At 35.1% G+C, this 139911-nt stretch overlaps 2 protein-coding genes across 2 annotated transcripts; one reads left to right on the top strand and one right to left on the bottom strand.

Annotated features, from left to right (window-relative positions):
* Positions 1 to 10027: 10027 nt before the first annotated feature.
* On the bottom strand, positions 10028 to 10979 carry LOC101895081 (protein Fer3-like). Its single transcript, XM_005183412.3, has 2 exons — positions 10715 to 10979; positions 10028 to 10646 (listed from the first exon to the last, which is right to left on the bottom strand). Exons 1-2 carry the CDS (start codon positions 10851 to 10853, stop codon positions 10159 to 10161), a joined length of 627 nt encoding a protein of 208 aa, XP_005183469.1. The 5' UTR covers positions 10854 to 10979; the 3' UTR covers positions 10028 to 10158.
* Positions 10980 to 57480: 46501 nt separating this feature from the next.
* On the top strand, positions 57481 to 121331 carry LOC101894920 (uncharacterized). Its single transcript, XM_011294189.3, has 8 exons — positions 57481 to 58450; positions 81369 to 82900; positions 88858 to 89219; positions 100975 to 101904; positions 105332 to 105711; positions 112780 to 112979; positions 113370 to 113493; positions 120693 to 121331. Exons 2-8 carry the CDS (start codon positions 81945 to 81947, stop codon positions 120819 to 120821), a joined length of 3081 nt encoding a protein of 1026 aa, XP_011292491.2. The 5' UTR covers positions 57481 to 58450; positions 81369 to 81944; the 3' UTR covers positions 120822 to 121331.
* Positions 121332 to 139911: the final 18580 nt, after the last annotated feature.

The raw sequence follows: 139911 nt of genomic DNA, 5'->3' as shown, positions 1-139911 counted from the left end.
ACGTTACTTTCGGAATGAATTTCTAAAAAGATCGACTTATCTCATGGCTTCCACTAACAGGGCATTTCCAAAAATTCGTCCTTCGATCTGTAATTTGGCTACCAGAAGGCGCACATCACGAAATTGAACTATAGGTCCTATGAAGTCATATCATGCACTCTATAGTAATATTATTTGGTACGGAGGTACAAATTCCTCCGTCAAATTTGGTGTGAATCTATTTAGAGTTGGATATACCTTCCATATATTCAGGGTGAGATGAAAAACTGCAACCAAGTTTAGACTGCTGTCATTTCTAAGCCACTTGTCCGACACCTTTTCCAATTATTCCAGTGACAGCTCATTATATTGTTAACAAGCGTACAAAAGCATTTTGATCAGAATTTTCCAGAAAAAAAGTTATTCGTTATGGAACTGAAGCGTGATATTGTCATTTCTTTATATTTGGCTGGAAAACCACAAGTGGCTATCGTTAAAGCACTCCAGAATTTAAATGTGAATAAAACTTTTGTGTCTCGTACCATAGCCCGTTACCTGACACATAGCGTATCCCGACGTCAAGGAAGTGGATGAAAGAAAACAGCAACATCAGCAGAAATGGTTCGAAAAGTAAAGAAGGGACTTGATCGAAACCCGCGTCGCCGTGGCCGAAAAATGGCTCGTGAGCTGAACATATCGCAATATTCCATTAGGCAAATATTGAAAAATGAGCTCGAGTTAAACCATTAAAATTCCAAAAAGTGCAAGAACTTACACCGCAACAGAAAGAAAATAAACTCAAAAGAGCTAAAGAGTTGCTTCGTTTGGTCGAAAGTGGTGAACTGTCGAATTTGGTTTTCTCCGATGAGAAAACATTCGTTGTCCAGCAGTTTGTAAACAAACATAATGATCGTGTTTACTTGCCAAAGAGGTCAGCTGAAAATGTGCATCTTCGGTTGGCAACCAGAACTCAAGCGCCGGTAATGTGCCGCCATAACAGTCAATGGTCGCTCAACGCTCGTATTAATCGACCGTGGTACCAGAATAAATGCCGAATATTATCGCGAAAATATTCTAGAGGGTGTATTAAAGCCTTGGGCACGCAAAAATTTTGGCCACAGACCTGGACATTCCAACAGGACTCAGGAGCATCGCAATCAGCACGCGCCACTCAAGAATGGTTACAAAATGAGGTTCCTCCCTTCATTTCTAGCGCACAATGGCCATTAAAATCCTGGGATAACAATCCGTTCGACTATTGTGTCTGGAGTATTTTGGAAAGCAAGGTTTGCACTAAAAAATACCAAAGTGTCGATCACCTCAAGCAAGCGCTTCGCTGGGAATTTGCCAAAATACCGCAGAGCGATAATCGGGCAGCGTGTGACGGTTTCATTGGCCGTTTGAAGGCTATAATCCAATTGAACAAATGACCAATTTGAACAAATCTAAACTTATTCTAAAATTTGATGCTATTTCCGACGTTTTTTGCTTTCATTCAATAAAATTTAAAAAAAAATGAAAAATTGTGGCGTTTGACTTTGTTGCAGTTTTTTTATCTCACCCTGTAAGTTCCCTCTTGATTCCCAATTATAACTGCTCTAAAACCTTTCGAAAAAGATTCAAATTCGGTATGATCCCAATATAAACCTTTATTTGTTACGGTTAGCTCTACTAAATACCTATAGTGGTGTAAGGTATCATATTATCGGCCCCGCCCGACTTTTGCCCTCTCTTTATTAGCTTTAATATTTTTTGTGCCAGTGTCCACAATTCTGGCCTCTTATCGCGACTTCAAGTTTCTAGCTCCACCCATACTTTTCACAATTGATAACATGATCAGCCAGTCATCTTTTGCCAGATCACTAAATCTCCCCTTCCCCATCTGATTCTATTACAGGTGCAGCACCCTATCATCTGAATTAACCACTGAATCTACTCCCTGAATCTGGATTTTATTTAATGCCATTTAAAGGCGTTAAAGCGTAAAATTGTATCAGATACGGCGGTGTAGAGGAAGCAAAACACTCACTGACAGAGAAATTCAATTTGTGTCCATGTGTGTACCCATAAATTATAACAACAACAATATGTTGACTGCCTTTCGAAATTAGTTAACAAGCATTGATTCGGAACATTTGGCAAATTTTCTAAATTCATCCCCCGATCTCATGGCGATGGCAAATTCCAATTGGATAAATATGACGGTATTTGGATCATATTTGTTTGCAATTTTACGCAACAAAGCTGAACGCCGAAAAATAATTATAATTTTACGCTTTGTTAATATTGTCATCATTTGTTGGCTTGACTTGACTCTATCCAGACACATGGTAGACACATCATGGGGGTTGGTAGGATTTCTCTGCTGTGGCCAGCTGATGAAATTCCCAGATTTCCTTTACGCTCAATTACATGTTTTGTTTGTGGTTGTTTGTAGTCAACAAAAAATAATTTGTTTACTAAAAAATGCAATAACAAGTGTTCGGGGCTTAAAAATGTTTGTTTGTATACTTTGGGTGGATTATTTTCAGGTGGATAAGTTTCAAATTAAAGGGATTAAAGTTTCCAATCTCATGTTATGCGTAATGAGATCATTTAAAAACAACTAAACAAAGGCTATAGTCGTGCGGGGCCGACGATGTGATACCCTACAACACTACAATATGTTAGAAGCCCTCTTATGTCCAAATCCATTTTGGAAGATTTCGCGGTGCACAGCCCAGATATTACCCTCAGCATTCTGACCAGGGATATTTGCCCAATATTTACGCACTCAGTCGTGTTGTTAGTTGTTGCGGTCCATTTTACAGCTAAATATAATTCAATGGTCATCCAAAATGCTAGAATTCTTCCCTGTCCTTAACGCTCTTCTCAGACGTGTCGAATGGCTTCAATTGTGTGATCAGAATTTTTTTTTCTGTTTTTGGTTCATGTGAACCCCTAAATATTTTGCGATCATCTCCAAAAGCAGGAGGCCATATAGATGAGTTCAAATTTAGACTCATCTATATGATTTTCTTGTCTACGATATTTGGCTATATTCGTCAATGAAATCGGCATAAAAAAGCCAGAAGTTCGCCTCTTGTGTATTTCGGATATCGCCTGTAAGTAATGTTGGTATTTTTCAGACAGAAATAGTGGTCCATTCTACCCACTGTCCTAGACTCTAACTTCATGCGAGATTTCGTGTCCTTTGGTTTCTATTTATGACCTTTATAACGGATGCAAAAGCAGGAAAATTTTTAGTTGTTTGTCCATTTCAACCCCTAAATATATTGCGGACATCTTTGAAAACAATAGGCCTAGCCCTTCTGAGCTTAACCCTACCCATTACGTGAGGATCGGACGATAATTGCAATATGCATTTAATATCCCCAACCTGTGTTGTAAGGTGAAAAAATATTACAAAATATTATAAGTCAAATTAAACAAGTAAAAAAGCAGTAAGTTCGGCCGGGCCGAACTTTGAATACCCTCCACCATTTGAAAAAATTCCAGTAAATAATTACGCTAAAATCACGAACACGTGGACCTGCACAGACATTTTTCTGTCTTAGGCTGTAGTATCTATTGCAAACTTCAAATACCAATTTTTAAACAATTCTGGTTAATAATGTCGCTAAAATCACCAAAATACCGAATATCCGGAGGTACCGTTATATGGGGGCTATATGAAAACGTGGGTCTACATGGCCCATTTACGAACTTAACCTGCCTACTGAAAAAATAAACATGTGTGCAAAATTTTAGCCTTTTATCTCAATTCGTTCGAAAGTTAGCGTGATTACAACAGACAGACAGACGGACAGACATGCATGCTATAAAAAAGTATGAAAAAATAAAAATATGTCAGAATTGACCTGCTCGTCTAATTGTGATTTCGCCGGCATTAAAAATATTCGCGGTTTAATGGAAAATTTGACTTTTATTCAACACAAATGTTGTGGCCTATTTAACCCACTAAATATTACCCGATGACCATCAAAATTGGAAGGCTTCTGCCCAGCCCTAAGCTCTAGCCCCATGCTAACTTCTGCTTTGATTGATCTAAAATTGCGACTTGTAGAGCAACTGCAAAATCAGGAATTTTTTCAGTTTTTGGTCCATTTCTACCCCTAAATATTATGCGATCATCTCCAAAAGAAATAGGGTTCTATTCTGACCCTAGCCCCACCTCCACATTTTGTGAAGATCGGGCCATAATTGCGACATGTAGAGTGATTACAAATTAACATGGACAGACGGACAGACGGACGGACGAACATACATAGCTAGATCGACCCAGCTCGGCGAGATAGGAAGATACATATATACTTTCCTATGTGGGAAATCAATATTTCGAGGTGTTACATAATTTTTGGCCCAATCACATAGTGTTGTAGGGTATAAATATATTTTTTTTAGTTAGAGGAAATCAGCAATTGTTACGAAGCTATTAAAAGTGGATCGTAATTTTTATGCACTGGCATGATAAAATAATTTATATAAAATCACATTCTTAGTCCATTCCTGTCGAAGTCGGAGTGTAATGTTTTTAAATCGATTTCTACTATATTTGACATACTTGGCCAAAAATAAGCAGATTTTGTTGCAGTGTGAACCAATTAGACAAACGTGGCATGGTTAATGTATTACTTGCACCAATTCGGAGGGATATATACATAGGGCGATATCCAATTTAACCCCGACAAAATTAGACAATGGTATTTCTGGGCTATATCTGATCTTGTACCGGAGAACATTGTTATGGAGTGCATATTACGGCTTTTAGAGACTTAGACATGAATTCTTGAGAAAAATATAAAGGAGATATATCTGAACCGGTTTTCACCAAATTTGACTCTCTTCTAAGCCAAATAGGTGCCAAACAAGTGAACTGAGCAAAATTGCTTCCCAATCCGTCAATAAATGTCACCTGTACTTTGCTTGTAAGAATGCGTGGACAGATGGATGGACGGACATTCATAGATCGGCTTAAAACGCAATTCAGCATAGATTATTAAAAGGAACTATTCACAATTCATAAAGAAATAATATCATGTACCACATAACATTAAAATTTGTCAATGAATGGTTATGCTGTGCTGGTGGAGAATGTAATATATGGGAATTATACTAAATCTGAACCGATTTTTTTCATAATTTATATATTTATATCCGGAAAATTGCCCTTAAATTAAAAATTAATGCATTATTTATAACCCATATCCATCGAAAAGAATGCGTATTGTGGCTTTAGAGCAGTTATAATTTGGAATCAGAAGGAATTAGTATATGGGAGGCTATAGAGTTTATTATATGACTTCAAAAAGAATTATATTAAAAAACCAAGTGAAAAGCATTAAGTTCGACCAGGCCGAACTTGCAATATCCTCCACTATATAATAAAAAAATATTTTTCGGCTGGAGAATTCAGAAAAGTTTACAAATTAAAAGAAGTAAAAATGCTGTAAGTTCGGCCGGACCGAACTTTGAAAACCCTCCAGCATTTGCAACGAATTTGGCTACTTTCAGAAAAATTAAATTGGTTAGAAATTTTGTTAAGGTTTTAAAAATATCGAATGTAGTCTTTATATTAGGGTCTATATGACGACGTGGACCTGCATAGGTAACTTTTGTCATAAGGCAATCCGATATTCAATTGTAAAAATTAAAAAAAAAAAAAAACAGTAAAGAAAGTCCTAAAGTCAGGCGGGGCCGATGATATCCTACACCACTTTGCTTATTTAGTTGAGCTCCACTTAATAATTAAAAGTTTTTATGGGAGAATTCAATCATACACGCTATGATTATAATTATAATTCAAAATTCAAAGGACTAAATATGCCGAAGCATTTGTATCTTTTAAATTCGGACTTGCATTGCCCATTTGGTGCGAAATTAATTTGAAATCGGATAAAAATATATATGGGAACTATATCCAAATCTGAACCGATCTCGATAAAATTTGGCAAAGATATTTCTGAGCTGTATTTGATATATTTCCCTGAATATCGTTGTTACGGAGTGCATATTACGGCTGTGGGTAACAAATACAATAAATCGAATGAACAATATATATGGGAGCTATAACTATATCTGAACCGATCTTCACCAAATTTGGCATACTACCTTCTAGACTAAATTCGATCGTAGGTGCCATTTGGACAAATATTAGACGTTTGGTGCACAATAAATGGTAAATCGGACGAAGTTATATATGGGAGCTATAGCCAAATCTGAACCGATCTCGAGAAAATTTAGCAAAGGTATTTCTGAGCTGCATTTGATATATTTCCCCAAATATTTTTGTTACAGAGTGCATATTACGGCTGCGGAGGACAAAAATAACAAATCGGATGAACAATATATATGGGAGCTATAGCTATATCTGAACCGATTTCGATAAAATTTGGCATACTTATTTTCAGGCCTAATTTGGTTGTATGCGCAAAATTCCATACTATTCGGGCTGATATAACACGTTTGGTGCACAATAAAAGGCAAATCGGACGAAGATATATATGGGAGCTATATCTAAATAGGGTTCGTCCTTGGGCCAAACAAATGTTGTTTGCAAAATTTCATCTTAATCGGATAATAAATACGACCTGCATTTTGTTCACAAGAATACATGGACAGACGAAGCACAAAGACATAATACCCTGACCACCTTGTGGTGTAGGGTATAAAAATCGGTGAATAATGTAGCTAAAATTATCAAAATAACGAGTATAGGGAGGTTGCATTATATGGGGGCTATGCTAAAACGTGGACATGTACAGAAAATTTTCTGTCATAGGCTGTATTATCCATTACGAACTTCAAATACCAAATTTGAACAATAGAATAATATCGGTAAAATCATTAAAATACGGAATATGGGGAGGTACCGTTATATTTGGGGCTATACGAAAACGTGGGTCTGCATAAGCAATTCTTTGTCATAGGCTATAGTACCCATTACGAATTCTAGGTACGAAATTTGAAACAACTCCGATGAATAAGGTCTCTAAAATCGTCAAAATATCGAATAGCGGGGGTACTGTTGTATGTGGGTTATACGATATCGTGGACGTATATAGATATTTCTCTTCCAGGGAGTAAAGTGCTGGGAGAGAACTTCTAGTATGGATTTTTGGAACATTCCATAGAAAAATCATCAAAATACCGAATATAGGGAGGTACCGTTATATTGGGGATATAAGATATCGTGGAACTATATAGATAGGGGATGAAGTGCAGACAATTTGGCTACAATCATCAAAATACCGAATATAGGGGGGGGGGGGGTACCGTTTTAAGGGGGCTATACGATATCGTAAGCTTATATAGATAATTCTCTTTCAGGAGTAAAACACTCAAAAAGAACTCCTTGTGTTTATTTTCAGACAATTTCATTCAAAAATATAGCTAAAATCATCAAAATACCGAATATAGTGGACTTTCCGATTTCATTGGAAAATGTGGCCAAAATGATCAAAATGCCGAATAAGGGGGGGGGGGGGTGTACGGTTGTTTGGGGCCTATACGTCGTGGACCTATATAAACAGTTCCCTTCCCGAGGGTAAAGTACATAAAGGGAACTCCTTGTGTTAATTCTAAGACAATTCCATTGAAATATGTGGCTAAAGTCATCAAAATACCGATTATTGTGGAGGGGGGGTTACGGGAGTATGGGGGCTATACGATATCGTGGACCTATATAGACCATCTTCGAACCTTGACCTGCCTGTAGACAAAAACTGATCTGTGCAAAATTCAAGCTTCCTATCTTTATTCGTTTTGACTCTAGCGTGATTACAACACACGGACGGACAGGGCTAAATTGTCATAGATTTTTACGCTGATCAAGAATATAATACATTCAAAAGTAGTAAGTAATAAATCGTGCCCGATTTTGATTATATCGACTTCCTCCTCCTCTTTATATGACATATGTGATAATAGTGGACCAAATACAGATTCAAACATAGGGATGCACAAACCTTTAAGAAATTTGAACACTCATTCCCAATTTTATGCGAATAATTGTTAATCAAACTTGTAACCTTTCGTGGGAGAGGAACGAGAAGAAATGAGTGAGATTTAATGAGAATCGGAAATGCTTATTTCACATTTTTGGTTACGCAACCCTTTGTAGGTTAGGTATCAAAAGGAGTGGGCCAATATATCCCTTCTTCACACCAATATCTAATATTCAGTGTTTTGATGATTTTTGCAACATTTTTCCACTGATTTGTAACATATACGTGGAACATAGTACGTTTAGGGCCATGTTTTCGTATGGCCCCCACATAATAGTACCTCCCGGTATTCAGTATTTTGATGAATGTTCCCACATTTTTGCAGGGATTTGTCTAAAAATTCGTATTTGTAGTTTATAATGAATGGGTTCTAGTTCCGGTGGCAGAACATTGAATATTTGGATCCACGCTTTCCTATAGCGCACATATAACGATACCCACCGATATCCGGTATTGTGATAATCCTAGTCACATTTACCCACGAAATTGTTTTAAATTTGGTATTTAAGAAGATTTGGGAAATGACAATCCTTGAAGTATAAAATTGTCTATATAGGTTCCCATTTTGGTAACGCCCCGATATAACGGCATCACTCAATGGTTTTTTGAAAAGTTTGACTGCATTATCCAAACATTCTTACTGATATTTGTAGTTTAAGGTGGAACACGCTGGAATTCAGATACTTTTATATACAAATGCTTTTTTTGCCCAATGGTGGAGGCCCGGCCGCCATACATTGTATGGAGGGTATATTAAGTTCGTCATTCCGTTTGTAACTCATCGAAATAATCATTTTAGACCCAACAAAGTATATATATTCTTGATCAGAGTAAAATTCTAAAACAATTTAGCCCACAAAAGGAGTTCCTTGTAGGTACTTTATACCTTGGAAGAGAATTATCTATATAGGTCTACGATATCGTATAGCCCCAATATAACGGTACCCCCGGTATGCGGTATTTTGGCGAATTTAGCCACATTTTTCAATGGAAGTGTCTGAAATTCCACAAAAGGAGTCCTTTGTGAGTATTCTACCCCCTGAAAAAGAATTGTCTATATAGGTCCACGATATCGTATATCCCCCATATAACTGTACCCCCCGATATTCGGTATTTTGATGATTTTACCGACATTTTTCAACGGAATTGTCTGAAAATCCACACAAGGAGTTCCTTGTGAGTACTTTATACCTCGGCAGAGAATTATCTATACAGGTCTACGATATCGTATAGCCCCCATATAACGGTACCCTCGATATTCGGTATTTTGATGAGTTTAGCCACACTTTTCAACGGAAATTGTAAACAAGGGGTTTTTTGTGAGCACTTTACCCCCCGACAGAGAATTCTCTATATAGGTCAATGATATCGTATAGCACCCATATAACGGTACCCCCGATATTCGGTATTTTGATGATTTTACCCACATTTTCAAATCGTATTGTCGGAAAATCCACATAAGGAGTTCTTTGTGAGCACTTTACTCCCTGAAAGGGAATTGTCTATAAAGGTCCAGAATATCGTACCCCCCGATATTCAGTAGTTTGATGATTTTACACCCAGACATAGATTTGTCTTAATAGGTCCACAATATCATATAAAACCCCATTTATCGTCACCTTCGTATATTAGATATTGTAAAGATTTAAAAAAAAGTTTAATGGATTTTATTTTTTTTGAAAATTTTCTAATTCGTTCCAAATGGTGGAGGGTATTCAAAGTTCGGCCCAGCCGAACTTACTGCTTTTTTACTTGTTTTTTTTTTTTTACTTTTTTATTTTAATTAAAACGAATTGATATTCTAAGTGAGCGTTCGTTCATTATTTCATTTTGCTTTGATAAGCATTGTGGTGGATGGTATAAAAAGTTCGGTTCTTTTTATTTTTTACTTGTTTTCGCCCACATTTCCAATATAAATTTTTGAAATTTGGTATTACAAGTTCCTAATAGAAGAAATAAGGTATATATTTTAGAAAGTGCTACGTTTCAAATAGTATTGAGCACTCATTATCTTTTCTTTTTTTAACTAAAACAATTCAGTGTTACACAAACTATTTAAATATTTATTAATATTTCTTTGACTTAAAAATCTAACATTGCACATTAAATAATATTAACAAAAACACACCGATTGCCCCTTACATTGGGAAAAACAACACAAATTTCACTTAACCTAAGCCATTGGATGGCCATAGGCTGGAGAATAATCTCTTGAATATGCCGACGGATGAATGTGATGTGGGACATGACCTGACGCAGGATGATGCTGATGATGACCATTCATGCCACCATAATAGTCTTCATGGCGGGGTTTCTGTGAATTCTCCGAAGTACCGTTTAAAAGTTCCGTCATAAATCCAATGTAAGTGATGGCTAAGCGCAGAGTCTCGATGCGTGAGAGACGTTTCTCATAGGCAAAGGTTGGTACCTTGGGACGCAGTTTATCGAAGGCCTCGTTGAGGTTCAGCATTCGCCGACGTTCGCGAATGTTAGCAGCACGCCTCTGAGCCAAGGATGCTGTGCGTCGTCGAACTTTTTTCGTACTGCTGGAGGAAGTTCCGCCATTGGATTGGCTTTTACTCTGCTGCAGGCTTGAAGTGGATGAGGAAGTTGATGATTGGGAAGACATTAAGCTGCCAACATGGGAACGTTGCCACAGAGCTGAAATAATAGGAATTTTTGAAATAAGTATAAGTCTTTTAGAGGTTCTGGGGATCTGTAAAACTTACCAAATTCTGAACTAGGAAATGCGGCCATAAAGTTCTGATATGGAATCATGGGTGGCGGAGGAGGTGGTGGTGCCTCAGAATTCCATATTGGTTGATAGGGTATATCCGTCATGTAACTAGGAACTGTGTGATGTTGCATATTGATTCCTCTTCTCAAATCGATTTTTTTCCTTTTGTATACTTAGTTTGGTATCTTTGGTATTGGAATTTCTCTTTTTCCAGTTTGATTAAAAACACTAATCGCTGGTATGACCTTTCTGCTTGGATGATTATTTATAAATGTGAATTGGTCTAACAGCATCACCACCTTTTATATCCTGCCCCAGGGGTGTAGTAAGTTTCAACTGGAATCAATTTCAACCACCAAATTCATGGGGGGTTAATATTTTACATTTGGGCGCCATTGTGATATTCCAATTGGTAACAGCTTTCTTCCTGCTGATTGGTCAATTCAAATGCGAAATTGATAAGGGTGATTCCCATGGTGAGAAACAAGTTGATACGATGGAGTTATAAATGAACATCAACAACTGAAAACCAGATGTCACTAGGCGGTGGTTGTCTTGAATGAGTGCTGTACTGAAAAACGACCGGTAGATGGCACTTAACGTCACTGTAAAATTTATTAAGATAATGGGGAACACCCTGTAGCAAGAAGTATCGTAGTCGAGTTGTTTATACCCTCTACATATATATTATGGGGGGTTTACTATGTTTGTCATTCCGTTCGTAACTGACCGAAATAATCCTTTTTTTTTTGTATTCGGAATTTGTATTGGGATCTACCTCCTGTGGCATAATATTGTCCATATATGCCCACGTTTTCCTATAACCCCCTGGAATAAGCGATATATTGATTTTAGCCATACATACTAACGGAATTACTTAAAATGCATGGAGTCCGTAATAGTCAAAGTATTTCTATAGCCCCACATCCTCCCAATATTGGGTATTTTGATGATTGCAGCCAACAGAATTGTTTGAAATTTGGATTGGATGTCCCTAATAACAGTAAAAACGCATACCCCTCGTTCCCCCGAGGGGAACATAAAATGGCCCACTGTGCACCAATAAAAAATAGTGAACGCATATGCATGGTACTGCAGGAAGGGTCGTTCTAAGAGCTTTCCACAACGCTATTGGCCAAAATTAGAGAATATTTTACTTTTCCAATTTTTCAGAAGTTATCATCGTGTTCCATTATGCAAAAACCAAAAATAGTTCAAACACATGCAATAGCGCGCTGGAAAGCCCATGAGGTGTACTTTCAAGATATAGACACCCCTAAAAATTTAATCAAGGGCACCCATATGAATGGTACTACACGAAGGTCATTCTAAGAGCTTTCCAAACGCTTTACTACAAATGTAATGGATGGACTTTATTATACCCTACAACACTATGAGTTGGGGGTATTATAAGTTTAATTGGGCCAAAAATTATGTAACACCTCGAAATATTGGTTTCCCACATAGGAAAGTATATATGGATCTTCCTATCTCGCCGAGCTGAGACGATCTAGCTATGTATGTCCGTCCGTCCGTCTGTCCATGTTAAATTGTAATCACTCTACAGGTCGCAATTATGGCCCGATCTTCACGAAATTTAGAATGGAGGTGGGGTTAGGGCCAGAAGATAACCCTATTGCTTTCAGATATGATCGCATAATATTTAGGGGTTGAAATGGACCAAAAACTGAAAAATATCATGATTTTGCAGCTGCTCTACAGGTCGCAATTATAGACCAATCGAAGCGGAAGTTAGCATGGGGCTAGAGCTTTGGGCTGGGCAGAAGCCTTCCAATTTTGATGGTCATCGGGTAATATTTATTGGGTGAAATAGACCATAACATTTGTGTTATATAGAAGTCCAATTTTCTATTAAACCGCGAATATTTTTAATCCCAGTGAAATCACAAATAGATGAACAGGTCAACTCTGACCGTTACGTAGATGCCGATAGTAAATATATCGGATGCATATAGAGAAATATATACAATGTGTATATACAAAGGAAGGGGATGTTAGCTAGATTGCTTATATCTCAAGAATGGCCAGACCGATTTCGACAAATTTTGTCCATTCAGAATGCCCTCTTAACATAAAATATAAAATCTAAAAAAAGATCTCATAAAAAGATGCCTATAATGATGTTATTATAGATTTTGTAGTATTATGTGACATTTTTTTATTTTTTCATATTTTTTATCGCATGAGTTATATGGATTAAAACACATGTAATTTATTTGATTTATTTAAATATTTTTTATTACACATTACAAATGTAAGGCCGTTAAACTCTAAACTCCAACTGAACTTAAATTAATAGTGTTATGAATATTTAAACTAAATATAGATAAAGAGAAATAAAGAAAATAAAAAGAGAGTGGAATATTCATTGAGAGAAAGAGATATTAGAATAAAGAGAATGGTAGTGGCAAATGGGAGACAGTGATAATGATTTGGTGAAATGAATACAAATAATAAAACAAAATGGGTAAAAACAGTAAATAAAATAGAGTGAAGGGCATAATTTAATTCTTATATATTTTTAAATACGTAACTCATGCGATTTTTTCAATTTGACTTATTATAATGAAGTGTAAATTTTGTAATATTTTTTCACCTTACAACACAGGTTGGGGTTAATTTATACTGATTGCAATTATTTTCACGAAAAAGGGAAGGGTTAGGCTCAGAGTGGCTAGGCCTATTGTTTTCAAAGATGTACGCAATGTTCCTAATGTTGCAGCCGTTATAAAGTTAACAAACCGAATCCAAAGGAAATCCTGCATGAAGTTAGAGCTTAGGACAGCGGGTAGAATGGACCACTACTTTTGTGTATAAAAATACCAACATTACTTACAGGCGATATCCGAAATACACAAAAGTTGAACTTCTGGCTTTTTTATGCTGATTTCGTTGAAGAATAAAGCCAAATATCGTAGACAAGCAAATAATATAGATGAGTTTAAATTTGGTGATACAGAGGGACATCTTGCTTTTGGAGTTGATCGCAAAATGTTTAGGGGTAGAAGTAATAACATCTGCTAAAGTCACAACTGGTGAAAGAAATTGCATATTATTTTTAAGAAACATAGACACATTTAAAAAAAAAAAGATATAATTTTGTGTGTACCTCATTATTTTTATTAAACGTTGTTAAACTCACATGAATTATTAGTTTCTTTGTTTTTAGGTTTCAATGTAATTTTTTTTTTTTTTTTTGGAAATAAATTTTTACTCCAAAATTAAACTTGTTTTATTTTTTTCACGTAAGGTATACAGAAATTATTCGAGTTGTTCGACTTATTCGATAAATCGAATTATTTGAACAATTTGAGACTCTTAATCGAACAAATTTAAAGCCCGAAAATCGATTAATTTTTAATCGAACAAAACCTAAACCCGATTAATTGTATACTCTACTACATACCAAGTTGCAGCTTCTTACTACATGTAATTAGAACTTATAGGTGTAACTTTCTATCTAACTATAAAAGAGAAAACGTTCGTTTGCTGAACAGATTTTCCTGAAAATTTCCATGTATGGTGTATGGTTTCCATGTATGCATGTCCGAATCCAATGAAATTTTGACAGAGAGACGAAATTTGGTAAAAAAAAAAGTTGCCAAATTATATTAAAATCGGTTGAGGTTTGGGTATAGGTTCAGATTGAATATGGTTTTATAAAAGGGTATAAAAAAGAAGGAATGAATACATCCCCTTAGTGTGGAAGTTATAGAAGAGCGTTAAGTTTGGCCTCTTTGAAGTACTATGGAGGGTATATTAACTTTGTCATTCCGTTTGTAACTCCTCGAAATACTCATGTCCGACACAACAAAGTATATATATTCTTGATCAGCGTGAAATTCTAAATCGATTTAGCCATGACCGTCTGTCTGTCTGTTGTAATCACGCTATCTTTCGAACGAATTGAGAAAGAATGCTAAAATTTTGCACACAGGTTAAGTTCGTAAATGGGCCATGTAGATCCACGTTTTCATATAGCCTCCATATAACGGTACCTGCCGATATTCGGTATTTTGATGATTGTAGGGATATTATTCACCGGAATTGTTTAGTATTTGAAATTCGAAATGGATACTACAGCATATGACAGAAAATTGTCTGTGCAAGTTCACGTCTTCGTATAGCCCCCATATAACGTTGCCCCCAAAAGTCGGTATTTTGATGATTTTAGCGTCATTATTCACCGGAATTGTTTCAAATTACGTATTTAGAGTTCGTAATGGGAACTGCAGTCTGTGACAGAAAATTGTATATGCAGGTCCTGGTCTTCGTATAGGCCCCATATATCAGTACCTCCCGATATTCGGTATTTTGACGAGTTTAGGTACAATACCCACCGAAATTGTTTGAGATATCGTATTTAACGTTAGTAATGGATGCTATAGCCTGTGACAGAAAATTGTCTATGATGATTACCGGATGATTTTAGCTACATTATTCACCGTTTATTTCAAATTCGAATATGGTAATAGCTAATGGCAAACAATGCCTATGCAGGTCCACGTCGTATAGACCCCAATATAACGGCTATATTCGGTATTTTTAAAATTTTATCAGAATTTTTTAAAGATTTTATTTTTTGAAAATTTCTAAATTCGTTCCAAATGGTGGAGGGTATCCAAAGTTCGGAACTTACTGCTTTTTAACTTGTTTACAATAACGTATTAGAAATTCTATTGCAAAAATTAATAATACTTTTAAAATCCTACTAAATTGCCGATGAAATTTCTAGCGATGGAGTCTCTATGGGGTAATTTTAGTACCAAGCAACAATAATAATAAGACTAAAATATTAAAAAACCAAAAAAAAAAAAAAAAATAATAATAAATAAAAAATAAATAATAATAAAATAAGCATAACACTTAAACGACGGGCTAAAAATGCAGACCGGGTCAGCTTTTTTGGAATCCATTTCTGAAATGTTTGCGTCGATTTAGGGGTGCTGTCGTTTATTCTGCTGGTTGGTACGCATGATAACTCTCGAAGGGAGTATCCGATTTCGTCCAAACTTGGTAAATCGTAATATTATTGTCAAATATAAATCGAGTTTGGATGTGAGTAGCATCGGTCCATTCTTCTTGGTACCTCCCACAGAGTATGTAATAATTTTCAAAGATTACAATTTAATTCATAGAAAAATAAATGATTATCCAACTTTGTTAACACTTTGCAAATTGTTGTGTTTTTATCAATGTAGGAAAATAGACAATACCTCCTACAAAAGATTATACTTTTTATGAATAATGCTATACCCTAAAAGATCAGATCAGATTAAAGTTCTTAATTGATTTAGCGACTTCCGTCTGTCCGTCCGTTGCAACCATGCTATCTTTCGAAGGAATTGAGATAGAAGACCAACATTTTGCAAACATTCACGTCTTACTATAGCCATATTTTTTAACGGAATCGTTTAAAATTTGGTATATAGAGTTTGTAATGGGCTCTGACTTCTGTGACAGTAGACTATTGAAATAGGTCCATGATTTCAAGTATTACCCATATAAGGTATCTGCAAATATTAGGTATTTTGGGGATTTAGCCATTTTTTATATCGCAATTTACAACAACCACTGTAGTAGGAAATCGATATCATCGTATATATAAATCTTTTTTTTTCGGTAAATTTCAAAATAAAAGTAAAATAAGCCGGCAAATTTCTAGTTATAACATATTTATTTCAAATTGTACTCTTTCAAAATCTCATTGAAGCGAACATACTTAAAAAATAATTATTTCAAATTTTATTTTTTTGATCTTATTTTATTTAATAAACTTAAAAATCTAAGTAAAAACATATGTAAAGATAAATAATAGATATATGCAAAAAAAAGCGTGACTTCTTTAGAAATTCTTATGATGTACCACTTTCATCATTTTCCTGGTTCGAGTACACATCCATTTCGCAAACACTGTTTCTACTGTGTCTCAAATTGAGATTCTCAAATTCAGATGATAAATGATTAGAAGCCGATTGTTGTAGTGGATCAAGTCTTCGTTGTGGCAATAGCTGTTGTTTGCGATTGCTGTGACTGAAAATGTTGTGAAACTGGCTGTTGTTGAATTTGTACAAAGTTTTGGTTTGTGTTTTGCGACTGGTGGTGTTTTGTGTTAATGCAAGTTGTTTTAAATATTTAATATACAAAACCTATCAATTTTCAAATTAGAACAACTACGAAGGAATTTTACGAATTCTTATTATCTCGTTGTGGCTTCACTTAAACTTGTTTTGCAAAATCCGTTATTATTTGATCACAACAAAGCCACTGTTATTTAGGCCAGGCGTCAACCAAAGGAAAGTGATTACTTTATGTAACCATTTGGTGTTTGCTGACGGTGATAAAATAAGTACCCGATTGTTGGAGTGCTATAAATATAAAATGTAAATATGTTTATGACATTTAAGTCCGATATATAAATGTATAATTCACACACACATTTATACTAATTTATGTGTTAATGTAGGGCCACTTAAAAAAATTATATGTCTATATGTCCGCCATATGTGCACTTTTAATAAAATTATTGTTTTTTACTTATAATGCTGCTTTATTTGCGCTTATGTTGCGCATGTTACACATGATAAAAATATTGGAAAGTGCAAGATTTAAAGAAAATCGAATATTTATCAAAATCTCATATTCACATCTGATCTCTGGTTGAGATAGAATCGCCAACTCGTCTCGCAAGTTATGAAATACATTAGTATTTAAGATTTTGATCCTTCGTGGCGGAGGTACCAGAAGGACTACATCCATCATTTTCATACCGTATCTTGTTTTAGTAGAAAATTGCGAAGTGTGAAATGTGAAGAGAATCTGATGCTTATTTCGCATTTTATGAGATATGTAATTAAACAAAATTTCGATTTGCTTTTCGCCGGCTTTTGGTCAAGGCATGAGTTTCGCTCCACTACACAGCAACACAGGCTACGTACATAAATTCAGGTTTCTGTCTGCAATAGAGAAGATTTGAAATGCAATTAAATTTCACAAAAATTATACTTATCAAAGTTCGAAGTGTATTGTTGCAACAATTACAAACTTTACAATATTTCCCTCCAACTCCTTCAAATAAACAATGCACATTGCCACAAACTATAGTCTGTAGATATGTGCACAAATTATACTGTCCTCTCTCGAATATTTTTCATGTGTCTAAAAGTATTGCACATTACCAAACTTGATAATTCGATAAAGCTTAACCTATGGGATATCCCATAATTATTATGTGGTTTAACGTTGAATGCGCTTTTCAAATGATTTATAAAGTTAACGGCGCCGTAATTATTACACATATCGGCGTATAACTTGAAAAGCAGCTTCGAAATTAATTTTTCAGTTTGTTTCGGAAATTATTTTGTAATATATGTAAGCTTTTCTTTCTATATTATAAAAACGGGAGAGTCTATAGATATTTTTAAGAAGTTTAGTGATCATACTATGCAGAATTGTTCGAAAATCTAAATAAATGCAACTTAACTTTTCCACGAATTATTGCAATTAATATTCGGTATGTTGATAAATACATTATAGTGCTTTTCATCGAAAATGTTTAAGTTTTGGTATTTCAGATTTTGTATTTTACAAAATTGAAAAATATTCGAAGATGAACAAGTGATGGGGGTGTACACCTATTAATAAAAAATGGGGAAAAGAAATATTCCACACTTGACATATACAATTTTGTAATTAAAACGTGTCTATTTCTACAAAATTAATATTTTGCACGTTGGTGCAAAAAATGCTATAAAGTTTTATGACAAAACAAAATAACGACACGGAAAAATAATATTGACTCAAGTAAGGTAGAAGACTCTAAAATGGATTTAAACACAGAAGACAAATCAATTCGAAATTTTTGTGGAACTCATCACACGAATCCTCAAAAGTATATTAATCGAAATCATATGAGTGAAGTACTTTCCTTTAATGAATTTGTAGATAACTTTTTCAATATTAAATATAGTTATAAAAATACTTCAAACAGTATGGATAATGTAAATAGCAAGCTGGGAAATATTAAGGGTTTTGTACACAATAGTGTGGATGCTCAAATTAAAAACATTGTATCTACTTCTAATGTTCCCGAAAGTAACGAAGAGGAAAATATTACAGACTTTAACAAAACTGGTTTTTTAAGTTCCACACTGGGACAATATAATCGATGTTCAATCGAATTCAGATATTGTTCTTGATGAGTGTAAACAGCCCGTTTTACAACATTTTCAGCTACAGCAATCACAACAACAGCCATTGCCACAACGAAAGCTTTATCCACTACAACCCTCAACTTTTAATCATTTTGAGAATCTCAATTTGAGACAGAGTAGAAACAGTAATAGCGGAGCAAATGTGGATGCAAACCAGGAAAATTATAAAATTCTAAAAAAGTCATACTTTCTTTCTTTTTTGCTGTCGCTCGAATCTATTATTTATGTTTTATAAAGTTTTTACTTAGGCGTTAAGTTTGTGCTTTTCTTAGCCTTTTTTACTAAAATTATTAAACATATTTTTGCTTAAATAAGATTTAAAATTTAGTGAGATTTGATAGCATCTTTAAAGTTTACCGAAAAAATCAGAGCTATATATATAATTCGATGATACATAAATAAAATAAATAAAACATTTGGCTAAAATCCCCAAAATACTAATATTTGGAGTTACCACTATTTGGGTCATATTTGAAATTTTGAACCTATTCCAGTAGTCTTCTGTCACAGAAGTCAGAACCCATTACAAACTCTACATACGGAATGTTAGCCTATTCTGTTGTTCAATTCTTTCGTAAGATAGCGTGGATACAACGGACAGATAGACGGAAGTCGCAAAATCTCTTACCAAGAAGAGTGGACCGATATTGCCCTCCGAACTCGATCTAAGTTTAACAATAATATTACTTCAAATACCAAATTTGAAAAAAAAAATCTGGTGAATAATGCCGCTAAAATCATCAAAATACCGAATATATACCAAATTCAAATAGAATCACCAACTTGTCTCGCAAATTATGAAAGATATGAGTATTTTAAATTGTGATCGTGAGTGGAGGTGGTACCAGAAGAAAAGGCTAATATCCATCATTTTCATATCGTATCTTGTTTTAGTAAAAAATTGCGAAGTGTGAAATTTAAAGAAAATCGGATGGTTATTTTGCATTTTATTAGCGTTTCGTTACTCAAAATGTTGATTCGTTGTGGAGAAGGTTCCAAATATATCTCATCTTCACACCGATCATGTGTTATGTTGGGATGTGTAAAATGTGAAACAAATCTGATGCTTTTTTCGCATTTTAGATATATGTAATTAAGTAAATTTTTGATTTGCTTTTTTTGTCGAGGTATGAGTTTTGCTCCACTACACAGCAACACGGGCTACGCGCATCAATACATGTTTCTGTCTGTAATAGAGAATTTGATTAAAATACAAAAAAAATTTCACAAAAAATTATACCTACCCAAGTATTAGGTGTATTGTTGTTCAATACCAAGCTACAATTATCAACTTCACAATATTTCCTCCAACTCTTTCAAATGAGTAATGCAAATTGCCATAAAAACATCGATATCGATGTTTTTCTCGATAGTCTGTAGTTATGAGCACAGATTATACTTTCCACTCTCGAATCAAACTATCGTCGACATCGATAAGCCTTAACAAAAGTTATATCCCATAATAATTGGCTCCTTAGTTTTGTACGTATGTCTTAATGTCAATTAATTAGCATGCCAACCAAGTAGAAATAAGTGGCACCGTAGCTTTTATATTCTCAAGAAGTATCTTGGAAAGTAGGACTCTAATGGAAGTCAGCCAACTAAAATAACTGACAACTTTAAGTGTTCTTACCAATATACCAAGAACACACTATTCCTTTATTGCTTCATTATATATCTTAAATTTATATTTAATAGTTAAACCTAACACGATATGAATCTCCAATTTCAATGAAATTTAGAATCTGTAACTGAATTTGGCACAAAAATTATTATGACAAGTTAAATTACAATTGCTTTAGATTTGAATATATATCCCATAGCTCACACAGTATGTATGTCCGATTCTAATGAAATTCGGTATGAGTAACGAAATTTGGAACAAAAATTAATTTGCTAAATTATATTGAAATCGGTGCAGATTTGGACATAGCTCCCATATATTTTATCAGCCGATTTCATATTAGTTAATGCACCAACCATGCTATGTATGTCAATGAAAGTAGAATGTGTGACAGAATTTGGTCTAAACATACATTTTTTTTGACAATTTATATTAAAATCGATTCAAATATGTATATAAAAGGAAGGTATATTAACTTTGTCATTCCGTTTATAATATCCATAAATATTCGTCGTAGACCCCATAAAGTATATATATTCATGATCAGCATAAAATTCTAAGTCGATTTAACGATGTCCGCTCGCCTGTCTGTCTGTTGAAATCAGGATACAGCCCGCATTTTTTGACGTAGAGCTTTTAAATTTGGCAGAAGAATTTCTATTATGTCTAGGATGGTTGGTACTGAAATTCGGTATTTCGATGATTTTAGCGACACTATTCAACGGAAATGTTTCAAATTTCGCATTTGAAGTTCATAACGAACACTTCAGTCTGTGGAAGAAAATTGTCAGCGCAGGTCCACGTCTTCGTGTAGCCCTCATATAACGGTACCTCCTGATATTCGGTATTTTGATGATTTTAGCGACATTATTCACCGGAATTGTTTCAAATTTGGTATTTGAAGTTCGTCATGGATACTACAGCCTATGACAGAAAATTTCCTATGCAGGCCCACGTCGTCGTATTTTTAACGGTTTTATTTTTTGAAAATTGCCAAATTCGTTCCAAATGGTGGAGGGTATTCAAGGTTCGGCCTGGCCGATCTTACAGCTTTTTTACTTGTTTAATTAGAAAACATAGACCCCAACGCCTTTGCAATGGTATGATGTTAATAGTAAACAAACTACATAACATTAAAAAAAAACAAGTAAAAAAGCTGTAAGTTCGGCCGGGCCGAACTCGGAATACCCTCCATCATTTGGTACAAATTTGGCAATTTTCAAAAAAAAAATACATAAAATCCGTTAAAAATTCTGTTAAAATCCTAAAAATACCGAATGTAGCCGTATATTAGGGTCTATACAACGACGTGGCGACTTTTGTCACAAGCTATGACAATATTCCAATGCGAAACTTGAAAAATTTTGAAAAAATCTGTTTATAATGTAATATAATACCGAATATCGGGGGTTCCGTTATATGGGGCTATACGAAGACGTTGACCTACATGATCCATTTTCTGTCTTAAGTCGTAGTATCTATTACGAATTTTAAATACCAAATTTGAAACAATTCCGTTAAATAATGTCGCTAAATTCATTAAAATACCGCATATCGGGAGGTACCTTTATATGGAGGCTATACGAAGAATCTACATGGCCTATTTTCAATAACAAAAGTCCTGCAGACATAATACACATTTGAGTAAAATTTTATCAGCCTACTTCAGTTCCTTCGGAAGCTAGATTGATTTACACAGACGGACAGACCAACGGACATTTGCTTAATCGGCATAGAATTTTATGCTGATCAAGAATATATGTATTTTGTGGGGTCTAAAATGTATATTTCGAGGTGTTACAAACGGAATGACAAACTTAATATACCCTCCATACTATGGTGTAGGGTATAAAAACAACAATAACGAACTTTATTGTAAGCAAATCAGTTTTTTGCCTTTTTAGGACCTACATCCAAAGCAATTAAATACCCTGAAGGAATTATATATTTACGCATTTATTATTGAAATCTGTTCTACATTTAATCATGTCAATAAACTACGACTCCATCCTTGCTCTTTTAAAAATATATTCAAATGTTCAAACGTTGTTTGTCAAAAATAATCATTTGCAACTTCTAATTTTTCCACATCCAACAACACTGAAGAGTTATTTGAACACCATAAACCAAAACACGAACTAAACCTAATAAACTAATTATAACAGCAATCCACCTTTCGAACTTTCTGGCCCTTTGACTGGCATAAAGTGTTATCCTTACTCATCCTTTAGATGTTATTGACATAATCGAACAGACATTCTTTAGGATTTATTTGAATAACTCGTTACAGCTATTCTACGATAACCGCATTAATTTGCAACATTGGATTAGACAAAGAATAACTTTTCGGATAGGACGTGCCTTCATTACGTGCATTTAATTAAATGCAACACTTCTCATCTTCGTTCGTCTAAGACGAGTTGAAGATTAGATTCTTTAAATTTGAAAAACACATTGACCCAGTTCATGATGTCAAATTTAATTAACATTTCCGGTTCTTGCCATCTTTGTTTGGGCTCTTTGGTGTCGTTGTTGGTGCGAACGTACGTACGGTCTATCCCCTTCATGTATTACCTTAATGTGCAACGTGACCAGCCAACTAAAGCTTCCTGCAAAACAATAGCTATACATATGTGTGTGTGTGTCTTCCAACATATATGGGATGTTAAGCCGTATTGTGTCTATGCATTTTATACGGGATCACAAAATAGAAAACGGAGGAGCAGTGGTGAATCGATGAGGGCCTTTGTTCGTAGGGAAAAGAGGTATTGCATTAGAATTTTCAATAATTTCGGGGAAAATCCAGCAGATTATGAAAATAGAGCAAACAAGTAAAAAAGCTGTAAGTTCGGCCGGGCCGAACTTTTAATACCCTCCACCATTTTGTACAAATTTGGCAATTTCCAAAAAATAAATAATAATAATAAAATCCGTTAAGAATTCTGTTAAAACCTTAAAAATACCGAATGCTCATACGACGACGTGGACCTGTATAGGCAACTTTTTCATAAGTTATTACAATATTTACATGCGAAACTTGAAGAAAAATCTGTTTATAATGTAGCTAAAATCATCAAAATTCCGAATATGGGTGGTACCGTTATATGGGGGCTATACGTAGACGTGGACCTGCTTGGGCTGAAATATCCATTACGAACTTCACATGCGAAATTTGAAACAATCCCGGTAAAAAGTGTCGCTAAAATCATCAAAATGCCGAATATTGGGGGGTACGGTATATATGATAACTTGGACCTACATGGCCCATTTACGAACTTAACCTGCCTACTGGCAAAATATACATGTGTGAAAAATTTTAGCCTTCTATCTCAATTTGTTCGAAAGATAGCGTGATTACAACAGACAGACAGACGGACAGACAGACACACAGACGGACATGGCTAAATCGTCTTAGAATTTTACGCTGATCAAGAATATATATACTTTGTTGGGTCTGACATGAGTATTTCGAGGAGTTACAAACGGAATGACAAAATTAATATACCCTCCATTGTATGGTGGAGGGTATTGATGAGGTCGACTCCTAACCTCATCACAAAGCGATGTAACTAACGAAAGAAAAAGAAACGCCGCGAGATGATCTTTCTCGTTCCGTGGCTGGAAGGGAACTCAATTTATTTACAACATATTCTTAACACTAATGCTTACATCTAATACATTAACACATGCATTTTATTTACTAATGCACGCTGTGCATTAACGCACACAATACGTTGCGGGAGAAAACGAAACGTACCTAATTTGTGATCGACTCTTTCTCTCTTATCTTCTATTTATGGCCGTGACATTTATTACATTATTTATTACCGACCATAAACCTAGCACTTGGAAAACTTGGAAACGAAAATGTTCCCACTTCTCACTATGCGGTAACAAATTCTAAGAAAATGGTAATGACTTGTGTAGTCATCCTGTTTTCCAACTACATCCAAATACCGCACGTATTGTGACGATAATGTTTGAAATTTTCTATCGATGTTTTCTATTTTTGAGAAATAACATTTTCTAATCTCCTCCCAAAAATCAAACAAAGCATCGATAAGTTTAACCGTTATCCCAATGTTTGGCGGCTGTGAATGGAACACTAAGGCATTTTTCCCACACTGTTCCGATGAACTTAAGCTGTTCACCTCAGCTAAATAATCGATATCTAAACGTGGTATTTCTATGGGCACAAAAACACCTATGCCGTTTAGAACTCCCTTGATATCTTTAGTCGCATAGCACACTCCCAAGACGTCTATGTAATCCGAGTATGTAAATTTTTTCATACGACGGAGTTCCCTCTCGTTATCTAAATATTCCTTTCTTGCTTCTGTAAAGGAACTACCTAATTTGGTACATTTTTCCCTAGCTTCCTCAGTTACACCACACAGAGCAATTTTTTCCATTTCTAAATAAAGTGACACAATATACTCGCCCAACATCCTTTGATGTTGAATGAAGTCTACAAAATTCATATTGACGAAATATATGTGCACTCAAAAAATCAACGAATAAACTAATCACTTTTTTCTACACGTCTATTGCGTTAGTATATGGAGAGATAGATCGACAGAATCTTTCACTGCTACCTATCATGTCTCCTTTTACACAACTAAAAGATCTAACACTATCTTTGCTTCAACAGTGCACCTTTTACGTCGCTACAACAAATAAGCCTAACACACTTCACTACTACGAAAATGCGCGCCTATCACGTCATTTATTTCGCATAAACTAATATTTTCTCGGACACTGAAAATATAGCCTATCGAATAACTTCACTAACTACACGCGATACTATCACGTCGGGGTCACCAAATGATGAGGTCGACTCCTAACTTCATCACAAAGCGATGTAACTAACGAAAGAAAAAGAAACGCCGCGAGATGATCTTTCTCGTTCCGTGGCTGGAGGGGAACTCAATTTATTTACAACATATTCTTAACACTAAAGCTTACATCTGATACATTAACACATGCATTTTATTTACTAATGCACGCTGTGCATTAACGCACACAATACGTTGCGGGAGAAAACGAAACGTACCTAATTTGTGATCGACTCTTTCTCTCTTATCTTCTATTTATGGCCGTGACATTTATTACATTATTTATTACCGACCATAAACCTAGCACTTGGAAAACACATGCATCTTAAGTGTTTTCTTTATTTAACTAATTTACATTCTTCGGAAAAGACAAATAAAAATGAGATAAGAATTTAAAGAAGAACATTCAACACACAAACTATTTTTACAACATGTACAGTTTCTACAAAACTAAACAGGTATAAAAAGTCGGATTACGATTCATCGAAATTCGTGCTTTTAAAATATATAATGTCTTCGGTGATATTTCAGATAAAAACGCGAGGAATATTTTAACCCTCGAGCGAGTCGCCAAAGGGGTCTTTTTGTTTTTTTTTTTAATATGGTTAAGAATTCCCTTTAACAGGTATAGTTAAATGAAAATATTTCACAAAAGTATTTGGCAAAAAATTCTACTATAGATCTTCAAAGGGCCTAAGTCTTACCTAAACGCCAGAAATGCATGTATATATTAACCAGTAAGGAAAGATCAAAAGTCGGGCCGACTACACCATCATGCGTATTTAGTAGAGCTCCCGTAAAATGAAATTATATTGGGAATTTATGTGAAGCAGATCATACCAACTATGAAACTTATTTGAATGCGTATCATGGATTTAGAGTAGTCACAATTTGGGAACTTTTGCCAACTCTGAATTGATTTTCGATTTTACGGAGACTTTTGTACCTCTACTACCAAATAACATTTCTGTATAGTGCATGATTATATTATCAACTATTTATTGTCGCAATAGATATACCGGACCGTGTTTCACCAAACGGAAAAATTCGGTTGAATATGAAAAAAATCTATCCAGTTTGGGCTGATATTACATATATGGTTAGCAATATAAATCGGATGAAGATGTATATTGAAGGTATACAAACCGATCTCGAAGTATTTTCGAGTTGCATCTGATGATCAAATATCATTCTTATGGAGTGCATATTACACATGTAAGGGACTAACTCAAAATCGGATGGAACATCTATATGGGAGCTATAGACATATCCAAACCGATTTTACCAAAATTTGAAGTAAATGTTTCTAGACTCAATTCCGTCGGAAGTGCCAAAATTTCAGTCCATTTGATATTAACCATTTGGTGCTCAATAAACCTGAAATCGGAAAGGAAATATATGGGAGCTATATCCAAATCTGAACCGATCTTAACAAAATTTGGAACACTTATTTCATAGCTGTATCTTTTACCAAAGTTCATTGTTGTGGAGTGCATATTACGCATGTGAGGGACTTAAAACCCCAAATCGGATGAAACATATATATGGGGGCTATATCTACATCTGAACCTATTTTTACCCAATTTGAAAAACTAGTTACTAGGATGAATTTAATTGTAATTGCCTAAATTCAAGTAGTTTGGATTGATATTAGACCCTTGGTGCACTATTAACCCGAAATCAGTTGAAGATATATATACCAGCTATATCCAAATCTGAACAGATGTCGATAAAATTTTGCAGAGTTATTTCTGGGCTGTATCTGATATCTGGTACCAAATATGATTCTTGTGGAGTTCATATTACGAATGTGAAGGACTTAAAGACCAAATCGGATGAAACATAACAGATATGTTTGCATCAATGTTCGGAAAAATAGGAAAAGAGGTTTCATTTCTTTGGTGACTTATCGTGAAATTTGATGAGGAATATTTCTTTATGTTTCCATTAAAAAAGATTTTAACCATATTTTAAAACAAGAGCCAAAAAGATCCCTTATTTACTTAAGTGTTAAGAATTTCGATCAATCTGTTCCCCTTATTTTTATCTACCATATTGCCGAAGACACCATACATAAATTGCATGGATTCCGAGGATTCCTAATCTGAAAATTTCCTAAAGTGCGATGGGGGATCTTGCCCCCTTTATTTTGTTACTTTTCAAGGCCAAATTACACGTGTTTCCTTCTTATACCCACAAACAAACTTAGATTCCACTCCTTCTGGTAACTGCCCCACAAAAGGTTGAACACTTCAAAAAAAAAAAAAAAAAAAAAACTGTTTTTCTGCACAGAAAGAGAAAGGCTAATCCGATTTTGCTTCAACTTAGCATATCCTAATATTTGCATCAGTGTTAGGTCATGTGCGAAAATAAACAATGTCGGACCACTCCATCAAGTACATCCCCCATAAAGGGTCATAATTTTGAATAATTATAACTTTTATAAAACGTAATGTAAGAGTCCGATTGTCTCAAAATTACACATATCACAATATTTTTATTAACCCCAGGTCTGTTGTGAAGATGGAATATATCGGTCCACTCTTTCTGGTGCCTACATCATAAAGGATCAACATTTTGAATATCCACGAAACTGATGAAACACGAAATTAACATCTGATTACATCAAGACTTGGTACATCTTAATATTTTCATCAACAGAAGATCTGTTGTAAAGATGGTAGAGATCGTAACATTCCTTCTGGTACCTCCCCCACATAGGGCTCGAGATCTTGAAAAACCAAACGCTCAACAAAGGCGAAATAAACATCAACCTCTCTATAAATTTCACACAGACAAATATTTTTGATCTGTTGTGGATATGATATTATCTGCGATCCCTTTCTGTTACCTTACCCACAAAGCGTCACAATTTTCATTACTTTTATCTGTCATAACTTGCGAAACAAATCAGCGATAGTTTACATCTTGCTATATCTAAATATTTCTCTCAACCAGGAAAATGAAATTAATGAGGAATTTATGATTTCGCATAAAATTTGTGAAAATAGATTTTCTTGTAATTTTGCCAATACCAATATTTTTATATGTATAAGATGGAGCATGAAATTGAAATTCTTCGGTCGACTATATCTGGTACCTGTAAGCCAATCGCCCGACAGCTGTTTAAATTATTCCAGTGACAGCTCATTATATTGTTTACAAGCGTATAAAAGCATTTTGGTGAGAATTTTCCAGGAAAAAGTTATTCGTGATAGAATTCAAGCGTGATAGTGTGATTTCTTTGTATTTGGCTGGAAAAACAAAAGTGGTTATCGTTAAAGTGCCCCATCATTTAAATGTGAATAAATCTTTTGAGTCTCGAACCATCGCTCGTTACCGTGATACTGGAAGCGTAGCCCAGAGTCAAGGAAGTGGACGGAAGAAAACAGCAACATCAGCAGAAATGGTTCGAAAAGTAAAGAAGCGACTTGATCGAAACCCGCGTCGCAGTTGCCGAAAAACGGCTCGTGAGCTGAACTTATCGCAATATTCCATCCGGCAAATATTGAAAAATTAGCTCGGGATAAAGCCATTGAAAAGTGCAAGAACTTACACGGCAACAGAAAGAAAATAGACTCAAAAGAGCTAAACAGTTGCTCATCGCTTCATTTACAGCGCACAATGGCAACCAAAATCTCCGGGTACCGTTGGATTATTGTGGCTGGAGTATTTTGGTAAGCAAGGTCGGCACTAAAAAATACCAAAGTGTCGATCACCTCAAGCAAGCGCTTCGCCGGGAATGTGCCAAAATACCATAGAGCAACATTCGGGCAGCGTGTGATGGTTTTATTGACCGTTTGAAAGCCATAATTCGTGCAAAGGTGACCAATTCGAACAAATCTAAACTTTTCCTAAAATTTGATGTTTTTACAGACGGTTTTTGCTTTCATTCAATAAAATTAAAAAAAAAAATGTAAAAACATTGGCGTTTGACTTAGCATTTTTTTTATCTCATCCTGTATGTCCCAAAATGGCACATCACAATATTTATATCACATTTATTTAGGTCCGATACGAAATGACCAATATTGGCCCATTTCATCGGTTCCTACTCCATACAGGGTCAAAAATTTGAATAATCATAACAGAAGTCAAATTATATTTAAAGCATCGAACACTGGCTGATGTATTCCCGGTCAGCAAAACTTACTGATACTTTTTAACTCGTTTAGCTCTACTTTCATGATCTCCTGGACCTGGAGGTACAGTTATATGGGAACTATACCAAAACCAAGACCTATATTGGCAGTTCTATGCAAGGATGTTTCTTACAGAATGGAAACATATGCTGCCAATTTACAGAAAATTCGGGTTAAAATTGTGAGGAAAATCACGAAAAAAACCTTAAAAGTTATTTAGGGGCAATACCAAAATTTGGACCTATAATATACATGAAAATCTCCCTTTAATATTTAAAAATTAAAATAATAATTTTGCAGAAATTTGGCAAACTAATAAAGAAATACCTCTAGGAAAGGCCCGATATTTCTGCCATGTAGGATCGTCCCTGCACTAAATAGGATAACAAAGTAAAGTCAATTGTTTGCCACATAAAGGACTTCAAGATGCCATTGTTTTTGCTGGTGTTGTTGTTGTTGTTGTTCAACATCACTTCACAACACCGTAAATTTACGCTTTCACACATGTCCACATGCATTCAACACGGCTTCCTATATGGCTGCGACTTGCCTTCAGATCTTCTTTCCTTCCTTCCTTATGCACGGACGAACGTGTTGTTGCATTTTGAACCCCACCATCATCCATTCCATCGAACATCACAACACCAGGGAGAATGTGTTGTTTCTGTTTGTTCGACCATAAAACTAGTTTTTTTTTTTAACTTGTTTTTGTTTTATTCTAGCATAAATTAAAGACAACCTATGGCCGGATGCTGTTCGCTCGCTCATAAGCATTTTGAAGTAGTAGCCCACAAATTCTCCGTTGGACCGAATGAAGACCATGCACATGATTGGATGCATGCATATTTAGCAGCTAGAGGACATGGAGAACCATACACACAGCCAGATGTTCATTGATGGGCAACAGCTTCAAACGAGGTTGACATGCATTAAAGGACCTCAAGCATATTTCGGTGAGTTATTGAAACTGCTGTTATTCAAATATGTATTCAGGTCTTAAAGTTCAAATCGAAACTCAGGGGGAGAGAGAGAGGTTGGCTCTTCTATCGAAAGTCATTTGGAAAAATGACACTGGTCTTTGTTTTCTATTTGTCTGCCATGGCGAATGTGTGGTTAAGATAAACACCACTCATTAAAATGAACATTTTTTTGAGGATGGAGAACTAATTTATAATAATTAACTTTGAAACAAAATCAATGCAATAATGTTTAAGTTTGCGAAAAGTGGTGTACCTTAAATAGATTATTTGAGAAGAGAGAGGCAGCCACATAAGTTCAATCAGAGTAGAGATGTTCCCAATCAGAGTAGAGAATTGTAAAATTGGTTCACTTCTTAAAGAAACAGTAGTTGCGAAACAGGGATAATTAACTCTGAAACGATATTAATGGGTAGAGTGTGTGTTCCGACAGAAATATACCTTCAGAGGGAGAGATACTAGAGGGAATACACGTACAATACATCTTCATGTGAGATCTAATGCCTAATGCCTGAAATATGCGAATTTTAGAGAAAAAGGACACTAATTTCACATTTTATGGGATTTATTGGAATTCTAAATTTTAACCTTTCTAGGAACGGTACGAAAAGGAATGGACCAATATTTCCTGACCTGAAACTGGTATCATGGATTTTATGTGATTTGGATATGAATGATATTCTTCTTACCCTTTTTATACCCTCCACCATACTATGGGGGGTATATTCATTTTGTCATCCCGTTTGTAACTCATCGAAACAATGATCTTAGACCCAACAAAGTATATATATTCTTGATCAGCGTAAAATTCTAAGACAATTTAGCCATGTCCGTCTGTCAGTCTGTCTGTTGTAATCACGTTATCTTTCGAACGAATTGAGATAGAAGGCTAAAATTTTGCACACATGTCTATTTTGCAAGTAGGTAGGTTAAGTTCGTAAATGGGCCATGTAGGTCCACGTTTTCATATAGCCCCCATAAAACGGTACCTCCCGATATTCGGTATTTTGATGATTTTAGCGACATTACTCACCGGAATTGATTTAAATTTTGTGTTTAAAGTTCGAAATGGATACTACAGCCTACAATACTCACCGAAATTGTTTGAGATGTGGTGTTTGAGGTTCGTAATGGAAGCTACAGCCTGTGACAGAAAATTGTCTATACAGGTCCAGGTCTTCGTGTAACTCCTATATAACGGTACCTCCCTATGTACGGTATTTTAATGATTTTGGCTACATTATTCACCGTTTATTTTAAGTTTCGAATTTGAATCTGGTAATGGCTTGTGACAAACAATGCCTATGTAGGTGCACGTCGTACAGGCCCTAATATACCGGCTATATTCGGTATTTTTAAAATGTTAACAGAATTTTTGGCGAATGTTATCTTTTTCGAAAATTTTCAAATTTGTTCTAAATGGTGGGGGGTATTCAAAGTTCGGCCCGACCGAACTTACTGCTTTTTTACTTGTTTTCTTTCTTTTTGTTAACTTGGATGTTCGAAACCGAGTGGACCGATACATTTCATTTTCTCACTCTAATATGATATTTGGATGTAAAGAGAATCCAATATTATTTTCACACTTTGTGAGAGCTATTATTTTTCGAAATTTTGAACTTTTGTGGAGGATGTACAAGACTGAGTGGGTCAAAAGTTTGGTAAATGGTTGTCACATGCTGAGGATATTGTTACAATGAGTTCCCTCTGATCGTTGGGATACGTTCGCGGGTGTAGGGTTCCTCACAGGGTATCGATATTGAAGTGACTGAGAATGAGACAGGTAGTTTGTTCGTTTACAAATTCGGTATGTACCGCTTTATTATATTCAATTTCAAGGGCTACAAATTTAAGTATTGTGTTCGTCTGATACGGCTTGCTGAGCCCCCCTTAGTCGTTGTATGTATTGGAACTGGAACTTTTCAATTGTGGTGGTTAAGCCCTAAACTTCAGGCCCACGACGGGTTTTCGACAATTCTATTTGTAAAAATTTTTAAGTCAAAGGCTCCTGGAATGGAACGTAGGCCCAGACTTTCTCGCTTCAGTTCGAAGTATTTTTTACAGTCTCAAAGTCCCACGAAGGCACTTTGATTCGGCTAATGTCGAAGGCACACTACGGCACTCTGATTCAAAAGCCCAATACGGCACTGGTATAGTTTTAATTTTAATTTTTTTCTCCTTAATATCTGAAGCCCACGACGCACTTATTAAAGGTGCCTGAAAATCGAAGGAGTTAGAAGAAATGGATTTTGGTACACTATATTATTGTTGGCTTATTATGTCAAGAACGAAATACTAGGAAGATAGGTCTCGATTTTCGTACAGCATCCATGTAACGGCACCTCCAAATATTCGGTATTTTGACGATTAAGGCCACATTTTCTAATAGAATTTTTTCTAGTTACTGTGTTTTTTTATCAATTCCCATCAATAAATTTGTACTACTAGGCACTTGCTTTTGGCCATTTATGGCCACGGTCGCGACTCTGTGCGACGGCAGTTACTTAAATTCAGATTTTCTTCCTTTTTAATATCCAAGGTCCACGACGACACTTGAATTTCACCTAAATTCAGGGTTATTTTTATATACCCTCCACCATAGTATGGAGTGTATATTAAGGGTAACACCTCGAAGTAACATCTTAGAACACACAAAATGTATATATTCTTGATCAGCATAAAATTCAGTGTCGATTAAGCGATGTCCGTCCGTCTGTGGAGATCACTCTAGCTTCCGAACGAAATGAAGTAGGTCGATAAAATTTTACTCAAATGTATATTATGTCTGCAGGACTTTTGGTATTGGAAATGTTTTCACCTTTTTTTATAGCCCCCATATAAGGTACCTCCCTATGTTGGGTATTTTGGTGATTTAAGCGACATTATTCAACGAAACGGATACTACAGCCTATGACAGAAAAATGTCTGTGCAGGTCCACATTTTGGTAAAGCCCTCATATAACGATACCTCCCTATATTCTGTATTTTGATGATTTTAGTTACATTATTCACCGATTTTTTTCAATTTTCGCATTTAAATATTGTAATGGCTTAAGACAAAAGTTGCCTATGCTGGTCCACGTCGTCGTATAGACCCTAATATAACGGCTACATTCGGTATTTTTAAAATTTTAACAGAATTTTTAACGTATTTTATATTCTTTTTTGAAAATTTCCAAATTCGTTCCAAATGGTAGAGGATATTTAAAGTTCGTCCCGACCTAACTTACAGCTTGTTTACTTGTTTAATATCCAATCCATAACAAGCATAACAATCGATAAAAGTCGATTTAACGGTGTCCGACTGTCTGTTGAAATCACGATACAGCCCACATAATTTGATGTAGACCCTCAAAATTTGGCACAACAATTTGTATTGTCCAGGATGGTTGGTATTGAAATTGACATATATATCGGTCCGCGTTTTGATATAGCCACCACATAACGGTACATCCTGATGATGAGGATGATTTTGATGATTTTTGCAACATTTTGTCACGGATTTTTCAAAAAATTTGTATTTGTAGGTCATAATGGGTTCTACTTCCGGTGGCGAAACGTTTTTCTATACCCACTGTAGGCCAGTAAGATATTTTGTAACCATAGAAGGCCGGTAAGGTCTTCTATTGCCATAAAAGGCCGGTAAGGTCTTCTATAGTGTTAGGATGACCATAAAGGGTAAGGAGGCTGGTAAGTTTTCTATAGCCACTGTAGGCCGGTAAGTTCTTCTACAGTCATTGAAGGCCGTTAAGATATTTTATAGCCATAGAAGGCCGGTAAGGTCTTGTATTGCCATAAAAGGCCGGTAAGGTCTTCTGTAGTGTTGGGACGACGATAAAGGGTAAGGTTTCTATAGCTTTAGGAAGCCCATGGTGTCTTCTATGTCCATACAAGGCAGGTAAGGTCTTATATAGCCATGGTCTTATATAGCCATAGGAGATCGGTAGGGCCTTCCATAGCCACTGGAGACCGGTAAGGTCTTCTATAGAGTCAGGACGCCGATAAAAGTTTTTTTTTTAAGTTACATGTGGCCGGTAAGGTCTTCTATATCATTATGAAGCCCATAGTGTCTTCTATGGCCACAGAAGGCCGATAAGGTCTTTTATAGCCATAGAATGTCTGTAAGGTCTACTATAGCCATAGAAGGCCGGTAATGTCTTCTGTAGATATAGGATGCCTTCTACAGTTAAATAATACCTTTAAGATGACAATGAAATCTCTAGAGAGTTCGCTTTGAGATTTGACACAGGAATTGATATTATACCTAAGATGTTGGGTATTGAAAATAGAAAATCGATGCATTCAGGTATAGGTCTCTTATAAAATAACATCCAGATTTTCGGTATTTTGAATGTAACGGTCCGAACTTCCAACCAAGTCCTCTATAATTTGGTACATTGGGTTCTCCGTCTGTAGTTTAACTTCTACCAAAAAATATTTAATTCGGGTTCACTTTTTGGTTTAGCCCCCATATAATGGTACCTCCAGGTTTTCGATTATTTGAAGGTCCCGGTCCGAATTTTCAACCAAATTAGCTGTAACTTTCCATTTTGGGGTTTTCGATGTATGGTTTAATTTCTTGCAAAAATATTCAATATAGGTCCACTTTTAGGTATAGCTCCCATATAACATTTCCTCCTCATTTTTGAAGGTTTTGTTCTAAATTTCCAACCAAATTATCTATAATTTGTAATTTTACGTTCTCAATAGGTAGTCTCTCCTTGCAGGTAGGTAGTCTCTCCTTACAGGTCTACTTTTAGGTAAAGTCCTTACATAACGGTACCACAAGATTTTTGGCCTTTTTTGTATAGTCCCCATATACGTTTTTGTCCCCGATTTCATTGTCATCTTAAAGGTATCTTTCATATAACGGTACCTTATATATAACGGTACCTTATCACGGATTTGTCAACAAGTTTGGTATTTGTAGTTCGCAATGGGTTCTAGCTCTGGTGGCGGAACATAGTATATATATGACCACGTTTTGGTTGGGTCCCCTTAATACGGTACCTGCCGATAGTCGGTGTTTTGATGATTTTTGCTACAGTTTCCCACGGATTTGTCTAAAAATTGGTTTTTGTAGTTTATAATGGATTTTGCTCTGGCTGCAGAAAATTGAAAATTTAGGTCCATATTTTCCTATAGCGTACATATAGGAACGGATTCAAAGGAATCCTAATGCGAAAATATCAATAAATTTTGACCAGGGGCAACTCTACTCCTCTATTGAGGTTTGCTTACATTTTTACCTCTTCATCCACAATCTGCTGGATTTTCCCAGCTATGATTTTTTGTGTTGCATGGTGTAATTATTAAAATATGGAATTTTGTTGCACAGTGTTACTTAAAACATAACTGCTGTTTCATTTATGTCCCTGACTATAGCTATAAGTAGACGTGTGCTTAAAAGATGTCATCATGATATTTCAAACGATAAGTCGAAAAAGAGTTTAAATTTCATTATCCTCAAAAATTGCACGTAAGAATTTCTGGACACTTACAAACATACAATTTGTTCAACAACGAAGCTGAAAACATTTAAAGTTTCAAAATTTTCCACAAAAATGACAAAGTTTACAACTTATTTCCCCCTCAAAACAAAGTTCTGTTTTGCGATTGTAAAATCTTAACAGCCAACCACTCCAAACCAAACAAATGGCTATTCAATTCTTATCTATTGCCAACACTCCTATGTTTGGCACGCTTATGTGAAATCACTTCAATCTACATTTACATGTACAACAAGCTCATGCGAGCTGGCAGGCAGGCTAGCAGGCAGTCTGTCGCTTGTCAAATTCCATGGATGGACGAATAGCTGTCATCCTCCAATGTCGTCAATTTAATTGAATTGTTCGACTTGACTGCAAGTTTTATGGAAAAGAATGTCATTGTGCGTGCGTCTGAGTGTCTCTGTGTTGTGAGAACAAAGTAAATAATGTGGAATTAATTCGTTGTTCTGACATTTAAGTCAACTTAATCCAGTCATTGAATGAAGTGGAAAAAAAACGAAACGAAATAAGAACTTCAAAAAGGCCAAATATTTTAAATTGATGTCGTTAATCTGTTGTTGACACTAAGAAATCAAATATTTTTGAGTGTAAATTGATTGACTTAAGAGTCAATGCCGGTTAATCCAATATAATTTGAATGGTCAATAAGTTTAGAAATGTAAATGGGGTCAACAAATATTTAATCGAAATATTCAAATTTGACAAAATTAAAGGATATAATCAGGAAAGTATTAGAAATAGTAATTTCGTTTGTTAAGACTAAAATGTAATATTGAATTGAAAACTTTGTTAACTTTGGCCATTTGAAAATTGTACGTATGGCCGTATCGGCTATAATCAAAATTAAATTATAGGTAATTTGAAAAATTTAAACTTGCAAAATAGTGGATTTTTTGGGAAACCGAAATCATTAATTACAGCTGATTTGGTTGGTAATTGGGTCAGAAACTTAGAAAATATCTTAAATCAGGAGGAACAATAACTAAGAATATCCTGGGAATAACATTGATCTCCCTGCAAAATCTCAATAATCGTCAATAATCGAATATTTTACATAGACCAAGTCCATAATTCAAATCAAGATATTTTAGGCGGAAAATATGCCTTAAACGTCCAAAATTTAAAATCAAAGAAGTAAGCAAAGGCCATCTTTCCATCTTGGTAAATGTCGTTTTTGAGACAATGTCATACAGCCCGGTATAAATGTTACATTTGGTTTTTCACTTTATTTACGCTCTCTGTCGTGTTGGTAGGTATTCAAAACAATTTCACCCGAAAGTTGTGATCCATAGAAATATAATATAATAGTTATCCAAAATGCTAGACTTCTTCCCTGTCCTTAAATCTCTTCTCATCCAATGTCGATTGGTTTTAAATAACAAAGAGCTACTACAAAATTAGAAAAATTTTAATTTTTTAGTCCATTTGAATCCTTAAATGTACATCTTAAGAACAATAAGCATTAATCCTGATCCCGCAAGCAAAATTTCGTGAGTATCAGACGTCAAATTCAAAAAATCGCATATGATAAAAAATATGAAAAAATGAAACAAAAGATATTCACTTTTTTATCTGCGTATTTTCTCGCAATTTTCTTAGATTTTTTCCTTTTTTGGCAAGAGACCGTTCCGAATTGATGGGAATTGTGAAAATCGGCGCAGCGGTTCTTGGCCTTTTAATGTATTTGTGATTTGTCTATGATTACCTATATTCGTGGTTTAGTGGACATTTTATTTTTTCCTTACATACAAGTTAGGGTTTATTTTACCCGCTAAATATTGTCCTATGGCCGACAAAATCGCCCAGTCCTAAACTCTAACTCCATGTAAATATTCGAGTCGATTTGCCTACATAATTGTGGCCTATAGAGCAACTGCAAAATCAGAAAAATGTTCTGTTTTTTGGTCTATTTCAACTCCTAAATATTTTGCAATCATCTCCAAAAACAATAGGGGTTCTTTTCTGACCCTAACCGCACCTTTCGTCAGAATCGGGCCATAATTGCGACCTGTAGCGCCATTACAAATTAGCAGGGACGGACGGATCGACTCAGCTCAGGTCGACTAGGACGGACGGACGGGTCGACTCAGCTCAGGATATTTTTATATGTGCGCTATAGGAAAACGTGGACCTAAATATTCAATGTTCTAACCCATTATGAACTACAGATACCAATTTTTAGACAAATCCGTGGGAAAATGTGGCAAAAATCATCTAAAAACCGACTATCGGGAGCTACCGTTACATGGGGTCTATACCAAAACGTGCACCTATATATACTATGTTCCGCCACCGGAGCTAGAGCCACTTTGACCAATAAAGACCAATTTTCAGACAAATCCGTGGGAAAAAGTGGCTGAAATCTTCAAAATACCGAACATCGGTAGGTACTGTCATATGTCGTGGACCCATACATACCATGTTTCGCTACCGCAGCTGGAACCCGTTATTACCTACAATTGCCTATTCTATCCGTGAAAAAATGTGGGGAAGATCATCAACATACCGAATATAGGGAGGTACCGTTATATGGCGACTATACCAAAACGCATCTTTTTCAATACCAACCATCCAAGGCACAATACAAATTGTTCTGCCAAATTTTGAAGCTCTATTTCAAATGATGTTGGCAACAACAGGTAGACGGACATCGATCTAACTTTGCCAATAAAATTACGATGTTATAATAAAAAAATCATGAGCACCATTTAGCCAGACAGACAGATGGACGGACATCCGTCCATAGATTGACTCCAAGTGTTCAGAAACGGATTGGGTCCAAACAGATCTGGGGTCTAAAACCGTTATTTCGTTTAGGCGCATTATGGCTGAAAATATAACAAGTTAAAAAGCAGTAAATTCGGCCGGGCCGAACCTTGAATACCCTCCTCCATTTGGAACGAGTTTGGAAATTTTAAAAAAATAAAGTCCTTAAAAAATTCTGTTAAAAATATTAAAAATACCGAATATAGCCGTTATATTGGGGTCTATACGACGTTTACCTACATAGGTCTTGTTTGTCATAGTTATTACCATATTCAAATTCGAAACTTGAAATAAACGGTGAATAATGTAGAATAAAATCATCAAAATATCGTATAAAGGGAGGTACCGTTATATCGGAGCTGTGCGAAGACCTGGACCAGCATATACAATTTTCTGTCACAGGCTAGAGCATCCATTACAAACGTCAAATACGATATTTCAAAAAATGTCATTGGGTATTGTACCTACCGAATATAAGGAGGTACTGATATATGGGGCCTATACGAAGACCTGTACCTGCATATACAATTTTTGTCACAGACTGTAGTTTCCATTACGAACTCTAAATACGTAATTTGAAACATTTTCGTTACATAATGACGCTAAGATCATCAAAATACCGAATTTTGGGAGGTACCGTTATATGGGGGGCTATACGAAGACGTGGACCTGCACAGACAATTTTCTGTCATAGGCTGTAGTATCTATTTCGAACTTCAAATACCAAAGTTGAAACTATTCCGGTGAATAATGTCGCTAAAATCATCAAAATACCGAATATCGGGATGTACTTATGTATGAGGGCTATATGAAAACGTGGACCTACATGGCCCATTTACGAACTTAACCTGCCTACTGGAAAAATAAACACGTGTGCAAAATGTTAGCCTTCTATCTCAATTCGTTCGAAAGATAGCGTGATTACAACAGACAGACGGACAGACAGACGAACATGGCTAAATCGATTTAGAATTTTACGCTGATCAAGAATATATATACTTTGTTGGGTCTGACATGAGTATTTCGAGGAGTTACAAACGGAATGACAAAGTTAATATACCCTCCATAGTATGGTGGAGGGTATAAAAATGCATTTGAATTGAGTCCAATATTATCACTTTTCTTAATTTCGATGTGAAAAAGGATTCTTTGCAGGAATTACCTTTTAAATGATTATTAACCTGCTGATGTATATTTCCATACCTTTTACTTCAAATATATCATGATAAATGGCATAAATGTTGTATGACACCAAACTGTTCTTTAATAACATTCTATGTTCATCTAATTTTGTTTAAACCTTTCTGCTCTAAAGAAAATTGCAAATTTTTAGTGATCCCCTTGGGAAACCAAAACATATGCTACATTTTCATTACGGCCAATATCCTCTTGCCAGTAATTACTTTCATTCAATATTTTCTTATTCTCAGTCTTAAATCTGTGGTGATTTTTTATTAAACGGCAATATTTGTTTTAATTTCCCCCGAACGTCCACCACCCTCCGTTTCTGTGGTTTATTATCTCAACGTGTCTCAAGTAAACATTGTAGCCAACACCTGTTGCTCAGTTCTGCTCTGCTCTCGGCATATAAACATCCCTGATGGTATCCTTGGGTAAACATTTTGTGTAGCCATTTTTATGGGCCTCCAACAGTCTTGATTTTATTGCTCCGTTAGCTGTTCAGTCAGCTCTTGTTGATTCCACTCTCATAATGTTGTTGTTTTTTTTTTTCCTTTTTTTTTTTCATATTGAAAGTCATTCTGCGATGGGTCTTCTTGGATGCGAAAAACAGAAGAGAATATCTTTGTTCATATCTTTATACAAAAATACTTATGTACTCTACACTTGAATGTGTTATTAAGGCTTCGGGGGGTAAGTCGAGAGCTAAGTGGGAGGTGTGAGATGAGACAGAACAAATTGTGGTATATCTACTCCGGTAACATGGTAAACTTTGCCGCAGGGGCACAAGTCAGACCGACCGACAGACAAACAGACGTAAGCCGTTGGAAGCATTTAAGCGTTCCATGTGGAATAAAGTTCTTATTTGTCTTTAAGTGTTTGTTTTATTATTCCACTCGCCATGAAGGCAACACTTGCCAATGAATGGATGTAGCAGTGTGGAGGATTTCATTAGGGATTTATTGCCAGGATGGTGCCTGTTCTCTGTTGTTTCCTTGTTGTTGTCTTTGGCAAAAGGCTTCAGGTGGTCGGAAGTAATTTAATTGCATTTAAAGGATTGATGTCAAGCGATTTATAAGCCATATATTTTTTGCATGGGAATTTTAAATTGGTAATATGCAAATAATTAAAATGTTTTAGCAGAGAGATGGAGAGAGAGAGAGAGAGGGTTGTTTACGAGCCACTCAGAAAGTTTACAATATTGGATACAGAGTTGGAATGACTTATTATTGTTTACACTTAGACTGAGGACAAAGTTTGATATTTCCCATTAGCAAGTGTCGGCTACTTAGTCAATCCACCTTAAAATTTAAAATTCATTCATACATTTTGTGTTAGGCCTCTTTATATACTTTGCCATACATGGTATAGAGGATGTATTGAGTTTGCCATTCCATTTGTAACTTATCGAAATAATCTTTTTAGACCTAATAAAGTATACATATTCTTGATGAGCGCAAATTTTTATGTTGACTTAGCCCTGTGTAATGTGGCGACGAGAAAGTCGGCTGAGGTAAGCTCAGCGGTACCCAGGGTCTCCATAAGGGCTCACTAAACCTTATGAAATAATAAGAGTAGATTTCTCCCTTTCCTGGGGGCAAAAATTGGATTTTTTATTGATCTTTAATGCTAAAGTACAATCTACTCTAGGATGGCGAATGGACTTCGGAGATGTTCAGGAGTTCAAATTAGTGGTGCTGAATTGATGATCGGGAATTCGACGTTCGACGGTTTGACTGTTTTCAGGAATTACGATGTTTGTATTCGGGTGATGCGGGTTGTTGACGATTTGAAGGTAATTGGGAACTTGTGGTAAAGCTAGCAATTCACAGGGAGGATCCTCGGGAGCAGCACCCCAGGTCTTCGAAGGTGGAGTAATTGGGCAACCGATGCGTTAGGCTTTGTAGATAGATCGGGTCTCGTTCGGATTCGGCAGCTTGTTGAGGGGGGATTCTGCAACCGAGGCGTTGAGTTTGGTAGATGGATCGGAATCCGTTCGTGTTCGGTAGGTTCGGCAACCGATGCCTAGGTCTTCGTGGATGTATCGGGTGCCTTGGCCGGATTCGGCAGCTCGGGTTTTATTCGGATCGTCTACAGGGGCGAGGTAAGTGATCTAGCTATGGTTTATAACTGCGTCTAATCCACTACAAATGTTTGACTTAATACGGAACAGCGAGCCGAAGCTCCTGCGGAACAGCGAGCCGAAACTCCTGCGGAACAACGAACCGAAGCCCCTGTGTCAAGAGCCAGTCTTGGAAAAAGTATTCCCGGCCAACGCTTTTTGTTAGTCGGATGACGGCAGATGATTTATAAAATCATTAGCTTCCCTTTGGCAAGCCCCCTGCAGTAGCAAGCCTTCTTTATCGCACCTTAAACCGAGCACTAAATGTGACCGGCCCTACCAAGTCATTGCGAATTCTTAGCCTTATGCTGTGAGCGGCATACCACGGAAATCTAATTTATTCACCACGCGCCCAACGAATGCTGTGGTTGTTGGTTGGTGCTGTTAGCTTCGGACTTCTTGTATTCTTGTAGTGGCCGTTGTCTGTGTTCTTATTGTGCAATAGGTGCGGTTGTTTGTTCGTACTGATGAAATCCTGCCCGTCCATCCGCTTGTCCGTCTGTCGTAATCACTATAGAGTCCAAATGGCATCTGATAGGAAGCTAAAAATTGTCTAGAAGAGTTGTCTTTTGTCTGCAGATAGGTCAAGTTCGAAGATGATATATATCGGCCAACGCTTTCGTAAAGGTCTCATATAATTGTACCTCCCATATTCGGTATTTTGAAAATTTTCGCTACAGTTTCTAAGGCAATAGTTTAGAATCTGGTATTAAAAGTTCATAATGGATTATAATTCCTACGGCAGAACAGCGTCTATAAAGGTCCACAATTTAGAATAACCCCTATATAATTGTAACTCCCGACATTCGATGATTTTTGCCAAATTTTCTAAGGAAGGATATTAGTTTTGGTATATAGTTCTACCTCCTGTGGCAGATTATAATTTACATACGTCCCTGTTTTTCCATAGCAGCCATATGACGGTATTGCCTCTATTCGATATTTGGACAATTCTAGCCACATTTTACAAAGGAATTGTTTAAAATTCAGTATTTGGGTTTTGTAAAGCGTTTCACTCCTTTGGCAGATCAATAAGTTAACGTTTTTCTATTACCTCCATCCTTACTTTCCAAATGGTGGAGGATATAAGTAGTTCGGCTCGGCCAAACTTAACTAATAAGAAAATGTTTACCTTTTACATCAAAAAGTCTTTCTTTCTTTTTATATTAAGCTAGGAGGATATTAGGAAAACAATAGCACAATGAACCCCCATCCCATTTTTCAGTCCAAAACTATTTCAAAGTCTCCATATGTAAACCCTAGAAACCAAGAGTGACCTCAATATCAATTTCCAGAATTTCAGCTCTATCCCTTCACCCAAAGCCAAATTTAGTAAGATTTAGTACAAATATCCAAAACAATCTTCACGTTTCAATACTAGGCACCAACAGTATTGCAAAAATAGTGCCATTAAGTTCTATTCGGACAGTTATATCACACATTTACAAAACCACCACCAGATCTCTACACCAGATACCAACAGAGACATCAATATCAAATTTCAGGATTTTAGCTAATCCCTCATTACCAAATTTGGTACAATCCATTTCCTTCTCTCAATCATATACACTAACAGTAACATTCATATAAAATTTCAGGATTCTAGCTCGATCAATTCACCCAATACCTATTAGTAATTTTCGAACAATAATAGTACACATTTCTAAAACAACTTCCATAAGGCACTAACATTATCCTCTATATCAAATTTCAGGATTTCAACTCTATTCCAATACAAAATATAGTACTTTTCTTACAATTCTAGTACACCCTCCATATGTGAATAACGACCCTAACACAAGCATCATATGTTTTCCCAATACCAAATTGATCCAAATATATTACTATTTAGTACTTTTCATGCACATATCTTTATTAAATTTCAGGATTTCAGCTCTATTTCTCCACCCAAATAGCAAATTTAGTACTATTTAGTGCTCTTAGTACAATTATAGTACATATTTCCAAAACCACCTCCATATCTCTATCCCAGAAGCCAACAAAAACCTCAATATTAAATTACGGGATCCCAGCTCTATCTCTTAAGCCAATACCAAATTTAGTACTATATAATACTTTTCAAACAATTATGGTACACATTTCGAAAACCACGTTCATATTTGCAAAACTTTTCCATATCTCAATCCTAGACATCAACAGTTATCGCAATATACATTTTCATGGTTTCAACTCTATTCGTTCACCCAATAACAAATTTAGTACTATTTAGTGTTTTCCGCGCATACATTTCCAACACCTTCATATCTTAACCGCCGACACCAACAGTGACATATATACAAAATTTCGAAGTGAATGCACTATTTTTTCATCGTATACCAACTTGTACCAAATATAGTAATATTCAGTTCTTTTCGTACGAATATAGGACATATTTCCAAGCCACCTCCAAATCTAAAACAAAATAGCATCAATAATCTAAATATAAAATTTCAGAATTATTTCCCAATCCCTTCACCCAATAACAAGTATAGTACCATTTAGTACTTTTCGTGCACTTTTAGTACACATTTTCAAACGCACCTTCGTACTTACTTTCCAACCGTGATTCTCATACTCGATGTCAAGTTTTTAGCTCTATCCGTTGACATAATACAAAATGGTACCATTTTAAGAGTTTGGTGCCATTTTGGAAGTTTTCTATATCCTAGGGTTGGAATTTCCAATAAACTTTAGGCGTATCTATCCTGCAACCCATCAGTGACTCTCATTCCAAATTTCAGAATTCCAGCTACATCGGTACATTACAATTCCGATTGGTACCAAATTGAGTACCATTTGGCACACAAATGTTATACTTCCACAGTAATCCCAATTCCAAATTTTCCATCCCTGTTGGTTCGCTCAAATGTAAAATGTACTTTATTTAGTACATTGTAGTATATATAAGTACAAATTTATAAAACTACTTACATATCCCAATTATTCACTCCGACAGTATATTACTTTCCCTTTTCCAAATTGTACCAAATTTATTAACATTAAGTACACTTATGTATACTAAGTATACTTAACTACCTACATCATACAGCCCAACAGTAATCTTATATCCAATATAAAGATTCCAACTCTATTGGTTCTTCCTAACTTATTACGATTTAGTACACATAAATACGTATTTACAAAACTACATACATTCATCAGTCCTAGAATGCAATAGAAATGTTATTTGTAAATTTCAGAATTTCTATCGGTTCAACCAAATGGAAATTGTACCAAAGTACCATTTAGTACTTTTAATGTACATAAGTACAAATTTCGAAAAAATCCCATACTCCACTCCTAATTTTAAATTTCAGGATTCCAGATCCGTTGCGTCCAAAATTATAATTTTATTAAACTTAGTACCGAATAGTACTCTCCGTATACATGAGTACACGTTTTCAAAACTACAGGGCGAGATCAAAAACTGCAACAAATTTGAACAACATAATTTTTACATTTGCTTTTTTAAGCAAACAAAGCAAAAAATGTCGGAAATAGTATCAAATATTGGAATAAGTTTAGATTTGTTCGAATTGGCCGGGTTTGGCACGAATTATGGCCTTTAAACGGCCAATAAAACCGTCACTCGCTGCCCGAATGTTTCTCTGCGGTATTTTGGCCCATTCCCGGCGAAGCGCTTGCTTGAGGTGATCGACACTTTCCAAAATACTCCAGACACAATGGTCAATGGATTGGCATCCGGAGATTTTGGTCACCATTGTGCGCTGGAAATGAATCGAGGAACCTCATTTTTAACCATTCTTGGATGGCGCGTGCTGAGTGCGATAATGCTGAGTCCTGTTGGAATGTCCAAGGTCTACGGCCATAATGTTTGCGTGCCCAAGGCTTTAAAACACCCTCCAGAATATTTTCGCTATAATATTCGGCATTTATTCTGATGCCACGGTCGTTTAATACGAGCGCAGAGCGACCATAGGCTGTTATGACGGCCCAGACTATCACGGTGGCCGGAGCTTGAGTTATGGTGGCCAACCGAAGGTGCACATTTTCAGCTGACCTCTTTGGCAAGTAAACACGATAATTTTGTTTGTTTATAAACTGCTGAACAACGAATGTTTTCACATCGGAGAAAACCAAATTCGCAGTTCACCACTTTCGACCAAGAGAGACAACTCTTTAGATCTTTTGAGTCTATTTTCTTTCTATTGCGGTGTAAGTTCTTGCACCTTTTGGAATTTCAATGACTTTGCTCCGAGTTCATTTTTGAATATTTGCCGAATGAAATATTGCGATATGTTCAGCTCACGAGCCATTTTTCGGCTACTGCGACGCGGGTTTCGATCAAGTCGCTTCTTTACTTTTCGAACCATTTCAGCTGATATTGCTGCTAGTATCACGGTAACGAGCGATGGTACGAGACACAAAAGATTTATTCACGTTTAAATACTGGAATGCTCTAACGACAGCCACTTGTGGTTTTCCAGCCAAATAAAAAAATCACACTATCACGCGTGATTTCCATCACGAATAACTTTGTACGCTTGTAAACAATATAATGATCTACCACTGGAATAATTTTAACAGCTGCCGGACAAGTGGCTTAGAAATTACAGCAGTCTGAAGTTGGTTGCAGTTTTTTCATCTCACCTTGTACTCCCCTACATCGACTCTACTTCTCAAACTTGATTCCCATTCCAAAGTCCAGCTCTAACCGTTCACATGAAACGAAATGGTACCAAATGATGTACTACATTCGTACACTTATAGTGCGTTTTTCCAGAAACCCTTTGGTGCATCTATCATACGCTTAATCACTGACCCTCATTCCAAATTTAAAAGTTCTAGCTCTACTTCTTCCTCAAATACAAAGGGTACGATATTTAGTACATTGTAATACTTTTCGTACCGTTCTAGTACGAATTTCCAAAATTCCCAGTCTTATTTGACCCCTTCGGACAAAAAGTGACCCTCATCCAAAATTACGAAGTCAACTGAAGACTACATAGCAGATTTTTAAAATAATCTCAGACTTTCATATTAAATTAAACTAAAATTCTATAGCATAGCCTTCAGACATTTTCCCTATCAGATCTGATTTCATTCCTTCCGATTCGGTACAAAAATACCCCCACATCACTTCCATTCTCATTAAAAGCACACGCACGCATTCCACCTCAAAAGTGTGGGAAAAGACCCATTTTCAGTTAAAGACCCCATTCACAGCGAACCACACTTCTAGGTTAGCAGATTACACAGAACACTCCAGTTGTAACAATAGCACTGGCACTCTCTTTCGTACTTCGTGTGTTTTTGTTGTTGTTTTGTTACAAATATTCACCGCTGCTGTTCGGCGTCGGACAGCGCGTGCAGCTGACATTACTGTGTTAATTACATTCTTGAGGTCTTTTAATTCATGCATTTAATTATGGTTTTGTGTTGTTGACACACATGCATCCTGGAGCAGGCACAATTGTTTCCGCAGATACCAGAACCAAAAAAGGAGTAAAAACAAAACAATAGCAACAACAACACAATAGAAGAGCAGTGCAAATATTTTGTTTCCCATTTGTATGGTGTTTTTAGGTTAAAATAGAGTGCGTTCTTGTTGTTGCTGTTGTTACAACAAAATATAATGGTTAGGTGAAGTTGTAAATGGAGTAGTACTAGTTAGTGTTTCAACATCTCTATTTATAGCTGTAAAAACTAAATATAAATAGTAGGAGTAAAGTAAACTTAAAGTTTCATGAAAAATGTAGCAGATCATACATATTTTATTTAAACTAGAAAAAGTGCATTAAGTTTGTCTGGGCCTCAATCACAAGGAAATAAACAAAATTAGAAATTTTGTTCGATATTTTTCAATACCTATTTTCATTGTTTGTAATCCTAACAATTTACCAAAGTACCAATTTATAGCCCATTTTTTGGAAAGTATCGGCAAACTCTTTATATTACCTGAAATCGTGGGATAACTTTATTGTGGTATATTTCAAAAAACCATAACCGATCTCCATTTATTATACCTTTAGCCATATGACTACAGACGGAATGTATGATTTGATGCGGCCAAAACGTGCCTCATCCAAATGACCCAAGGTCTCTTTGGACAAAATCCGTTTTAGGACATTTCGAGTCGATCTAGGGGTGTCCTTCCATCTGTCTGTTTGGTACACACGATAATTCTCGAAGGGAGTATCCAATATGGTCTAAACTTGGTACATCGTAATATTATTATCAAACTTAAATCCGGTTCGGAAATGGGCAACATCCTTCTGTTACCTCTCCCACAAAAAATCAAAATATTCAAAGAAAATATTTTGCAAGGAAAGAGAAAAAATCATCAAATGTTTTCCAAATTTTCCAAATCCTAATGTTCTTATCAGTGTTACGTAGCACCAGTAAGGAAATGTCAGAAGTCGAGCGGGGCCGACTATACAATAGCCTAAACCACAATGCATATTTAGTAGAGCTCCCGTAACAAAAGGATTTTTTTCAAGTAGATCATACCACCTATCAACATTTGACTTTAGAGCAGTTTTGATATCACTTGGAGAAGGCTTACATTAATCAAGTTAAAAAGCAGTATGTTCGGCCGGGCCGAACTTTGAATACCCTCCACCATTTGGAACGAATTTGGAAATTTTCAAAAAAAAAAAAAAAAAAAAAAAATCCTTAAAAAATTCTGTTAACATTTTAAAAATACCGAATATAGCCGTTATATTGGGGTCTATACGAAGTGGACCTACATAGGCATTGTTTTTCATAAGCCATTACCATATTCAAATTCGAAACTTGAAATGAACGGTGAATAATGTAGCCAAAATCATCAAAATATCGTATATAGGGAGATACCGTTATATCGGAGCGTAAACCTGGACCAGCATAGACAGTTTTCTGTCACAGGCTACAGCATCCATTACGAACGTCAAATACGACATCTCAAACAATTTCGGTGGGTATTGTACCTAAACTCGTCAAAATACCGAATATAGGAAGGTACTCATATTTGGGGCCTATACGAACCCCTGGACCTGCACAGACAATTTTCTATCTTAAGCTGTAGTATTCATTTCGTGGACCTACATGTCTCATTTACGAACTTAACCTGGTGATGATTTGGGCCGTCATAACCGCCGATGGTCTTTCTCCGCTCTTATTAATCGACCGTAGCATCAGAATAAATACCGCATATTATCGCGAAAATATTCTGGAGGGTGTATTAAAACCTTGGGCACGCAAACATTTTGGCCGCAGGCCTTGGACATTCCAACAGGACTCAGCACCATCGCACGCAGCACAAAATGAGGTACCTCGCTTCATTCCCAGCGCACAATGGCCACCAAAATCACCGGATACTAATCCGTTGGACTATAGTGTTTGGAGTATTTTGGAAAGCAAGGTTGGCACTAAAAAATATCAAAGTGTCGATCACCTCAAGCAAGCGCTTCACCGAGAATGGACCAAAATACCACAGAGCAACATTCGGGCAGCGTATGACGGTTTCATTGGCAGCTTGAAGACCATAATTCGTACTAAAGGTGACCAATTCGAACAAATCTAAACTTATTCTAAACTTTGATGCTATTTCCGACATTTCTTGGTTTCATTGAATAAAATTAAAAAAAATATAAAGATGTAATTTCTGTAATGTACAGTCTTCAACTCCATCTAAGTTAGACAAAAAGAGGAAGTCGGACTGACGTCTGTGTGCGTAACCTCAGCTTTTGTAAAGTATGGCTGATGTAATCCAGAAATAAATGTGACCTGTTTTTATACCCTACATCATAATTGGTAATATATCTTTGTGCATTTGTTTGTTACATAGAGAAAGAAGCGAAATGAACCCATAATTACTTTTGAGGATCTTCATAGAATCACTTTCTGAGTCGATTTGTGAACAAAATAAATGATCCGATTGAGATGAAATTTTCCGAACAATACTTGTTTGGCCCAAGGACGAGCCCTATTGAAATTGAGAATTGGTTCATATTTAGATATACCTTCCATATATCTTCAACATATTTCGGCCACTATCTGAAATGCTTATACATCAGTCCAAATGGCCTGAATTTTGGTACATTCGACCGACTTCAGTCTGCAAGCAAGTACATTAAATTTGGTAAAAATCGGTTAAGATATAGCTATAGCTCCCACACGCGTAATATGCACTCCACAAGAATTATATTTGGTACTAGATAACTAATGGATCTCAAAAGTACCTCTGTCAAATTTTCTCGAGATCGGATCACATTAGGACATAACTCCCATATATATCTTTATCCGATATCAAGTTTATTGTCCACCAAATGACTAATATCAGGCATTTTTGGCACTTCCGACGGAATTTGGCGTAAAAGCAAGTACATCGAATTTGGAGAAAATCGTTTCAGATATAGCTATAGCTCCCATATATATGTTTCATCCGATGTGGTGTTAAAGTCCGTCACATGCACAATATGCACTCTTCAGCAATAATATTTGATACCAGGCATCAGATAATGCTCGAAGATACCTCTGCTAAACTATATCGAAATGGGTTCAGATTTTTATATAGCCTATACATCTTTATCCGATTTTATGGTGATTACTCACCATATATGTAATATCAACCCAAATTGATTCCATTTTTTCATACTCAACCTAATTTTACTCGGTCCAGTATATCTATTGCTCCAATACATATTTATACCCTACAACACTATGTATATTATAAGTTTGATTGGGCCAAAAATTATGTAACACCTCGAAATATTGGTTTCCCACTTAGGAAAGTATGTATGGATCTTCCTATCCGGTCGGGCTGAGTCGATCTTGCTATGCATGTCCGTCGGTCGGTCTGTCCGTGTTAATTTGTAATCACTCTACATGTCGCAATTATGGCCCGGTCTCGGGATCGCATAATATTTAGGGGTTGAAATGGACCTGATTTTGTAGTTGTTCTACAGGTCGCAATTACAGATCAATTGACGCGGAAGTTGTCATAGGGCTAGAGCTTAGGGCTGGGCCTTTCAATTTAGATGATCATCGGATAATATTTAGTGGGTGAAATAGACCATAACATATGTGTTAAATAAAATTCAATTTTTTTATTAAATCGCGAATATTTTTAATCCCGGCGAAATCACAAACAGACGAAAAGGTCAATTCTAATCGTTACGTAGATGCCGATACTAAATACATCCGATACATGTAGCGAAATATATACAATGTATATATATATATAACATCCCCTTGTTAGCTTGAATGCTTATATCTCCTGAATGGCTGGAGCGATTTTGACAAATTTTGTCAATTCGGAATGCCCTCTTGGCATAAAAGTATAACCTCTAAAAAATCGCACAAAAAGAAGTCAATAATGATGTTAATATAGACTTTGTAGTATTGTGTGACATTTTTTAAATTTTTTTTTCATATTTTTTATCGCATGAGATTTTTTCGATTTGACTTAAAATTGAAGTGTATATTTTGTAATATTTTTTTACCTTGCAACATAGGTTGGGGTTATTATATACAGATTGCAATTATCGTCCGATCCTCACCAACATTTTCACAAGGGTAGAGTTAGGTTCAGAAGGGCTAGGCCTATTGTTTTCAAAGATGTCTGCATTATATTTAGACTTGAAATGAACCAACAACTAAAAATGTTCCTGATTTTGCAGTCGTTATACACAAATAGAAACCAAAGAACACGAAATCTCGCATGAAGTTAGAGTTTAGGACAGTGCATTTTGTGTGAAAAAGTACCAAGATTTCCATTCTACCGAAAATAACTTACAGGCAATAAGCAAATTACACAAAAGGCGAATTTCTGGCTTTTTTATGCTGATTTCGTTGACGAATATAGCCAATTATCGTAGACAAGCAAATCATATAGATGCGTCTAAATTTAGAGATACAGAGGGGCCTCTTGCTTTTGCAGATTATCGCAAAATATTTAGAGGTTCAAATGACCCAAAAACAGAAAACATTTCCTGATCACACAGTTGAATCCAGTCGACACGCCTGAAAAGAGAGTTAAGGACAGGCAAGAGTTCTAGTATTTTGGATGACCATTGCATTATATATAGCTGTAAAATGGGCCACAAAAACTAACAGCTCGACGGAGTGGGCAAATGTCTCTGGTAAAAATACCAAGGGTAATATCTGGGCAGCGTTCCGTGACATAATTTCAAAAACGAAATCTTCCAAAATGGATTTGGATATAAGGGGGCTTCTAACATATTTTGGTATTGCAGGGTATCACATGGTCGGACCCGCACGACTATAGCCTTTCCTTACTTGTTTTAATATAGTCCTTATTGAAGTCATACCATGCACGATACAGCAATGCTATTAGGTCGGCCCGCCCGACTTTTGACCTTTCGTTACTGGTAGCGAGGGAGTAAAACGATATTGCGCATCTTGGATATTCTCTTGCAAAGGTTTTCTTTGTGTATTAGCGACAAGTAGGCAGATACAACTAAATGTCCTGTAACGAAATTAATCGCAATATATATATGAATGAGAAACACTTTGATAATATTACAAGATATATTTACTCCATATCCTTAATGCCGGAGAAATATTTATATTATGAGGGTCATTTAGTCATCGAAACTCGTTTTGCCGTATTCTGGGACCCATAGTAAAGGCCATACATTTGTTGAATATAATTATTTCCTTTAAACCCCATTTTATACCCTACATCACAAGGTGGTCAGGGTATTATGTCTTTGTGCATTTGTTTGTAACAGGCAAAGGAAACAAGATAGACCCATAGTTCCTTTTGATGATATGCATAGAATCACATTCTGAGTCGACTCATGCATGTCCGTCCGTCCGTCTGTCTATGTATTTTTGTAAACAAAGTACAGTTCGCATTTATTGTCCTATCCAGATGAAATTTTGCACAAATCATTTGTTTGGCCCAAGGACGAACCCTATTGAAATTTTAGACAATCGGTCAAAATTTGGATATAGCTCCCGTATATATCTTCGTCCGATTTGCCTTTTATTGTGCACCAAACGTGTAATATCAGTCCGAATTTTATGGAATTTTGCACGTACGATCAGATTGGACCTGAAAATAAGTATGCTAAATTTGGTCGAAATCGGTTCAGATATAGCTATAGCTCTCATATATATTTTTCATCCGATTTGCTATTTTTGTCCTCCGCAGCCGTAATATGCACCTTTAACAACAATATTTGGGAAATATGTAAAATACAGCTCAGAAATAAATTTGCTAAATTTTATCGAGATCGGTTCAGATTTGGATATAGCTCCTATATATAACTTCGTCCGATCTTTGATTGGGCACCAAACGTCTAATATTTGCCCAAATTGGAGGAAATTTGGCACTTACGAGTCTATTGAGTCTAGAAGCTAGTATGCCAAATTTGATGGAAATCGGTTCAGATATAGCTATAGCTCCCATATATATTGTTCATCCGATTTGTTATTTTTGTCCACCGCCGCCGTAATATGCACTCCGTAACAACGATATTCAGGAAAATATATCAAATACAGCTCAGAAATATCTTTGCCAAATTTTATCGAGATCGGTTCAGATTTGTATATAGCTCCCATATATATCTTTATCCAAATGGGCAATACAATTCCGAATTTTAAAGATACAAATGCTTCGGCATATTTAGTCCTTTGAACTTTAAGTTATAATTATAATCATAGCGTGTATGATTGAATTCTCCCATAAAAACTTTTAGTTGTTATGTGTAGCTCTACTAAATTAGCAAAGTGGTGTAGGGTATCATAAAGTCGGCCCCGCCCGACTTTAAGACTTTCTTTACTGGTTTTCAATTCTCTATTTTCGAGAATGAAGTAGGCAAAAATTCTTAAAAAGCCAATATTGTTTGCTAGATTACAGTCTTCGAGATTCTGCTATGTGAACAAATTTTCATCCATTTTTACGTATTGGCGTCTGTATCTGATATCCTCTTGAAATATAAAATTGAAATTGGACGAAGATATGTATCTAAATTTCTGTAGCGTTTGTCATTGAGCAAAACAATTGATTTGTGTAAAATTTCGTCTCAATCCGGAAATAAGTGCGACCTGTATTTTTAAACCAAACCATATAGTGGTAACGGTATTATGTCTTTGTGCATTTGTTCGCAACATAGAGAAGGAAGCGAGATAGACCCATAATTACTTTTGCGGATCTTCATAGAATCACTTTCTGAGTCGATCTATGCATTTCAGTCCTTCCGTCCATCTTCCATGTATTTTGTGAACAAAATGCAGGTCGCATTTATTATACGATTGAGATGAAATTTTCCAAACAATATTTCTTTGGCCCAAGAACGAACCCTATTGAAATTGGAGAGAATTGGTTCATATTTAGATATAGCTTTCATATAACTTTAAACGATTTCGGCCACTATCACGAAATGGCCAATATCAGTCCAAATTACCTGATTTTTTTATATTCGACCGAATTCAGTCTAGAAGCAAGTACACTAAATTTGGTTAAAATAGGTTCAAATACGGTTATAGCTCCAATTTTAACCAAATTTAGTGTACTTTATCCGATTTTGGACGGAATTCAGATTTTGGTGAAAATCAGTTCAGATATGACTCCCATATATATGTTTCATCCGATTTGGTGTTAAAGTCCCTAACATGCGCAACATGCACTCCTCAGCAGTGATATTTGATACCAGGTATCAGATACTGTTCGAAAATACCTCTGCCAAATTTTATCGAAATAAATTCAGATTTTTATATAGCCTTGATATACATCTTTATCCGATTTTATGGTGATTACTCACCATACATGTAATATCAACCCAAATTGATTTAATTTTTTCATATTCAACCTAATTTTACTCGGTCCGGTATATATATTGCTCCAATATATATTTATACCCTTAACACTATGTGTTGGAGGTATTATAAGTTTGATTGGGCCAAAATATTATGTAACACCTCGAAATATTGGTTTCCCACATAGGAATATATAAATTGGTCACCCTATTCCGCCGAGCTGAATCGATCTAGCTATGTATGTCCGTCCGTCCGTTTGTCCATGTTAATTTGTAATCACTCTACAGGTCGCAATTCGATCTTCACGATATGTAGAATGGAGGTGGGGCTAGGGACAGAATAGAAGCCTATTGCTTTTGGAGATTATAGCATAATATTTAGTAAATATATCCGATAAATATAGCGAAATATATACAATGTATATATACACAGGAAGGGGATGTTGGCTAGAATGGTTACATCTCTAGAATAGCTGGACTGATTTTGACAAATTTTTGTCAATTCGGTATACCCTCTTGGCATAAAAGTATAATATCTAAAAAAATCGCATAAAAATATGTCAATAATGATGTAAATATAGATTTAGATGAATGAGTCTAAATTTGGAGATACAGAGGGGCCTCTTGCTTTTGGAGATGATCGCAAAATATGTAAGGTTTTAAATGACCCAAAAACAGAAAACATTTCCTGATCACACAATTGAATCCAGTCGACACGCCTGAAAAGAGAGTTAAGGACAGGGAAGAGTTCTAGCATTTTGGATGACCATTGGATTATATTTAGCTGTAAAATGGACCACAACAACTAACAGAATGACGGAGTGCGTAAATATTGGACAAATGTCCCTGGTCATATCTGGGCAGTGTTCCGTGACATAACTTCAAAAGCGAAATCTTCCATTAGGACATTAGGGAGCTTCTAACATATTTTAGTGTTGTAGGTTTCATGGTCGGCCCCGCACGACTATAGCCTTTGATTACTTTTTTTAATATAATCCTTATCGAAGCAGGCAGATACAACTGAATGTCCTGTAACGAAATTCATCGCAAAGAACATGTGGATGAGAAACACTTTGATAATATCACAAGATATATTTACTCCGTAGCCTTAATGCCGGAGGAATATTTATATCATGTGGGTCATTTCGTCACCGAAACACGTATTGCCGTGTTCTAGGAGACATAGTAAACATTTCTTGAATATAATTATTTCCTTTAAACCCCATTTTATACCCTACACCACAAGGTGGTCAGGGTGTTATGTCTTTGTGCATTTGTTTGTAACAGGCAAAAGGAAACGAGATAGACCCATAGTTCCTTTTGATGATATGTATAGAATCACATTCTGAGTCGATTTATGCATGTCCGTCCGTCCGTCTGTCCATGTATTTTTGTAAACAAAGTACAGTTCGCATTTATTGTCCTATCCAGATGAAATTTTGCACGAATCATTTGTTTGGCCCAAGGACGAACCCTATTGAAATTGGAGATAATCGATCAAAATTTAGATATAGCTCCCGTATATATCTTCGTCCGATTTGTCTTTTATTGTGCACCAAACGTGTAATATCAGTCCGAATTTTATGGAATTTTGTCGAAATCGGTTCAGATATAGCTATAGCTCTCATATATATATTGGTCATCCGATTTGCTATTTTTGTCCTCCGCAGCCGTAATATGCACCTTTAACAACAATATTTGGGAAATATATAAAATACAGCTCAGAAATAAATTTGCTAAATTTTATCGAGATCGGTTCAGATTTGGATATAGCTCCCATATATAACTTCGTCCGATTTACATTTGATTGGACACCAAACGTCTAATATTTGCACAAATTGGATGAAATTTGGCACTTACGACCGAATTGAGTCTAGAAGCTAGTATGTGAAATCGGTTCAGATATAGCTATAGCTCCCATATATACAGTTCATCCGGCCGACTTTAAGACATTCTTTACTGTTTTTTTTTTTTTAATTTTTACAAGACAAACCAGACGATATATGCCATCAAAAATGTTAAGAATGAATCATATTTCAGTCCCTCCGATTTAGTTGATCATCCGACGAAAGCTTACCACTTATGCACAATGTTTATTCTAACAATTACTTTAACAATTTTGTTTATATACCCATTATAATTTTGCCAAAAAATTTCCCCAAAATTTCTATAAATTACAATCATGTAATTCATTCATTATTTTAAATTATAATATCAAAATGCTTAAAAACGCCCCCGATATTATGCTGTCGTTGTTGTGGTAGGGTCGGTAAACACGTGCTGTGTTACTTGAAATTGCCGAGTGATTTCCGGCTGTTGGGAATACACTGCTGTTGTTTCCATAATGAGATACTTTTCATGCACTTGTTGTGGCAGGGCGAAAAAAGTAAACACGGAACTGTCGAAGCACGTGTCGGTATCAACAAATGTAAACAAAGTTTCGGCGGTTATTTAAAGCCGGTAAAAATATTTACATACCGTGTTTGGCCATAGCGCATGTTCTTTATTTAGTCTGCTCTCAATTTTTATCCCCAAAGCTCACTCTCCCCCAAAAGCTCTAAGGATATAGAGGAAAGCTTTTCGGCCAAAAAGTATAAATTCGAATGAATTTGCCATGAAACGGTTAGTTTGTCGTTTGGCACGCGTCTGGGGAACTCGAAAGCGGAAAAAAGGATTACAAAAAGGAAAACTGTTTCCCTTCATGGATTAAAGGATTAACATTGTTACAATCAAGCCCAAGAACAAGGATTATAGTGTATTTTAAAGGATTATATTTTCTGTGGAAATTGAAATGCTCGTTTAAAGTGATTAACAAAAATTATATGATACTGAAAGCAAAGAGAGAGGGAGAAGAAAAAAATAATTAAAAAAATACATAAAATGATAAATGAATAAAATATAAAATTTAATTAAAATAGACATTTAACAAATAAATTTCGCTTCAGACAATAAATTAATGTTTTCTGCTGCTAAATGCTGTGGCGAGTGAAGGGAGTCTGCTCTGCTAGTGTTAAATGCTAAATAATTAATCAAATGAATGCCTCAAGTGTCGGCATAGTGTTTCGTTTGCCATAAGTGTTGCATACGGGGAGGAGCGGCAGTGTGTGTCGTCTATGAAGCAAAAGCCTTTGGGCGTATGATTAATAATTCATTAAAATCATCATCGTCATTAAAAACTCATACGCCAGTGGGTACCACATCCCTCACAAGTGAGATTAATGCCAAATCGATGTTGATGTAAACACACACATACATATTTATACATAAATACAAATTGCACATGTATGTATGTATGCTAGTACAATGGCACAGATATAGTGACAGTGTCTGCAAATATCATTAATTATAGCATCCATTTTAATCAATTTGATTTATGTAAATCAATTGCCGAAGAGCCATCATCAGTGAGACAGTCGGTCGGTCGGTGTCTTTGCCATTGTTGTTGTTCTTCTCATGTTAAATGGAAATTACTGTTAAATGTAAATTTAATGCATTTTGTCTGTGCGTGATTCTTTAAATAAATAACTGTAACGAAACAGATTGGAAATTGTGAAGCAAGTTTTTCCGCATTTTCAAGTGGAATATCAAACAAACATTTAAATGTAAATGGGGTACGTATATTACAAAAAAGTTTATTTAAGTGAATGAACAAATAACAATACATTGCAAAATAAGGAAAGCTAAAATGTTTTGAAATGTGTAAGTTAAATTGAATTGTAGTATATTGTGCGTTTAAGCCAAAAAATGATTGTAGTGAATAATTTATTCGGGCATTTTTCTCTTTCTTCCGAAGTAAACTAAAATAAATTGGGAGAATAAAAAAAAAAGAAAACTTTTCACTGCAAATTTCAGATCATTAAGCTCGTCTCGAAAGAGAAAACAAACACTTAAATCATAAAACATATGATCTTCGCCTTAATAAGGCAAAACTCGAAAAACCTTAGGGTTTTTATGACAATGCTGAGAAGTGAAGCGCATTAAAGAACAAAAAATTTTAAAACGAGTTTTTCAAATTAGAATTATTTAAAATGAAGAGTAACACGGAAAAGAGTCTGTGTCAACAAAGGCCATACAGGGTGAGATGAAAAAACTGCAACCAAATTCAGACTGCTGTCATTTTTAAGCCACTCGTCCGACAGCTGTTAAAGTTATTTCAGTGACAGATCATTATATTGTTTACAAGCGTACAAAAGCATTTTGGTGAGAATTTTCCAGAAAAAAAGTTATTCGTGATGTAATTCAAGCGTGATAGTGTGATTTCTATATATTTTTGATTGGAAGACCACATCTATCTTTAAAGCAGCATTGAAATGTGAATAAATCTTTTGTGTCCCGTACCATCGCTCGTTACCGTGATACTGGTAGTTTAAACCGATATCAGGGAAGTGGACGGAAGAAAACAGCAACATCAGCAGAAATGGTTCAAAAAGTATAGAAGCGACTTGATCGAAACCCTCGTCGCAGTGGCCGAAAAATTGCTCGTGAGCTGAACATTCCATTCGGCAAATATTGAAAAATGAGCTCGTTGTAAATTCCAAAAATTGCAAGATCTTACATCGCAACATAAAGAAAATAGACTCAAAAGACCTAAAGAGTTGCTTCGCTTGGCCAAATGTGGTGAACTGACGAATTTGGTTTTCGATGAGGAATTATTCGTTTTCCCGCAGTTTGTAAAAAACAAAATGATCATGTTTACTTGGCGAAGAGTTTAGCTGAAAATGTGCACCTTCGTTGGCCACCAGAACTCAAGCGCCGGCCATGGTGATGGTGTAAGCCGCCATAACAGCCGATGGTCGCTCTCGCTCGTATTAATCGAATAAATGCCGAATATTATCGGCATATTGGGCATACAAACATTTTGGCCGTAGACCATGGACATTCAAATAGGACTCAGCACCATCGCACTCAGCACGCGCCATCCAAGAATGGTTACAAAATGAGGTTCCACTCTTCATTTCCAGCGCCCATTTGAGCATTTGTTCTGATGCCACGATCGATTAATATGAGCGGAGAGCGACCATTGGCTATAATGGCGGCCCACACCATTACCATGGTCGGCGCTTGAATTCTGGTGGCCAACCGAAGGTGCACATTTTCATCTGATCTCTTTGGCAAGTAAACACGATCATCATAGTTTCCCGGTATCAGGGTAAAAATAACTACCTCTGGAAAAAATTCGAAAAAATCGAAGAGTTTTTATTAAACTAGAGTTGTTCCAAATTATTTAAATTATCTAAATACAGAATACCGGAAGGCACGTATGTATATATGACCTATATGGATTTCCCTCCACTGGAAACACAAGCAATTTTGGTTTTCAGCACATTTGTTTGAAAAATATGACAAACATCCCAACATACTTTAAATCGGTTGGAGCAATTACATGGTGACTATAAGAAATTATGGACCTGTATCTTACATTTTCTATCAACATTCTTCCGTTCGAAAGCTAGAGTGATTTCCATTTAATATAGTTCTTCTGCTGAAAAAGAAAAGCATATACTTGTTGATTAAAAATGTTTATTTCGTGGAATACCAAACGGAAGGATAAACTTAATATATCCTTTATAGTACGATGAAAGGTGTGCAAATCGTACGGAAATCTGAAGTCAGTAGAACCTTTTGACTTCCGATTATAGCTTTCTGCCTTATGGCTTCACAAAGTAAATATTATTTGATACTTCAAAATGTGCCTCATTGAAATAACGTTTTTATGTCCATTGGACAAAATCCAGGATTTTGTTGGAGTTGACTTAGCTTTGTACCGGTCAGATAGTGAGAACCATGACCTTCAGACTTGGTACATCGTAATGGTTCGAGTTTCTTAAGAATTAGCACATCAAAATGTGTTTTCCATTCTTTCTGGTCTCCGCAAAAAATGTTAAAAAATTGTACAAAAATGAATTTATGACTTATTGTTCTACCTCCCTCAAAGGTCTTAATTTTGAAAAATAATTCCCTTAAAATGAAAAATCTATGTCTCGTTTTCTTAAAGTTTTTTACATACCAATATTTTGGTCTTTATAAGTATAATCTGAAAACAAAACATATAAATCCTCTCTTTCTTCTTTATCCACAACAAACGTTCAAACATTTCGAAAATAGCATACATACATCTAAACCGAAAAAAGGAATCTGATATCTTATAGTCCAAATATGATCCATATTAATTATGATCAATTAAAAAAGTATCGAACATGGAAACTATCGCACACTTACTGTCTGTCGTAAACCTGGCCAAACAAAAAGTTCAAACACAGTTTTTTTAATTTATTTTGTGGTGGAAGCCATTTTTGGAAAATTGTAGTGAAATCAGAATTCTGCGACTTCGTCCATTATATTGTGAATAATATCTTGATTACTAATTCCTGAAGATAGTCCTTGGCACTTTAAATTTGTATCATAGTAACTCAAAAATTATACATGCTTTGGCATTCTATTATCTCTTCAGATAAAATTTGGTGAACACAATTTTTAACCAGTAAAAAAAGCAGCTAAGTTCGGCCGGGCCGAACTTTTAATACCCTCCACCATTTGAAAGGAACTTGAAAAACTTCAAAAAACTTCCGGAAATTACTACTAAAATGAAAACTGTTTTATGGAGACTATACAAAGACGTGGACCTGCTTACGAAATTTTTTGTCATAGGATGTAGTACGAACTCAAAAAACCAAATTTGAAATAATTCCGGTGAATAAAGTCGCTAAAATCATCAAAATACCGAATATCGGAATGTACCGTTATATGGGAGATATACGAAAACGTGAACCTATATACGATTTTTTTTTGTCATAGGTTGTAGTACCCATTACGAAATTTAAATACGAAGTTTGTTATAATTCCGGTGAACAATGTCGCACAAATCATAAAAATCCCGAGTATTGGGAGGTATACGAAGACGTGGACCTGCATACGAAACTTTTTTCCATAGGTTGCGGTAATCATTAAGAACTCCCTAAACGAAATTTGATTTCGGTGAATAATGTTGCTGAAATTATCAAAATACCGAATATTGGCTGCTCAGCCGTTCACGAGTTAAAAGCGGGTTTACTACCATCGGCTTCTTTGACATATAGTAATCCGCTATATTGGGTATCAGCATCAATGTTACGGTCAGAAGTGACCCTTCCGTGTATTTGTGATTTCGTCGGGATCATAAATATTCACGGACTAATTGATTTTTTTTTACACAAAAGTTATGGCCATTTCAGCCGCTAAATATTGCCCTATAACTATCCAAATTGGTAGCCTTTAGCCCCACCCTAAATCCTTTCCTCATGCAAAATTCTGCGTGGATTGGCTTATTCTTGTGACCTGAAGAGGAACTGTTATTGGTCCATTTCAACCCCAAAAAAATATTTTGATAATCTCCCCCATGTTCATGCGAAATTTCGTGAGGATCGACCCTGAACATACAGAGCTAGAACGACTCAGCTCAGTGAGACGGGAAAATCCATACATATCTTCTTATGTCTTGAACCAATATATCGAGAAGTTACATAATTTTTGGCCCAATCCAACTTATAACACCTGTGAAAATGGTTGGAAACTGGAATCAAAACCTTGGAAATTTGGCCGAAACCTTAAAAAACAAACAGGAGTATTTGTTGGGAATATCAATCCTCTATGTACTAACAAACAAACATGTAGGCAGGCGGGGAAACCGACATGACATCGGTATAGAATTGAAAGTTAATCATAAGTATTTATACTTAATGGGGTGTTCGAGAAAATTACGGAAGAAAAAATTTAATATTTGATGGTGGAGGGTATACGAATTTTACATTTGGGTATAAGTGGCCATAGTTTCCCAAAAATACTCGTCCAATAATTCTGATTTAACCAAACTGCTGTTGAATTGTTCTTCTTCTATACATTTAGTTGTCTATGTGTCGACTATCTGAAAGAAAGCCGAAACATATTTCATATAAATGGATTTCGAATTTCACATTCAGGCACTTGTCTTGAAGTTATCGTATAGTACAAAAACCGAAAATTGTTACAAAATGCTAAAAAAATGAGCACAATCGCAATCTGTATTCAATATTGAAATTTTGTAAATTTTTTATAAGTTTAGTACTTATTTCATAAAAAATAACAAAAAAAATTAACATAGGATTCGAAATCCATTTCCTCTGAGTGGTAAAATATGAAAAATCCCTTTACAAAATCTACATAAAAATAAAAAGTTTTTTTTTATTGGCATATCACTTATAGAATTTATGTCCAAATTCATTTCATATCTGAAAACCACTGTTCCTCCCATGTTTTCAGAGTTTAATTTAAACAATCTTAAATATTCATTTTATGAATCGATTTAGTTCAATCCTGTATGTATTTTGATGCCATGAACTTAAGATGCCCAAAATAGTAACAAGCAAACCAAAATTCATTTTTTGAACATCATTCTTTAAGCCATCAATCTTAAATTGTAAACAGCAAAGCTTTTTACAGATTCTGTTTGTTTTCCTAGAGATACAGTTTTATTGACTTTTATTGTAGTTTTTAAGACTGAGTGACCAACAAATTTGTTCAGTCGTGTGTAATGCAATATCTTGACAAAAATCAAGCAATTTTTTTTGCTTCTCTCAGTGTGTAGATGTTGGAAAACATTGCACAGAAACTAAATAGAAGGATAAAAACTGAAACAAGGACCATGCGTAACACAAAATGCTTTAAGTCGTTTTCTAGAACTCTGAATAAAATTAAAGCGAATTAGAAGTATATATAAATCAACATTTATGGGGCTTTAAATCAGTTCATATGTGTGCCAGAGCATTTTTGGAGCATAAAAGATAAAGTTTTATTAACACAAGATTTATTAAAATTAATATATAAACAAATAAAATAGTTCCGAAGCAGTTGGACAATATTGATCAATTCGTATCGGACATAAGACTGATAAAAATATTACAACGTACCAGATTTGGACTATATTGACTACTTTCTATACTTCATATGAGATGTGTGCAAAATTTTGGAAAATGTGGAAATATGCGTGACGTAACAGATTTAATACAGAGAAAAATATTGGTATGGGCAAAATTACAAGAAAATCGTCATAAATTCCACATTAATCTCAAGTTTCAGATTGTGAGAAATGTTAAGATATAGCAAGTTTTAAAGAACCGCCGACTTGTTTCGCAAATATGACATGAAAAGGTGTTTAAATTTGTGGGTGAAGTACCAGGAGGAGTTCGAAGATATATATCATCTTCACAACAGATCTTCTGTTAGCAAACAAATTTTATATATGTGAAATTTAAAGTGAATTGGGTGCTTATTATTTAAAAATCTTAAACCCTATGTAGCGGAGGCACCAGGAAAAATGGTTCTATGTTTACCATCTTTATAGCAGATCTTGTGTTGAAGGAAATGTTGAGATCTATCAAGACTTAATGGAATCGGATGTTAATTGATATTCCAAATAAGCTTCATGGATATTCCAAATTTGACTCCTTGTGGGAAGGTACCATAAGGAGTGGGCCGATATATCCCATCTTCACAGCAGATCTTGTGTTAGTAGAAATAATGAGATGCATGTAATATGAAGAGAACCGTATGTTTATTTTTTATTTCTTGTTTATGATAATTTTTGTTATTAAAAATGTTGATCCTTCGTGGGGGAGGTACCAGTAGGAATTGTCAGATTTCTACCATCTTTATAACAGATCTTGTGCTGATGTAAATATTGAAATGTACCAATGGAATCGACTGTGAATTTCGCATTATTTCATGAATATTCAAATTTTTGACCCTTTGAGGGGGGGGGGGGGGGTGTACCAGAAGAAGTGGACCGATATATGTCATCTTCACAGTAGATCTTGTGGTAGTAGAAATAATGGGATGTGTGAAATATAAAGAGAACCAGATGCATATTTAGGATTTTATGATCGTTTTGGTTGTTTAAAACGTTGGTCCTTCATGAGGAGATACCAGAAGCAAGGGTCCGAAGAAACCCATCTTCACGGCAGATCTTGTTTTAGTAGTAATATTGGGATGTGTGTTATAATCGGACTCTTACATCACATTTTATATGTGTTTTACCATCTTTATAAAAGATCTTGTGGAATTGGCTGTGAATTTCGCGTTATTTCATGAATATTCTAAATGTTGACCCTTTGTGAGGGATGTACTTAATAGACTGCATATGAACTAGCACTGACGCAAATATTAGGATTTGCAAGGTTGGAGCAAAATTGGATTATGCTTATCTTTCTGTGTAGTAATTTTTTTTTTTTTTGGAAAATTGAAATTTTTTGTGGGAGAGGTACCGCAAAGAGTGGACCAATATTGCTCATCTCTGAACTAGATCTAAGTTTGATAATAATATTACGATGTTTGGACAAAATCAGATACCCCCTTCAAGAATTATCATGCGCACCAGCCAGCCAGAGAGACAGACGGACATCGCTAGATCGACTTCAAATGACCTGAAACGGATTTGGTCCAAAGAGACCTAGGGTTTATTATCCAATTCCCTTCAAATTTCACAGATCCCAATATTTTTCATAACACATAATAAGGTTGGAAGATGAAATATATCAGACTTTTTTTTTTATTTTGAAAAATCATATCTCTCATAAAATGCGAATTCTCTCAAATTTTCACACATCTTTATGTGATAGATATCGCCCCACCCCTTCTGGTGTCTCCCCCACAGCAGGTCACAATTTTTAATATTTATGTCTTTCATAATATTCAAACAAGTCAGCGATACTTTTAAAACTTTCTAACCTGATATCTGATGTGAATTTAGAATTCATTGGCTCACACTTGCTTTTATCACTCCCACAAGATGTATAAATTTTGATAAATTATTCGCATAAACTTGAAAATAAATGTTAGATGCTCATCCCAATATTTTTTCAGTATAAGGTGAAGTGGAATATTTTGGCCCACTACATCTGATACCTCAAGCACGTTTCTTAGTTTTCCAAAACATTTTACAGTTTCATGTAAAAAATAAAAGAAGTAGTCGATATAGCCCAAATCTGGTACAATAATATCAGACTAAGGTCAAATACGAAATTGACAACATTGGCCCACTACAAACGGAATTACAATTTTAATATACCATCCTTTCCATGGTACTCTCCACCAAGAAAACGAGGGTATATTAAATATGTAATTCCGTTTGTAGTGGGCCAATGTTGTCAATTTCGTATCTGACCTAAGTCTGATATGAATGTGCCAGATTTGGGCTATATCGATTACATTATTCACTTTTACTTGAGAAATGTAATAATTTTTGGAAAATTAGGAAAAGTGCGTGAAGTACCAAAAATAGAGTTCTATATTGATTTGACAATATTGTATTGAAGATAATAACAATCATTTATCATAAATCTCATCAATTTAACATATGGTCTTTAATATAGAAAACCTCTTAATCTGCATTTCTACAGGATAATAACTTATTTATTGTTTATTATATTATCCTCTTCACACAAATACTCACATATGCAATTGGAACCGTGTCAATTTCAGCATTTCATTTCAATAGATTCCCCCAGACAATGGAAATCTATTTTCACAAAAAGACAAGCTAAGAATATCAACAAACACACACATTCACACAAAGACATAGACACACATTAACCTTTCATGACGTGGCAGAACGAAATTGAATGGTGGAAAGAAATTCCTAATAACCCACGCTAAGAATTCCATTAAATCAATCATGAAGTGGCTTCATTCCCAGCTGCTTAATGAAATTTCTTTTGCCAACAAAACAGAGCAACAACAACAACAAGAGCAGCAGCAACAGCAGCAGAAAAAAACTCATTAATTCTCTTCATGAATCTTGTGTTTTTGCCTTCCCTGAAGGACTTACAGCTCGTCGACGTCGTTGTCGATTGGCAAAATGACTAAAAAACCCCAACCGGGCTTAGAGAAAGTGAACATAATTAAGGCGTTGTTGTATAAAATGCAGTATTTGAGCATCTCCCATGAATGGAATATTTTCATCAGCATCATCGTCGTCATCATCATCGGCATCATCGTCATCGCCGTCATCATCAATGGCATTTTTGCCAATGTTGTCGAATGCTGAATAGTTAATGCGAAACAAAGTCGGTGGCAGAAATGGAAAAAAGAGAGGAGAAATGTGAAAAAGGCATTCAATTATCTTTCATGGAACCAGAATTGAGGTTGCAACAACATCAACAATAGATATTCAGTGGGAAAAAAATCAGCACTCATTTTCATCAATTTCTGGTTGCTTTCGAAATTTCATGGAATAGAGAATCGTAGAAAATCTGTAAAGTTGACTTACGCAGAAATGAAGAGTTTTCCCGGCAGCGAAAAATTGTTCATTTTGGATTCCCTAATACATTAATGGTATAATAGAAGGTTTATTCGGCTGTAGAAGAAAATCGTATGAGACATATTAGCAGTTCTTTATTGAAATCCCAACCAATGTAATGGTTGGGCTCTTACTGACGCTTCTGTTGTAAATAGGTACAATGTTATTATACCCTCATGGGGTAGAGAGGTATATATCATTTGATACGGCCAAAAAGTGCCTAATCGAAATAACGATTTTAGACTCTAGGTCTCTTTGGACCATATCCGTTTCAGGAAATTTGGATTCGATATAGCGATGTCCGTCCGTCCGTTTGTCTGTCTGGCTGGCTGGTGCGCACGATAACTCTCGAAGGGAGTATCCGATTTGGTCCAAACTGCGAACATCGTAATATTATTATCAAATTAGAACGAGCTCTAAGTTAGGCAATATCGGTCCACTCCTACTGGTATATCCCTTCCAAAGGGTTACAATTTCATATTTCACACACCCTATTATTTCTACTAACACAAGATCTGATGAGAAGCATCAACATTTTGAATTCCCGGAACATCGGAACATTCCTTCTGGTACCTCCCCCACAAATGATCAGAATTTTGAATATCAGTGGGGCTCATAAACCGCGAAGTTAAAATACGATTCCATTCAGACTTGGTACATCTCAATATTTCCATCTACACAAGATTTGTTGTAAAGATGGGAGGGATCGAACCATTTCTTCTGATACCTCAAGGTTCACGATTATTAAAAACCAAAACGCCTTAAGAAAGCGAAATAAGCATCCAAATCTCTTCGAATTTCAACCACACAAACATTAGTGCCAACACGAGATCTGTTGTGAAAATGATATGTATCTGCGAACCAGAAGCGACCAACAAAGGATCACAATTTTTAATACTTTTATCTGTTATAACTTGCGAAACAAGTCAGCGATTCAGTCCGATACGAAATGGACAATATTGGCCCATTCCTTCGGAACCTTCGTGTTATGAATAATCATAACAGGAGTAGAAATATATTTAAAAACTCGAACATTGGCAGAGGGTATACATCTGTCGGCAAACCGACTGATACTTTTTAACTTGTTTCAGCTAATTTTTACCAAAAAGGTATAAAGCTGTGCCCTAAGGTAGGAGCAGTCAAAATGACCACACGAATCTATTTAAAACCAGTAAAGAAAGTCTTAAAGTCGGGCGGGGCCGTTTGGTGCACAATAAAAGGTAAATCGGCCGAAGTTATATATGGGAGCTATATCCAAATCTGAACCGATCTCGATAAAATTTTGCAAATGTATTTCTGAGCTGTATTTGATATATTTCCCTATATGTAGTTGTTGCAGAGTGCATATTACGGCGGCGGTGGACAAAAATAACAAATCGGATGAACAATATATATGGGAGCTATAGCTATATCTGAACCGATTTCGATCAAATTTAGCATACATATTTTCAGACCTAATTTGGTTGTATGTGCAAAATTCCATACAATTCGGGCTGATAGTACACGTTTGGTGCACAATAAAAAGCAAATCGGACGAAGATATATATGGGAGCTATATCTAAATTTTGACCGATTATCTCCAATTTCAATAGGGTTCGTCCTTGGGCCAAACAAATGATCTGTGCAAAATTTCATCTGGATCGGGCAATAAATGCGACCTGTACTTTGTTTACAAAAATACATGGACAGACGGACGGACGGACATGCATAAATCGACTCAGAATGTGATTCTATGCAGATCATCAAAAGGAACAATGGGTCTATCTCGTTTCCTTTTGCCTGTTACAAACAAATGCACAAAGACATAATACCCTGACCACCTTGTGGTGTAGGGTATAAAAATGAATTATTTGTGTGATAGTTTAACGAAATAAACAATCCTGAGTAGAGAAGCGTTTGAAGTCGGTTGGAAGTATCATAAATACAAATTTCTAACACCACCTATATTTCCCAATCCTACAACCCAGTACAGTAATCGTATTTTCAATTTTCAGGATACAAACTCTATTGGTTCTCCTAAAATTTAAATTGTACCAAATTAAGTGCCATTTAGTACACAGAAGTACGCATTTCCAAAACTACTTACATTCAGAATTCTAGCTGTATCGGTCACCCAAATCGTAGTTGTACCAAATTTATTACCTTTTAGTACTTTTCGTGCACATAAGTAAAAAATTCGCGAACTTCCTCCATATCCCAATCCTGCATTCTGCCATTAATTTTAATTTCATATTTCATAATTCGAGCTCCATTCGTTCCTCCAAATTCAAATTGTACTAAATTTAATACCGTTTAGCATATTTCGTATACATGAGTACACACTTCCCTCCACTCTACTCCTTAGTCTTAATTCCGAATCCAAATTTGAAGTTTTTAGCTCTAGCCGTTCATATGATACCAAAATGGACGGAAGAAAACAGGAACACCAGCAGAAATGGTTCGAAAAGTAAAGAAGCGATTTGATCGAAACCCGCGTCGTAGTGGCCCAAAAAATGGCTCCTGAGCTGAACATATCGCAATATTCCATTCGGCAAATATTGAAAAATGAGCTCGGGGTAAAGCCATTGAAAATCCAAAAAGTGCAAGAACTTATACCGCAACAGAAAGAAAATAGACTCAAAAGAGCTAAAGAGTTGCTTCCCTTGGCGACAGCCGATGGTAGCTCTCCACTCCTATTAATCGACCGTGGCATCAGAATAAATGCCCAATATTATCGCGAAAATATTCTGGAGGATGTATTAAAGCCTTGGACACGCAAACATTTTGGCCGCAGACCTTGGACATTTCAACAGGACTCCAGGACACCATCGTACTCAGCTCGCGCCACCCAAGAATGGTTACAAAATGAGGTTCTTCGCTTCATTTCCAGCGCACAATGGCCACCAAAATCTTCGAATACCAATCCGTTGGACTATTGTGTCTGGAGTATTTTGGAAAGCAAGATTGGCAGTAAAAATTACCAAAGTGTCGATCACCTCAAGTAAGCGCTTCGCCGGGAATGGGCCAAAGTACCGCAGAGCAACATTCGCGCAGCGTGTGACGATTTTATTGGCCGTTTGAAGCCCATAATTCGTGATAAAGGTGACCAATTCGAACAAATCTAAACATATTCTAAAAATTGATGCTATTTCCGACATTTTTTGCTTTGCTATATGGAATATATGACGTTTGACTTTGTTGCAGTTTTTTATCTCACCCTGTATATATATTCTTAATTAGCATAAAATTCTATGTCGATTTAGCGATGTCCGTCCGTCTGTGGAAATCAGTCTAGCTTCCGAATGAAATGAAGTAGGTTGATAAAGTTTTACTCAAATTTATATAATGTCTACAGGACTCTTGGTATTGAAAATGGGCCATGTATGTCCACGCTTTGACATAGCCCTCATATAACGGCACCTCCCGATATTCGGTATTTTATTTTTTCTGGTGAGATAATTCACCGGAATTGTTTCAAATATGGTACTTGAAGTTCGTAATTACAGAAAATTGTCTTTGCAGGTCCACGTCTTCGTATAGTCCTCATATAACGGTAACTCCCGATATTCGGTATTTTTATGATTTTAGCGACATTATTTACCGGTATTGTTTCAAATTTGGTACTTGAAGTTCGTAATGTATACAACAGCCTATTACAGAAAATTGTCTCTGCAGGTCTACATCTTCGTATAGCCCCCATACAAAGGTACATCCCGATATTGGGTATTTTGGTGTTTTTTGAGACATTATTTACCGGAACTATTTCAAAATTGGTATTTTAAGTTCGTAATGGATACTACAGCCTAAGATAGAAGATTGTCTATTCTGGTACAGGTCTTCGTATAGCCCCTAAATGCCAGTACCTCCTTTTTCGGCATTTTGGAATTGTTTCAAATATAGTATTTGCACTTCGATATTGGTACTACAGCCTGTGATAGAAAATTGCTATCCGAGTATGGACCCCAAAATAACGTATATATTCGGTATTTTTTTTGGACAGTATCCAAATTCTTTCCAAATAGTGTAGGGTATTCAAAGTTCGGTCCGTCAGAATTTACTACTTTTTAACTAGTTTCACTTCTACTCGCTGATGTTGGCCATCATGCGTAATTCCAAAGTTCTAGCTCTTACCGATTGCCTAACCACAATTTTGGATCACTTGGCACCTTTAAAGTTTTAAATTAAAAAAATCACGTTTTATCCCACTCTTTTACATTATAAGTGACAATTATGGGAAACTTCAAGATCCTGCTTTAGCTATTTCGCCTATGGGTTGATAGAGTTATTGTTCATTACTCTTATATTGACGGAATTCTGGGTAAAGGATACAGGCTGAATTTTATATAGTGTTTTTGTATTAATATCTTTGTACATTACTCAGAATTGTGCAACGTATCCCAACGTCGGATACGTTACTTATTCCTTCCCAATAAATTCATATTTTTCGATACTTCTTCAGTAGTTTCCGAAAATCTCTCAAGCTCAAAGCAACATTTCGTTGAAACCTATTTTTAAATTTTTTGCTCCAAGTGAATTCATGCATTAATAGCTCTCTCTCTCTCTCTTTATCAAATTCATGAAAGTTGATACAAACAATGGTGGATTTTCTCGAGAAGAACTTAATTCAAATAATTGGAATTTTGCCTCAACTATCTTCATAGTTATCGTCAATATTTGCCTTCTCATTGATATTCATCTCTCGCCTCTTGTGGTGCAGAACACACATTTCACATGAACACCGACTAAAGTTTTGCATCGATGGAAGGAAAACTTTTACTGCGATGCAGGGGTAGAGGAGCAGCCCGACAAACAGGCAGACAAAATAAAAAATTGTCGAATATTTTTTGGTGGTAAAACATCCTGAACCAATTAAAAGAACATTAAATTGTTTGCTCGCACAGCCACAATTAATTAAACGACAGCAGACGACAAAGAACAAATATCATGGCCCGGGCGGAAGATATTTTATGTTTCCTGGCAACCTTTTGCCCTTTTAGGCAAAAGTTGGTCCATTTTATGTGCATTCATTTGAGTGTGTGTGTGTGCGCTTAGTCTGTGTGAACTTGTTGATAAGGTTTGTATGGGTAATTCGTGAATGTAATGAAACCCGGAAAATGTTGGAAAACAAAAATTACTTCTTTAAAAAACTTTACTTTAAATAAATGTTGTGTTCATTAAAGTTGATATGCAAAAATAACAAAATAAAAACACAACTTTAAATAACAAATGCTTTAGAAATAGAAAACATTTTGCAACTATTTCAAACAAGTTATGGGCTTCTTGGTGTTGTGAAATTGCTCATATCATGGTTTCGCTTTAATTGAAGAAAACTTTTCGGTCTTTTGAGGTAAAAGGCATGACACTTTTAAAATTGACTTGCCATAGTTATGAGCACTCAAAGAGCAAAAGGATAACATTTGTCAGGATGCATAAGTTACGGATGGCTTCATTGATTCATTACAAATGATGGTAGAGCAATTAGGCAGAGGTAAAGGTGAAATGTGGCGAATCTGGTATTGTTATATTCATTTAAAAGAAGTCTGTGCTCCTGTAACCAAATGTATCTTAGGACACTTTTTATGGGTAGTAAAATATGTAGCAATATTGAGGCGAGATAGATTTAATTTCGGAACGATATTTGTATAAAACAAAATATAGATCGAAAATATGTCCAGATTAGTTAAATTCGCTGGGCCGAGTTTGTAATACCCTGCTTGGGATAAATAGTTTGCTTGATAATGCATAAAGTTTAGGACTACTGTTATCTGCCTGATATATTTAAACCTAATAGTACTATATGCAATTTCAGCCACTTTCGAAAGGGAATTTGGATAATGAATTTAAAACATCCGGGCGGACCTGCCATATGGTGCTTATGGAGAAACATAGATCGATGTTAAGAATTTTTCGTTATTAGAGTTTTCATTCCACCAGAACCCAAGTTGCTTGATTATAAAAAAATTCATTTGCAAATATCTACTACACTTTTCCTTTGAGAACATAAAACATCAAATAACTGCTATCTTTTTCCACGTGTTGGTAATCTTTATTATAGATACCTCTTAATTTTAGTTATTGTAAGCATTGTGGCCATATGAGTCGAAAGAGCTACACCAAAACGTGAGTCTAGATTAATATTCTTTTGCCGAAAGAGTTTCCACAATATAAGAACTCAAATTATCAAAATTTTGTGACATTAAATGAAATATATGTATAAAATAAAAAAATAACAATAGAAATCGGGACGTGCCCTTATATACGGACTATACCATAAAGTGAACCGACATAGTTCATTTTTTAAACAAATGAATCTAGAAGTAATCCAAAGCTCTCTATAAAGCTCTCAATAAAATGTTGTGAAATATATTTCACAATATTGGACAATAGGACCGTCTATAGCCCGAAATTCTTTTGGGGTTATGAACTACAAGCCGAGTGCTATTAAATCCAAAAGGGATAGTGTCATCTACACCATACTCATACCAGACCTAGAGTCAGTAGAATTATTGAGATGTTCCAAATTTGAAAGAAATCAGGCTATTATTTTACGTTTTATAAGAGTTGTGTTTTTAAACCCTTTTACGAATGTATCATCACATCAGATTTTGCGTTGGTAGAAATATTCTGATCTGCCAGGTTTGAATAAAATTATTCAAAATTGTGGAAGTGGTACAATATGCAGTGGTCCGATCTAAACTATCTTCTCACCAGATTTGTGATGCTAGAAGTATCGGGATCTGCCAAGTTTGAAAATAATCGGTCATTCATTTTTGAGGATTATAGGTATTCCAAATTTTAGGATTTGCAAAGTTTGAACAAATTCTGATGATCCATTCTCTGTTTATGAGGCAAATTAATTTGTTTAAAAATGTTGAACTTTTTGTAAGGGAGGCACCATAATTAGAGTGTACTGATGTTGCCATCTCCGAACGCTATCTAAGTTTGACAATAATATTACGATGTACCAAGTTTGTGCCAAATCGGATACTCCCTTCAAGAATTATTCGAGACGTACACCCCTAAATCTACTCCAAATGTCCTGAATCGGATTTGGTCCAAAGAGACCTAGGGTCTAAAACCGTTACCGTTACCATATGGCTGAGGGTAGAATAATACGATTTTAGAAGTTTCAACTAGGATATATTTAGAATTCTTAATTTTTTTAGAAGATTTTGAATTGTTGTGTTGGGTTATTATGGCATCAATGATTCACTTCTAAAAACTTTAATAAAAATTTCAATCCTTTGTGATATTGAGATGGCCCGTATTTCAACCTAGACCTGTTTCAATATACGATGTGTGTTTGAATGAAATGCTTTAAATGCTGTTATACGGGGACACAATTTTTGTAAAACCAGTGAGCAATAGTAGAGCTCCACGTAACAAAAAAAAAAAAAAAATATTGGGAATTTATGTGAAGTAGATCATACCTACTATGATCCTTATTTGTATGCACATCATGGCCTTAGAGCACTTATGATTTGGTTTCAGAGGGAACTAATACATGGTATATATAACCAATTCTCAATCGATTTTAATCAAATTTGACAGAGGCATTCTCAGCTCTCACAACAAATATCATTACTATAGAGTGCATGATATCACTTCAAGAAGGATTATATTTAATAAATAAAAAAGCAGCTAAGTTCGGCGAGGGATATATGGGGGCTATACGAAGACGTAACCCTGCATAAGTAAATGTCATAGTCCTTAGTTCCGATTCCGAACTTCAAGTAAGAAATTTTACACAATTCGGGTGAGTACTGTCGCTAATATCATAAAATTTGAAACAATTCCAAAGAATAATGTCGCTAATATTATCAAAATAACGAATACAGGGCAAAGACGTAGACCTACATAGACTATTTACTTGCGTAGGTTGAAATAAAAATTACGAACTTCAAATACGAAATTTGAAACAATTCCGGTGGTGGTGTTCGCTAAAATTATGAAAATACATAAATACACCGGACCATACCATCACCATAGCCGTCGCTTGAGTTCTGGTGGCCAATCGAAGGTGCACGATCATTTTGTTTGTTTACAAACTGCTCGAAAACGAATGTTTTCTCATCGCAGAAAACCAAATTCGACAGTTCACCACTTTCGAGTCTATTTGAGCCTATTTTCTTTCTGTTGTGGTGTAAGTTCTTGCACTTTTTTATTGTTTTTTTTTTTTTTTTTCAATATTTGCCGAATGGAACATTGCGATATGTTCAGCCCAAGGGCCATTTTTTTGCCACTGCGACGCGGGTTTCGATCAAGTCGCTTCATGCTTTTGGAACCATTTCTGCTGGCGTTGCTGTTTTCTTCCGTCCACTTGACATCGGGCTACACTACCAGTATCTCGGTAACGAGCGATGATACGAGACACAAAATATTTATTCACATTTAAATGCTGGAGTGCGATAACCACTTGTGATTTTCCAGCCAAATTTAAAGAAATCACACTATCACACTTGAATTCCATCACGAATAATTTTTTTTCTGGAAAATTCTCAACAAAATGCTTTTGTACGCTTGTAACCAATATAATGAGCTGTCACTGGAATAATTTTTAACAGATGTCAAATGACAGGTGTCTGAATTTGGTTGCGGTTTTTTCATCTCACCCTGTACTTCGTGGGGCCTAAAATATATATTTCGAGGTGTTACAAACGGAATGACAAACTTATTATAATGACCTCCATACTATGATAGGGAGTATAAAAATATGTATTGGAGCCGAATTCCGGCAAATAGAAAAATTCGGTTGAATGTAAAAAAAATTGATCCAGGGCTGATATTACATATATGGCGAAATCTGAAATCGGATGATGATATAAATGGAGGTTATATTAGAATTTGAACCGATATAGATAAAAATTTGGCAGAGGTATTTCTGAGTTGTATTACATATCTGGTACCAAATATCATTGATGTGGAGCGCATATTACGGATGTGAGGGACTTAAACACCAAAAAGGATACGACATGTATATGGACTGTTGCTTTATCTGAACCGATTGTTTCGGTCAGACTTGTCGACATACAACCTATTTGAACAAATGTTACACCTTTGGCGCACAATTAAATTAAAATCGGACGAAGATATATATGGGAGCTTTATCTAAATTTAGACCGATTATTACCAGCTTCAATGGGGTTCGTCCTGGGGGAAACAAATGATCTTAATCGGACAACTAATGAGACCTGCATTTTGTTCACAAAAATACATGAACAGATAAACGGACAGACGGACATCCATAATTCAGAAAGTGATTTTACAAGGATTCTCAAATGTAACTATGATTATATCGCGTTTCCTTCTTCATGTTACAAATAAATGCACAAAGACATAATATCCTGACCAAAGTGTGGTATAGGGTATAATTATGACTAAAAGTTCGTTTACACTTACTAAATCGAGTGGATTTCAATAGTTGAAGTCCTTCTAAACTTCATTGCAGATTTTCTTCACCAAAATCAATACTTAAAAGCTTAACCGGAATCATTATCCTAGGTCCTGTGACATTAAAGCTCCATCTGTCGTGGATTTATATAGCAACCATCTCGTGGTGAGTCAAATACGGTTCAGGAGCTCTTCAAATAATGCTGATACCATACCGATTTGCAGTTGCACATTTACCAAAATATCACGCCCATTAACATTACTTTATATGACTATTAGCTGTCTTATATAAAAATGTTTCAAAGAATACCCTTTAAAATGTTAAAATTCCCACAAACACCATTCAAGCGTTTTTCAGCTTTCACACTTTAAAATGTCCTTACATAAACTATGTCCCCCACTTGTTTGTTCATATATACGATTATGTAGTGTCTCTAACTTACTAATGGGAATAACAAAGGGATGGCAGAGATTTTGAGGTATTCGTTAGTGCAAATGATACCATTATTTCACTTTGCTCGAGAATAAATACCGCATTGGGATATTACCCAATTTGTTAGGGGATTAACTGAAAAGAAAAGTGTGCCGCTCCATTTCCTCTGTTGAGGCCCTTCCCTCTCCCCCCTCCTTTCGTTATATGCTACCACCAGACAATATGAACTTCCTGGGTTTTCTTTCGACATTTTTGAAATAATAAACCTTTCTCTTTTGATGAATGAAATAATCTCTGCCATAAGGATATCCGTATACGGATGTTAATAGTACCGCATTACAACAACAACAACAGTAACAACAACTACGACTACTACTACTTCGACAGACTACATATTCTCAAGTGGATTTTTCCCATTTGAAGGTAAAATGAAAGTAAAAAACCTAAGAAGCTTATGACAAGGGGAATTATTTACAATCCATTGCTTTTAAAGAACTATTTCCATTCATAGTTTCATTGCATTGTGAATGTGTGGATGTAAGTGTATATGTGGGAACGTGCCTGGGTGTGGTAGTAAGTTCGTGTCCGTAATACTTAATTGTTATTATTCTTGGCAATTTTTGCGTATTTCTTTCGTCGTTTCTTTAATTTGCTATTTGTTACGTTTTTATATTTCTACTGAAAAATGTTTCTATTTTTACTTGAAATCGAAGAAAAGAACTTCACAAGACAAAGATTTGTTTCGTACCTACATAAATAGAATTGGTTATACAGTAAAAAGTCTGGAAAAAACTGTATGAATTAAAAACTTAATAAATTAATTAATAAACTAAATTATTTAACTAACTATGAATAGATTTGGTCCGAACATGACAGACTTTGTTCTAGCCGCATCATAATTTTATAATCCAACATTCTGCCTAGTTGGACAATCGTAACATAGTAGGACCCCAAAAAATATAAATATATATTCTTGATCAGCATAAAATTCTATTTCGATTTAGCGATGTCTGTCCGTCTGTGGAAATTTCCTTCCTTCCCATTTTCGGTATTTCCGTGATTTAAGCGACATTATTTACCGGAAATATTTCAAATTTGGTATTTGAAGTTTGTAATGGTCTTCGTATAGCTCCCGATATTCGGAATTTTGATGAGCTTAGGGACTTTATTTGTGGGAATTGTTTCAAATTCGGTTTTTGTAGTTGGATACTACAGAAAATTGTCTATTCAGGTCCACGTCTCCGTATAGCCCCCATATAATGGTACCTCCTTATATTCCGTATTTTGACGATTTTAGCTACATTATTCACGGACTTTTTTTCAAGTTTCGCATTTGAATATTGTATTGGCTTATGACAAAAGTTGCCTATGCAGGTCTACGTCATATACATTTGGTATTTTTAAAATTTTAAAAGTATTTTTGACAGATTTTTTTGAAAATTGCCGAACTTACAGCTTTTTTACCTGTTACCAAATTTAGATCGAGTTCGGAAATTTTTTCTGTTACTTGCCCCACAAAAGTTGCCTATTTTCACAGAATATAAATTAACTCTAAAAACAGAAACGATTATCAAATTTTGTAAAAACTTTGAAATTCCCAATATTCTTAGCAGTCCTAGATCGGGTGTGAAAATGGACAGTATCAGCCCACTGCTTTCAGTACCATCCCTACACGGGGTCTACATTTTGAATAATCATAACTCTTATAAAATGTGAAATTGTCTTTCAACTCGGCAAATCTCAATATATCTATCAACACAAGATCTGGTGTGAATATGGTAGAAATCTGCGCACTATTTCTCGTACTTCCCCCACAAAGGGTCAAAACGCTCATAAAATGTGATATAAATAACTGATTCCTCCTAAATTTCCAATATTCCAATATTTCTACTAAAAGAATGTGTTGTAACATTGGAATATATCGGATCACTCCTTCTGGTACCTCCCTCACAAAGGCTTACAATTTTCATTACTTATAAGTCATAATTTTTGGAACAACTCAAAGATTCTTTTCAGAATTGGTATATCTGAATATTTCTCTCAACCAGATATGTGGCGTGATCATCGGCCTAGCTCCGGTGCAGGAACATTGTATGTGTAGGTCCATATAACAGTATCACTCGCTTTATGGTTTTTTGATAAGTTTAACTGCATTATCCAAACGGCCCTACTGATATGTGAAGTTTAAATGAAACACGCTTGAATTCAAATACTTTTATATAAAAAGTATAATTTACCCTAAGGTGGAGTGTAGTTAAAGTTCGGAGCGGCCGAATATTTTTTAATATTTTTTTGAGTTTTGCCTTGTTAAGGCGAAGATCATATGTTTTATGATTTATGTGTTTGTTTTCTCTTTCGAGACGAGCTTAATGATCTGAAATTTGCAGTGAAAAGGAAAGCCAGATAGACACTATCACACACTCACCACTATGCGACGCGTTTCGCCGTTGGTTAAGCGGCTCATCAGGCATATTTGGTGTGGATGATGGCTTACAAGGGCCGTTCTCTGGAAAGTAGTATATATTTCGAACTTATTGCAAATTAGCATATGCGAATTATACACTAGAAACTCTCCAGTTTCGACTCAAGTTCTATTGGCAGATCTTTTTCACAGCAAAGTTTTTTTGTTTTTGTAGTGATGGATTTTTTCTGCCATATAGAACTTGAGTCGAAACTGGAGAGTTTCTAGTGTATAATTCGCATATGCTAATTTGCAATAAGTTCGAAATATATACTACTTTCCAGAGAACGGCCCTTGTAAGCCATCATCCACACCAAATATGCCTGATGAGCCGCTTAACCAACGGCGAAACGCGTCGCATAGTGGTGAGTGTGTGATAGCGTCTATCTGGCTTTCCTTTTCACTGCAAATTTCAGATCATTAAGCTCGTCTCGAAAGAGAAAACAAACACATTAATATTTTTTTATTTGGTAATATAATCCTTCTCGAAGTGATATCATCAATGAACTCGATTGCAATGTTATTTGGTATGAGAGGTATAAATGCCTCCGTCATATGTGGTGAGAATCGTTTTTCTGTTGGATATACTTCCCATATATGATCTAAATGATCTAAAGTAATGATATACATTCTAATAAGGTTCACAGATGGAATGATCTACTTCACATAAATTTTCAATATATGAATAGTGGTATCTCAATGGTCGGCCCGATGTACCGTTATACCTACTTTAACTTTATTAAAAATCAATACTAGCATATAACAAAGGCCATGGATTCGGGAAATTAAAATTCAAAGTACGTGGAGTATATGTTTGGTTGCTGGGAAATCATAACGTCATAAATTAAACCATTGTTATCCAAATAGTAGACCTGAATAAAAATCCAACTGTGTGAAGGAAATTATAAGGTATATTGTAAGGCCAGGCGAAAAATTAATATTGATGTATACTCCCACATTTGTCATATGTGACCATGATCTACCACCGGAGAACCAATTATGAACTAGAAATACCAATTTTTAGACAAATCCGTGGAAAAATGTGGAAAAATCTTCTAAAAACTGAATATCCATAGGTACCATTATGTGGCGGCTATACAAAAACGTCCTATATATAGTTTGTTTTACAAATACCAATTTTTAGACAGATCTGTGGAAAAAATGTGACAAAAATAGTAAAAATACCGAATATCGGGAGGTACCGTTATATGGGGGCTAAACAAAAACGTGGACATATACACACAATGTTTCGAATAACCGGAGGTACCGTTATATGGGGGCTATAAAAAACGTGGACCTAAACATACAATGTTTCGCCATCGGAGCTAGAACCCATTATGAACTACAAATACAAATTGTTATACAAATCGGTGAAAATTGCGCCTACCAAGACGTGAATCGATTTTCAATCATATATGTATATGTAAGGAGACGGGCGGACGTCGCTAAATCGACCTAGAATTTTATTCTGATCATGAATATTTATACTTTATGGAGTCTGCAACGAATATTTAGTGATGTTACAAACGGAATTACAAATTCATGAAATCAAGAAAGTGATTTTCCCTCATTTTTTCATCTAATCATGCCAGCACTTTTTGCATGAAAATATTTTTTTTTGTCGGAAGAAATATTATCTTTATGTTACACTAACACCACAGCTCACCATGCTACCGCAGCATTTGGCGTAAGTTCATAAAACATTACAAAATGACAGTTATTAAAAATCTCCTGCATATCTAGCATGTTAAAGATGATAAATAGGCAAGAAAATTAGATTTGAGTAATTTTTCATATTTATCTGTGTATGACATTAAGAAATATTGTTCGCTCTGTCTTTTTTGGTTGCCATTTCGTGATATTAATGTGCGACCTTCATAATTAAAGCTCATTAGTAATCGTCTTTATACAGCTTAATTATTCTAATTAATTATTTCTTTTTATTTCTCGAAATTTCAGACATCCAGTCATGTAGCTGCACGAGAACAAAAAAACACGTACATCCATCATAGTTGCCAACACGAACCGAGGCTAGAAAGAGAGAGCGAGAGGCGACAACTGAAGAAATACAATAAAATGCCATTTTCATGTCCTTACGTGACTCCCACCCAACACAGAAGCGTGTGTGAAGGCGAACGAACACAACAATGAAATGTTTTGCAAACAATGCTCGAGAGAACAATAATTTTTAGCAAATCTTTTAATGTTCGAATGACACAGAGGCCATCATCAGCATCATTATTGTCGTCACCGAAAAAAAGAACAAAACTTGACAATAATACGAACTGAAAAAAAACTTACACGACAAATGAAGCCAAGTGCACAGCAAACATGAAATGTCCCATCTTAAGTGGGTCCCAACGTCAAAATTAATTGCTGCTCCTAGATTTGTTAATGTACTCGAGCGTCAAGAAAACGAAGGGGAAGGAGAAGCAAAAGACGCCAACTAAACTGTAGTGAACAGAACAGAAGAGAATTGAAAAGTGGCATGCTCTACTACTTCAATGATTAGAACAAAACGAAAAAGACGAGACCATGTTTTCCGAGCACAAACAACGAATGAGTAATCAAAAACACCAACAGTCACCGAAAAGTCTGAAGAATGTCCTGACCTGCCTACTTGTTACAATACTGCTGCTGTTTGAAGGACATGGCATAGGGGCAACACCCATAACTAGATTAAGAAGACAACAGCAGCAGCAACAGCAGTCGGGGTCATACCATCAGCATCATCAAAATCACAATCTTCCACAACAATTATTGCAGCAGCAGCAACAGCAACAACAGCTGTATGAACATGAACAGCATCATCATCATCGCCAACAACAACAACAACAGCAGCAGCAAAAGTTTCAAGAAACAAGTACTCCGGATTGTGAGCACAAAAGTTTGGTTGAACTCATCAAGACTAGTCCCATAATACTTAAAGCTTTGGGTTCCCACATATTTAGTCCGGCCAGCAACATCAACGACGGCGACGACAATAACAACAACAACTATGATGAAGATCTCCATGTCGGACTTGGTGACGATGATGTGTTATTATCGTCCTGGCAAAGTGAACAAATTCAATTTGCCAGATACAAAGCGACTTCATCATCGCCATCGTCATTGTCGGGTTCATCCGTCTATCCAGCCTCCCAGTTGCATGCAAAAAGTCGTCTGCTGGAAGAGCAGAGACAAAAGGCCAGCGAGCTGAATTCCCTTGACATGATGACGGCAAAAAGCGACGCCCTTCTGTCCTACTCATCCTCGAATAGCGATGCCCTTTTAATAACATTGACACCGGACACCATCTACAAAGGAGCCTCACTTCTAAAAACGGCAACAAATGCCGCAGTGACTCCAGCCAATACTCGGAATGCAGGTAGTTCAGCTTTTGGCAGTAACGGTGGTGGTGGTGGCAGCAGTGGTTCCAATTCTGCTGATACGGCCGATGCAGCCAATGATGGTGACACATTGTATTCATCGTCGGAATCTGCAGTTGAAGGGTAAGTGAGGAAAAAACAAAACTCGAGGATATCATTAGTTTGAAAATCTTAAAAAGAAAAGTATATCAAAATGGATTTAAAGATTATTTCAGAAAGGTGTTGGAAATTTAAAGAGTTGAGGTTCAAATATGAGATGAGAGGTTGAATTATGAGGACAATATTTTATTGAAATTATTATGATCACGACGCTATAAAGGTCAATGACCATGACCTTTACAAGTAATACCCGTCACCTTAAAGAAATTAAAACATTTGAAATTACCCGTTTACACCCATTCAGATTTATATTCAGTTCTACTGCAAAGTAAGTTGAAAACTGAGGTTAACTCGCAGAGTTTGTTACAGATATCAATTGCCCGCAGACCTGAAGGGATGGATATATGCGTCACTCCTTCCTCAAGCGCTACGGTGGCTTTTTGCTGGACTGGACTTCAACGGGACCTTCCGTGGTGAGGTTTTTCTAAACTCGCGTCTTTTCCTGGTGGCTTGTAACAAATCACAGTGTCGTCTATCTTTAGGACACAGTTCTTTAGTGTCTTCGGATGACTCACTTAGGTTGTGTATGCTGTCCCGAATGTTTTATTTTCGGCTTAGCGTTTCTGGTATTTTCAATTCACCACAATGGGTGTTGTGGAGATTCCTTTGAAGGAATTTTGACTGGCTGCCCTCGCTGCTACTTCTGACAAATCGAAAACAGTATATCTCACTTTTATACCCTCCATCATACATAGTATGGAGGGTATATTAAGTTCGTCATTCCGTTTGTAACTCATCGATATATATAATAATAATCACTTTAGACCTAACAAAGTATATTTATTCTTGATCAGCGTGAAATTCTAATATGATTTAGCCCAGTCCGCGTTGTAATCACGCTAGAGTCAAATTAAGATAGGAAGCTAATATTTTGCACAAATCAGTTTTTATTGTACATGAACATCACGGCACCACCCCTCCCCCCATATTCGGTATTTTGATGATTTTAGCCACATTTTTTTTAATTGAATTGTCTGAAATTCTACACAAGGGGTTCTTTGTGGGTACTGCACCGTCTGTAAGAGAACCGTCTATATAAGTCTACGATTTCGTATTTCCCCTTTATCACGGTACCATCCGATATTCGGTATTTTCATAATTCTAGCCACATTTTCAATGGAATTGTCTGCAAATCCACACAATGAGTTTCTTCTGAGTAGTTTACCCCTTGGTAGAGAATTATCTATATAGGTCCACGATATCGTATAGCCCCCATATATCGGTACCCCCAATATTCGGTATTTGGATGATTTTAGCGATATTTTTGACGGGAATTGTTTCAAATTTCGTATTAAAAGTTAAAAGCTCGTTAAGGGTACTCCTATGACGGAAAATTGTCTATGCAGGTCCACGTCTTCGTATAGCCCACATATAACGGTACCTCCCTTTATTCGACATATTGATGATATAAGCAAATTATTCACCGGAATTGTTTCAAATTTGATGATGTTAGCGACATTATTGAAGGGATTTTTTTTAATTTCGTACTTGAAGTTCGGAATCGGTATTACAGCTTATGATAGAAAAATACTTATGCAGGTCCACGTCTTAGTATAGGCCCCATATAACGATTTTCATTTAAGTGGTATTTTCGACGGATTTTTTTTTTTAATTTTTCAAGATCCTTCAAAGTGGTGGAGAGTATTAAGTGTTCGGCCCGGGCGAACTTAGCTGCTCTTTAAAACTTCTTAAAGTAGGTACATAAATATAAGTACATTATTTGTAAAATATGACTAAGTTTCCATATATCTAAGTGATCTTAATACTTAAAAGAACAATTTCAGCTGTCTTCCTACGCTATATCTCAAATTTAATAGCTTTAAATACTTTTCGTCCTTTTTATAGTAAGCATTTGCATGTGGAAGTTCGTATCTAAAACCTACAACATAGTGATCCTAATACCGACAATTATTTTTTCGTCTCTATTCCTACACTTTATTCCAAATTTAGTAATTCGTACTTTTTAGAACATACCTCCTAAACCCAAATCTACACAAAACTCAAACATTAACTCCAAATATCAACTCTACACACCAACAGTCACCCTAATGACAAATTTCAGAATTTTAGCTCGTTTTGTTTGATCAATAAATGGATTCAATTTTTAATTCCATTTAGTTATCTAAGTATAGTTATTTTTTGAATTTTGAAAATCACAGCCTTATCTCACGCCTTAACAAAAATATTGCATCACATGCAAATTTTCAAGATTCCAGCTTTAACCAGTACGCTTGAGTGTTGATGAATCAGACAGCCACCCAAAAAAAAGGAAATACAAAGTATATGCCGGCGCATTCCTTGTAAGATGAATTACTTTTCCTAAATGTTGTCAAACAACATACCTGAAAGATCAACAGACAATTTATTAAATAAAGTGGTCTCCATGAATTAAAAAAAATCGTCGGCAGAGGTTCAAAATTTTTGGTTTTTTAAGTTATACATGCATGTTCTGGAACACCCAGTGTATCCAATACAAATTACATATACACCTCACCGTATCGTATTTCAATATTTCTAGTTTGTCCAACATTACAATTTCTTAATATTTGCTAAATTTGTATTTAATTTTTTTTTAAAGAAGTCAAAGACAAAAGTTCTACATTTATTTAGCCCAAGAAATTAGTAAATTGTAATTAATTCCAAGAATTACATAGATTGTCCAAGAATTAGGAAATGCCTGATGATGCACCAATTTGCCCATGCATTATTTTAAAACCGAAGAGTACCCCCTATCTACAAAAGTCCATATGTCTGTGAGGGAAAATTATTGAGCTGTTTATCGGAATTTACCATTAATTTTGGTCTTTTGCTTGTCAAGAATTAGATGATAGTCTAATGGTCATGAAAAATGATTATCAGTATAAATTCCTTGATCATTTATAAGGGGCTTAAGAAGGGACTTCTAAGTGCTAGGGAACTATTTGCATTGTCAAAAAATACCATTACAGTACCATGTGGGGTTTTAACCAAAAAATACCATTACAGTACCACATGGGGATATAAAAATTAGAAGGCTCCTTTAATTATAGTCTGCACCAAAATCTGGATCTGTATTCATGTTATTTTGCTAAGAGAGTCTCTAGCTAATAAGAAGTCAATTTTGGCGAAATAAAATTAATAATATCACTACAACGTAAAAAATATATATATATTTATATAAAAATATAAAATTATATAGAGACTATACCAAATTGTGGACCAACATGGATCATTTTTTGAACTAATGATTCTTGAAGTAATCCAAAGTCTTCTTTAAATTTTCAAAACTCTTTGTATATTTACATTTGTGAACTATATCTCAATATATTGGGCTCCTTTCGTATAGGTTCAACATTTTGTAAAGTTTTTATATAGTCTTAAAAAGTATGGCTTACAAATGCAAAACTCGTTTGAGATTTTATCTACAAACTTTGTAGTACTAAATCGACTTGATTTTTTTTTTACAATCCAGTGTGATTATTGGTTAGTAAAATTATAAGAAAATGTGATGCGTAAACGTAAAAAGTGCTAAATTAACAGAAAGTAAAGAAGTTATTTTATAAACTAAAATGTATGATATTATTCTCTGGTACATGACAATTTTCTGTGCAGACAATTTTCTGTTTTAGGTTGTAGTATCCATTAGGATCTTCAAGTTCGAAATTTGAAACAATTCAAGTGAATAATGTTACTGAAATCATCAAAATACCGAATATCGGGAGGTACCGTTATATGGGGGCTATACGAGGACATAGACCTGCATACAAAAATTTTTGTCATAGGCTGTAGTACCCATTACGAACTTCAAATACGAAATTTTAAATAATGCCGGTAAATAATGTCACTGTAATCATGAAAATACCGAATATCAAGAGGTACCGTTATATGGGGGTTATACGAAAACGTGGATCGACATGGCCCATTTACGAACTAAACCTGCCTACAAATTTTTATCCTTCTATCTCAATTCGTTCGAAAGATAGCGTGATTACATCAGACAGACAGAAAGACGGACATCACTAGATCGTCTTAGAATTTTACGCTGATCCAGAATATATATACTTTGTAGGGTCTATTATGTATATTTCGAGGAGTTACAAACGGAATGACAAAGTTAATATATCCTCCATAGAATGGTGGAGGGTATAAAAATATATGTCGGAGCCGAGTTGCACAAAATGAAAACGTACGTCCCAAAATTCACTGCATTTGGGCTGATATTAGCCATTATTTGCACAATAAACCTTAAATCGGATTAAGGATATATATGTAGCCATATCTAAAGCTTAGCCGTTCTCGATAAAATCTTGCAAATGTATTTCCGATCTTTGTAAGAAATTTGGTACCAAATATCATTGTAGTCGAATGCATATTACGAATGCGAGGTATTTTATACCCCAAATAGGATAAAACATATATATGGGAGCTATAGCTATATCTGAACCGATTTACACCAAATTTTGATGAAGTTACTTCTAGTCTGAATTCAGTGGGATGTACCAATTCACGTCATTTAAGTACATATTAAGCTTTAGTATATTTGGTTAGAATTTTAGTAAGATTTGGTGTTTCTCTTTATTATTTTCCTGCATTTGTAGTAAGCGAAGGTGTATAGGACCACCAGTAATAGTATGGAACCATATTGATGGGTTTTCTTTAAAGGTTAACGATTTAATATCTGCAAAAACCAGCCAATTATGTCATTTAAAAATAAAGAATATCTGTTCAACAAATAAAACCAGTAAAGAAAGTCTTAAAGTCGGGCGAGGCCGACTTTATGATACCCTACACCACTTTGCTAATTTAGTAGAGCTCCACATAACAATTAAATCGATCGAAGTAAATCGAACGGAGTTATTTGGCAAATATATTTCTGAGCTGTATTTGATATATTTCCCCAAATATTGTTGTTGCAGAATGCATATTACGGCTGCGAAGAACAAAAATAACAAATCGAATGAACGATATATACTGGAGCTATAGCTATATCTGAACCGATTTCAAATTTGTCATACTTATTTTTAGGCCTTATTTGGATCTATATGCAAAATTCCATACTATTCGGGCTGATATTACACGTTTGGTGCATAATAAAAGGCAAATCGGACGAAGATATATATGGGAGCTATATCTAAACTTTTACCGATTATCTTCAATTTCAATAGGGTTCGTCCTTGGCCCAAATGATCTGTGCAAATTTTCATCTGAATCGGGCAATAAATGCGACCTGTACTTTGTTTACAAAAATACATGGACAGACGGACAGACTGACGGACGGACGGACATGCATAAATCGACTCAGAATGTGATTCTATGCAGAGCATCAAAAGGAACTATGGGTCTATCTCGTTTCCTTTTGCCTGCTACCAACAAATGCACAAAGACAATACCCTGACCACCTTGTGGTGTAGGGTATAAATATTATATTCGTTTAACAGATACGAACTTTTGGTATGGAAAATCGATTCTGGATCATACTATTTATTTCCACTCTGCCTCCAAGGTATCGAAACATACATTTTATGTGGGCTAACGATCAAAATAAAATAAATTGAAAATTTACTTTTCCTGTATTCGGATTTTGGTACTCAGACATCTTAAATTGGTCCACTATTCCGATGAATATGATATTTTGCAACTCGATTTATTTCTGTCGGAAAATAAACAAAATGTACACATTTCGAATTTTAGCTTATATATTCGTTTGTGTTAGCTTTCAACTCAACAAAAAATAACTTTATTTAATTATCACATCAAACATTGTTTTTACTAAATGTGTTTTCAAATCTATATATATTTGAAAATTAAATAATTTCAAATAATGTTATTTGTTTGTCTTCTCTAATCCACAATTTGCAATAGCTAAACATGTTTATTATACTTCAGCTACATCCAATTTAATTTGACTTTACCTCCCTTCTGTTTTTCATTTCATTCGGCAGACAATTAAATGCAACCATAGAACCATTATCGTGTTTCGATGAAAACTTATTAAAAATGTTGCCGACTGATTTAATTATTTTCGGTGAATTAATAACAATGGACCAGCAACAACAACAGCCCAACCACCAACATCAGCAACAATCACATCAACAGCCTTTCGACCTATTGAATGCCCCCCGTCACAGTTACTCAATGGAAACGTCACTTCCATCCTCATCGTCATCCGTCCATCAGCAGTCGCAGCAGCAACGACAAAAACAACACCAGCCATCACAACAAACAAAACAAATTCTGAGGGTCAGCATAAATGGCCTACACCGATGGTCAGCACAATTTGAAAGTTTCATTTGGACACATTTGGGTAAGATTGCAATTATGTGGTGAGGTACATTTGTTTAGAAAACGAACTGTAAACAACAATTTAACTGCGTAATGTTTTATTAATAATATTAAAATGTTTGAGGAAACCCAAAGGCATATATTTGATCGAATTTTACGATTTTGTAATCTATTTAATGGTCATTTACATCGAATTTATCGTTGTCTATTGAGAAATATGTTGGGAAAGAATGAGTGAAAATTTAGATTAGATTTTGCAATCATGAATTTAGTCTAGAATTTTTCCTTATTTAAATAAATTATATAAGAATTCACTGCTTCAAAGATATAGGATAGGATAGGATAGGATAGGATAGGATATACAAGGATACAGTTTATAGAGCTGGGTCATTGGGCTTAGTACCAGGTTGTTACTACAGGGATTTTTAATGGTTTTTGAGTAAAACAATTTAGCCCAGCCCAAATTGTCATTACCTAATGCTGCGTCCCTTCAACAATTTGCTTACAAATCAAGGTAATAATCCCTTATTTTAAATCCGGGGTATGCCATCGTAATAAGTGACTACTTAAGGTGAAGTAATAATAATCTATATTAATAAAATAGTAAAGTAATTGACTGACTGATTGACTAATTGATTCATCAACGCCCAAACAAAACGTCTGAAACTAAAATCTTGAAATTTTGGCTGAGGGTCACTCTTGGTTCGAAGGGGTCAGATGAGGCTGGATTTTCGAAAATTCGTACTAGAACGGCACGAAAAGTATAAAAAGGCACTAAATAGCAGTATAAACAAGTAAAAAAGCTGTAAGTTCGGCCGGGCCGAACTTTGAATACCCTCCACCACTTGGTACAAATTTTGAAATTTTCAAATAAATAAAATCGGTTAAAAATTCTGTTAAAATCTTAAAAATACCGAATGTAGCCGTACATAAGGGTCTGTACGACGACGTGGACCTGCATAGGCAACTTTTGTCACAAGCTATTACAATATTCAAATGCGAAACTTGAAGAAAATCTGTTTATAATGTAGCTAAATTCATCAAAATTTCGAATATAGGGAGGAACCATTGGAGTTGTAAAACGTGGACCTGCACAGACAATTTTTTGTCATAGGCTGTAGTAACCATTACGAACCTTCAATGCGAAATTTGTAACAATTCCGGTAAATAATGTCGCTAAAATCATCACAATACCGAATATCGGGAGGTACCATTATATGGGGGCTATACGAAGAAGTGAACCTACATGGCGCATTTTCTGCTTTATGCTGTAGTATCTATTACGAACTTCAAATACCAAATTTGAAACAATTCCGGTAAATAATGTCGCTAAAATCATCAAAATACTGGATATCTGGGGGTACTGTTATATGGGGGCTATACGAAGAAGTGGACCTACATGCTGTAACTTAATATACCCTCCATACTATGGTGTAGGGTATAAAAGGCACTAGAAGGAAGCAGTAGAGCTAGAACTCTTAAATCTGGAATGAGGCCCACTGATGGAGTGAGTGATTGATGTACCAAAAGGATTTTGGAAAATCGCATTATAAGTGTACGAAAAGTACAAAAAATAAAATATATATGAACGGATAGAGCTAAAAACTTGAAATTTGGAATGGGAATGAACGTTGAGGAGTAGGGTCGATGTAAGGAGGTAGTTTTGGAAGTGTGTACGCATACCAAAGAAGTACTAAAAGATACTAAATTTGGTTCAATTTTAATTTGGATGAACGGATGGAGCTGGAGTCCTTAAATTTCAAATTAACATTACTGGCGGAGTGTAAGATTGGAGTATGGAGTACTAAATTTGGTACAATTTCGATTTGGGTGAACCGATAGAGCTGGAATTATTAAATTTGAAAATAAGATTCTTTGGCATTGCAGGAATGGGGTATGTAGGTAGTCTTGGAAATTTCTACTTAAGGGTACTAAATGTTACCATACTTGGCAAAATTTAAATTTTGGGAGAACCGATAGAGTCGGAATTCTGAAATGTGGAAATAAGATTTCTTTTGTATTCTAGGACTGATAAATGTAGGAAGAACTAATAGAGTTGGAAACCTGAAATTTAAAACTAAAATTACTATTGCATTGCAGGGCTGTAGTATGAAGGGGGTTTTGGAAATTTGTACTTATGTGTGCTAAATGCTACTCAATTTGGTACAATTTAAATTTTGGGTAAACGGGTAGAGTTGGAAGCCTGAAATTTGAAAATAAGTTAGTACTTATACAAAATTTAGTATTGATCGTAAGAATAGATTTCTGAGTATTGGTGTTTGGGAATTGGTGTGTTGTGTTGAGATATGCAGGTGGTATTGAATATATGTACAGTAGATGTATGAAAGGTATTAAATGACACTAAAATTTTAATTGTGGTCGATGTTCGTGTGTAGGTTTGAGATATGAAGTGGTTTTTGGAACTACTTACGAAAAAGTACTAAATTGTACTAAATTTGCTATTTGGGTAAAGAATTACCTTTGAAGTCTAAAATTTAGAATTAGGATCACCTTTTGTGCGAATTGGTTGATATATGGCGGGGAGCTGGAAATAAGTACTAGAAAGTACGGAAATTATAGTATAAATAGGTACCATAACCTGGGGAAGAAATAGAAATGTGTACCAAAAGTATTAAAGTGCACTAAATTTGGTACCATTTGGAATTATATAAACGGATAGAGAAAGAACATTGAAATTTGATATGAGAATCAAGTGTGAGAAATAGTGTTGATATGAGGAGGTGATTTTGTTATATGTGGTATAGTACTTGAAATTTCAAATTTGTCATTAGGCTTGATTTAGGGTTGAGAGGTGGATATTATTCATGCAATTTATACCTTGATATTAATAAATTGTGGTTATTTATTTAATGCATTCTATTTAAGGTAAAAATATCTCTTAATATAAATTCAGTAGCGGGCACTTGCTAGTAATTATTATTTTCTTCCTTTGCCCAGGAAGAGAGGCTTTTAGAGACTCATTGCATCCCCTCAAGATATTCATCGGAGACCTTTTAAGTATATACTCTTGAACAATATAAAAATTCAATATGCTTTTAACCTACTACCTGCCCACACCATTATATCCTCAGTCATATGGCTACAGTATCCGATTGGACCAAACTTGATACATAGTAATAATATTATCAAACTTAGATTGAGTTCAGTGATGGAAAATATCGGACCAATTGTTCGGGTACAAATGTCAAAATTCTCAAAAAAACACAACTAATAAAGTTGAATTCTTTGAATACCCTCCACCATTTGAAACGAATTCGGCAATTTTCAAAAAAATAAAATCCGTTAAAAATTCTGGTAAAATCTTAAAAATACCGAATATAGGGGTCATATTAGGGATTATACTACGATGTGGACCGGCATAGGCAACTTTTGTCATAAGCCATCACAATATTCAAATGCCAAACCTCAAAAAAAAAAAAATTGGTAAAAAATGTAGGTAAAATCATTAAAATACCGAATAGAGCTAGATACTATTATATGGGGGTTGTACCAAAACGTGGACCTGCACAGACAATTTTCTGGCATAGGCTTTTGTACCCATTACGAACCTTAAATACCAAATTTGAAACAATTTCGGTGAATAATATCGCTAAAATCATCAAAATACTGAATATCGGAAGGTACCATTATATGGAGGCTATATGAAGTCGTGAATCGGCACGGACAATTTTCTGTCATAGGCTGTAGTATCTATTACGAACTTCAAATACCAAATTTGAAACATTTCCGGAGAATAATTTCGCTTTAATCACCAAAATACTAAAAATACGGAGGTACAATTATATGGGGGCTTTACCAAAACGTGGTACTACATGGCCCATTTTCAATACCAAAAGTCCTGCAGACATAATATACATTTAAGTAAAATTTTATGAACCTACTTCATTTCGTTCGGGAGCTAGAGTGATTTCAACAGACAGACCGACCGACCGAATCGACATAGAATCTATGATTTGTGGGGCCTTAAATGTATATTTCGAGGTGTTTCAAACGGAATGACAAAGTTAATATACACTCCATACTATGGTGCATATCTCAATAACTTACCCAGTTATAGATCTTGTATATAAATGGCCTTTGTGGGAAATTCTTGTAACTAACATCTGGTTGAAATATTAAGATATATGTAGTTCAAAGAGTATCGATATATTATTTCGAGTTTTATGAGAATTATGAGTTATGCTAACGAGCGAGTAGGAGTGGTCTAACAGTGCGAGTTTTATACCATTGAAGAACATTCCGTTTGCAATGCCGCCAAATATTCGTCGTAGACCCCATTCATTAATGATTGGCTTAAAATTCTCAGTCATTTTAACAATGTCCGTCTGTCTTTACACGATACAATCCGCAATTTTTTACGAATTTTTTTTTTTTTTTTTTGAAGATTGAAGTCACATTTTGTAACAATTTTTTTTTTTTAAATTGGGTCTTTGTTGTTCATGGTAGGTCTAGATCCGATCGCAGAGCATTATATATAGCTCCATATTTTCTTATAGCATTCATACAACAGTACCTCCCAATATTGGGTATTTTGATATTTTTGATAATTATTTTAACGATTTTTTTTTCGTTTTTTGAATTTGGTATTTACAGTTTGTAATGAGTTTTACGTCTTGCGACATATCATTGTCCACATAGGTCCACGTTAGCCTATAGCTCCCATATAACGGTACTTCATGATATTCGATGTTATTTAGTATTTTAGTAGTAGTATTTCGACGATTTTAGATACAATAGTCACCAAAATTGTTTGAGATGTCGTATTTGAAGTTCGTAATGGATGCTACAGCCCGTGACAGAGAGTGGTCTATGCAGGTCTTCGTATAGCTCCGACATAAGGGTACCACCCTATATACGGTATTTTGATGATTTTAGCTACATTATTCGCCGTTTATTTCACGTTTCGAATTTGAATATGGTAATGGCTTATGAAAAACAATGCTTATGTAGGTCTACGTCGTATAGACCCCAATATAACGGATATATGCTTATATAGGTCAACGTCGTATAGACCCCAATATAACGGCTATATTCGCTATTTTTAAAATTTTAAAAGAACTTTTTACGGATTTTATTTTTTGAAAATTTCCAAATACGTTCTAAATGGTGGAAGGTATTCAAAGTTCGGCCCGGCCGAACTTACTGCTTTTTAACTTGTTCTTTTTTAGTTTATTAGAATTCCGTTTGAATCTTCTAAAAAAATATGTTGTCATTCATAATTTAATTATATCGTCCTACTTCAAATTGGAACTCCCTATTACCCTACATATGCTATTTGTCTTTTGATTTCTATCTCACTGTGTAGTAGCGAAAACAACAAAAACTAAATGAAGGACATATGCAACAACACATATCTCCTTTTTTCCACATACATGATTGTGGTGGTGCTTCCGTTTCATTTGAGATGCTCCTTACTTGTTGTGCCAATTTGCATAAGTACCTGACATTTGTTTTGTTTTTACATCCCAACTAGCTGCACGGAAGGAACTATGTACGTTGTGATGCTAGGTTTTTTTATCGGATCACTGGAATGCAAAAAAACAAGAGAAATAAGTTATGAGAGTGTTTCATGCTCCTCCGCACTTCTTCAAAGTGTCAGTGATGCGTTAACACGTATCCTATCGATTTTTTTCTCTCCGTATGAGTTTCAGTGATGCACTCACTCATCCACAGTGTGGTTGTCTTTTATAAAATATTCACATACATACACAATCTGAACCATACTATACCGCACCGCACAGGAATTTGAATACAAACCAACAATTGACTTTATTTCGCATTCAGGGTGCATTGACTTGTTTTTATTTGTGGTTTCATGTTACTTTTTTGCTCTTGGTTTCTATTTTATTTTATTTCGTTTTTTTTCCTTTTTCCATAAACTATGGATGGGTTCTGCATGTGGGGCTTCATCGCATTTGTTGTTCTACTCCAGTTCTTCTTCACTCTCCGTGAAAAATGATAGAAAACAGAAAATTTATTGAGGATAAAACTGTGATTTGTTGAAGCCCTTGTGATTCGCGTGACTTCATATCAGGTGAATGTTCTGCAAACGTTGCGATTTAATTGCTGAATTCCGTTGCTATTGAAAGGGAGTAATTCATTCGTGTGACATATTACCCTTTACGCTGAATAACTCTGGGGAGGAAAATCAAAACTTTTAATCCGACTGAAATGAAACCTTACAGCGAGCAAAGGCTATATAATGGGGTTTAAGGTGATACCAAAAATTATTGAAAACGGGTTTCCAAAATAAATGTAATTCGAGTAAAACAAATGGGTGAAGCAAATAACTATTAAAAGCTGTGTTAAGATTAAATACAGGAAACATTTCGAAAAATGTTTTTCTTATGTAAAATATACAAAATGTGACAACAAGTAGAACTTATTCAAATGGACCTGGCATTCGATTATTAAGATATTTGAGAAGAAGAGAAGAGATTTGTTCTACATTTCTTTCAAGGAATAAATTGATTCGTTTGTTTTAAGAACGAAATCCCTAAATTTTAAAATCGGTGTTACTTTTTTAGGAAGGTCGACTTTCCAATCAAACTTTGCCGACCAAACAAGGTGTATGGTTCGAATTATCTAAAATATCAATCGGTTTTGCTGGCAGATGGATACCCTCTGCTATGTACTATTATTTCAATACATTTTTACTTTTGTTTTGATTTTAAAACAGTTGACCCTCTATGGAGTAGGTTTCAAAAAGTGGACCAATTGTTCATTTCGCATGACGTAAATATTGCGACGTGCCAGATTTGGACCATATCGGTTACTTCCTTAAAAGGTATTTGAGAATTTCTTAAAAAATATTAAAATGTGAGTGACCAGAAGAAATGGTCCGATCTCTACCATCTTTATAACAGATCTTGTGTTGTTGGAAACATTGAGATGTACCAAGTCTGAAGTCAATTTTGCGTTTTATGGGAGCCATTGATATTCAAAATTTGTTTGAGGTGCCAGAAGGAGTGGACCGATATATCCCATCTTCAGAGCAGATCTTGTGTTAGTAGTTATAATGGGATAAGTGAAATATGAAATGAATCGGATGCTTATTTCGGATTTTATAAACGATTTGGTTATTCAAAATATTGACCCTTTGTGGGGGAGGTACCAGAAGGAATGGCCCGATCTCTACCGTTTTATAACAGATCTTGTGTTGATAGAAAAATTCAGGTATGTCAATTCTGAGCTTATTCAAATTTTCGACCTATTGTGGGGGAGGTACTAGAAGGAGTGGACCGATATATTCCATCTTAACACCAGATCTTGGGTTTATAAAAATATTAGATAAATAATTATTCAACATTTTGACCCTTTGTGGAGGGAGGAACTTGATGGAATGCCGATATTGTCCATTTTCACACCTGTCCTAGCACCTTTCACGTTCAGTGCAAAAAATTTATTTTTTTGAAAATTTCGACCTTTTGTGGGGGAGGTACCAAAAAGGGTGTACCGATATTGCGCATCTCCGAACTCGATCTAAGTTTGAGATAAAATATTATGATGTACCAAGTTTGGACCAAATCGGGTACTCCCTGCCAAAGTTATCGTGCGCACCGGTCAAACAGACAAACGAACGGACGGAAATTGATAGATCGACTTCAAATGTTCTGAAACGCATTTGGTCCAAAGAGACCTAGGGTTTAAAACTGTTATTTCGACTAGGCACGTTTTGATTGTATCAAATGATATATACCCTCTCTAGCTATAAAAGTAATAGGAAAAAGTTTACTTTTGATGTTTCATTTTGAAGTTTACCGAGGAGAATTTTAGTAAAACCATTGCACAATGGACTCACAACCAATCTTTCTATCTTCAAAGTCTCCATACGTAAAAATTGGAAACCATCATTGGGCTCAATATCAAATTTCAGCTCCATCCCTTCAGCGATAGTTTAATTTAATAGCATTTAATTCTTTATAGTATACATTTATAGTATACATTTTCAAAACAATTGCCTTGTTTCATGCTCAGATACAAAGAGAGACTTCAATATCATATTTGGGAACTCCAGCTCTATCTCATTCACTGAGCACCAAATTTAGTACTATTTAGGACTATTCCTGCAATTATAGTACACATTTTCTATAGCAGCTCCATATCTTAACCACAGACACCTACAGTTACGTCTATATCAATTTTCAGGATTCCAGCCCTATCCTTTCACCCAATACCCAATGTAGTACTACTTGCTACTTTTCGGACAATAGTAGTACACAGTTCCGAAGCCAACTCAACATCTCAATCACAAATACCAACAGAACACCTATATCAAATCTCAGGACTCCAGCTCTATCTTTTAGTACCAAATTTAGTACCATTTAGTACTTTTCTAACAATTATATAGGACACATTTCAAAACAACCCCCAAATCTCCAACTTAGATATCATCAGTAACGTATATAACAGATTTCAGAATTTATCCTTAATCCTTTCAGCACTGTTCATACAATTATAGTACACATTTCCGAAACCACATCCATATGTTCACTCTCCATATGAGCAGCGACCCTAATACCAAATTTCAGATTTCACCCAATATCAAATCGTACCAAATATAGTACTCTTTAGTACTTTTCGAGCACTTGTGGTACACATTAACCAATAACAAATTTCAGATTTCCAGCGCTATCTGTTCATTCAATATAAAATTGTATCATATGTAGTACATTTTAGTAAACATTTCCAAAACCACCTCTTTATCACAAACCTACTGCTGACAGGGACCCCAATACACAATTTCCAAATTTCAGCTTTATTCGTTGACCCTAAGCCAAACTGTTCCAAAATTAGGACCATTTAGAACTTCAAACTTAGTTTCCAACCTTGATTCTCTTACCAACATTCATATTTTGAGCTCTAACCATTCAGATAATAATATTTTAGAAGAAGTTTGGTACCATTCTAGAGCTTTTCGTAGCTTTAAGGTTCAAATATATAATAACTCTTTGTTATATCTATTCTGCACTCCATCAGTGACTTTCATTCCACATTTAAGAATTCTAACTCGTTCCGTTTGTCCAATACAATGTATTCAATTTTTATTACTTTTCGTACCCGTTTAGTACGAATTTCCAAAACCCCAGCGTTATCACATACCTACGCAACAATACTGGCCCTCGTGGTTTTGTTATAGCCTGTAGTACCGATTCCGAACTTCAAATACGAAATTTAAAACAATTCCATTGAATGATATTTCTAATATGATCAATAATCAAATAAAGTGAGGCAGCGAAAATTCTTTTCAGACAATTCCATTGAAAAATGTGCCTAAAATCATCAAATACCGAATATCGGGAGGTACCATTATATGGGGGATATCGTGGAGGTGTATAGACCGTTCCCTTATAGAGTACCCAGAAGGAACTTCTTGTGTGGATTTTCAGGCAATCCCATTGACAAATTATGGGGAGTACCGTTATATCCATCTTCGAACTTGACTTGCCTGCAGCTAAAAGACTTATCTGGACAAAATATTAGCTACCTACCTTAATTCGTTTTGACTCTAACGTAATAAAAACAGGCGGGCAGAATTAAGTCTTCTTAGAATTTTACTGTGATCAAGATCATTTATGTATTTTGTTAGGTCTAAAATTATTATTTCGATAATTTACATATGGAATAACGAACTTAATATACCCTCCATACTATGTATGGTGGAGTGTATAAAAATTGTGATCCTTTGTGGGGATGTACCAGAAGGGGTAGGCCAGTATATATCATTTTCGCGCCATATCTTGTATTATTAGGAATAATGGAATATGCTTATTTCTGACGTATTTTACAAAAAAATATAATTATTCAAGCCGTTGTGGAGAGGTACCAGAAGGAGTGGTTCGACATATTCCAACTTCACATCTAGTCATGTATTGATAGAAATATAAAATAGTCGGATGTTCATTTCGCATTTTGGAGCTTTTTGTTATTCAACATTTTGATCCCTTTGTGGGGAAGGTACCCGGAGGAGTAAACTGTTGTATTCTGTCCACATTCTATACAAATAATTCGCATTTTATAAGATCTATATTTATTCTAAATTTTGTGGGGGGAGTTACTTGACGAATAGAGCAGATATTGTCGATTTTCGCACCTGATCTAGCACTGACAAAAATATTTCTCTTTCTATGAGGTAAATTACTTACTTTGAAAATGTTTTTTTTTTGTGTCGGAGGTACGAGAAGGAGTGGACCGATGTTGTCCATCTCCGAACTCGATTTAAGTTTGAAAATAATATTACGATTTGCCATTTTGGACTAAATTGGATACTCCTTTCGAGAGTTATCGTGCGAACCAGCCAGGCAGAGAGACAGACGGGCAGACTGAACCCATAGATCGACTCAAAATGTTCTGAATCGAATTTGGTCCAAAGCGACATAGGGTTTGAGACCGTTATTTTGATGAGGCCCGTTTTGGCCGTATCAAATGTTATATACTCTCTTCAGCCATATGACTGAGGGTGTAAAAATATTTAAATTTTTATTAACATCTTTTCATTCGATTTTATTCTCTTTTGCCAAAAGGTCATTCTGAATTGGTGAAAATTGTCAAAAATCAGTTCAGCCGTTCTTGAGTTAAACCGCTTTAACTACATCCCTTTTTTATACTCTTCACCACAGTATGGAGGGCATATTAAGTTTGTCATTCCGTTTTGTAACACCTCGAAATATACATTGCATCAGCATAAAATTCTATGTCGATTTAACGATGTCCGTCTGTGGGAATCACTCTAGTTTCCTAACGAAATGAAGTAGATTGATAAAATTTTACTCAAATGATTATTATATCTGCAGAACTATTTTGATTATTTTTAGACGCATTATTCTCCGGAATTTGGTATTTGAATTTTGTAATGAATACTACAGCCTATGGCAAAAAATTGTCTGTGCAGGTCCACGTCTTCGTATAGCCCTCATATAACGGTACCACCCGATATTCGGTATTTTGATGATTTTAGCGTGAGGATCGGCCAATAATTGCGACCTGTAGCGAGATTACAATTTTAAATGGACTGACGAAACAAATGGGTTGAAGGTCGGACGTACATACAAAGGTACATCGACTCAGCTTGACGAGAAAAGAAGGTCCATATACACATTACATAATTTTTGTCCCAATCAAACTTATAATACCCACAACACACAGTATTGTAGGGTACACAAATATATCGAAATCCTTTGGCAATGGCAATATTGAAACACATTCAAAATGTCTTTATTTCTAAGAATAGATGCCGAGCAATTGGTTAATGCCCTTTTATAATTTAGTATTTTTCTACCCTCGTCATATAATTACCTCTATTAATACCGTCTGTGGTCTCTCCCCCTTTTGGCTAATTCAAAAACAATTCATTTGAAAAACAAGAAAACCGTTAATGACATACTCCCCCCTTCCTTTTGCACTCAGCATCATCATCATCTGCTCAAACGTGAAATAATAATATTCATGTTGCTGTCGAATCATCCGCAGGTGTTCGACAGATACTTAATTGATAATGGTTTACAATACACTTAGCTTCAATTTGTGCAAATATTCATTCATTCTTTCATTCAGTCGCTCATTCATTCCACTAACAGCATTTTCATGTAATTAATGTAGTTACAACGACAATAACAACAGTAGCAGCAGCAGCAGCTACAACAATCACATCGACCACATCCGCATCATAGCCACATTCCTATGGAAAATAAAGTAATTCATTTTCACCATCACCAACCAATTTTCAATGTTCCCTCTGTCTGTGTTCTTTCTTTCAGGTTGGGATGATTGGAGCGATTTCACCGTTTGCAGTGTGGCCTGCGGCAAGGGTGTTCAGCAACGTTTCCGCCGATGCCTTCTCGATAATCCCATGGTCGATATGAAAATGAATTTCAATGAAATCGAAGAAGAAGAAATCCAAGCCGAAGAAGAGGAGCTGGAGGTGGAGGAGCAAGTGGAACAGTATGACGATGATAATGAACTGAGCGACGATGACTCGTTGGGAGATGCCGAGGAGGAGAAACAATATGATGATATTGACAGAATGATATTTGAGGATGATGATGACGATGAAATCATTGAACAGCTCAAAGCTATCGACAACTATGACAGCGCCGATGATGGTGTGCGTTCAAACGATGTTGGTGTAGGTGCCGGTGCCGGTGCTGGTCAAGCTGTTGCCTTTGGCTTTATAAATGAACGTTATAAAAAACCGGATGTTAGAAATAAAAAGCATCGTAGAAGAGCTCAACTATCACAGGATGTAGGCGGCGAGAATGATGGCGAGCAGGAGGATGGCATTGAAGTGCCGAGCCAAACGGATGTATACGAAGTGGACAACAATATGTTGCACTTTGTGACAGCACCATCAGTGACATTGGTAGGTGAAAAAACACAATCACGAAAGGCAAAAAATAATCGCCAAACGAGAACAACAAAAGCAGCAACAGCAACGACTACAACAACTGAACAACCCGAAATTATGCGCATATTTGAGGGTGATTTCAACGATGTCTATAGCGAACGAATTTACAATGAAAGTCCATTTAATGGTCCCCAGTTGTCCGAGGATAAACGAGACTTGAAAATGCACAAAAAAGGGCAGCGTTCGAAGCATAGACGTCATAAATCAGCAAAAATCGTCAGCACAATGTTCTGTGAGGGCTACAACATTGAACAGAGGACGTGTAATAATTTCGAATGTAGTGGTAAGTGAGAGATAGAGAGAAAGATTGAATTTAATGTGGTTTTCGTTTTTGTTTTCATAATTTTTACAAGATTTAGAATTTATAATTTAAGGATAAGATTTCACTTTTCAAGTGGATTTTTATTGCATTTTTATAAAATCTGTAATCTTTGTTACTGTATCTGGTATTTTTTGTTATTTTCTTTTATAATTGAATGATTAAATCTCAATTTTTAATATGATTTTCATAATTCTTATATACAAGATTGTGGTCTTTAGAAATGTGATCGGTGTTTTTTGTTATTTATAATTTAAGGATAATAATAAAAGAGTAATGTAATTGACTGAATTAAAGATTTGTCAACGCCCACACGAAACGGCTGAAGCTAGAATTTCGAAATTTTGGGTGAGGGTCACTCATGGTCCGAAGGGGTAACATAAGACTGGATTTATGGAAATACGTATTAGAACGGTGCGAAAAATATTAAAACGTACTAAATATGGTACTCTTTGCATTTGAAGAATCAGTACAGTTAGAACTCTTAAAATTGGATTGAAATTCGCACTGCAACTGTGCAAAAAGTACTACAAAGTACTACAGTTGGTACCATTTCGTAACATGTAAACTGTTGGAGTAAAAAACTTATATTTTGAATAGGAATTAAGGTTGATTGTTAGAGTCCACTTAATGAGTAAGTCTTAGAAGTGTGTTCTCATGTATACGAAAAGTACTAAACGGTACGGACAAATGAAATTTGGAGAAACGGATGGAGCTGGAATATTTTAAGTCAGCATTATAGGCAGAGGGTAGGATTGGGATATGAAGGAGGTTTTTCGAATATTGAACTTATATGCACGAAAAGTACTAAAAGGTCCAATACAGGGTGAGATGAAAAAACTGCAACCAACTTCAGACTGCTGTCATTTCTAAGCCACTCGTCCGACGGATGTTAAAATTATTCCTGTGACAGCTCATTATATTGTTTACAAGCGTACAAAAGCATTTTGGTAAGAATTTTCCAGAAAAAAAGTTATTCGTGATGGAATTCAAACGTGATAGTGTGATTTCTTTAGCGTAGCCCGACATCAAGGAATTGGGCCGAAGAAAACAGCAACATCAGCAGAAATGATTCGAAAAGTAAGGAAGCGACTTGATCGAAACCCTCGTCGCAGTGGACGAAAAATGGCTCGTGAGCTGAACACATTGCAATATCCCATTCGGCAAATATTGAAAAACGAGCATTGAAATTCCAAAAAGTGCAAGAAGTTACACCGCAACAGAATGAAAATAGACTCAAAACAGCCAAAGAGTTGCTTCGCTTGCCCGAAAGTGGTAAATTGCCGATTTTGGTTTTTTTCGATGAGAAAACATTCGTTGTCCAGCAGCTTGTAAACAAACAAAACGGTCGTCAGAACAAATCACGAATATTATCTCGAAAATATTCTGGAGGGTGTATTAAAGCCTTGGGCACGCAAACATTTTGGCCGCAGACCTTGGACATTCCAATAGGACTCAGCACCATCGCAATCAGCACGCGCCACCCAAGAATGGTTACAAAATGAGGTTCCACTCTTCATTTCCAGCGCACAATGGCCACCGGATAGCAATACGTTGGACTATAGTGTCTGGAGTATTTTGGAAAGCAAAACTTGGCACTAAAATATACCAAAGTTTCGATCCCCTCAAGCAAGCGCTTCGCCGAGAATGGGCCAAAACACCGCAGAGCAACATTCGGGCAGCGTGTGACGGTTTTATTGGCCGTTTGAAGGTCATAATTTCTGCCAAAGGTGACCAATTCAGACAAATCTAAACTTCTTCTAAAATTTGATGGTATTTCCGACTTTTTTGCTTTCATTCAATAAAATTTAAAGAAACAAGTAAAAAAGCTGTAAGTTCGGCCGAGCCGAACTTTGAATACCCTCCACCATTTGGTACAAATTTAACAATTTAAAAAAAAAGAATAAAATCCGTTAAAATCTTAAAAATACCGAATCTAGCCGTATATTAGGGTCTATACGACGACCTGCATAGGCAATTTTTGTCACAAGCTATTACAATATTCAAATGCGAAACTTGAAAAAAAAAAATGGTTTATAATGTAGCTAAAATCATCAAAATACCGAATAGAGAGAGGTACCATGGGGGTTATAAAACGTGGACCTGCACAGACAATTTTTGTCATAGGCTGTAGTATCCATTACGAATTTCAAGTACAAAATTCTAAATAATTTCAGTGAATAATGTCTCTAAAATCATCAAAATACCCAATATTGGGAGCTACCGATATGAGGGCTATACGAAGACATGGCTCATTTTCTGTCTTAGGGTGTAGTATCCATTACAAACTTTAAATACCAAAGTTGAAACAATTCCGGTAAATAGTGTCGCTAAAATCATTAAAATACCGAATATCGGGAGGTACCGTTATATAGGGGCTATACGAAGACGTGGACCTACATGGCCAATATCCTGCAGACGTAATACTCATTTGAGTAAAATTTTATCAACCTACTTCATTTCGTTCGGAAGCTAAAGTGATTTCCACAGACGGACGGACAGTGATAAATCGACATAGAATTTTATGCTGATCAAGAATATATATACTTTGTGGGGTCTAAAATGTATATTTCGAGGTGTTACAAACGGAATGACAAACTTAATATACCCTCCATACTATGGTGGAGGGTATAAAAATGTAAAAATTATTGCTTTTGACTTTGTTGCAGTTTTTATCTCATCGTGTAGAGCTAGAATCTAGACATATGATATTGAGGTCTCTCCTGGTATCTAGTGTTATGGATATGGAGGTAGATTTGGAACTGTGTGATATAATTCTTCGAAAATTATTTAATGGTACTAATTTTGTATCACTGTTGATATTTGGGATGGAGAGGTCAGGATTGTTTTGGATAAGGGTATTAAATCTTACTAAATTTGTTACTGGAATAGAGCTGAAAATTGCTACTAAGGTCATTGTTGGTTTCTTGGGTCTTTATATGGAGACGATGAAATAGTTAAAAACAGAAAAATTGGATGTTGGTTCATTCATATTACTAATATCTTTAGAACATTTTTTCAAAAAGAAAAAAATGCATTTGAGCACCATAAAGGCCTAACACGAACTCTTGGATCAAATCTAAGATTTAATATGGAATTTTCGCTAACGAAGTAGCGGGCACTTGCTATTTTCGGGATAAAATATCAATTTCCAATACGATGTTTACAATTTTCATATAAAAGACTATATATTTTTTTCAAATCCTTCAGGTGCGTTAGTATTTGTTATTCCTCTGTTTATTTCGAAAATGTGACATAATTTTTGTTTAATTTCTTGAGTTATTAGTACACCCTCCTATCAGTGATTTATTGTTATCAATTTAAATATTTTCCACCAAACTAATAACACAACATATTCCCCCTCGCCCACTTGTTCTTGTCTCATTTGCAGATGATATCAATGATTTAGTGAAGTTCTATCGAAAATATCCCAGCAGCAGCGAGGAAACAAGCGCAACATCAACGCAGTCATTAAATAACGATTTCAATACAGCGCCATCAGCATCTGTAGCATCATCTTCATTATCGTCCTCCTCATCATCGGCGACAGCGGCGGTTTGGCCTGCCACTTCTTCAGTCACAACATCGGCCGCAGCAGCCGCTAGCTCCAATGCGGCAGCGGCACCTTCGACACAAATAAATGATTTGGGTTTGTGGAGCAGCTTTACCGAAAATACAAATACCATAACACCAGTCCCCAGAAATACTGGTTTTGTAAAGACATGGCATAATTTTTTGAATTTCACAATTATGCTGACATTGCGGGCAAAGGTAAGTAGGGAATATTATGAATCACGGATTAGATGAATAATTCCAATATCTTCTCCAATATCCCAAATATCAAAGTTAGTTCTCTAATCTTAAAACATTGATCTTCAATATAAACGTCGGATTTTATTATTATTTTTATACCCTACAACACTATGTGTTGGGGGTATTATAAGTTTTATTGGGCCAAAAATTATGTAACACCACGAAATATTGGTTTCCAACATAGGCAAGTATACATAGGAAAGTATATATGGATTTTTCAGTTGTTCTACAGGTCGCAATTATAGACCAATCAAAGCGGACGTTAGCATGGGGCAAGAGCTTGAGGCTAGGCATAAGCCTTCCAATTTTGATGGTCATCGGGTAATATTTAGTGGGTGAAAAAGGCCATAAAATTTGTGTTAAATAAAAGTCAAATTTACCATTAAACCGCAAATATTTCTAATCCTGGCGAAGTCGCAAATAGACGAACAGGTCAATTCTGACCGTTACGTAGATGCTGATATTAAATATATCGGTTATATATAGCGAAATACTTACAATGTGTATATACAAAGGAAGGGGATGTTAGTTAGAATGCTTATATCTCAAGAATGGCTGGACCGATTTTGACATGTTTTGTCAAGTTTTTGTCAGGGGATTCCGACCCTCTTAACATAAAAGTAGAAAATCTAAAAAAATCGCAGAAAATTTTGCCAATAACGATGTTAATATAGATTTTGTAGTATTTTGTGAATTTTGTTTATTTTTTCATATTTTTTATCGCATGCGATGTTTTCAATTTGACATAATATTTTGTAATATTTTTTCACCATACAACACAGGTTGGGGATATTAATTAATTATCAATTCACGAAAATTGTCACTAGGATAGGCTAGGCCTATTGTTTTCAAAGATGTCCGCAATATATTAGGGGTTGAAATGGGCCAAACACTAAACATTTTCCTTATTTTGCAGCCTTTATAAAGGTCACAAATAGAAACCAAGGGACACGAAATCTCGCATAAAGTTAGAGTTTAGGACAGCAGGTAGAATGAACTACTAATTTTGTGTGGCGATACCCGAAATACACAAAAGGCGAACCTCTGGTTTTTTTAAGGTGATTTCGTTGACGAATATAGCCAAATATCGTAGACAAGCAAATAATATAGATGAGTCTAAATTTGGAGATTCAAAGGGGCTTCTTGCTTTTGGAGATGATTGCAAAATATTTAGGGGTTCAAATTAACCAAAAACAGAAATGTTTTTCCTATCAAACAATTGAAGCCAATCGACACGCCTGTGAAGAGAGTTAAGGACAAAGAAGAATTCTAGCATTTTGGATGAACGTTGGATTATATTTAGCTGTAAAATGGACCACAACAACTAACACCCCTACGGTGTGCATAAATATTGGGCAAATGTCCCTAGTCAAAATCCTAATTTCAAAAGCGAAATCTTCCAATATGGAATTGGACATAAGGGGGCTTCCAACATATTGTAGTGTTGTAGGGCATAACATAGTCGGCCCCGCACGACTATAGCCTTTGCTTACTTGTTTTATATATGTATTACTGCAATTGAATCTATTATGGCCACTATTGTTATTTTAATTAATACCATTATCTATACATAAAAGAGTAGTGATATAACTGGACGGGCTGCGAATCAATCGGGTGAACAGATGAAGCTGGAATTCTAAAAATTTGTATTGGGGTCACTGTCGATGGCAGGTTTGTGGAAATGAGTACTAAGTGTGCAAAAATACTAAATTGTATTGTATTTGGTATTGCGTGAATGTGTAGAGCCCGACTATCGAATTGACCCTGATCTAGAATACATAAGGTTTAGGAAACTAAGAATTAAAAATTACCTTTAACTTGAAAAATGTTTAATATTAATAATTGAGGTTTGAAAAATTACATTTTCAAGTATTTTGATTTAACGAATATAAAGAGGTACTGGCGAATAGGAAATAAATCATAAATTTGACTTTTGTTTCAATTTTTCTGACAACCTCGAATCGGCAAATTTAACTCTACTGAAATCATGAAATGCCAAATTAGAGCACATTTGTTCGAAGAATATTAAGAGGAGATTATATGAGAGCTATATCTAAGTGAGGACAAATATATACCTTTTGTAACATCAGAATTCAAAGAATAATATGTGCAAAGTTTGAAAGACGCATATTAAATTTAGTGTCCTTTATCGTAATTACAAATGGAGAACGGAGAGGCTCATGGACATAATTTAATCGACGAAGATGTATACTCTTTAACATACTTTATGGGGCCCATAACTTTTATAAGCCGATGACACCGTATTTATGTTAGTTAAATGAAAGTCTTGTTCCCAGGATTTCAATTTGGAAATTACTATCGATTCTGAGGTCAAAAACTCCAAAAAAAAAAAAAAAAAAACTGGTGGAATATATTAGTATTTGTATTATCATCGGAAAATGTGTTAAAACTCCAAAAAAAAAAAAAAAAAAAAAAAACTGGTGGAATATATTAGTATTTGTATTATCATCGGAAAATATGTTAAAACTACAAAAACTAACAGTGGCTTTTTAAGCTAGGATAGATTTACCAATTTTTTGTACATAGTTGGCGTTTTATATGAGAACCCCAAAAGCAAATTATTCCATTTGAAATTGTTGTCAAATGCCTTAAAGCAGGCTGCTCCGTTATATGAGAGCAATACCAAAATATATTTCTGATTTTTTGTACAGGAAAGGACATTTTTTGAGAGAAAATTTTGAGGGTCAGTACATTTTGTACAATTGTAATACACACTTCCAAAACCACCTCCATGCCTTAACCTCAAAGCCCAACAGTTACATATACACTGGTGGCCAAAACTAAAGCAACTGAAATTACAAGGAGAATGAATGCCCTGTAACTTTTTCAAAAATTAAGAAAATGAGAAAGTTTTTCTTGTTTTAAATTAGGTACTTTATTTACTTTTTAAAAACCTAAAACATAAAACCAAAATTCATTTTTATATAAAAAATAATGTTTGGTAAAGTCAATTAACCCGATTTTGGCTTGGACAAAACAAAAGCAACTCTGTTGTACATTCATATAACCGCTGCAATTTCAGTTGTTTTTACTGTGATATTTATCGCTTTTTGCTTCCTTCGACAATTTCGCTTGTCATAAATCCTTTTTGAGAAGTTTTTTACAACAGTATGTGTTTTTCTTTTCCTTTTTTAAGTACTGCACAAAAAGATTTTAAAAATGGCTAGAAGCAAATACAGTACCTGAATAAAACAGCAAATTATCAGTGACTATCAAAACAATATATCGCAGAAAATGATTTCCGAGAAATATTTCATAAATATTTATGTGATTTCATAATTATTTCTGTGCACTAAGTCGGTTTTTTGAAACTGGATCAGTAGTAACAGTCTATAACGGATGAAGGCCGTGAAAAACTTCAGCCCGTACTGATCCACAAATTGTGAGAGAAATAAAAAACAACTATTTAAGAGTTCAACTGGATTGGTGAGAGAGCAATAATTGGAAATAAGCTCGAGATTAGTGCGCAGACTAGTAGTGGCAGCTGGTCTGCATGCCCGTAAGACATCAAAAAACCATTTATATCTGAAAAAATTAAAAAAGGCTTTCGGAAACGATAATATTAAGTGGAATCAAGCTCAATGGAAAAAACATTATTTCTGGGATGAGTCTACGTTTAATATTAAAGGCTCAGACGTCAAAAATTTTACGGTGAGAAGACCAAAAAATGAAGAACTCAAGCCGCAGTGTTGCAAAGGTACAGTGAAGCATGAGGGAGGGTCAAAAATGGCGTGGCGCTGTTTTTCTTTCTATGGACTTGGGCCTATCCATAAAATAAAGGAAGTTGTGGATCGGTTTGTTTACAAAGATGTGTTGGACATCACGTTATTCCCTTACGCTGAGTAAAATATTCGGCTGATTTGGGTGTTTCAGCATGACAATGATTCCAAACTTGTATCAAAACTTGTCAAACATTGGTTGCGGGAGTCAAAAATGCATGCTTTGTTATGGCCGGCACAATCACCTGACCTAAACTCCTTAGAAAACCTTTGGAGTATCGTAGATAGGAAGATCAAGATAGATTCGGAAATAAATAAGCACAACATTTTCTAAAGAATTCGGGGTGCCTGGGAAAGCACACCCAAGGATCAAATTGAGCGTGTTATAGATTCAATGCCTCGTAGGTGTGCAGCTGCTATCAAAAATAATGGTTATGCTATTGACTACTGCCAAAATTTGATTATTTTAAAATAAAAAATCAAAAGTTGCTTTAGTTTTGACCAAGCAAAAATTGGGTCATTTTAGTTTTCCACATATTATTTTTCGTTCAAAATTATTTTTAGTTTCTTAAAAGTGAATTAAACCCCTCATTTAAAACTGGAAAAATAATTACGATTTGTTTATTTTTGTAAAAGTTACAGGATATTTATTGTCTTTGCGATTTAAGTTGCTTTAGTTTTGGCCACCAGTGTATATCAAATTTCAGGATTTCTGCTCTATTTCTTCAGCCAATACCAAATTTAGAACTATTTAGTACTTTACCTTTAGTACCGATTTTTAAAAGCACCTCCATATCTTAATCCCAGATACCAACAAATTTCAGAATTCCAGCTTTATCCCTTCAGCCAATACCAAATTTAGTACCATTCAGTACTCTTCGTAGCATATAGGACGCATTTCGAAACCACCACCAGAATTTTAGTTCTATCCTTTTAACCAATACCATATATAGTACCATACAGTACTATTTGTGCGATTGTAGTACACATTTCCAAAACCAGGCCAAACAGCAAATTTAAGATTTCGAGCACTATCTGTTCACCCAATACCACATTGTACAGTATATATTACTATTTGAGTAAATTTCGTACACATTTCCAAAATAAACCTCCCACTAACATGGAACCCTTAGTACACATATTCGAACTGTTAGCTTTATCTGTTCCATTTTACAAGTTTAGAGCGATTTTAGAACTTTTCATAACCATCAAGTTACAATTTCCAAAAAGGCGATAGTACATCTATCCTGCATTTTATCAGTGACACTCATTTCATTCAGAATTCTCATTAAGTCTGTCCAATACAATTATTCAATTTTTAGTACATTTTAGTACTTTTCGCATCCAGTAAGTACATATTTCCAAACACCTAGCCTTATCATATGCCTAAGCACCAAAACTGACCCTCATGCTAAATTTCAAGATTCTAGAATCAGCCGATTTGTCTTGGCATGGATTCTTGATCGGTCAGCAGGTTAGTTATTTCACTTCTCTGTGTTATACTCTACACCACAAGGTGGTCAGGGTATTATGTCTTTATGCATTTATTTGTAACAGGCAAAAGGAAACAAGATAGACACATAGTTCCTTTTGATGATCTGCATAGAATCACATTCTGAGTCGATTTATGCATGTCGGTCCGTCCGTCTGTCCACGTATTTTTGTAAACAAAGTACAGTTCGCAATTTTTGCCCTATCCAGATGAAATTTAGCACAAATTATTTGTTTGACCCAAGGACGAACCCTATTGAAATTGGAGATAATCGGTCAAAATTTAGATATAGCTCCAATATATATCTTCGCCCGATTTGCCTTTTATTGTGCACCAAACGTCTAATATCAGCCCGAATAGTATGAAATTTTGCACATACAAACAAATTAGCCCTGAAAATGAGTATGCCAAATTTGAAATTCGAAATCGGTTCAGATATAGCTATAGCTCCCATATATATTGTTTATCCGATTTGTCATTTTTGTCCTTCGCAGCCGTAATATGCACTCTGTTACAACAATCTTTAGGGAAATATATCAAATACAGACCAAAAAAACATGTGCCAAATTTTATCGAGATCGGTTCAGATTTGGATATAGCTCCCATATATATCTTCGTCCGATTTACCTTTTATTGTGCGCCAAATGGCTAATATCCGTCCAAATCGTGTGAATTTTGGCACTTCCGACCGAATTTAGTGTAGAAATAAGTACTTTAAACGTTGGTGAAAATCGGTTCAGATATAGCTATTGCTCCCATATATATGTTTCATCCGATTTGGTGTTAAAGACCCTCACATTCGTAAATACACCCCACAAAAATGATATTTAGTACCAGATATTAGATTCAGCCCAGCAATACATGATTCCAATTTTATAAAGATCGGATCAGATTTCGATATAGCTCCCATATCATTATCGGATTTCAGGTTTATTGTGCGCCAAATGGCCAATATCAGCCCAAACAGCCTGAAGTTTAGCGCATTAGGCCAGGTTTAGCCTAGAAGCAAATACATCAAAAATTTCGGTTCAGATATAGCTATATATCCCATATATATGTTTCATCCGATTTGGTGTTTACGTCCCTCAAATTCGTGAAATGCACGATAGAAGAATAATATTTGGTACCAGATATCAGATACAGCCAAGAAATAGCTGTTTTCAATTTTATAAAGATCGGTTCAGATTTGGATGTAGCTCCCATATCGTTAACTTCAACCGAATTTAGCATAGAAGCAAGATTTTTAAATCTGCATAGTGGTGTGGGATATCATATAGTCGGTCTCTCCCGACTTTTGAGCTTTCCGTACTAGTTTATGTTAGTTTATTTTAGTTTAAGAATCCCACTACTGATACTGCTTAATTGGGATATGCAAAGTTCGAAGAAAATGGTAAACAGATTTCACTTTTAAGGAGAGCTATTGATATTAAAAATTTTGTCGTTTTGTCCAAATATGATATAAATATTACCACGGACCAAGTTTTGGTTATATCGGGTACTCAATTATATAACCTCTGTAGTCATAAGGCTGAAGATAAAGTAACACGTCAAAAATTTCCTCCAAGTAGTGCTCATTATTGACATATCCCCTTTGGGTGTATATTCATTTCACAAATATATTCCTTTATTCCAAACATGATCTTTATTGCCTTTTATTTACTTATTATGTCTTAATTCAATTTTATCACTTTATTTCTTTTATTATTCGCTTTTCTGTGCCGGGGTGGAACATGGCTGCTCTCGTTAACTGCCATTTAAACTCTTGTGAATGTGGAAACTTAACCTCATTGGCAGAATGACAGCTACAATTCGGCCACGACGACAACGGCAGCCACAACGGCGACAATATTCTCCATACGCAACGGGACACACAATCTCTACTTGGAAACGTATCGAGATGGTTTACACCTGTATTTGGAACGAGATAAAACCACTGAAATGCTGCCGATTCAATTTAATTTATACGACTATCGGTGGCATCAAGTGGCCATAAGGTGGGTAGCAGCAAAGTTTGTGTGGAAAGAAAAAAAAACTGACTGTTGAAATACACAAGTATGTAATGCATGAGTGAGCGTGTTTGTGTGTGAGTGTGAGTGTAACATCCCCATAAATGTATTTTTGAACATCCTGTCGTGTGGGCGTGTGTGTGGTGTCTCTGTGTGTGTGTTAAGTGCCTTCGGCTCTTGGCAGAGTTACTGAAATTTACATTTTTATTGGTCATAGTTGAGGTCGTTTTTTTGTGTGTTTTTGCCATTCAATGTTCAAATGTTATTACATTTTATTTTATTTTATGTGGGGAAAAAAATAAATTAATTTTATTACGAATTTTCATATTTGACTGTTCATTGTTTGTGTTTTTGTCTTGTTCTCTTTGTTTTTGACAGCATAAAAAATGGTGATTTCATAACGATATACATCGATTGTTCCTGGTCGAACAGTTTTGTCGTTTCGAAACGTTTATTTTCATTGCCTTTGGATGCCGATGTTGAAGTTGGAAGGGGTTTCAATGTAAGTATATAAATAAACAATATAGAAAATACAATGCGAATGCGAAAAAACATATTGTAATTACATTTTGTTACATTGCCATAAAAGGACACAATTGGATTGTGTCATTGAAATGTTCATTCAGTTTTATGGCAATTAAATAAGGACAAATTGAAAAAAAAAGAAGGGTATTTGTATGGATCGTAAAATTGCAGTTATATTGTCATGAGAAGAGAGAAGAAGAGTTTACAGAGATTTAAGTACGTAATTATCAGCTCAATTACTGCCTCAAAAATTATAAGTTCGATAAGTTCGACGGCAGGTCATTTTGGACAAATCCGTTTCAGATTCTTGGTGTAAATATAGCAATGTCCGTCCATCTAGCAGTGTTTCCGTCTGTCTCTCGAAGAAAGAATCCGATTACCAATGAATGATCTAGTGGGAAAGTGGGTCTTATCGGAATTCTCCACACAAGGTTAAATATTTTAAATAATTATAACTCTGATAACACGCTGGCTAATCTAGAGCGTTTATCAACGCCCAGACGAAACTACTGAAGCAAGAGTCTTGAAATGTTGAGTGAGGGTCATTCTTGGTCCAAATGGGTCAGATAAGGCTGGTTTTTTTGTGAAACTCGTACTAGAACGGCACGAAAAGTAATAAAAGGTACTAATATGCGACCCTTTGCATTTGAGGAAACATAAGACGTAGAACAATTAAATTTAAATCAAGGTTGAGGAGTAGTGTCGATGTAAGGAGTTTTGGAAGTATATACTCATCTATGCGAAAAGCACCAAATTTAGTACAATTTGAATATGGAGGGACGAATGGAGCTGGAATTCTAAAATTTGACTGGATTGGGATTTAGACGAAATTTGTACTTATGTGCACGAAAAGTTCTAAATGAACTGAATTTGGTACAATTTCGATTTGGGTGAATCGATAGAGCTGGAATTCTGAAATTTGAAAATAAAATTACTATTGCATTAAATTTGTACTTAGCTAAATTTGGAAATAAAATTGCTATTGCATCCCTGGTCTGCGGAATGTAAATAGTTTTGGATATTCGTACTTATGTGTACTAAATTTGTTTAAGTTAGAATTGCCAAACGATCCAGAGAGCCGTTCGCTTAGCACGGACCGTAGAGAGATGCATTCTTGGGCTAAAAGGTTGCCTGCAACTTCCCCTTGGAGCCTACGTTCGCTTGGCTCGGACAGTAGGGAGAAAGCCTTCCTAGTCTGAAGATTTTCCCTACAACTCTCCTTGGGGCCTACGTTCGCACAGCTCGGACCGTAGGCAGCTTTTCCAAGTCATTTCTCTACAACTCTCTCTGGGTACTCTCTCAGCCCGTGTTGCTGTTAGAGATTTCCTGGAAGCATCGGTGCTTCCAGCCACCTCGATGCATTGCGACTTGGCATTCATAGACACTCTCTTGCTAGCTACGGAGCTAACCGCATAAAAAAGCTAATCTGTCAACTCGGGTTGACCAACTCTCACAACATCTCAATAAACGGTTATTTATATTATATTAAAACTAATCCTTCTTTGGTTTTATTTATCTCTTTATTTCTACGGTCACGGTTTGTATGCCTGAGAGAACATCAGCGTCTCATAGGGAGAGAAACAAAGTTTGTTAAAATTTATATTTAGTGTGAACCGGTAGAGTTGGAATCCTGAAATTTGAAAATAAATTTTCTTTTTGATTGTATGTAGGTAGTTATGAATATTTGTACTTATGTGTACTAAATTTGGCACATCCAGAAAATTGGAAATAAGATTAGTGTCGGAGTGTAGGATTGAGACACATAGGTAGTTTTGGAAATGTGTACATATGTGTTCTAAAATGTACTAAATTTTGACACAATTTGGATTTTTGCGAACTGATGGAGCTGGAATCCTAAAATTAGGAATTAAGATTACTGCTGTAATATAGTCTTGGGTTGTGTAGGAAGCTTTGGAAATTCGTACTTATCTGTACTATATGGTACAATTTGTGTTTAGACGGGCCGATAAGGATGGAATGTTGTACTTTAGAATTGGGATTATTGTGGGAGTATAGGATTGGGGTATGTAGGAAATTCATACTTATGTGTACTAAATAGTACTATATTATTTTATATATATAATTATATGTACTAAAATATATTAAATAAAGTACAATTTGTATATGGGCGAACCAACAGGCGTAGAATCCTAAAATATGGAATTGGGTAAAATAAAAAACAAACAAAAAATGTATGGATATTAAGGTTGGAAAGTAAGTTTGATATATTAAAGTTGTTTTGAAGTGAGGGAACTGCACTAAGTGGTACTAAATTTGGGGCCCAGTTGGTAGTAGGTTTCTAATAAAGAGGTGGTTTTGGAAATGTGTAATACAAGTAAACGAATAGTACTAAATAGTACAATATTTAGTACAATTTGGTATAGGGTGAACGGATAATGCTTGAAATCTGAAATCTGGTATTAGGGTCGCTCGTCATGTGTAGCCTAGACATATGTTGGTGATTTCGGTACTATAATTTGCATTTGTTGAAAGAATAAAGCTGAAATCCTGAAATTTCACGTTGAAATATTTTCGGACAGATGGTTTTGCTAATATCCTCCTCGGTCATCTTCAAAATAAATGATTATGAAGACTTTCTGGTGCAAAAGGTAATTCATGATCTACAAATTGGTGTAAGCCTTCCATCATAGTACGAAATAGAGATTGTAGACCCTACTAGAGAATCCTTCCGAGTTGTATTAGAGTCAATATAGACTGGAAAATAGTTCTTGTTTAAGTCCCCTCTCTTTTAAGTTCCTTCTGAAGTTTGGAGGCTTTTAAAAACCAGTCGTTTAGTAAAATTCTCTTCAAATCACTTATAAGATCTCCTTAAAATGATCTACAAGGGTACAAGGTTATGAGTCGCACCTAAAACTCTTTTGAGTTCTCTATAACGTTTTTTATGGCGTCTATTAAGACTTATATCAAGTCGTTCTATAAAAATTATTTTAAATTGTCTAAAAAATCAGCTTTCAAGTTTTATAGATGGACGCCCTCCAAGAAGTATATGGAGACTTTTTGCAATTTGAAAAAACTTTTAAACTCTTATAAATATTATTATGCGTCTATAAAGATATGTTCTGTGGTTCAATTCGCCTATAAAGACTCCTTCCAAGTCTAGAGTGAGACTTCTTTCAAGTCGTCTATAAATATTTTTTTTTAATTGCTAAGAACGGCTCTTTAGCAGAAAGATGTCCTCCCTTCTTTCCGTTAGTCAGTAGGAATCAAGATGGAGGTTACAATAAATGAAAGTTAGCGAGGATAACCAGAGCTTACCATTTTGGAAATAACCATTAGTTAAAAAAGAAAACGGTTTATGACTGACCCTGTAAAAAATTTACTTGGGCACCTTAGAGGAACTATATATATATATTAATTGCAAGTTATTCATGGAGACACTTTTCAGGTGGTGCGTACAGAATTCTTCCAAGTTCTATATTAACAGTACTACATATTGCGGATTCTCATTGGGCTGTTAACAGTTAATCTTGATTTTTGGTTTTTAAAAAAACCCCAACTGCGAATCAATTACATGCACTTTAAAAAGGAGGGTATATTAACTTTGTTATTCCGTTTGTAACATCCCTAAATATTCGTCCGTCTGTGTGTCTGTCTGTTGAAATCACGATATAGCACACATTATTTGGCGTAGAGCTTAAACATTTGGCAGAACAATTTGTATTGTGTCTAGGATGGTTGGTATAGATATGTCGGTCCACGTTATGGTATAGCTGCCATATAACGGTACCACCCGATACTCGGTATTTTGATGATTTTCGCCATAATTTGTCTATAAATTTGTATTTGTAGGTCATAATGGGTTCTAGCTCCGGCACAGAACATATTATGTTTTCGTATATCCCCCATATGATGGTACCTACCGATATTTGATATTTTAATGGCTTCTGCCACATTTTTGCACGGATTTGTCTAAAAATTGGTATTTGTAGGTCATAAAGGGTTCTAGTTCTAGAACATTGTATGTATGGGTCTATGTTTTCGTATAGCCCCCATTTAACGGCACCTCCCGATATTCGGTATTTTGATGATTTTGTGTCATTATCCACGGATTAGTCTAAAAATTGGTATTTGTAGTTCTTAATGGGGTTTCGCGGCAGTGGCAGAACATTGAATATCTAGGTCAATTTTTTCCTATGGCCGCCATATAATGGCAGCCACTGTATATTTGCACTTGTATTTGTAGTTTAAAGTGGAACACGGTTGAATTAAGATACTTCTATATAAAAATGTTTTCTTTACCCAGGTGGATATTAATAGTTCGTCCCGGCCGAACTTAATGTTTTTTTTACCTGTTAAAATATTCAATATTTGTTTTCCCTCCGTATAATAGCAATTCCAGATTATAGGGTATTTGAATATGTCCAAGTTTTTGCACAGTGGAAGTTACTAAAAGTTAATTTTGACCTAACTAAGGAGCATTTTTAACTGTTTTGCCTTGAAAGCATTATGAGCAGTTCTAAGGAGCTTCTCTTTCTCATCCAAGTTTATGCCCCACCTTTAAATCTGACAAATGTATTTTTTGAAATACACACTCATATGAAAACAAGTAAGCAAAGGCTATATTCGTGCGGGGTTGTGATACCCTACAACACTACAACATGTAAGAAGCTTCCTTATGACCAAATCCATTTTGGAAGATTTCGCTTTTGAAATTATGTCACGGAGCACTGCCCAGGTATTGACCTTAGCATTTTGACCAAGGACATTTCCCCAATATTTACGTGCTGTTAGTTGTTGTGGTCAATTGTACAGCTATATATAATAAAATTCTAGACTTCTTCCCTGTCCTTAACTCTCTTCTCATGCAAAATTCCGTGTCGATTGATTTCAATTTCAATTCATTTGAACCCCTAATTATTTCCCAATCATCTCCAAAAGCAAGAGACTTCTCTATTTCTCAAAATTTAGACTTATCTATATTATTTGCTTGTCTACTATATTTGGCTATATTCGTCAACGAAATCAGCATTAAAAGGCCAGAAGTTAGCTTTTTGCGTATTTCGGATATCGCCTGTAAGTAATATTGGTATTTTTCACACAAAAGTAGTGTTCCATTCTATCCGCTGTCCTAAACTCTAACTTCATGCGAGATTTCGTGTAATTTGGTTTCCATTTGAGACCTTTATAACGGCTGTAAAATCTGGAACATTTGTAGTTGTTGATCCATTTCAACCCCTAAATACTTTGCGGACTCTTTGAAAACAATAGGCCTAGCCCTTCTGAGCCTAACCCTACCCTTGTGAAAATTTTCGTGAGGATCGAACGATAATTGCAATCTGTAATAATAACATCAACCTGTGTTGTATGGTGAAAAAATATTAGTAACCAATAACCAGTAGGAATGCGTGACCGACTTTATGATACCCTACACCACTTTGCTAATTTAGTAGAGCTCAGCATAACAATTAAAAGCTTTTATGGGAGAATTCAATTATACACGCTATGATTATAATTATAATTTAAAGAACTAAAGGAAGCATTTGTATCTTTTAAATTCGGACTTGTATTGCTCATTTGGTGCACAATTAATTTGAAATCGGATAAAGATATATATGGGAGCTATATCTAAATCGGAACCGATCTTGATAAAATTTAGCAACGATATTTCTGTGCTGTATTTGATATATTTCCCTGAATATCGATGTTACGGGGTGCATATTACGGCTGTGGGTAAGAAATATAACAAATCGGATGAACAGTATATATGGGAGCTATACCTATATCTAAACCGATCTTCACCAAATTTGACATACAAACTTCTAGACTCAATTCCGTCGTCATGCCTAATTTGGTTGTATGTGCAAATTTCCACATATAATTCGGGCTGATATTACACGTTTGGTGCACAATAAAAGGCAAATCGGACGAAGATATATCTGAATTTTGACCGATTATCTCCAATTTCAATAGGGTTCGTCCTTGAGCCAAAAAATGATTTGTGCAGAATTTCATCTGGATAGGGCAATAAATGCGAACTGTACTTTGTTTTGTCAGACGGACGGACGGATATGCATAAATCAACTCAGAATGTGATTCTATGCAGATCATCAAAAGGAACTATGGGTCTATCTCGTTTCCTTTTACCTGTTACAAAGAAATGCACAAAGACATTATACCCTGACCATTTTGTGGTGCAGGGTATACAAATTCACAAAATACTACATAATCTATATTAATATCATTATTGGCATCTTTTTATGCGATTTTTCAGATTTTTTACTTTTATGCCAAGAGAGCATCTTAAAGTGACAAAATTTGTCAAAATCGGTCCAGCCATTCTTGAGATATAAGCATTCTAGCTAACATCCTCTTCTTTTGTTGTATATACTTCGCTATATATATCCAATATATTTACTATCAGCATCTACTAAAAGGTCAGAATTGACCTGTTCGTCTATTTGTGATTTGGCGAGATTACAAATATTTGCGGTTTAATGGAAAATTTGACTTCTCTTTAACACAAATATTATGGTCTATTTCACCCACTAAATATTACCCGATGACCATCAAAATTTGAAGGCTTCTGCCCAGCTCTAAGCTCTAGCCTAATGCTAACTTCCGCGTCGATTGGTCCATAATTGCCTGAAAAGTAACTGCAAAATCATGAATTTTTTCAGATTTTGGTCCATTTCAACCCCTAATCCCCTAATAACGATCATCTCCAAAAGCGATAGGCTTCTATTCTGGCCCTAGCCCCACCTCCATTCTAATTTTCGATCGGGTCATAATTGCGACCTGTAGAGTGATTACAAATTAACATGGACAGACGGACGGACGGACATACATAGCTAGATCGACGAAAAAATCAAACTTATAATCCAATTCAAAATCCAATCAAACTTATAATACCCCAACATACTGTTGCAGGGAATAATTAGAAGAAATAACAAATCTATAGAAAGATTGTTTGGCATTCAATTTAAATTCGACGACAGGCGGATCAGACAAGCTTCTTCCTACGCCCAACATCATTACATATTCCAAACTGTTATTTAATGAGCCAAATGTATCCACATTGTTTATATAACATAATTACTTCTAAATATATAAATTCATTTTATGTGTATCTTTATTAAATTATTAACATCACAACAACATCGATGGTGGTTGGCTAATTAAATTAACTAATTTCATTATTACTCTTTAACATTTCAGGGTGAACTACAACAACTGCTGATATTACCACGGCTACAAGGACGTCGGCAATGCTCCGATAAGCGAATATCCATAAATGAAGTGAAACGTTATATAATCGATACATTTATCGGCGATTATGGGAATTAAAGCCGGCCGACAACTTTTGTTCAACAATAATTTGTTAGTGACTTAAATATTTGTTTTAGTCTGATTTCCTTTTGTGAAACGAAACAATAAACTAGGAAAATATCCAACCATACATACATACATACATGCATACAACCACATACATTTTTGCTACATAACTAATCGCATGGTCATGGAAAAACAAAAAAACTAAGCTGATTACCACGAGCAAAAAGAAAATGCAAAACAAAATGAAAAACTAATGAATATCTTAATAAGTTTCTGAGAATATATTATGAATATATTTTTCATATAAGTTTAAGGCGAACAGAAAACTTTGCAATACAATAAATGTAATTGATTATATATTATAACTACTATTATTATATTAATATTATTATTATTACTATGATTATATACAGCCATTAGTACATACATATATGTATACATTATTGTGGACAGAAAAAAAAAAGATGACGTAAACTAAGAGACAAATAAATCGAACCGTAAAACATAATATTACTAATAAATTGGTATAAAAAAGAAAAGTGTGAAAACTACTTGAATACAAATTCTGGAACTCTTAATTGGTGCTCAACAAAAGGTAAGTACGTTTCCGTTTGAATACTTTAAGTGGCAACAAAAACCTTGACTTGCAGTAGTCAACAGTTGTTAAAGTAAGAACTGAGGAATTTGAATTGATTTTGTCATGCCGCCACCCTTTAGGCTTATACATGTCAACATAAAAAACCACTAAAGAAAGCCTTAAAGTCGGGCCGGACCAACTTTATGATCCCCTACACCACTTTGCTAATTTAGTAGAGCTCCACATAACAATTACAAATTTTTATGGAAGAATTCAATCATACGAGCTATGATTATAATTATAACTTAATGTTCAAAAGACTAAATATGCCGAAGCATTTGTATCTTTTAAATTTGGACTTGTATTGCTCGTTTGATATATATGGGAGCTATATACAAATCTGAACCGATCTTGATAAAATTTGCCAAAAATATTTCTGAGCTGTATTTCATATATTTCCCTGAATATCGTTTTTATGGAGTGTATGATACGGCTGTGGATAATAAATCCAACAAAATTGGATGAACAATATATATGGGAGCTATAGCTTTATCGGAACCGATCTTCACCAAATTTGACATACTAGCTTCTAGACATGTGCCAAATATCATCCCATTTGGTCAAATATTAGACGTTTGGTGCACAATAAAAGGTAAATCGGACGAAGTTATATATGAGCTATATCCAAATCTGAACCGGGCTGATATTACACGTTTGGTGCCCAATAAAAGTCAAATCGGAATCAAATTGGGAGCTATATCTAAATTTTTACCGATTATCTCCAATTTCAATAGGGTTCGTCCGTGGGCCAAACAAATGATTAATTAATTAATCGACTCAGAATGTGATTCTATGCAGATCATCAAAAGGAAGTATGGGTCTATCTCGTGAATAATGTAGCTATAATCATCAAAATACCGAATATCGGTAGGTACCGTTATATGGCGGCTATACGAAGACGTGGGTCTGCATAGACAATTTTCTGCCTTAGGCTGTAGTATCCGTTACAAACTTCAGATACCAAATTTGAAACAATTCCGGTGAGTAACAACAAAGTACCGAATATCGAGGGATACCATTATATGGGGGCTACACGAAGACGTGGACCTGCACAGACAATTTTCTGTCTTAGGCTGTAGTATCCATTACGAATTTTAAATACCAAATTTGAAACAATTCCGGTGAATGATTTCGCTAAAAACATCAAAATAACGAGTATCGAGTGGTACTGTTATATGAGGGCTATACGAAGACGTGGACATACATGGCCCATTTTCTGTCTTAAGCCGTAGTAACTTTTACGAACTTGAAATACCAAATTTTGATACAATTCCGGTAAATAATGTCGCTAAAATCATCAAAATACCGCATATCGGAGGTACCGTTATATGGGGCTATACTAAGACGTGGACCTACATGGCCCATTTTCAATACCAAAAGTCCAGCAGACAAAATACACATTAGAGTAAAATTGGATCAACCTGCTTCATTTCGTTCGGAAGCTAGAGTTATTTACACAGACGGACATTGCTAAATTGACTTAGAATCTTATGCTGATAAGGAATATATATACTTTGGACATTTCGTGGTGTTACAAACGGAATGAAAAACTTAATATACCCTCCATGCTATGGTGGAGGGTATAAAAAAAAAAAAAATACAATTGAGTATCGATCGATATAGCGCACTATGGAGCCGATGGCATGTTTTCAAGGCAAAAATCACAGGAACAAGGTAGAGCTTTCAAATTTCTTTTTAAGGTGCTTGTTAAGAAGAGAACAACATCTGCAGAATTTATTTCGAATTGGCAAAAATATATATATTGCTCCAACATATAACGTTCACCAGATTTGAGATTTTGATTCCTCATAGTCGTAATATGAACTCTATAACAATGACATTCGGTACGAGGTATCAGATACAGAAATACTTTTCACAAATTTGGTTGAGATGGGTTCAGATATACCTATAGCTCCTATATGTACTCCTCACTTTCTTTTTTGTAAATGACACACCAACCTTGCTATTTTCGTCTAAGTAGGTTGTGTATTGGATCGTACGATAAAATTTCGTCAAGGTTAAAGTCTTCCATATTTGGAGCAAATCAATTCCTTTATATGTTTCATGCGATTTTATATCTAACCCCTCTAAAGCAATGATATTTGGTACAAGATGTCACCACAGTATAAAGATCTTTCAGCTAAATTTAGTGCAAAACTATTCAAATATAGCTTCCTAATATATATATCATCCGATTTCAAGCCGTATTGGGTATTCAATTAAGATCATTGTTGATATTATTTATTTTAAAGTGGGCGGAACCGTAATGTGCGAACAATATCAAAAACGTGAGCCTACATATACTGCTAAAGGGATTGTTATGGACTGCGGGTTTTAAACCCCAAGATTAAAGCAATTCCGCCAAAAATGCGGAATATTGTGAATATGGAACTTTGAATACGATATATGGGTCGTCTTACAAAACAAACAAGCATTACCAACCACTGAACTTTTTTCTAGCCTCCATCATATAGTATATAGTAGTATGGAATGACGAACTTAATACGCCAATCCGTTTGTAACTAATCGAAATAATAATTTTTTTAGACATAACAAAGTTTATATGTATATTCTTGATCAGCGATTTAGCCCTGCCCGCCCGTCCCCCTGTCCATCTGTTATAATCACGCTAGAGTCAAAACGAATAAAAATAGGAAGCTAAAATTGAGCACAGTTCAGTCTTTTGTCTACAGGCGGGTCAAGTTCGAAGATGGACTATATCAGACCACGGTATTTTGATGATTATAGCTAAATTTACCAATGAAAGAAGTTCCTTCTGAGCACATTACCCCCTGAAGGGTATTGTCTATATGGGTCCACGATATCGTACATCTCCCATATAGCTACATTTTTCAATGGAATCGTCTACAAATTCATACTAAAAGTTCTTTCTAAGCACTCTACACTCTGGAAGAGAAATGTCTATATAGGTCCACGATATCGTATAACCACATAAAAGGGTACCCCCCGATATTCGATATTTTGGCAATTATATTGACATTATTCACCAGAGTTGTTTAAAATTTCGTATTTAAAGTTCCTAATGGGAACTACAGTCTATGCCAGAAAATTGTCTATGCAAGTTCACGTCTTCGTATAGGCCCATATATCAGTATTCGGTATTTTGACGATTTTAAGTACAATATTCCTCGAAATTGTTTGAAATTTCGTATTTGAAGTTCCTAATAGGTACTACAGCCTGTGACAGAAAATTGTCTATGCAGGTCCATGTCTTCGTATAGCCCCGGTACCTTCCCATATTTGGTATTTTAATGATTTAAGCTTCATATTCACTGAATTTTTGATGACAAAAGTTACCTATGCATGTCCATGTCGTCACATAGGCCCTAATATAACGGCTACATTCGGTGTTTTTGAGATTTTAACAGAACGGATTTTATTTTTTGAAAATTACCAAATTCGTTCCAAATGGTGGTGGCTATTCAACTTTACCATAAAATGAACTCGCGATTTTCTTTTCAATTAAAATAATTCGAAAAAGTATCAAATAAAAAGTCACGCTTTTTAATATTAAATTTGAAGTTATAATATTTATTATAATTGATATTATTCCTCATTATATCCTACACCACAAGGTGGACAGGGTATTATGTCTTTGTGCATTTGTTTGTAACAGGCAAAAGGAAACGAGATAGACCCATAGTTCCTTTTGATGATCTGCATAGAATCACATTCTGAGTCGATTTATGCATGTCCGTCCGTCCGTCTGTCCATGTATTTTTGTAAACAAAGTATATTTCGCATTTATTGCCCTATCCAGATGAAATTTTGAACAAATCATTTGTTTGGCCCAAAAACGAACCCTATCGAAATTGGAGATAATCGGTCAAAATTTAGATATAGCTCCCATATATATCTTCGTCCGATTTGCCCTTTTTTGTGCACCAAATGTCTAATATTTGCCCAAATAGTATTAAGTATAGCACATACAACCAAATTGGGCCTGAAAATAAGTATGCCAAATTTGATCGAAATCGGTTCAGATATAGCTATAGCTCCCATATAAATTGTTCATCCGATTTGTTATTTTTGTCCTCCGCAGCCGTAATATGCACCCTGTAACAACAATATTTGGGGAAATATATCAAATACAGCTCAGAAATACATTTGGTAAATTTGATCGAGATCGGTTCAGATTTGGATATAGCTCCCATATATAACTTCGTCCGATTTATCTTTTATTGTGCACCAAACGTATAATATTTGTCCAAATATGATGAAATTTTACACTTACGACCGAATTGAGTCTAGATGGTAGTATGTCAAATTTGCTGAAGATCGGTTCAGATATAGCTATAGCTCCCATATATACTGTTCATCCGATTTGTCATATTTGTTACCCACAGCCGTAATATGCACTTCGTAACAACGATATTTAGGGAAATATATCAAATACAGCTCAGAAATATCTTTGCCAAATTTTATCGAGATCGGTTCCGATTTGGATATAGCGTCCATATATATTTTTATCCGATTTCAAATTAATTGTGCACCAAATGGGCAATACAAGTCCGAATTTAAAAGATACAAATGCTTCGGCATATTTAGTCCTTTGAACTTTAAATTATAATTATAATCATAGCGTGTATGATTGAATTCTCCCATAAAAACTTTTAATTGTTATGCGCAGCTCTACTAAATTAGCAAAGTGATGTAGGGTATCATTAAGTCGGCCCGCCCAACTTTAAGACTTTCTTTACTGGTTTTTTTAAATGAGCGAAAGATGGATGAAATTCATTGATTTGCTTTCAAAAATATTAACCAAACTGTTCAATATTTCAATTCCATGACAAAACTGTTTAACATATTTAATGCGCAGCCCGCAATGTAGGTTGGTTCCAATTATTATTTTGAAAATTATTATTATTAGAACAGTGTGGCTTGTTTGCTCGGGATACCGTAGTATTTTGTTGTTGCAAAATGGTCAGGCTTTATCCTTTTTTTTTTTTTTTTTTTTTTTTTTTTTTTATAAAAACAACGTTTGTTTATTAGTGTAGAACGATGGTAATGTTTACCAGGGAGTAAGGCAGGGAATACCTAGGTTTCGGAAAGAGCCACCAATCCTCATCAGTTCCCTTGATGTAAATGTTTATAAGTGCGGTTGTAAGATTTAGAAGACTTTCCAAAAGAATTTTAGTTTTATTTAATTCTTTGGTTCCTCTTCTATTGAGCTTACGATCTCGTCACTTGGGTAAAAAATGTTTTTTGTCATAGAAGTTATTTTCAAAATAACTTCTGGGGAGAATATCCCAGACAAAAAACAAGGGAACTGATGAGGATTGGTGGCTCTCTCCGAAACCTAGGTATTCCTTGCCTTACCCCCTGGTAAACATTACCATCGTTCTCCACTAATAAACAAACGTTGTTTTTATAAAAAAAGGGATAAAGCCTGACCATTTTGCAACAACAAAATTATTATTATTTTTTTCAGAACAATACAAAACACAACATTGGAAGATGTCGAAGTCAATAAAATACAATAATTTCCAAGGTAGGGCATGGTAATCGCCTGAATATAATTGTTTCTTTTGGCAGTCTTGTAATGTCAAAACAAATTTACAGATTTTGTACGTATATATATTGTTTTGAATAATTTTCAATTTCTGTTGAAATTTCAATTCATATTTACTAGTGAGAATAAATGTTTGTGTTTTGGGAAGAAAAATAATTGTATTTGTATTGAAAACTCGATATTGCGAAAAATCCGAGGCATTTCCCTTATTTTTCATTATTTTCTTTTAAATTCAGATATTTTGAGAAACGTGTAAATTAAGAAAAAAAACTTGTTGCGGCTGTTATTATTTAATGACGTGTGAAAAAATTTCAGTCCTATTCCTTCACTTAATACCAAATTTAGTAACATTTAGTACGCATATCCAAATCAATTTATATCTCTACATCTTAGACACCAGCAGTGTTTCTCAATTAGTGCCATCTATTCGAACAATTATAGTACACATTTCTAAAACCACCAGCAGATTTTAACACCAGATACCCATAGAGACCTCAATATGAAACTTTGTGATTCCAAATCTATTCCTTCATACAATACCATTTCCAAAACCACCTACATATCTTAACTACAGTCGCCAGCAGTGATTTCAACATAAAATATCAGAATTCCAGCTCTACCGGTTCAGACAAATCCAAATTGTACCACATTAGTAAGAATTTCTACACATAAGTACGAATCTCTAAAACTTCCTACATAATCCAATCCCATGCTCCAAATTTCCAAAACTACATCCATAATTCAATCATACAAACCCATGGAAATCTGACTACTCAGTTTCAGGATACCTGTCCTATTGGTACACCCAAATACAAATTATACCAAATTTAGTGCTGTATAGTACTTAAGTTCGAATTTCCAAAGCTTCATACATACCCCAATCCCACACTCCCATAGTAATCCTAACTTAAAATTTCAGAATTCCAACCCTATCGGTTCACCAAAATACAAATTGTTTAGTACTTTTTGGAACATATACATTCGTAAAGTCCAATAGAAATTCTATTTTGAAATTTCAGGATTCATTCTCCGATTTGGTTCACATTTGTATACAGTTCCCATATATATCTTCGTCCGATTTTAAGTACAGGGTGAGATGAAGAAACTGCAACCAACTTCAGACTGCTGTCATTTCTAAGACACTCGACCCAGAGCTGCTAAAATTATTCCAATGATAGATCATTATATTGTTTACAGGCGTACAAAGGCATTTTGCTGAGAATTTTCCAGAAAATAGTTATTCGTGATGGAATTCAAGCGTGATAGTGTAATTTCTTTATATATGGCTGAAAACCACAAGTGGCTATCGTCAGAGCACTTCAGCATTTAAATGTGAATAAATCTTTTGTGTCTCGTACCATTGCTCGTTACCGTGATACTGTAGCGTAGCCCGACGTCAAGGAAGTGGACGGAAGAAAACAGCAACATCAGAAGAAATGCTTCGAAAAGTGAAGAAGCGACTCGATCGAAACCCGTGTCACAGTGGCCGAAAAATGGCCGGTGAGCTGAACATATCGCAATATTTTATTCGGCAAATATTGAAAAACGAGTTCGGAGTAAAGCCATTGAAATTCCAAAAAGTGCAAAAACTTACACTGCAATGGAAAGAAAACAGACTCAATAGAGCTAAAGAGTTGTTCCGCTTGACCGAAAGTGGTGAACTGCCGAATTTGATTTTCTCCGATGAGAACACATTTGTTTTCCAGCAGTTTGTTAACTAACAAAACGATCGCGTTTGTTTGCCAAAGAGGTCAGCTGAAAATGTGCACATCCGGTTGGCCACCAGAATTCAAGCGCCGGTCATGGTGATTGTGTGGGCCGCCATAACAGCTCTCCGCTCGTATTTATCGACCGTGGCATCAGAATAAATGCCGAATATTATCGCGAAAATATTCAGGAAGATGTATTAAAGCCTTGGGCACGCAAACATTTTGGCCGCAGACCTTGGACATCAGCATCATCGCACTCAACACGCACCACCCAAAGATGGTTACAAAATGAGGTTCCTCGCTTCATTTCCAGAGCACAATGACCACCAAAATCTCCGGATACCGATCCGTTGGACTTTTGTGTCTGGAGAATTTTGGGAAGCAAGGTTAGCACTGAAAAATACCAAAGTTTCGATCACCTCAAGCAAGCGCTTGACCGGGAATGGACCAAAATACCGCAGTGCAACATTCGGACAGCGTGTGATGGTTTCATTGGCCATTTGAAGGCCATAATTCGTGTCGAAGGTGACCAATTCGAACAAATCTAAACTTATTCTAAAATTTGATGCCATGGCGTTTGACTTTGTTGCAGTTTTTTTTTATCTCAGCCTGTATATCTTCTGTTTTTCCTTCTGTGGCAGCTATTCACAATTTGAACTGGTCAAACTAAAACTGTATATTTTAATCGTTTTTAAATTATTTTTACCATGAAGAACCCGTGGATGTTTGTGCATACTTGAATGAACTGCATGCATGGTCATTTTGCAATACCTTAATTTTTCAATGAAAATATTTGAGGGATTATTGCTTTACCATTCAAATAAAATTTTACAAATTCCAAAATTCTATACAATAAATATAAGATCTATTCAATAACTTTTCATTCAACACAAATTTCCCAAATAAAGCTTTCATTTTTAAATTTTCTATGTATGTGTGCATGCCTGCCTCTGCATGACCTGAAATTACATATCCATCATTGTTTTTCGGCAACAATGATACGCTTAGGCCTAATAGCAAAAACCGAAGCATTTAAATATGAACATTTTATGGAATTCTATAAAACAATGGCTATTGTTTCTGTGAATTCCTAAAAGTATGAATGAATAAAAATAAATTGGTGTACCGAGTAAATGGAGGAAATATTTATTGTGAAAAATATTTGGACTGTAATAAATATACGAATGTAGATACGTTGTTGTATTCCAAAATTCGATTCGAATATTTTATTACCAAAATATTTTGTGTATTAAATATTATTTTATTTAAATTTGAATATTAATAGAAATATATAAGAGGAATAATTATTTTAAATCAAAAATATATAAAATAATTCTTAATTTTCTTCATATGAAATAGACGAAATTATTTATTTCATTAAAAAATAAAATTGTTATAGCCTTTCAAAAAGTCTCATGATATACATTTATATTTGTTTATGGGTTTACACGCCAATAATAACCAATAAGTAAAAGTCAAAAGTCGGGCCGACTATATGATTCCCTACACAACTATGCTAATTTAGTAGAGCATCCGTAACACAAGAATTCGTTTGAGATAGATCATACATTTGGCTTTAGAGCAGTTATAATCTGGTTTTTGAGGGAATTAATATACGAGAGGCATAACCAAATTTGATGGGGACATCTTTATCTTTTTTTACCAAATAACATTGCTATAGAGTGCATGATATCACTCCGAGAAGGATTATATTAAAAACCAGTAAAGAAAGTCTTTAAGTCGGGCGGGGCCGGCTTTATGATACCCTACACCACTTTGCTAATTTAGTAGAGCTCCACATAACAACTAAAAGTTTTTATGGGAGAGTTCAATCATACACGCTACGATTATAATTATAATTTAAAGTTCAAAAGACTCAATATGCCGAAGCATTTGAATCTTTTAAATTCGGACTTGTATTGCCCATTTGGTGCACAATTAATTTGAAATCGGATAAAGATATATATGGGAGCTATATCCAAATCGGAACCGATCTCGATAAAATTTGGCAAAGATATTTCAGAGTGGTATTTGATATATTTCCCTGAAAAATCGTTGTTACGGAGTGCATATTACGGCTGTGGGTAACAAAAATAACAAATCGGATGAACATTATATATGAGAGCTATAGCTATATCTGAACCGATCTTCACCAAATTTGGCATACTTATTTCTAGGCCCAATTTGGTTGTATGTGCAAAATTTAATACTATTTGGGCAAATATTAGACATCTGGTGCACAAAAAATGGTAAATCGGACGAAGTTATATATGTGAGCTATATCCAAATCTTAACCGATCTCGATAAAATTTAACAAAGGTATTTCAGATCTGCATTTGATATATTTCCCCAAATATTGTTGTTACAGAATGCATATTACGGCTGCGGAGGACAAAAATAACAAATCGGATGAACAATATATATGGGAGCTATAGCTATATCTGAACCGATTTCGATCAAATTTGGCATACTTATTTTTAGGCCCAATTTGGTTGTATGTGCAAAATTTAATACTATTTGCGCAAATATTAGACATTTGGTGCACAAAAAAGGGCAAATCGGACGAAGATAATATGGGAGCTATATCTAAATTTTGACCGATTATCTCCAATTTCAATAGGGTTCGTCCTTGGGCCAAACAAATGATATGTGCAAAATTTCATGTGGATAGGGCAATAAATGCGAACTGTACTTTGTTTACAAAAATACATGGACAGACGGACGGACATGCATAAATCGATTCAGAATGTGATTCTATGCAGATTATCAAAAGGAACTATGGGTCTATCTCGTTTCCTTTTGCCTGTTACAAACAAATGCACAAAGACATAATACCATGACCACCTTGTGGTGTAGGGTATAGAAATGTAATGGATCCGAGTTCCACAAAATGGAAACATACGTCCCGAAAATCACTCCATTTCGGTTGATATTAGCCATAAATATGGGAGCTATATCCAAATCTTAGCCGATCTCGTACCAAATATTATTCTTGTGGGGTGAATATTACGAATGTAAGGCACCAAAACACCAAATCGGATGTGCCAAAATTCATGTCATTTAGACTGATATTGGGCATTTGGTGCACAATCAACCCGAAATCGGTTGAAAATATGTATAGGAGTTATATCTATTAAAAAAGTGTAACGGATCCGAGTTCCACAAAATGGAAACATACGTCCCGAAAATGACTCCATTTCTGCTGATATTAGCCATAAATATGGGAGCTATATAACAAAAACACTCTTCTTTTAAAAACTGATCGCAAAATACTGCTAAAAACCTCGAAATGTCAATATTTAAGGAGGTAGACCATTTAAAACCATGGTATCTTTTCTCTTCAATAAAATGTTCACAAAATATAGCTAACAACCCGGAAATGTCAATATTTAAGGAGTTATGACCATTTTAAAATATGCTTTAAGAAGTTATGACCATTTGAAAATATGCTATTTTTCCTCCTTTAAAAACTGATCACAAAACATAGCTAAAAAACCCGAAATGTCAATATTTAAGGAGTTATGACCATTTTAAAATATGCTATTTTTCCTCCTTTAAAAACTGATCACAAAACATAGCTAAAAAACCGAAATGTCAATATTTAAGGAGTTATGACCATTTTAAAATATGCTATTTTTCCTCCTTTAAAAACTGATCACAAAACATAGCTAAAAACCCCGAAATGTCAATATTTAAGGAGTTATGACCATTTTAAAATATGCTATTTTTCCTCCTTTAAAAACTGATCACAAAACATAGCTAAAAAACCCGAAATGTCAATATTTAAGGAGTTATGACCATTTTAAAATATGCTATTTTTCCTCCTTTAAAAACTGATCACAAAACATAGCTAAAAACCCCGAAATGCCAATATTTAAGGAGTTATGACCATTTTAAAATATGCTATTTTTCCTCCTTTAAAAACTGATCACAAAACATAGCTTAGAACCCCGAAATATCGAAATTTAAGGAGTTATGACCATTTTAAAAAAATTCTATTTTTCCTCCTTTAAAAACTGATCACGAAACATAGCTGAAAACCCCGAAATGTCAATATTTAAGGAGTTATGACTATTTTAAATTATGATATTTTTCCTCCTTTAAAAAATGATCACAAAACATAGCTGAAACCCCGAAATGTCAATATTTAAGGAGTTATGATCATTTTAAAATATGCTATTTTTCCTCCTTTAAAAACTGATCACAAAACATAGCTAAAAACCAAGAAATGTCAATATTTAAGAAGTTATGACCATTTTAAATTATGCTATTTTTCCACATTTAAAAACTGATCACAAAACATAGCTAAAATGTCAATATTTAAGGAGTTATGACCATTTTAAAATATGCTATTTTTCCTCCTTTAAAAACTGATCACAAAACATAGCTAAAAACCCCCGAAATTTCGATATTTAAGGAGTTATGACCATTTTAAAATATGCTATTTTTCCTCCTTTAAAAACTGATCACAAAACATAGCTAAAAACCCCGAAATGTCAATATTTAAGGAGTTATGACCATTTTAAATTATGCTATTTTTCCACTTTTAATAACTGATCACAAAACATAGCTAAAAACCCCGAAATGTCAATATTTAAGGAGTTATGACTATTTTAAAATATGCTATTTTTCCTCCTTTAAAAACTGATCACAAAACATAGTTAAAAACCCTCGAAATGTCAATATTTAAGGAGTTATGACCATTTTAAATTATGATATTTTTCCTCCTTTAAAAACTAATCACAAAACATAGCTAAAAACACCGAAATGTCAATATTTAAGGAGTTATGACCATTTTAAAATATGCTATTTTGTTTTTATACCCTCCACCTTGGAAAGGAGGGTATATTAACTTTGTCATTCCGTTTGTAACATCCTTAAATATTCGTCTTAGACCCCATAAAGTATATATATTCATAATCAGCATAAAATTCTAAGTCGATTTAACGATTTTTTCACGGATTTGTCTAAAAATTGGTATATGTGGGTCATAATGGTTTCCAGCTCCGGTGGCGAAACATTGCATGTATGGGCCCATCATTTGGTATAGCCCCCATATAACGATACCTCCCGATATTCGGTATTTTGATGGTTTTTGCCACATTTGTTCACTGATTTGTCTAAAAATTGGTATTTGTGGGTCATAATGGGTCCCTGAGCGTGTGGCAAAACATTGCATGTGTAGGTCCACGTATTGGTAAAGCCCCCTTATAACGGTACCTCCCGATATTCGGTAATTGGATGATTCTTGCCACATTTTTTCACGGATTTGTCTGAAAGTTGGTATTTGTTGGTCATAATGGGTTCCAGCTTCGGTGGCGAAATATTGCATGCATGGGTCCATGATTTGATATAGCCCCCATATAACGGTACCTCCCGATATTCGGAATTTTAATGGTTTTTGCCACATTTCTTCTAATGTTTCTTTTATCCTAAGGTGGAGGGTATTAAAAGTTTGGCCCGGCCGAAATTAATATTTTTTTACTTGTTTTTAATAAACTGATCACAAAACATAGCTAAAAAGCCCGAAATTTCAATATTTAAGGAGTTGTGACCATTTTAAAATATGCTATTTTTCCTTCTTTAAAAACTGATCACAAAACATAGCTAAAAACCCCGAAATGTCAATACTTAAGGAGTTATGACCATTTTAAAATATGCTATTTTTCCTCCTTTAAAAACTGATCACAAAACATAGCTAAAAACCCCCGAAATTTCAATATTTAAGGAGTTATGACCATTTTAAATTATGCTATTTTTCCACTTTTAATAACTGATCACAGAACATAGCTAAAAACCCCGAAATGTCAATATTTAAATAGTTATGACTATTTTAAAGTATGCTATTTTCCTCCTTTAAAAACTGATCACAAAACATAGTTAAAAACCCCCGAAATGTCAATATTTAAGGAGTTATGACCATTTTAAATTATGATATTTTTCCTTCTTTGAAAACTGTTCACAAAACATAGCTAAAAACCCCGAAATATCAATATTTAAGGAGTTATGACTATTTTAAAATATGCTATTTTTCCTCCTTTAAAAACTGATCACAAAACATAGCTAAAAACCCCGAAATGTCATTATTTAAGGAGTTATGACCATTTTAAAATATGCTATTTTTTCTTCTTTAAAAACTGATCACAAAACATGGATAAAAACCCGGAAATGTGAATATTTAAGGAGTTATGACCATTTTAAAATATGCTATTTTCCACTTTAAAAATTGATCACAAAACATAACTAAAAACCCCGAAATGTCAATATTTAAGGAGTTATGACCATTTTAAAATATGCTTTAAGAAGTTATGACCATTTGAAAATATGCTATTTTTCCTCCTTTAAAAACTGATCACAAAACATAGCTAAAAACCCCGAAATGTCATTATTTAAGGAGTTATGACCATTTTAAAATATGCTATTTTTTCTTCTTTAAAAACTGATCACAAAACATGGATAAAAACCCGGAAATGTGAATATTTAAGGAGTTATGACCATTTTAAAATATGCTATTTTCCACTTTAAAAATTGATCACAAAACATAACTAAAAATCCCGAAATGTCAATATTTAAGGAGTTATGACCATTTTAAAATATGCTATTTTTCCTCCTTCAAAAACTGATCACAAAATATAGCTAAAAACCCCGAAATGTCAATATTTAAGGAGTTATGACCACTTTAAAATATGCTATTTTTCCTCCTTTGAAATCTGATCACAAAACAAAGCTAAAAACCCCGAAATGTCAATATTTAAGGAGTTATGACCATTAAATATGCTATTTTTCCTCATTTGAAAACTGATCACAAAACATAGCCAAAACCCCGAAATGTCAATATTTAAGGAGTTATGACCATTTTGCTATTTTTCCACTTTTAAAAACTGATCACAAAACATAGCTAAAAACCCCGAAATGTCAATATTTAAGGAGTTATGACCATTTTAAAATATGCTATTTTTTCTCCTTTAAAAACTGATCACAAAAAATAGCTAAAAACCCCGAAATGTTTATATTTAAGGAGTTATGACCATTTTAAAGTATGCTATTTTCCTCCTTTAAAAACTGATCACAAAACATAGCTAAAGACACCGAAATGTCAATATTTAAGGAGTTATGACCATTTTAAAATATGGTATTTTTCCTCCTTAAAAAACTGATCACAAAACATAGCTAAAAACCCCGAAATGTCAATATTAAAGGAGTTATGACCATTTTGAAATATGCTATTTTTCCTCCTTTAAACACTGATCACAAAACATAGCTAAAATCCCCGAAATGTCAATATTTTAGGAGTTATGACCATTTTAATATAAGCTATTTTTCCTCCATTAAAAACTGATCACTAAACATAGCTAAAAACCCCGAAATGTCAATATTTAAGGAGTTATAACCATTTTAAAATATGCTATTTTTCCTCCTTTAAAAACTGATCACAAACATAGCTAAAAACCCCGAAATGTCAATATGTAAGGAGTTATGACCATTTTAAAATATGCTATTTTTCCTCCTTTAAAAACTGATCACAAAACATAGCTAAAAACCAAGAAATGTCAATATTTAAGAAGTTATGACCATTTTAAATTATGCTATTTTTCCACATTTAAAAACTGATCACAAAATATAGCTAAAAACCCCGAAATGTCAATATTTAAGGAGTTATGACCATTTTAAAATATGCTATTTTTCCTCCTTTAAAAACTGATCACAAAACATAGCTAAAAACCCCGAAATGTTAGTATTTAGGGACAGTCCATCGGTCCATATATTTTTGTAAACAATGTGCAGGTCGTATTTATTATCCGAAATCGCATTTGGTCCAAGGACGAACCCATATATATCGTCAACCGATTTCGGGTTAATTGTGCACAAAATAGCAAATATCAGTCCAAATAATCTGAGTTCAGCCTAGAAGCAAGTATTTCAATTTTGGTGAAAATCGGTTCAGATATAGCTATAGCTCCTATATATGTTTCATCCGATTTGGTGTTAAAGTCCCTCGCAAGCGTAATATGCACACCACAGCAATTATATTTGATACCGGACATCACATACAGCTCTAAAATACCTCTGCCAAATTTAATCGAGATCGGTTCAGATTTTTATATACCTTCGATATACATCGACTTACGATATAAACTCTTTTGTTACGGGAACTCTACGAAATACGCATAGTGATGTAGTGTATCATATAGTAGGCCCGCCCGACTTTTTATCTTTCTTTACTGGTTTTACTTGCTGTGATCCCATCAAAAGGGAGTTCTATTTATATTTTTAAAATGTATCTAAAATTATCCATTTAGGACTCTTTGTATTAAAACTACAATTTCTACAAAAAAAAAAAAAAAAAAAGTATTGTTAACAGTGCTATTGCCAGTGACAATGTATACTTAAAATGAACGGGTTTCGCCGAATCTTAGTTAGAAATTTCTATATAGTCTGGAAGAGGGGGAATTGATATTTTAAACGTGATATAGGCGTGGTTCATAAAAATGCCATTTCTGTTCCGTAATCAACAATTTTCATAATTTCATACTAAATTCTTATTAATAATACTTCAACTTGTGTATTTTTCCCTGATAATCGATTGTTTTCCCATCTTGTCGATAACTTCATGAATGTGTGAGTGTAGTTGTGTGTGCTTGTTCCAATTTATCGAAGTCAAATCAAACATTTTATCACATCATCAACTCGAAGATGTGAAGTTATTATTCTCCTTTTTCTTCTGTAGAATACTTGCAATTACTTCACATTTTCAATTGTGGAATTACGCAGAGCAGAGCATTCAAGAGCATATTTTCATTCATAATGGGACGTTTCAGGAATGTTAAGTGCTCGCTCAAGTGGTTAAACAGAAACAAATGAAACTTAAATATAGTTGTGGCCAATATGAGGAAGAGATTAAAGTAAATGCATACAATTTAAGATATATTATTTTTATTAGTTAATTTTAAATAAATAAATTGTAAACTTTAATGAATCGATACCCCAAATAAACTACCTACCATACTACAATAGTTTTACAATATTTATAAATTAATTTTTACAACAACATAAAATATTTTTATATCCTCCACCATTGTATGGAGTGTATATTAGCTTTGTCATTCCGTTTGTAACTCCTCGAAACATGAATCAATGAATCAGAATCAAATGAATTCTAAGACGATCCAGCGATGTCCATGAGTCTGTTGTAATCACTCTATCTCACGAACAAATTGAGCTAGAAGGCTAAAATTTTGCATACATTCATGATCTACCAGTAGCAGGTTAATTTCCTAAATGAGCCATTTCGGTCCACGTTTTCGAATAGCCCCCATATAATATAACGGTACCTCCCGATATTCGGTATTTTCATGATTTTAGCTACATTATTTACCGGAATTATTTCAAATTTCGTATTTGAAGTTGGTAATGGATACTACAGCCTATGACAACAATTTTTGTATGCAGGTCCACGTCTTCGTATAGCCCCCATATAAGGGTACCTCCCGATATCCTATATATTAATGATTTCAGCAACATTATTAACCGGAATCGTTTCAAATTTCCTATTGGAAGATCTTAATAAAAACACAAAAAAAATTCGTATGAGGTACCATATGATGCTACCTCCCCATACTCGGTATTTTCATGATTATTGTGACATTATTATCCGGAAATGTAACAAGTTTCGTATTTAAAATTCGTAATGAGTACTACAGCCTATGACAAGGAATTTCGTATACAGACTCACATGTTCGTATTCCCCCCATATAACGGCCCCCATATAATATAACGGTACCTCCCGATATTCGATATTTTAATGATTTTAGCGACATTATTTACTGGAACCATTTCAAATTTTGTATTTTGCAGTTGCTCTACAGGTCACAATTATAGACCGAAAGTTAGCATGGGGCTAGAGCTTTGGGGTGGGCAGAAGCCTTACAATTTTGATGGTCATCGGGTAACATTTAGTGGTTGAAATAGACCATAGCATTTGTTATAAATAAAAGTCCAGTTTTCCATTAAACCGTGAATATTTTTAATGCCGGCGAAATCACAAATAGACGAACAGGTCAATTCTGACCATTACGTAGATGCCGATAGTAAAAATATCGGATATATATAGCGAAATATATACAATGTATACATATAAAGGAAGGAGATGTTAGCTAGAATGCTTATATCTCCAGAATGGCTGGAGCGATTTTGACAAATTTTGAAAATTTAGAATGCCCTTTTGGCGTAAACGTATAAAATCTAAAAACCTCGCATAAAAAGATACCAATAATGATGTTAATATAGATTTTGTAGTATTTTGTGACATTTTTTTAATTTTTCATAGTTTTTATCGCATGCTATTTTTATACCCTACACCACAAGATGGTCAGGGTATTATGTCTTTGTGCATTTGTTTGTAACAGGCAAAAGGAAACGAGATAGACCCATAGTTCCTTTTGATGATCTGCATAGAATCACTTTCAGAGTTGATTTATGCATGTCAATCCGTCTGTCCGTTCGTCCGTCTGTCAGGTATTCTTGTGAACAAAATGCAGGTCGTATTTATTGTCCGATTGAGATGAAATTTTGCACAAATCAATTGTTTGGTCCAAGGACGAACCCTATTGAAATTGGAGAAAATCGGCAAAAATTTAGATACAGCTTCCATATACACTGGTGGCCAAAACTAAAGCAACTTAAATCGCAAAGACAATAAATGTCCAGTAACTTTTACAAAAATAAACAAATCGTAATTATTTTTCCAGTTTTAAATGAGGGGTTTAATTCACTTTTAAGAAACAAAAAATAAAAATACAAAAATAATTTTGAACGAAAAATAATATGTGGAAAAATAAAATGACCCAATTTTTGCTTGGTCAAAACTAAAGCAACTTTTGATTTTTTATTTTAAAACTAGCTGGCCCCGTCCGCGTTGCCGGCCCGAAGTTTTTGTCTATTAGGCATATTTGTCAAAGCATAATTATTTATGAATGTTATAAATGTTCACGTACTGGTCGAATAGTTTTTAATTTTTAGTCAAATGAGCAGTAATTTGGAATTTACTGTAGTTTGTACAACTCATAATTGAGGGCAATTTGATTTAAGAATAGCCAAAGTTAATTAATTTTTTAAACCCATCAGTACCTCAGATTGTGCATTAGAGTCCTCATAAGTCCCCCTAACCATGTCGGTCTGTTTGTCCGCCAAAAGGTGGACTTGAGGGGGTACTATTACATAGAG

The sequence above is a fragment of the Musca domestica genome, unplaced genomic scaffold (genome assembly GCF_030504385.1).
Source record: "Musca domestica strain aabys unplaced genomic scaffold, Musca_domestica.polishedcontigs.V.1.1 39, whole genome shotgun sequence".
NCBI classification, from domain to species: domain Eukaryota; kingdom Metazoa; phylum Arthropoda; class Insecta; order Diptera; family Muscidae; genus Musca; species Musca domestica.
The sequence above is the reverse complement of the archived record's forward strand: the minus strand, read 5'-3'. Positions and strand labels throughout refer to the sequence as shown.

Excerpts from the sequence above, each read along its gene's own strand:
- LOC101895081 (XM_005183412.3), bottom strand. The coding sequence starts at position 10,853 with ATGCAACATCACACAGTTCCTAGTTACATGACGGATATACCCTATCAA. Across the intron at positions 10,647-10,714 it reads ATTTCCTAGTTCAGAATTTG|CTCTGTGGCAACGTTCCCAT; the intron begins GTAAGTTTTACA and ends CTATTATTTCAG.
- LOC101894920 (XM_011294189.3), top strand. The coding sequence starts at position 81,945 with ATGTTTTCCGAGCACAAACAACGAATGAGTAATCAAAAACACCAACAG. Across the intron at positions 101,905-105,331 it reads TAATAATTTCGAATGTAGTG|ATGATATCAATGATTTAGTG; the intron begins GTAAGTGAGAGA and ends TCTCATTTGCAG. Across the intron at positions 112,980-113,369 it reads TGGCATCAAGTGGCCATAAG|CATAAAAAATGGTGATTTCA; the intron begins GTGGGTAGCAGC and ends TGTTTTTGACAG.